General features: G+C 44.7%; 2 protein-coding genes and 1 non-coding gene across 18 annotated transcripts; all 3 read right to left on the reverse strand.

Annotated features, from left to right (window-relative positions):
- Window positions 1-1,846: 1,846 nt before the first annotated feature.
- RGS10 (regulator of G protein signaling 10) lies at window positions 1,847-43,612 on the reverse strand. 5 transcript variants are annotated; one of them, XM_070470279.1, is made up of 6 exons: window positions 43,152-43,612; window positions 42,461-42,559; window positions 29,325-29,443; window positions 28,071-28,157; window positions 16,809-16,952; window positions 1,847-2,198 (listed from the first exon to the last, which is right to left on the reverse strand). In XM_070470279.1, the coding sequence occupies exons 2-6, from the start codon at window positions 42,507-42,509 to the stop codon at window positions 2,052-2,054; spliced, it is 546 nt and encodes a 181-aa protein (XP_070326380.1). In that variant the 5' UTR covers window positions 42,510-42,559; window positions 43,152-43,612; the 3' UTR covers window positions 1,847-2,051. The 5 variants fall into 5 exon arrangements, with proteins under 5 accessions (XP_070326380.1, XP_070326377.1, XP_070326378.1 ...); XM_070470276.1 differs by lacking the exon at window positions 43,152-43,612 and adding an exon at window positions 43,080-43,150; XM_070470277.1 differs by lacking the exon at window positions 43,152-43,612 and adding an exon at window positions 42,948-43,066.
- Window positions 43,613-63,259: 19,647 nt separating this feature from the next.
- TIAL1 (TIA1 cytotoxic granule associated RNA binding protein like 1) lies at window positions 63,260-86,007 on the reverse strand. 12 transcript variants are annotated; one of them, XM_020907888.2, is made up of 13 exons: window positions 84,908-85,651; window positions 82,682-82,732; window positions 78,053-78,149; window positions 72,472-72,621; window positions 72,177-72,231; window positions 71,935-72,022; window positions 69,965-70,040; window positions 68,240-68,348; window positions 67,820-67,915; window positions 67,619-67,703; window positions 67,284-67,407; window positions 66,806-66,945; window positions 63,260-65,973 (listed from the first exon to the last, which is right to left on the reverse strand). In XM_020907888.2, the coding sequence occupies exons 1-13, from the start codon at window positions 84,937-84,939 to the stop codon at window positions 65,847-65,849; spliced, it is 1,230 nt and encodes a 409-aa protein (XP_020763547.1). In that variant the 5' UTR covers window positions 84,940-85,651; the 3' UTR covers window positions 63,260-65,846. The 12 variants fall into 12 exon arrangements, with proteins under 12 accessions (XP_020763547.1, XP_020763548.1, XP_020763553.1 ...); XM_020907889.2 differs by having other exon boundaries at window positions 72,472-72,570; window positions 84,908-85,621; XM_020907894.2 differs by lacking the exon at window positions 82,682-82,732 and adding an exon at window positions 82,139-82,200 and having other exon boundaries at window positions 84,908-84,947.
- Window positions 86,008-107,734: 21,727 nt separating this feature from the next.
- Window positions 107,735-107,806, reverse strand: TRNAR-CCU (transfer RNA arginine (anticodon CCU)). The gene has a single exon. It is a non-coding gene; the product is annotated as a tRNA-Arg (tRNA).
- Between the last annotated feature and the right edge of the window lie 18,232 nt (window positions 107,807-126,038).

The raw sequence follows: 126,038 nt of genomic DNA on the forward strand, positions 1-126,038 counted from the left end.
TGAAAGCCGGAAAGAGGGTTTCCAGCCATCTGCAGTCTCTGGGACCCGCCCAGAACAGGCTCTCAAATAGGAGGACCAGGGTTTCCCAGGTGGCTCGGTGGGTAAAGAATTCACCTGCAATGCAGGAGACACGGGTTTGATCCCTGGGTTGGGAAGATCCCCTGGAAGAGGAAATGGCAACCCACTCCAGTATTCTTGCCAGGAAAACTCCATGGATAGAGAAGCCTGGTGGGCTGCAGTCCATGGGGTCACAAAGAGTCGGACACAACTAGGAAATAGCACACAAGCCACTCGCTCAGCTCCATGGGGCCTTGAAATTATCCTGAGTCTGTGACATTGGGGGGCAGGGTGGTCTGCATCTCTGCACTTTTCTGGTTAGAAAACTGTAAGTTCAGCTAGAGAACCTATTTCTTTCTTTTTTTTTTTTAGTTCCTTACTCCTAAAAGCACATCAATCTGTTCTGCTTGAAGATGGACTGAATTTCCCAGATGACAGGGCCCTTGGGTGTCATTCTCAGGACGACCATCTCATTCCAGGCAGAGAGAGAACCTGTCTGGGATGACCTGGGGAGGCAGATCACCTGTTGGGAGTGGGGGAGATCAAGTGTTTACTGTTTCTGATGAGGTTCAGCTGTGTGCTTCGGTTGGAAGCAGCCAACGGCACCCTAAGACCCAGAAAGGAAAGACGGGGGCATTAAACCACAGTGAAGGGACAGTGAGAATCTGGGAGACCGCCCAAGTGGTCATGCCAGGAGAGGGGGATCAGCAAGGTGACTATGTGAATGGGTTTCACCCAGAACAGAACTGGCTGATGTCCTGTTATCCCAGCACAATGATTCAACCCACTGCCTTTCTCTCTCAAGTGTCCTGGTTTGATTGATAAATCATAGTCATAGTCAACAGCAGGGAGTTTTGCAAATGGAATGTCTGAGTTGGAAGGCTCTCAAGGAAGAGTCTAGTTGCTTTGTTTGTATAAACAGAAGTTTAAGGTTTGGCAAATATGCTGGAGAAGGTCTGGCAGCAGCAGATGGCAGAACAGTGAGCAGAAGGGAACCATGCCTGACCTTGGCTTTGCTGGGGGCAGGGGTGGGGGGAACTTGGGCTGGCTAGGGCCGCCTGGGACCGTTGGACTTCGCTCACAGACTCTAGCCCAAGAGGGAGCTTCCAAAGACAGCATTTCCATTCCATCCTCTGGTTGAACTCTCAAGCCCAGAGTTAAGAAGTCTAGTGAGGGGTAGGCACTAAGAAGAAAGGGTTTCACCCAATGGGCTGTGAGAGGAGCGAACATTCCCTACCCTCCATCATCAGCAGGGGCCGGGTGCCACCTTCCCATTCAGCACCACCTTGCATCGCCATGGGGACCCTGAACAGTCTCCGGTTTTCTTCCTTCCTGGTTGAGATCTTGTTTCTGTCAAAATGAACTGTTTATCTGTGTTGCATGAAATGTCACAGATTGTGGGCAAAACCAGGACAAACCCAAACCTCAGAAATAAGAGCCCTCAGATGATACTCACATGCAACTCCCCGAATCTTTAGAGGCTGCGATGAATTTTCTTTTCCCAGCACTGAACTTATTCTCTAGAAGTATTTAACCCAAGAGGCATCTGACAGACAAGCCCCCAGTGGCCTGAGCATGCCAGATCAACTCATTCTTGAGCTGATTCACCAAGTGAAGCCGTGGACCCGAGTGACCCACCCACGGAGGGAGGGTGAAGACGTCAAAGGGAAGATGTGGTTGTTAAGTTTCACCTGGAGGCCTCACATGAAGTTTAATCAAGCCGTAAAATACTCAAGATGTCCAGTGTGTAAGGACTATTTCACTTTTGTTTGTGAGACAGAACTAAAACTTCAAAGCTATTTGTCTTTTTATCTAAGATAAGCCATCATGCAAAACTTACTGGTCAAGCAGATAATAAAATACACAGATCCCATGGAAGGGTTTTTGTACATTTCAGTCCTTGCAGATAACAAAGCCATTATGCACCCTGCATGGTCCTGAGAGTGAGTTCCTTCGATTCTGAAAGCTGCCAGTCCTGCTAGCGCCTGGAGGGCTCATGTGTTATAAATTCTCGAAGCTCTTTTAGCTGCAGTCTGGGCATCTGGTGATTCTTCATCCTCTTCCTCGGTCCGCTTGTGTTTTAAGAACAAGTCAGACTTTAAGAAGCGGCTGTAACTGTCATACTTCATGAGGTTGAAGATCTAAGGGGAAAAGGAAAATTATAAATCATTGAATATTTATTAAATACCTATCATGTGCTGGGGCTTTGCAGGTGGTACAGTGGCAAAGAACCCTCCTGCCAATGCAGGAGACACGGGTTTGATCCCTGGGTCGGGAAGATCCCATGGAGGAGGAAATGGCAATCCACTCCAGTATTCTTGCCTGGAAAATTCTATGGACAGAGGAGTCTGTAGGGGCACAGTCCATGGGGCAACAAAGAGTTGGACACGAATGAGCGACTGAGCAGGAGCACGATCATGTGCCAAGGAATGCACATGCATGCCAAACACCCAAGGAAAGCTGAAGTTTTGCAGTAGACCAGGCAGATTTCCTGGATGTTTGGGGTCATTATGAAATTATTTCAATGGATTATAAGAGCTTAAAGAGTCACACGAGCAAATCTATATTTTTCATGGAAGTCTAGATTCACACAACATTGATGCATACCCTTGGATCAAGAGGTACTTTAAGAATCACCACTTAAAAAAAAAAAAATAGAATCACCACTGTATTCAGGTTAGATAATACAGGGATGTGGGTCTCCGGGAACTTGAGGTAGCAGAGGAGAAGCCATATCTGTAGAGACGATGAAGTAAAGGCCACTATCATATCAGACGGTGCTAATATTTAGGCCCCCAGAAGTCTGGCAACCAAGGTCTTACACAAACCTATTATTACGCCAAGAAATAAAAGGGGGCTTATTCAGTGCAGGGCAGAGAAGTGGAATGACAAGCTCTGCGAGGAGGGGCTTTGGGAACAGGCTCTAATTAAAGAAAATAGCAGTCAGCTGCAGGATGCAGACACCTGCCCACTCACACAGGCCCAGGAGAGCATCTCTGGGAAAGAAGTTATTCTAATACACACTTGCCAGGTGCGAGGGGAGGACCCCTGATGGATTAGAGGACTGCCACCTGCTGCACCCCAAGTTCGCAGAGTTTCCCCCCTTCTCAGCCAGAGTCCCTGTTCCCAACATCCTCCTCCCCTAGTGCCTCCTCATGCTTTGCTACAGTCCTCCCTTGCCCTGCCAAGGGGTTGGAACAGGGGGAAACAAAAGGGAAGAACCTTCGGGCTATCGAGGGATGGTCTCTTATTTTGAGAAGTTTCTCTCCATCTCAGACCTTCCCACTGGACTTTCAGGACATTGTGCAGACTGAGAATTCACACCACGCAACCTGGCACCTTCACTGACTGCACCGCCATGGACTTGACAAACAGAAAGTTCCAGGGGCATCTAGAAAGACGCTCGCTGCCAGGCGGGGTCACCAAGTGGGTGGCAAAACATCTTTTAAACCCACCCTCTCTGGGATGTTTCAAGAGAACAGCATCGAAACATGTATATTATCTAGGGTGAAACAGATCACCAGCCTAGGTTGGGTACATGAGACAAGTGCTCAGGCCTGGTGCACTGGGAAGACCCAGAGGGATGGGGTGGAGACGGAGGTAGGAGGGGGGACCAGGATGGGGAATACATGTAAATCCATGGCTAATTCATTTCAATGTATGACAAAAACCACTGCAATGTTGTAAAGTAATTAGCCTCCAACTAATAAAAATAAATGGGAAAAAAAAAAAGGCAATAAATAAATAAATAAATAAATAAACCCACCCTCTAGCCACAGGCACATATACTACATTACAAATGAAATGCCTGATGGTGTCCACGGGCTCAGAACATCTGGCTGGGGGCTGGGAGAGCTGGAACTTGGCCTTGACACCTTTGTTTTCCCAAGACGGCTCCAAACACGGGAGCACCGCCTACATCGTTTTGCTCTGAGCCGAGTTTGGACTTCGGGTTTTCCTAAAACTCTTGAGCTGCTGCTCGCCCTTCTGTGAGTGCGCTTCCAGTTTGGTCAACCTGCTCAGAGAGAGCACGCTCCAAAGGCCCCCGCCTTGCGCCTCTCCAGAGTGGGCATCTATTTTGTAGCAATCTTGTCATCTTAGACTGCTTCGATAAGGTTTGGAGAAAGTATTCATTAAAGCCAAAAACCTCCCAGAAAATACAGAAGTCATAGGCAGGGGTGAGACAGGAGATGCGAAATGCCAGTATCATGTCGTGCGGGTGTGTCATTCCTCATCACGACCTGCATTATTCAGCCCTTCCAAGCACAAGAACCTCCAAAGGGGACTTTGAGATGCTCATCCAGTTCACCGTTTGAAATGATGCTTGAAGTGTGACGGATGAAACCAGGCTCTTGTGTGCCCCCGACCCGGGGAACCAAGCCCCCACCCCCTCCTCCCAACCAGGCCCGCAGCAGATGTGACCCAGCACCATCAGCAGGATGCGGTTCGACCCAAGTGTCTCGTCTGAGTCTCCGCGTGTGGGAGTGGTGCATCCTGTTTGCCTGCTGCGGCTCTTCGAGAAAAGAAGAAGAAAGGCCGGGGCTGGAGGCGCCCGGCCCGAGGTGGTGGGGGAGTGGGGAGGGGAGGTGGTTCCAGCAGGAGGGCTCAGCCTCCCGGAGATGCTCAGCTCCCACTTCGGCACACCTGGAGCCAGCAAGCTCGGGAGGACAGGGCTATAAATTATTTAGCAAGAGCTCAGGGACCACGCCCTGCCGTAGGTGGGTGTGAGATACCCATGGAGGCCCTCGAGCTGGGTTTCCCTCTTCAGGAGTCCTCGCCTGTCTCCTGCTGCCACCGAGTCACCGGGTAGCAGCTGGAGGCATCAGACCGGGACAGATTTGAAGAAGGAAAGGGATGTGGTTACCAAGAGCCTCATTTTCTGGGGCTAGGAGCTGCCTGGCACCTCTGACGGGGTCTTCACTGCCACCAGCAAAAGGTCTCCTGGGCACTGACCTTGGAGCTCATGGCAATAGGCGGCTCCAACCCAGGGCCCCTTGTGGGTACTCAGCTGTGATGACTTTGAGAATGTCCTAAAAATCTCTTGCAAGAAAGTGGCCAAAGACCAGTTACCCCACTGCTGACCACAGCAGCCTTCATCACAGGGCAAATGGTCATGTCAGCGGTTCACCCAGTGAATAAACAGGGCCCATCCACTGAGCAATGACTGAAGGGCTGGTGAAACAGTTCAAGGTGTACCAATCCCAGTAAGAGTGCCTTCAAATCACATGCCAGTCAACACATGGAGCATCCTCTCTAATCTTCACTGAACCCCTGAGGACCCCGAATACACAAGGGAAAGAACTGGGCCAAGGAGGTTTGTTGCTTTGCCCCAGTGGCTGGTATATTGTCAGCTCAGCTGCCATGACAAGTACTAATGACTGGGTGACTTGAAAAGCAGGAATTTCCTTTCTCGGGACTCTGAAGGCTGGAAGTCCAAGATCAAGGTGACAGCAGGGCTGGTTTCTCCTGAGGACTCTGTCCTTGGCTTGTAGGTGGCTGTCTTCCCCAGGGTCTTCATCTGGTCTCTCCTCTGTGTGTGTCTATGTCCTAATCGCCTCTCCTTATAAGGACACTGGTCAGATTGAATTATGACCCACTCCAAGGACCTCATTTAATCACCTCTTTGAAGACCCCCATCTCCAACTAGTCACACTCTGAGATCCTGGGGCTTGGGAGTCTACATCTGAATTTGAGAGGAGACACAATTCAGCCTGTGACAGTGAGCAAAAGAGACCAGCAGGATGCAAACAGTGGCCGTCCAGCTCTCGAGCCCACACGCCTACCTCCAGGCCATCCCACCACTCCTACGGCAGAGTGAGAGGTGGTCACTAAAAACGGAGATTGTGAAGAGTTTAATGTGGAAAAATGAACATGATTGTCAAGTGACTAAACACCGAATGTTTCAAGTTCACTAAAACTGAAAACAATGACCCCAAATACATTCTCTGATGTGTTAGCTTGTGTATTTAAGTGGGGAATAAACATCCCCAAAGGTCAGTATAGGAGGTTGAACAGTGTGTTCCCCAAACTGACATCCACCCAGAACCTCAGAATGTGACTTTATTTAGGAATAGGGTTAGCTGAGGCTCTCAGGATGATGTCATCTTGGCTTAGGGTGGGCCCTAAATCCAAGGGGGCTTTCTTTGTGGCTCAGATAGTAAAGCATTTGCCACCAGTGCAAGAGACCTGGGTTCAGCCCCTGGATCAGGAAGATCCCCGGGAGGAGGGCAGGGCAACCCACTCCAGTATCCTTGGCCTGGAGAATCCCATGGACAGAGGAGCCTGGCGGTCTATAGCCCATGGGGTTGCAAAGAGTCAGACACAATTGAGCAACTTTTCATTTCACTAAATCCAAGCAGTGATGTCCTTAAAAGAAAGAGAGAGCACACAGAAAGACATACAACCAGAAGAAGCCCAGGTAAAGACAGAGGCTGGAGGGATGCAGCTCTAAGCCAGGGACACTGAGGATTGCCAGGAGCCACCAGGAGCTGGAAGAGAGAAGGATAGGATCTCCCCTCCAACTTTCAGAGGGAACACGGCCCTGCCTGATACCCAGGTTTCAGACTTCTGGCCTCCTGAGCTATGAGAGGAAAAAAAAACACCTATTTTCTTAAGCCACTTAGTTTGCAATCATCTGTTATGACAGCTCTTGGAAATGAACACAGGTAAATTATTGACTTCACCTCACTCCTGCTTGAGCACAGAAAATGAGATGGCCCTTAGGGGTTCCAGAAGGCTCCACAAGACCAGGACTCTCTGATGGGAGAACTGGACTTACCAGGGCTGGACTGTGGTTATCAGCCTGACCACGCACCTCAAGTTGTCTGCAGGGAAGCGAAAGAAGAAGGTGGAGACCCCGGTGGGCTGGGACTGTGGGCAGCGGACCATAGACCAAGGGAGCAGAGCTCTAACGCACACAGACAGCCCTTTGGGGACACAGGCAGCCGATGGAGCAGAAAACCCAAGTTGGCAGCAAAGTTGCATTTCTACCTTTTTTTTTTTGCCAACACAGCTGTGTCCGTGCAGGTTTCAGATTTCAGCAGCCCCACATCTGGGAGCTACATGCCAGGACTGTAAATCACTTAGTGTCTTGGCCTTGGGATCCAACCCTTAGTCTGCCAGAGGTGGGACTCGCAGTGAAAACCAAGAAGGGAGGCTTCCTGCCACGAGGTCCCCCAACTCAAGGTTGATACACAGCAAGGCACCCCACCCTCCCCAGACCCCAGACAGCGCAACTAATTAGGATTTGCCTTTCTGTGCTGGAAAATATCCACGAGGGGCTCTGATTTGAGATTGTTTTGTCTGCTGCTCTGGAAAGGATTCCCTCACAGACACATACTCAGTCATGTAGAGAATGAGATGCTTAACCAGCTTTGAGGGCCCCTCCATGGAGGCTTCATCCCTGTCTCAATCAAGTATATTGCAAGCCTAATAAATCTTCTAACCCATCTTAGAAGACAAGACGGCAGTCCAGTGGTTTGGACTCTGCATTTCCACTGCAAGGGGCATGAGTTCCACCCCTGATCTGGTGGGGAGCTGAGATCTTGCATGCCATGTGACATGGTCCCCCCCCAAAAAAAAACAACAAAAAACACAAGGACATTAAAGACCTAAACTAAACATATATACTGCAAAGCCTTCCACGAATGTAATTTCAACTGGATACTAAGAGGAAAAAACATGAAACCTTTCCTGCAACAGAAAATTTTATTAATGGGATTTCATATTTGCTTCAAGCACTTGATTTAGTTTTGATGTGAAAATGACTGAAAAGGTATACAAGTGTCCACAAACTGCAGTTCTAGAATGTAATTGCACACGCAGACTGCAGACACACTTTCACACCACGCAAGCAGATGCAAAGCATGAAGAGAGCCAGTCCCCATGCAAGGATCAGCTGGGTGCTATAGAGGCTCCTGGTGCAGGGGCACTGATGGGGACACCCCCACCGCTGGTCAAAGACCACCTTCCCCTCTGTGATGGGGGTATGGGAGAGAAGGCCCGAGGGCAGCTGGCGGAGAGCGGGAGAGATGACAAAGCTCAGGTCGGCCCTGGTCCCAAAGCTCCAGGGAAGGCCACACAGAAGGTTCTGCCACCTGGGTGTTGCTCCTGCTTCTGGAACGGGCTCCCCCAGAGGTGGACCACGTGCCAGGGTGAGGTCAGAACTCCAGAGAGAGGCCAAAAACGGATGGAGGCAGTGGCCCCTGCCCCGGGTGGAATCCCCTCGCAAGCCCATGGGTCTGGTGCTATCACACTGTCAGGGGCTGGGGGATGGAGGAGGTGGCCATCCACTTGTTTCCTGAAGTCCCTGATCCTCAAATCCAAAGCTGAATGACACACCTTCTGCGTGGGGTGGAGGTGTTTTATCCTTGCCTGTTGCCATCACGGAGAGAGTTCAGGGCTATACTGGTACCTCTCCGCCGCCTTCTTCCCTTAAACACTATTTTTAAGTTGTAAAAAAAAAAAGTATTTCAAATGCTGTCCTTCCTGCCCCACCCTCAGAAGCCAAAGGGCTGTGGCAAACGCCAGGATCCAACGCTCCTTGCATTTGAGTGGAAACCCACAAACTGCTCCTTCTGGCTGTGCCCGTTGGAACATGCCATTTTCTGGACTGGGCTTGATCTTCGGGAGCAAGGGTCAGCTGGCAGCAAGACTGAGGCGCCCAGGAACCCCTGCTCCAGCCACCATCGCAGCCTTGCAGAGATGAGGGACTGGGAGAGGGAGTGGACCCCTGGAGGCGCGGCAGCCCCTCCGCCTCCTCCGGCTCCTCACCAGCTGCTCCAGCCCTTCTTACCGAGGTCGACTAAGGAAGCGAGTCTTACTTCTTGGGGTCTGGGGAAGTTCACAGAAACGACACCACTGAAAAAAAGAACAGGTCTGGGGCTTGGTTCCTTTCTCTGTCAAGGATGTGGCTGGGAGCGTCGACGTCTCACTGAAGTCTTTCAATTTTTCTTTTTTTTTTAAACATCAGAGGTTGAGGACTTCCTTTTCAGTGGAAAAAAACCTGCCTCCGCTCTGTCCTCCCCAGACCAGACTTAGCATGCATCAACCCTGAAGCCTGGATGAGGGCCTCCTGGAAAGCCTCAAAATTTGTAGTAAGTGTAGGCATTGGGGTTCCTACAATTTGTGGAAGGGGAAAGAGCACCCCTTCCCCCTCGAACCTGCAGCTCTCTCTTTCATGGTCCCATGAGCAAGGACCTTCCCTCTTCTCCAACCTCCTTGCTGTTCCAGGGAACCCATCATTATACACTGTGGAATTCAACCCAGAAGCTTCAGAGCAAGACCGGCGTGTAAACAGGTGCCCAGAAACTTGTGGAGCAGAATTCTGTTCTAAATCTTTCATCTGCCACAACCTCAAGTCACTGAGCAGATTTCAAAGTGCTCCATTTTCAAATGTTCAGGGTCTGGAGGGATACACAGCATGAGGCAGAAAGTGAGAGTGAAGAGGCAGCAACTGGGGGATTTTAGCCTTTCACGTCATCTTCTGGATGGTGTCATTTTGTCCTCTTAATCTTAACAATGCACGTAGTAATTTTACAATTGTTCAGTCACTCAGTCGTGTCCAGCTCTTTGCAACCTCATGGACTGCAGCACGCCAGGCTTCCCTGTCCTTTACTATCTCTCTGAATTTGCCCAAACTCATATCCATTGAGTCAATGATACCATTTGACCATCTCATCCTCTGTCGCCCTCTTCTCCTCTTGCCTTCAATCTTTCCCAGCATCAGGGTCTTTTCCAATGAGTCAGCTCTTGCATTTTTTTTTTTTTTTTGCAATGAAAAATAGCTTAAAAAATTAACTTGTCCGGGGACTTCCCTGGTGCTCCAGTGGTTAAGACTTCAAGCTTCCACTACAGGGGGCATGGGTTTGATCCCTGGTTGGGGAACTCAGATTCCAGATGCTGTGTGGGGTGCAGCCAAAAACAAAATTGACTTGTCCAGAATCCTGGGCGGGCCAGTAACAGGATGTGCTCGTGGCTAGCGGTGGCTTCGCGGGTTCCTCTGCTGGCCTGCCCCGCTGGAGCTCCGGCCAAGTGGGTGAGCAGGACGCCTGGCTGTCAGGGCCAGCACAGACAGGCACCATCACTTCTTATACAAAGAAAAGCACGTTAGGCTGCTGTGACCACTTTGGTCCCTTTAGGCTGTAGGTGATTCTCAGTGCCTCAGTGACTGCTGGGAATCTTCTAGAATTAGCCAGGGCTGGAGGTACAGGAGAGAACAACTAAGCAAGGATGGCCAAGGGGGAGAAAAGAGAGAAGGTAAGCGTGCTGATTGGCTTTTGAGTGCCAAAGACCATGCCACCGTACCAGCCCCCAGGAAGGGAAGAAGGCAGCAGAGACCAGAAAGAGAACAGTGAGAACAAACACCACGGCTTCCCACGGAGCTCGGGCCTCACAGGGCAGCCGTGTGGCAGGCAGAGTCCAGCTGAACCAGAAGTGCTCGGCGCTTGCCCCTTTTCCCCTCTTCCAGCTCTGGGAGCTCAGGCTAGCCAGGTCACCTCCCCCTCTAGGGAACTTTCTCCCGTAAACTGAGGTGCCAGGTCCCACCTTCCCCAAGACCGCTTGAGAGTCAAATGAGACGCACACACAGAGACACTATGTAAACTGAAGAAGTGCAGCCTGAATGTTTTCCCAGGACTCGCTAAAGTGTGAAGAGCCATATACATTATTTGCTGCTTTTTTTAAAAAAGGTGGGGCCCTGAGGCTCAGTGAGGGTAAGCCACATGAATTCTGCTACATTTCTGAAAGCCGCAGTAAGCCAGGATTTCTGCTTCCCTGGTAGCTCAGATGGTAAAGAATCCCCCTGCAATACAGGAGATGCAGACTTGATCCCTTGGTTGGGAAGATCCTCTGGAGAAGGAAATGGCCACCCACTCCAGTATTCCTGTCTGGAGAACCCCAAAGACAGAGGAGCCTGGCAGGCTACAGTCCATGTGGTCGCACAGAGTCGGTCATGACGGAGCGACTAATACTTTCAATACTTTTCTCCACCTCAGCACCATTGACATTTTGGACCGGATACATCTGCATCGGGGGTGGGGGGTGCACCCTGGCACCGTTAGGAGCACGCCCACTCCACTTGTGACGACCAAAACTGTCTCCAGAACACTGCCCATTCCCCAGAGGGGCAAAACCGCCCCCGGTTGAGAACTGCTGCATGAAAGCAATTTAAAGGACACACGCACAGCTAACACTTACGGAGTTAACACTTATGGACTGCACGCCAGCCTCTGCACTAGGTCAGCACGTCACAGACACGCGTGCATTTCATCCTCAGAACTGCCTTATCATAACCCACATTTCACAAACGAGGAAACTGAAGCTCAGAGAAGAGTGGCATCTTGCCCAAAGTTTCACAGCTGCTAAATGCTCATGTCAAAGAAAAGAGAGACACGTTGGGTCTAAGGGCACAAGGCTGTGGCCATCAGGGAGCGACTTTTTAACACCTGGTCCCTGAAGGCTTGTGGGCTGCCTTGCGGAGGAGCCTGGAGAGGCAGCCATGTTTGCCGAGAGCTCCGTGTTACCGATGAGGCCACAGAAGTCACGCCAGGAAGCAGGACCCAGTTGGCAGGGGGACGATGGAGGCCATCCTGGATCATAAGCCCCCACTTCCCCTTCTGCCTAACCTAACATACAGTGATGATGACATGAGTGTGAACGCGGAGTCCAGGAAGTGATGGGCAGGGAGTGGGGAGCGAGGGGGCAGGGAGTCAGGCCATTGGGTACAGAGATGAGCCATGGTCAGGAGACTGTGGGTGTGCAACTGACTTTCTAGCAGCAGAGATGGCTCTGCACTGAGTCATCTGCATTCCCTTGCCACCCACCCGCCCCCCATCCCAATGAAGGAAGGAAGCAGCTGGCATCAGGGGTCAGAGCCAAGGGGCCTGGCTCTCAAGAGAACCAAACCTTATAAGCCCAGCTGGCACATAAATAGTCACCAGTTTGAAATTAAACTGGTTCCCTCAGGGCCTAAACCCAGCCAGCCCCTCCCAACTTGGCTTCTTCTGTCTCCCTCCTTCCCCTCCAGCCACACTGACCTCTCCCAACACACCCACTGGATTCCTGCCCCAGGGCCTTTGCATGTGCCACTGGCTCTTGCTGGAAGGTCCTGCCCCCGTCTTCTCACCTGGCTCCCCCTTCTGCCACTCGGATCTTCAAGGAGTACTCACTGATCACTAGACCCCTCTCGGTCACTCTTAGCCCATTGCCTGTTGTATTTCCTATCCTCATGGTTAGTCAGATGCCGATTTCCTCACTGCACTCACAGTTCCAAGCACAGTCCCTGGTACATAGTAGGCCCCCTCCGCCAATATTAATAGCATAAAGGAATGAAAGAAAAAACAACTTCACACACCAGCAAACCAACTAGAACCGAAACAGACCTCCCAGGGGAAGTTTTTTTTTTTTTAATGCGGACCATTTTTAAAGTCTTTACTGCATGTGTTACAATATTGCTTCTGGGTTTTTTTTGTTGTTGTTGTTGTTTTAATAGTTTGGTTTTTTGGTCCCTAGGCATGTGAGATCTTAGCTCCCTGACCAGGGATCAAACCTGCACCCCTTGCTTCGGAAGGTGGTGCTTAACCACTGCACCACCAGGGAAGTCCCCCTGGGGAATTTTGAAGATTAAAAAGTGGCTGCAGTGAGTTGCGATTCATTGAAGAAATCAACTCTGTGTAAGATCACCTCCTCCCACTTCCAGTTTCCTGAAACTTTACTTGGTCCAACAACAGCCTTTGACCATAGGCTGAAGTTCCAAGGATGCTCCTAGTGCTACTCTTGCCTCTCCTGGCCTTACCAGCATGTGCTCAGCAACACGTCTGGGCCCCATCAGCAGAGCAAAATTAAAGCAGAGAACAATCTCTCCAATGACGAATTCTCTAGAGAACGTTTTAAGCCTCCAAACTTCTCTTAAGATATCATTTTAATAAGTATGCAATTCTTATTAAAACATCTAACACACTCTACAGTGACTATGCTGACCACAATGTAAGTTTTGCTTGACATTTTAGGGTCATTAGGATCACTAACTGCACCACCAACCTGCAGTACTGGGATGCCCCCAGTGTGGTGTATGGGACTGTGGTCCCCCACGCTTGGTGGTTCCCAATCACTGTGCTATGGTTTTCTGTTCTTAGTATCATGTTTCTGCCTCCTACTTGGCTGTTAGCCATTGCTTCTTGCAGCTCCTCACTCCACAGCCTCTACCAGCACTTCAAATAGGCTGTGAACTGAAAAATCAAAATGTGTTAGAACTGTGTGTAAACCAAGAATCAATAGGACCTGAGCAAAGACCCAAGAAGCTCTTGTTTAAATGAGATTCATGGACATCAGGTCATCTCATCTGATGCTCAGGGAAGATTTTTCCCATCCTTCTAGGTTTCAGCTGTGCCCCGAAGTCCACACTGCCCCAGTAGCAGCCTCCAGGGCTGGGAGCATTGTCTAGCACAGGTAGGCGTTAAGGCTCCCTAAAGCTTTCCTGGTGAGCTGGTGCTGAAAGCAGCCTGCTCAGACAGCTCAGTCAAAAAGCCAAGTGGTACTGAATGAAGTCATGGCTTACCTAGTAGCTCAGTTGGTAAAGAATCTGCCTGCAATGCAGGAGACCTGGGTTCGATCCCTGGGTTGGGAAGATCCCCTGGAGGAGGAAATGGCAACCCACTCCAGTACTCTCTTGCCTGGAGAATTCCATGGACAGAGGAGCCTGGCTGAATGAAGTCAGAGCCGCTGAGAAGGGTTTTTAAGTTATTTAAGTCTTGTGGTTCCAAACATGCTCTCCTCTGCTTCACTCTCCTTAGGAAAACAGGGCTCTCGTGCGGGCCTTTGGGGGGCAAAGAACCACAAACCGTGCTGAGCATGCATTTCGATGGTTACCAGCAAGGCCCCTGAGAGACAGTTTCCTGAAGCGAAACAGAACCCAGAGGCCTTCACAGGGACTCACTATGGAATCAACTCAGATTCCAAGTACCCTGTGCTATGCTCAGTTGCTCAGCCATGTCCCACTCTTTGTGACCCTTTGGGCTGTAGCCCACCAAGCTCCTCTGTCCATGGGATTTCCCAGGCAACAATACTGGAGCGGGTGGCCATATTCTCCTCCAGGGGATCTTCTCAACCCAGGGATTGAACCTGCGTCTCCTGCAGCCCTGGATTCCTTACTGTTGAACCACTGGGCAAGCCCCTGCAAGTATGTTGTTTCCATCCAGTTATGCCCAAGGAAGACAGTTAGCACCTCTATTTCCCCCTCAAGTAAATGACTTTCAACAACAGGATATAAAAGTACTTTCTTTACAGGAAATAGTTTGAACTGCATTGTGCCACATTTGTTAGATGTGTGTACACATACATATTTATAGAAAAAAATAATGGAAAGTCTAGACATCAGATGTTACTTAGTGATTTGCTCCAAGTATAAAATTACAAAATTTTTCATTTTTATATTTTGGTTTCCCAAGTTTCTTTTGTTGAGTACATATAATTTTTCTAGTTAGGCAGATGAAAGATTTTTTTAACAAAAATTATTTTTTAAATGTTTCTGGGACTTGTCTACTGGTCCAGGGACTAAGACTCCAGGCTTCCACTGGAGGTGGGCATGGGTTCAATCCCTGTGCAGGGAACTAAGATCCCACATGCTGCATGGTGAGGCCAAAAAACAAGATTAAATTCAAATATTTTTGTCACTTAAAAACATCATCCTTGGTCCCTTGTATTTCCTCCTTTCTGCACCAGCTAAACCTCCCGAGATCTGAATCCAATGGGGGTGCCCTGGTCACAGCAGTCCAGCTTTCCTTTTTGAGAGGTGTCGCAGGCCTAACTCTCACAGGAGAGCAGGGTCTTTGGGAGACCGAGGTGACAGCAGCCCTCCTCCTTCCTCGCTGCTGCAGCCCTGGAAAAGGGCTGTATTCACATGTAATCCCTCTGCTCCAACTCCTGGGGCTTTGAGGAGCTGTGAGAGGCCGTGAGAGTCCAGAGTGCAGTCTTATTTTTTTCGCTTTGGCCACACCTCACGCCATGTGGGACTTTCCCGACCAGGGATTGAACCTGAGCCCCGCGCAGTGCAAGCGCTGAGTCTTAACCATTGCGCTGCCAGGGAAGCCCCCAGAGTACAGTCTTTGAAGGCAGGTGCATCGGCCTCCAGCGTGTCCTAGACCTGTGGCACTCGGTGCTAACAAACCACGTAGTCCTCCTGAACCTCGTTTTCCTCATCATCAAAATGGGAGTACAACTCCTCACTGGAGATTAAATACATGCCAAGGGGGCACAGAAGGGCACCCCTGAAGCCTGAAGCATGGCTATTGTTCTTATGGAGAACCTAGAACACAGGGGTGTTGGTGCAGGGTCTCACCCTGGCTTCCCTTCCCAGTACCCTAGGAAGCTTGTAAATGATTCTGAGGTCTGGGTGAAGCGGAGACCTCCGTGTGGCTATAGCCACAAGCACTGACTTTAACCCTGCCTTCCTTTCTCTCCACAAGCCCATGTCCATGACATCCCTCCCATCTGCTCAACATCACCACCTCCAGGAGGCCCTCAACAAGTTTCCCATGCTAACTATAGAGTCCCTTCGACACCCAAATTTGAGGTCGAACTCATGTGGAATTTGCATTTGCCACTGTATCAGCTGGAAAACATTCTCAAGTTAATTCTTATATTTATAATTTCTACCTGTCTATTTGTTTTTTATCTGATGTTGAGCAGATGAAGCCTTCTGGATGCTGGGACATGCTCTGAGCTCTGCGCACACTCCAGCTGAACAAACAAACAAAAAAAGGCCAACTGATGCTGTGGACCAGTGCTTTCCAAAGTGTAGTCTCAGAACCTGCAGCATCAACATCACCCGGGGGTTTGCAAGGAGAGCAAGGTCTCAACCCACCTGGAAACATCAAGTCTGCTCCTTAACTCTGGAGGTGGAGCCCAGTTTCTCTTTTATCGAGCCCTCCAGGTGGATCTGCACTTGCTCATGTTGGAGGATTGCTAAATTAAGCTAAGAGCTAGTCTCCACCTGTGTGCCAAAGAAGGCCTTTGCTTCCCCAGTAAGAACAGGGCCAGCAGAAGTTAGCAATTTGTCAGTGTTCCATGGTCCACGGGTGTGTATATAAGGTTTCTCAAGAACAGAACCTGCTATGAATAGTCACATCTGCAAACACATATCCAAAAAAAACCTCTGCAAGTACAGTTTCAGCCTGTTGCCTATTTTATTGCTGGCATTCCTTACATGACAATTCGCCAGAAAACTAAAGTTTATCCCTTAGAGGTCCATTTTTTAAACCTAACTTTTCCTGCATTAAGTGGACTACATTGACAAAGTGGACCACAGGCCAACTGAAGCAGGTGGTGAAGTTTGGATATTGTTACAAAAGCCTCAGGTTCCCTGCCACTTCGGGTCTTGTGCTTGCTTTTCTAGACTTATCTGGCTGCTCCCACCTTTAGCAGTTATCACATGTTGCTTCCTCAGTGTGGGTACCTCAAACAGCTCCAGCCTCCCTTCTAATCTGGTTGAGAAGACTGATAACCCTGCTTGGTCAAACTGTGAGTAGACCAAGAGTAAAGAGGCCTGAGGGCGGATCCGATGGTCAAATCCTGGGCCTGGCAGGCCAGCCTGTCTCTTTCACCAACCACGCCCCCTCCACGTGCCTCGGGCCAACCAGATGGATGGGGCTACTTCTAAGGTGTTCAGTATTTAGTTTTAACTGAATTCTTCCAAACTGAGGGAGGGCAGAAATGTCAGTTTTGCCGTCAAGGTGCAGCTGGGGAAATCAGGTTACCTGGTCCTGGAGCTTCTGGAACATCAGTGGATGCGGTTCCTCCAGGATCTTCTCATTGAGGCGGGACTGGCCCTCAACGTTGACTTGGGACGAGGCCTTGCTGGACAGAAAGGTCATGTAGATCTCCTTCGCCTTTTCCTGCATCTGCGGGGAGACACGGGGAGCCTGTCTGTTATCTGCGAGCACAGCCCTTGCCAGCCGGAGCCCAGAAGGAACCACTGCTGGGAGAGCCCCAGGGCATCTGGCTGTGGCTCCAGAGCTAAGCTGAATGGGGCGATCAGGGGGGTGCGGGGGCTCATGGTCACCCAGCCCCTTCCCCTTCCCTTCAATGCATCTGTGGCCACATCTGCTTCAAAATCTACACTATTCATTCCGAAATGAGGACAGAAAGAATCCCAGCCCAGAGTGCGGGACATTGAGTAGCATTCACGACCATCCTATGAATTCTCCAAATTAAGGCCTCAGGAGAAAATTTTGTTGTTGCTTAGTCACTCAGTCGTGTCCAATTGTTTGTGACCCCATGGACTATAGCCAGCCAGGCTCCTCTGTCCATGGGATTTCCCAGGCAAGAATACTGGAGTGGGTTGCCGTTTCCTTCTCCAGGGCATCTTCCCAACCCAAGGATTGAATCTGCATCTCCTACAATAGCAGGCAGATTCTTTACCACTGAGCCACCAGGGAAGCCCCATGAGAACATTATTCAGCCATAAAAAGGAATGAAGGACTGACACATTCTGCAACATCAATGAGCCCTGAAAGCATTATCCTCAGTGAAGGAAGCCAGACGTGAAAGGCTACATGTTACATGATTCTACTCATATGAAATATTTAGAATAGGCAACTCCACAGAGACAGAGAGATAAGTGGTTGGCTTGGGGAGGGGGAAACAGGGAATGACTGCTTAACGAGTAAGAGCTTGGTTTGCAGTGATAAACAAGTTCCAGAACTAGACAGTGGTGACAGCCGTATAATACCGTGAATGTATTCAATGCCACTGAACTTTAAAATGCTTAAGATGGTAAACATGAGAGCCCTAAAAATGGTTAGTGTGGTAAAAAGTGTGTCTATTTTACCATGGGTGTGTTCAGTCATCATTCGTGTCCAGCTATTTGCAACCCTATAGACTATCCCACCAGGCTCCTCTGTCCACGGGATTATCCTGGCAAGAATACTGGAGTGGGTTGCCATTTCCTTCTCCAGGGGATCTCCCCGACCCAGAGATTGAATCTGCATCTCCTGCATTAACAGGCGGATTCTTTACCACTGAGCCACCGGGGAAGCCCCATGAGAACATTATTCAGCCATAAGAAAGGAATGAAGGACTGACACATTCTGCAGCAACATTGATGAGCCCTGAAAGCATTATGCTCAGTGCAGGAAATCAGACATGAAAGGCTACATGTTACATGATTCTATTCATATGAAATATTTAGAATAGGCAACTCCACAGAGACAGAGAGATAAGTGGTCAGCTCGAGGAGGGGGAAATGGGAAGAACCACCCAAGAAGCCACAGATTCTTTACAGCCATTGGCAGGCAGATTCTTTACCACAGAGCCACCAGGGAAGCCCTTTTTATTTTACCACAATACCAAAAAAATCAAATTAAACAATGAACACATATCCCAGCCAGTGATCAAGCCCCTACTAAGTGCCAAAGACATGCTAGGCATTTTATAACTATGGTCCCATTTCCTTAACCCCTTAGGAGTCCAGCAACGCGCCATCTTCCTGGTACTGCCACGTCCCTGATGAGGACACAGCGGCCAGGAGGGGTGATGTGGCTTATCCAGGGAGCCTGCAGGGAGACATGGGACCATCTGACTCCCAAGCCTTGCATTTCTGCTCAGTTTCACACCTGTGACATACATTATCCACCCTCTCCCTGCCCCCGGTGATGCACTGTCAGCCCTGCAAGACTGGGGGTTGTTTTCACAGAACTAGAGATGAGCATTAGCAAGAGATACAACACTGCCGCCTGCCCTGAACCCCAAGTGCAGTCGGCCAGAAGGCATCAGCCCTAAAAGGCACTGTCCTGGGAGGGCTTGTCAGCGGGGTCGAGAAAGGTGTGCACGCCTGTACTTAGGCGGCACCAAAATCCAACAGTGACTGCTGCAGGAATGTGCTGTGCAGTCGCTCAGTCGTGTCTGACTCTCTGCAACCCCATGGGCTGCAGCACGCCAGACTTCCCTGTCCGTCACCAACTCCCGGAGCTTGCTCAAACTCATGTCCATCGAGTGGGTGAGGCCATCCAACCATCTCATCCTCTGTCATCCCCTTCTCCTCCCGCCTTCAATCCTTCCCAGCTTCAGGGTCTTTTCCAATGATGGCAAACACTGTCTTACAAACAGCAGGCCTCCATGCGAGGGTCCTGCAGGACATCCCCTGAGGGCTCTCTGCCATCTGACATCCTGTGCTCACCCCTCACAAAGCTGTTTCTCCAAACATTAGAGCCCACCCTACAGAGGAAACCAGACAATAAAAACCTCTAAATGGAGCTGCGGAACTATGATTTGCACAGGAAGCCAGGGGCTTCTCAGGGTCTACGTAGAAAACTCCACTCTCTCTAGATAGCCCACCTGGGGTCCTGCATGCTGCAGGGCTTAGGAAACCCCAGGCTCTGAAAACCCTTTGGGCTCATAGAGACCACCGGAAGCCTTCAATACTTAGTGCTGAAAGGAGGAGAAAAGCAATCCTTTCACTTCTTTCGGTTCCGGGGACTAGTAGACAAAAGATCCTACGAGATGGAGGTCTGACCCATCTCCCGTCACCGAGAAAGAAAACCTTGGGGAGAAGTGCGGGAAGACCACCCAGGTGGGAGCCTTAAGGAAATGTGGCTGTTGCAGGGGACAGGCCGGGAAACCATCGAGGAGACCCAGGGGGCCGGTACGTCAGGGCCGCCCACCCCTCCAAAACCCACTTATTTCAGGAAGCTCTGAGCCTCCCTCCCCCACCCCCATTCTGTCAGAAAGGAACGTTTTTGGAAAACCACTTCCTGTTTTAACGATAATTCATAAAAGCAGACTTTTAACCAGTCAGATTAGCAAACTCCATGTAGGGCCCTAGAAGAAGAAATAGCTTTAGGCCTCCCCTCCCCCTTGAACATTCACTCACACACACACACACACACACACACATTTTCCAGATGGATCCAGGCTGTCTTGGGTGGTTCTAAAAAGAAGTGTAATGAGTAGCTTGAGGCTTAGAGGTGGGGGTGAGAGGGGGTGGGGGAGGACAGGAAGCAGGTTTTGGGGGGACGCCTGTAGCTATACAGTCCTTGGGCCTCTCAGCTCCACGATGTGTCCACAACCACCCCGAGCATCGGTCGGAGAAGAGTGCAGGGTCCCCGAGGTGCCTGGACATGGACCATGCTCATCTCTGGCTGATGGCTCAGGGTGACAGCTTCGTGGGCAGAGCTTATCTGGCTGGGGTAGGAAGCATGACTGAGAAGGGAAACCCTGAGACTGCCAACCACAAGCTGGTCACAGGAAAGCCTGGTGTCCACGCTAAGGATGCATAACAAAAAAGAAGAAGCAGGTCTCTCGAGTTATTTGGGGATATTTTCCAGAGCGTGGTTAACCCCATTCTAGTTCCTGTCGGGACAGGGTGAGAATATCCCCTACTGGTGGGGGCCCCCAGGGTCTAGGACTCTGGGTGTGATGTGGAAGGAGGTCTGGCCTCTCTCCTCCAGCTGCTCCAGCCTCCACCAGAGCACCCGCACCACTGTGGAGAGCAGCCACGCCCGGCTCCCAACCCTGCCCCAGAAGGTGCTGGAGAAGGATTGCCCCTGGGTGCAGGCGATGACTCCCGGCATCAACCTGAGGACCCCCCGTTAGAAGCCGTGTGTAGCCAGGTCTGCCTCCAGACACAGACCCCAGCCCCTCTGCCCAGAGCCTTCCTCCCAGCCCAGCAGCGCATCAGCCAAGAGCAACGCCCAGCAGCAGTCAGCACTCAAACCCCGCTCCCAGCAAGTGCAGGTTTAGGAGAAGCAAACTCATTTGAGTCTCATCAGCCCCAGAAAGAGAAATCGACCCAGAACAAAGGCAAAGGCATTCGCAGGCCACAGTGCGGATGAGCACTGCTCTCTATGTTCTGGCTTCTCTCTCTCATTAGTAAGTGTGCTTTAACTTTATCCACTGGGAGAAATAAAAGCTTTTACTCCACACGCCCCTGTAGTTAATGATTTCTTACTGAAACATCTCAAAAGAAAGAAATGCATTTTCTGTCTCCACTTTCTCCCTTCCACCTGCTCCCCCGTCCCTGGCTCCTGCCCTCCCACCAACACACTTCTTCTGGACCGCTCTCCAGGCCCCCACCCTGCTCACCCCCATTGCCCTCCCGGGATTCTCCAACACCTCGCTGCTTCTGTCTCCTTTGCCAGCTCCTGTCCCTCTGTCCCCCCAACCCCTGCAAATTCTGGGGTTTCCTGAGTTTGGCCCTAGGCTGGCCACTTTCCTAACCACATGGTCTCCCAAATTCCAGCCCATTCCCCTGCCCCAAGCAATTTACCATGCAGATAACTCGTGTCTAGAATTGTGGGCTTAGATATCCCACAGACATCTCACACCTAACACCGAGAAAAGAAGTGGCCCCCTTCTGGCCTGGGGGGTCCCCCTGTATCCACTCCAGGAACCTGGGGGTGGTGATCCCCTAAAGCCCCACTCACCCCTGCACCCTGCCTGTCCCTGAGTCCTGCTCACCTGGCCTGCGTCAGCCCCTCCCCTGCTGTTCCCATCACTCTGCCAGAGACGGACAATGGGGCAGGACACATAAGGAAAGGCAAGGATCAAGCCACGCACCACCTGTGTTACTATCAGCTTCAGAAAGAGAATGAGGCAAGGAAAAGGTCAAGTGAATGATTTGAGATTACTTCTGAGAAGGGGTTCAGGATATGGAAAGCAGTTAGAGGAACAGTGAATGACACTGCAGACAGCAACAGGAAGAGACCTAGGCCCTCCCTGCAAGCTTGTGGGGGGTGGGGGCGTGCAAAGTAGCATCCCCAAATGGCAGGAACTCAAGGGCATCTGGGAACCCAGGCGGGAGGGATGAAGGGGGCAGCAGGAAAAAGCCATTAGACCCCCAGGTTCTGATCCCCATCCCCGGGCAGTCATCTCCTCCCTCCCTACCCACCTACCACCCCCACCCCCAGCCTGGAGTTTTCTTCACAGAAAGGTAGGAGGGAAAGGAAGAGATGCCAAACTGAATACAAGGGTTAACTGAAAATCCACACACAGACATGCAGCAAATTTCTCCCAACCCAGCTCATTGGAAATATGTTTAGTTTATAAGCCTATCAGGCTTGACACCACCAGGATGAGAAGGGCCCCAGTCTATAGAAAACAGAAGCAGAAAAAGTTCCATAGAAAGATTTAAAGATAAAGTTGAAATCTCCAAAAGAAAACGTAGGAACTGAAAGGCGCAAAGATGAAAAACTAGGAGGGAAAGAAGAGAAAATTAAAGACTCAGTCCAGGGAGGAATTTCTTTCCCATCATTGGGAAAGAAACCAGAGAAAATGGAAGGAAAGAAGTTTCAAAAAAAGTAATGATAATAAAAATACGAGAACATTTCCCAGAACTACAAATTTCCAGATGAAAAGGCTCCAGAAAATGTCCTACACAGTGAATGAACCTCACCCCCCTCCAAAGCCTCTGACTGTACAACTTCAGAATACTGGTGATGAAAAGAGGGTCTTATGTTATTCTGGAGAGAAAAAGCAAAGAAAATGAAACAGCTTACATGTAACGTACTGATTCGTAACAAAAATGGAAGATAATGGGACAATGGCTTCAAAGTTCTGAATGAGTTTTAACCTGGAATTCAATTTTATGCCCTGTCGGATTATCCATGAAGCAGGAGAATAGGAAAACAATTAACATTTTCACTCAATAAGATCTTCAAAGGTCTACCTGCCGTGTGCCCTTTCTCAAGAAGTTATGACTGGTCTTGCTCCATTAAGATGAGAAAGTGACTCAGGACAAGAGGGCCTGGGTCCAGATGGCAGGAGAGGGGCAAAGGGAGTGGCCACTGCCAGCAAAGAAAGACCTGGGGATGTCCGGGTGGGAGCTGTGGCCAGAGGGCCCCAGGAGCGGCCCCCAGGGGAACCCGACTGCAGAGATGAGGCGCCTAAGCCACATCATAACAAGAAGCATTTCGCAGGCTACTAGAAAGTATAAAAAGAAGAAAAGCAAAAAGTGGTCCAGGGACTTCCCTGGTGGTCCAGTGGCTAAGAATCCGCCTGCCAATGCAGGGAACGCAGGTTCGATCCCTGGTCCGGGAAGATCCCACGTACCTCGGGGAAACTAAGTCTGAACTCCACAACTGCTGGACCCACACTCCACAAGAAGAGAGTAGCCCCCACCTGCGGCAACTAGAGAAAGCCTACGAGTAGCAAGGAGACCAGCGCAGCCATAAATAATAAATAAATAATTTTTTTTGAAAAAATGATCCAAGAAGAAAAAAAATGTAATCGTAGCATCCTCTTGGGCTCAGCAGTGAACAATAAAGTTTTAATAATGAAAATGCCGTAGACAGGGATATAAAGTAAGTAGCAACTCATAATAATGGTGAAAAGACATCAGTAGAGGATATCGGAGAATGATGAAGTGAGCCAGGATGGGGTGGAGATGCAGGGCAGGCCGCACCAGGCCCCAGACCACACTGTGAGCTGCTGAGCTCCTATCCACTCCTGCCTGGACCTGGCCAAGTCCATACCGAAGGTCAGAAAGACACAGCCCAAACCAGAGAAAGAGGGAAAGCTAGAGGCTCCTGAGGGCTGACGGGAACGAGACCTTCGTACTCCATCCACTTGTGAAGTGAATGAGCTTCATATAAGGAGCATCTTTGGATCTTTAAATAATATATATATATATATTTTTTAATAAAGAAGATTGATGTGTTAGTCTTTTTAGGAAGACTTTTACGATTACTTTAAATAAGAACGCCAAACACTAAAATCCTGGATCAAGTTTTAGTGTTAAATATAATAAAATTAATAAACATGAAGATCCCCTGGAGAAGGAAATGGCAACCCACTCCAGTATTCTTGCCTAGAAAATTCCATGGACAGAGGAATCTAGTGGGCTACAGTCCATGGGGTTGCGAAGGGTCAGAGACAACTGAGCGACTTCACGTTTCTTTTACAGATCCCTCCCTCTGTACTGGTTAACTCTAAACCACTATAAAAAGGCAAGGTACTGTTTGTTACATTTAAATACCAGTGCAAGTTGCTCTCAGAGCTTTGATTATTAGAAATCTTGCACCACCCCACTTCCCCACCCCCACTGAGTTTGGTTATTACAAATCTGTAGGAGCTGCTGTATCCATTTCAATCATTGTCACATAGTAAATAGGCCCTTTATGCATGTGCTGATGAATGAATGAGTAAAAATGAATGAATGAATGAGGGAGAGCCAAAGAACAAACACCTTCTTGGAGCTTTTTCAGAGGTTTTATAAGACATGAATGTTGCTCTGTGTTAGAAGGTAGATGTATCTCCCATGCTAACTCGCGGGGAAGAGGCCGTTTATAGAAAAATGTCAAACCATAAGGAAATCGCCAAGGGAAAGAATGGCTCTGAAAGCTGTCTGCGGAATAGGAACACCTGGAAGTTACAACCCCCAGGAACCCTGAGACAGGAGCGGGGCAGGCATCACCTCCCAACTTCCTAAAGCCCCAGCATCCCCCATCATAAATACAGAGCTCTGAGACCCTCCCAAACTAAAGGGTTGCTTTCCTGCTAGCCAGGGAAGCACAGACCAGGGAAGGCAGTGAAGGCACAGTATGGGTCCACTGTCTGGAGTTTCTGAGAGTTCAAACCCCAGCAGAACAGACAGCACGCCCCTTTCTCAAGTCTACCCCTGAGACTGTGACTGCAGCTCAAGGTGAGCAGGGAGGCCACGATCCTGCCCACTGCGGGTTCTCAGGTGTCAGCTGACCTGAGTGGAGATCAGGGAGGACCCAGTGAGCCAGGCACCGTCCTAGGCTTGGCACGGAAGACAGAAAAATCTCGCCAGCCCTAGAGAGCCCTCATGAGAGAGGGAAAGGCAAACTGAACAGGAGATAAATAAATATAAGGTACCAGGCAAGTTGGTTAGAGCTTATGGAGGCATCTGGCTGGATCATGATAGTAAAAGAATGAAATCAGCACCCAGTACAGGTCCAATTTAAACCGAGGCCAAGGTGAGACCAGCCTCCATCGTGCAACTGCCTTAGCTCACAGTAGAGACAGACAGTCAACAAACTCCCTGCCGGCTCAGACGTGATGAGTCCGATTGTGAAATGTAGTTGGGCTGACTTCTCCCTGGGCCGTGTCCTCCTCCGCATCTTAAAATTAGTGAAGCAGAACTTAGTTCTGGTTTTACTTCCCTGCGGCCGGACCCGCAAGACGGTCTGGAGCAGAGAGCCGGGCTACATTCCCTGCTGTCTGCACCGAGCCCGGGGGGCCGTGGGCGAGCCACAGCCTAACCTCTCAGACCGCAGCCCCGGTATCTGGGAGGGGTGGGGAACGGTCAGGACGCTGAGTGTGATGACCGGGAAGGAGGTGTGGACTCCATGGGCCTCCCGGATGGGACGCTCCGTCTGTCCCAGAGCCGTCCACATCCTCAGGCAGCTGATGGGTGAGGCACTGCCCTGAAGCAACGTCCAGGCCTCAGGACACAAACTCTGGGTGTCAGGGCTGGGGGTGCAGAGAGGGGCTGCGGGATTCTGGAAGCTCTGGCTGTCGGAGCTGGATGGGCCCGTGCACTCCAACCCTGTGGCTTTCCAGTCTTTACCTTGGCACTAGGGGTTCTCCGGCCGTGACTCCACCTCCCTCCCAGCACAACGTGCAAACAGGCACAACGAAGCCAGCCCGCCCCCGAACACGAGCCTCCTGCCTGCCTCCCCCCGGGTCTGCCTTCAGCTCTTCTCTCCAGGGCTTCCTCCCCACAGGCTGTGCCCTCTTCTGGGAACACTCTGCCCACCCCCAACCTCACCCCCATCCCCAAACTCTACTGAGATGTCAGCTGAAGAGTCACTTCCCCAGAGGCCTGCCCCACGCCGACTGCCTGTGCTCCCACGGAACCTGCACTTCCCGTTTCTGGGTTCGTCGCACTTGCAAAGGCTTGGCAAGCAGGGAGCTTCCGCTCTCAGGGCCTGTTCCCTAAAGAGGCTCGGCTGTCCCGTCCCTGCGTGGTGCCCATGCTTCGCACAAGGCCTGGCCCTGAGCAGATGCGCCGCAAAGGTCTGTCAAACTTGACCGAAAGGAAGGGCATGTCAGCATCACGGGCAGGGACACCTGGAAGGCTCAGGAGGCAGGTTCAAGTCCCAGCTCAGCCGTGCAGGGACCTCCGCTGCCCCGTTTGCATATAGAGGAGCGGCTGGCTGACTGGCCAGCCCCTCGCACCTCCATCACGCACACTGAGGCAGGAGAGTGGCCATCTGTCCATCTGTCATGCTTGACTCTGACCTAGGGCTTTAGGGTGAGGCCAGATGAATCCATGGCCCAGGTCAGCATTCGTCAACAGTGGCCCCTGGGCTCTGGGCTGGGTGCTGGCGGCCAAGGAGAGCAATGGGTGAGACATCACCCAAGTGCTAGTCACTCAGTCGTGTCTGACTCTTTGCCACCCCAGGACTGTAGCTCACCAGGCTCCTCCATCTGTGGGGATTCTCCAGGCAAGACTACTGGAGTGGGCTGCCATTCCCTTCTCCAGGGGATCTTCCTGACCCAGGAATGCAACCCGGGTCTCCTGCATTGCAGGCAGATTCTTTACCGTCTGAGCCACCAGCAAAGCCCAAAGGGCCCAGGCAAAGTCATCCAGTGGGGAGAAGCAAGAAGGAAGCCGATGTCAAGGATCATGCCCAGGATGGCTTTCTGGGCTGGCCTGGGAAATCCAGCTCCAGGAATCTCAGAATCCGTCTATCCTTGCCCCTGCAGAAGGGAAGGCATGGAACAAAGGCCACACCACTCCATCTTGGGGAAAGAGTGTCTGAGGCAGAAAAGCCTTTGAATAAACCAATGACAGATATTTTCTGCAAACACGTAATGGCTTCTGGCTTCATGGATTCCAGCTTTTTGGAGCCAGAGGCTTAAAAACTGGCAGCCCACAAGCCACATCTGCCCATGGCTATGTTTTGTTTGGCAGGAAACGTTTCACATTTTAAAAAAATCAGTTCCATCATTTATAAGATTGGATGGTTTCACATAAGAATCCAAACGTCCAGCTTCTCTGGAAAAACAGGCAGCGGTTGGACTAAAGATGGGAGAAGATGCCCTAAGAAGCAAGGTCCCTCAGCGAAGACCTAGGTGGGTAGAACCCAAGGCAGGGAAAGCTCAGGCAGCCACAGACCCCAAGGCATTTGCTGCTGAAGTCAGCTAAACAACCAGCCACTGGAGGCAGGACAGGCCACCCCCTAATGCCCCAATCCCCACCACTCCCTACAGCCTCACACCAAAAACCTCCTTCATGCACATTATTACCGGAAGATCCCCTAGAGAAGAAAATGGCATCTCACTCCAGTATTCTTGTCTGGAAAATCCCATGGACAGAGGAGCCTGGTGGGCCATAGGTCCATAGGATTGCAAAGAGTCAGGCACAACTGAAGCACTTAGCACACACACATGTAGGCATTTAGCCATGAGCCTCTTAGAAAGACATAAGCACGAGCCTTGTAAACACACCCAATCCTCAAGCATCCCTGCCCAGAATCTCCTCCACCTCCCCTGACACCCAACCTTCGGTGGCAGAAAATCCAGCTGACATTGGAATTAAAGACTGCCTCATGCAAAGAGCACATATTTACCCAGGAGAACAGTCAGAAACTTTCTATGTGGGATCCCTGCCAACTACCAGATGTTTTGTAAAGATATATTGAATAATTGACAATCCATCTGATGCGCCTTATGCTTTTATCACCACGCATCTGCTTTACGACGTCCATACAAAACGCCAACATGTCAAGCCCTGGAGGGAGCATTCACATAAATTATTCATGAAAAAAAAATCATACTCGATGACAGACTCTCAGTGACTTAAATCGTTATTTTTACTTTAAATATTTGTTCATTTGAACAGCTCCATTTGAAAACAGATTAACACACTCTTTTAAAAATTGTTAATATTTGATCAACACAAGATAGGCTATTCTGAATCTTAAATCCTACCCCAAATCCAATATGGTTTGGATTTCTGTTGGCAATTTCAAAATTTATTGGAAAGGTAATTGTAACTTTATAAGGAAAGAAAAAAAGTTGGCAAGAACACAGTTACAGAGTGAAAGAAGTACCTGCTTTTTATCTTGTGTTTTCTTAAAATCTTCACATGCTAGCCAAAATAAAACATTTTCTTCACTGAATTCCTTTTTTAAAAATTCCTATGGATGAAGAGAAGAAAAAAATATCAAACAGTATTCTACTTAAAAAACAAAGAAACAAATAATGCATTTCCTTTCAAGAAGTGATAAGTCAAAATTCGACAAATGAGCATGTCCACTCACTCTGTAAAAGCTCCATCCCCAAAACAGTGTTATGCTTAATGTTAAAGCTAGAATTTCATATGCATTCGAACTTAATGGTTTTAACATTGTGAAGAAGTGTAAAAATGAAGCAAGAATCTACTCAACAATTCTCAACTAACAATAAATTACTAAAAAGTAAATTAAAGTGGAAGATATATTAGTTCCTTCCAGACAGTGTTTAAACAAAGTACATTCCTCTAAAATCAGGCTCATTTTTTTTTTAAACAAAAGAAAAGAAAACATATTAAGCATGTCTAAAAACACCACAATGAAAACTATTTTAAGTTGGAGGTGTGCTTTCTTTTGGCAGATGTTGGGGGTCAGTGGCACAGCCAGCTACCCCAATGTGCACGGAAAAGTCTTCTCCCCGAGATCTAGATGGTGCTTACAGAGGGCCCCGTGTCTAGGAGTGGCTGCTACCCGCTCCCTGGAGTCTGCAAAGGGAACCAACAGCAGGATGGCTTTTGATGGTCTGACCCAGGACTAAAGACAGAAGTCAGTGGGACTCAGGCAGATACAGGCATTCTTGAAATTTACAGGTTCTTCAGACACCTGGGGTTTCTGGAGGCCATTTCTAGGCAGTCCTGACATTTCCCCATCCGCCTGTCCTCCCTTGAGTTCAGCTTCACGTTACCAGCTGTTGTCCAGCCTCTTTCACTCTACGAGCAGTGTAACCTGAGAAGCCCCAGCACACGAGAGAACAAGCCTTCACATCAGGGAGACCCTGACCGCCCCATCCTAGGTGTCACAGGGCTGGAAATTCTTTGCAGATTCGGCCAATGGGCACAGTACCTCTTCCCCATCCCCTACCCCTCCCAGTTATATAAACCAGACACAGTCGGGGCAAGCCCCTCAGCGTTGGTCCATGACCACCCGGGAAAGCGTGCCCACGTTGGTCATGACAGGTGAGAAGTTTTCTCTCAAGTTGGGATGGACAGTATCAAAAACTGGCCTGTGTTCCCCCCACAGGCTTCTAAACTTCGTGTGGGGTGTCAATTCCGGTCAACAAGGAAAAAGGCACACCCTAAATCTTTTCACGCCTTCTGGGTCTTCAAGCAGATTCTCCAGGGAAGACGCCCATTTGGCTGTGCTCTTGGGGGTCTGGGGACTGCTGCTGGAGCTCCCATCGCTGTCGTGGATGTCTGCAAAGCAAAGTTCAGAGACTGTGTATGTGGTCTAAAGATACTGTCATCTTATAAGGAGCATTATTTTCATCATCATCACCACCACTATGACTAAGACACAGTATCAGGTTACACACCAGAATCTACTCTCTGGGCTAACACAGGGAATTCATTCATTCATTCATTCATTCCTGACAACAACCTTATGAAGTGGGTGCTACCATTCCATTTTACAGATGCAGAAAACTGAGGCTCAGAGTCAAGAAAGGACTTGTCATTTTCCAGCACTCCCCATATATCCTTCCTCCACCCACACAGCCACTGGCCGAGCCACAGGCAGCCTTCAGGTCTCCCTCAAGCCCTCCTTCAAGGGACCTTGACTCAGTGCCAGCTCCTCCCCATTACTTTCTGTGTGTAGTCTTATAATTACCCTGCTGTGCTGTGACTGTTTGCACAGTCGGCTCTCACTAGTTTGAAAGCTCCTCTGTGTCTTGATCTTGTATCTCAGGAGGTAGCTCATTGCCTGGCACATAAAGTAAGTACCAGAGCTGGGAAAGGGAGGCAATGGACACAGGTGCAAATTTTAAAGGGACGCCAAAAAACTCAGGCATCAGGTGAAAGAGATTTTCATGCAATATATTGCAAAACAAAAATTAATGCAAAAAATTCCATAATGAGCAAAATACTAAAGACAGAGTCATTATAACTGAGTTTTCCCGTGCCTCTCAGACTCCAGTATGGCTCGGCATCACACTGGTGCGATGGACAAAGACTGAATGAGTTAATGACTGCACATGCCCATCTCATGCACTCTCTTACTCTTGCCTCCAAAAACAGCCTCTTGATTAAAGGAAAGGGGACTGGAACCTCCAACTAACACACTCTGGCTACTTGCCTGAAGGAGGAAGCAATAGCACAAACACGTCTCATCTCACTTGGCCCCTCCCTGGAGTCAAGGGAAAAACCATGGAATGTCACTTCAGATGGGTCCAGGTTCCAAAGCCATTTTGGCCAATTTGAACTACGTGCCTGGGTGTTCTGCTCAGCCACTCACTTGCGTTCAACTCTTTGCGACCCCAAGGACCGTAGCCAGCCAGGCTCCTCTGTCCATGGGATTGACTCAGCAAGAAAACTGGAGTGGGTTGCCATTTTCTCCTCCAGGGGAATCTTCCCAACCCAGGGATCGAACCTGCATCTCCTACATTGCAGGCAGATTCTCTGCCACTGAGCCACCAGGGAAGCCCTTGAACTATTAATATGTGAACATGGGCAAAACTCTCTGCAGGATGAAGATAATCTCTGCATCTCTTGGGGTTATCAGAAGGATTAAAGAAGGAAACACATTAGGCACCTAGATGTTCACAGTGGACCCTCAAGAAATACTAGTTCTTCTCTCTGCTTCCTTAAAAGTATGATCTATCAGGTGAATATTTTTATAACTAATACTTCTTTTTTCATTGCTTTTTTTCAAAGTATAGTTATGTCTCTCTAAAGAAAAGTTTGAATCTGGGAGAAAATAAACTTTAACTCAGGGCTCCCCAACCTCCAGGATCTAATGCCTAATGATCTGAGGTAGAGCTGATGTGATAAAAATAGAGTACACCATAAATGTAATGTGCTTGAATCATCCGGAACCATCCCCTCACCACTCTGGTTCATGGAAAAATTGTCTTCCACAAAACCAGTCCTGGTGCCAAAAAGGTTGGGGACTGCTGCAAGAAATTGGCAAAACAAATCATTTTAAAAGGATAAATCTTAAAAGTCTTACGAATATTAATTGCTGCAGGTAGCTAGGGGGCCGTATGGTTTCAAATGCTTTTAGAGGAACGTTGTACCAGAATATGATGAATTTCAAAGTACCTCTGCTTCCGTGATCTCTCATGTACTACTGGGGGTCAACACAGGTTCATTTCTGTGAACAGCAGAGATTGTATTCTCTCAGCATCTTGCCACTAGGCTAAATAAACCAGAAGCAATACACTTTGGTGACGGAGTAAGAGAATTGTTTGGGACAAAGCCACTCCTTTGAGAGGCAAACTGACTCAAACATCACAAATGGACCTGATGCTTCTCTAAAGTGAATCTCCAGTTCGTGGATATTAAATTAGTTCTCTGCTCTCTTTGCAAATGCTAAAATGGCAAGCTTCTGAACACTGTGTTTCTTCCCAACGAAGTATAAATCAAATTAAAAGATCATTATCATAAGGAATTTCTGCAGCAGGGTTCATTCTGCCAAGCATTTCACAAATTTACTCTCTGTTCTCTGCCCGAAGAATACAGTTTGACGGTTTTCTCCGCTTCCCCAGCAGGTCTTCTCTTAAGTAAATAAATTAGAGACACAATTTGCTGTTCCAGGAATAAAACCTTAGGCAGCCAGAACTTTCTCTTGCCATGGCAGAACAACTCCTTTCTCTATAAGTTTTCAACCTTGGCCTGTGGTGATTCCAAAACTCTCTGACATTCTTTTCAATAATAAATGAAACCACAATTGGGTTTGCACAGTTTCACGGTCTTTCAAGTAAATATAGTTGGTGGATTCCCATTTAGCCAACAGAGTGCTCTGGTTAACTAGGTCTTCTGGCTAACTGAGAGACAAGATAGCTGTCTTATGAGACACTGGGAGCCAATCGCTGCCTCCCTCCCCTTTTCATTTCATACTCTACTTATTTTACATATTAGGTTTCTGTGCCAGCTTTCTGTGCCACTTGACAAAGTTTTACTACTCAAAACCCACTCATCTGATCTAGTCTCCTTATATAATAGACTAAGACATAAAGGTTCAGAGGTAAGGTGACCCAGCTAAGGAACTGCTGGATGGAGCCAGTATTGGGACTTAAATGTACAGGCAACTGTCCCCACCAGGACCATCTCCTTGGAACCCCAGGGTTCCTCAGAACACAGGAGGTTGCAAATGGGTGACCCTTCCTTTCAGTTCCCTCCTGGGCTACTGTTTCCCTTCCATCAATATTGTGAAATACATCTATGGCCGACACTGTTACAAGAACGCATAGAATTTTTAGGGCTAGCCCAGAAAGCATACCAAGATACAGTAGGTATCCCCATAACCATGGCTATTGCCTTCTAGCTTTGGTGCCCTGGATAAAGAGAAATTCCTTCTTGCTTTTTTGCTCACCTTCTACCCTAACAGTTCTTACCATAAGAATCTTCTACTCACACTCTACTGTCATGTGTTTTCCCTTCTCCAGAAATACTGGTTCAAATTTTGCAAAGACTTCCCGATTGTCTTTCAATTTTGATTAAGGCCTCTGCCCCTGCCTTAAAAAAAAAAAAAAAATCCTTCTTGATTGTATCAATATACATAGATAGCTCTAGTTAGAGCAACATTTGCAAACTCCATTCACTTAATGGTGTCTCTCTTTTCCAAGTCATTATCCCCAGCTTCCAATGAGCCTGGCAGAGGTCCACTCCATTTGGCACTGCCCTAGAGACTGCCTCATCACCTGAGGCATTTCCGTTCCTCGGGAGCCTCTGCACAAGGAGACTTCCACTATTTTCCAATGCATACAAGTAAGGATTTCCTAAGACAACTTGGTTCACTTTAAATGTTAAAATCAGTCCAGTGATGTCCAGGAGAAAGAAATAACCTTTCTTCATAGCAATCAGATATACTTCTGAGCTTAAGAATAAAGCAAAACCCAGCAGTAAAGAATCCACCTGGAATGCAGGAGATGTGGCCAGAGCAGAGGGTTCAGTCCCCCTTGGGCAGATTCCCTAGAGGAGGACATGGCAACCCACTCCAGGATTCTTGCCTGGAGAATCCCATGGACAGAGGAGCCTAGTGGACTATGGTCCATAGGGCTGCCCAGAGTCAGACACGACTGAGCAACTATAACGAGGGTACCCAGCTTCCCAATTCCTTCCCAGCCCCTAGCACTTGGAAACACAAAGGTCCAACACTCTCCTTTCCTTTTTCATTGACTAAAGTTTCCGCTTTAGATAAATTACATAAGAAGGTAGGTTTGGAAAGGACAGGCAGGGGGACTTCCCTGGTGGTCCAGTGCTTCCACAGCAGGAGGCATGGGTTCATCACTGGTCTGAGAGCTAAGATGCCACAGGACACAGTCAAAAAAAAAAGCACAGGAGGAAAAAACTTAAACCTATCTATCTAGCAGCTTTAAGACCACTCAAGTTAGTAAAGAGCTGTTGGTGATAACATTTGTTTGTTACAATTTTGTTCAGCTCTGCACACTTGTCATTTAAATCAGCTGCAAAGCATTTTTGCATTGAAAAAAAAAAGTTTTTTATTTACCTCCTGGGCCCTTCAATGTATTTTAGATTTTCAGATTTTTGCAGGCACAATACTTACTTTTCAAGAAATTCATCTTCAGATGAGTTTATCACGGGCTAGTAGTAACCATTGCTGTTATAAATTATTCACAGCATGCTGGGCACTAGCTATTCCGAGCTTTTTCCATAGGTCAAATCATCTTGTTCTCACAATGACCCTCTGATGTGGTTAAGATTATTCCCACTTCACAGATGAGGAAACTGAGGCACACTAATTTGCAAGAGTCACCCAGCTTTGAAAATGGGGACTCATGGTCCAAGCCTAGGTAGCCTTGGCTCCAAAGCACAACACATCATTTGCCACTGGCTTGACTGCCGTCTTTATTTTTTATATCTGCTGATCTTCACCCTCACAGAGGCCAGAACATGCCAGCCTTGAAAGGAATGGTAACAATTATGTGGGAGAAGACGGTGAAACTAAGAGTCTAACTCCTCACAGACAAAATCCCACACACGACTGGGCCAGAATCATCGAGCACATAAATACAATGGGCATATGCTTTCATTTACGTTGGCGCTGTTCTGTGCAGTCTCTGACTTCAGTAAAAGCTGTTACTGCAAAACCAGTGCCACATCCAGGTGCAGAGGCCTGAGGAAGGTTGCCTGTAGCACATTCTGTGATGCGTTATTTATAGATGCTATGATGTCGTATCTGCCAGAGACCTTCTCCAGACATTAATTCCTTGGAAATCCACATTCAAAAGGCATCTCTAACGTTCATCACAACTGAATGCTTACAGTACAGATTCTTGCTATTAGTCTACAGGAAGGTCTGAGTAATGATCCTGAGACAATTTCCCCAAGCCAAAGATTTTAGTAAAATCTCAATATCCAGCTTCCTCAACAGCAGAGTCAACTGACATCCTCAAAGGGTTTGTCAAAGGCACCCCCTCAAATGCACAGCTTATTTTTTAAAAATAAACATTCAAGCCCAGGAAAAGGCAAAAAAGTTAGCTGTAAATTCTAAAGTGGTTGATAATACACACAAACACACACACACACACACACCCCAGACTCCTTTAAAATACGCAGGGAAAGTACACACCCCACAAAACTTATTCAAAACCTTGTATCACCTACATCACGCCAAACATTACATTTTTTAAAAAGTCATCCCAACTTAGAAGCAGAGAATCTGTTTTTAAAATTGGTGATCCATGGAGGGCTCCAGAAAAACTGGGTCATGGAAACCCTCTATCTAAATATTCCTTAAGTGTTTATCAGCTCCAGTATCTAGCTTCTGAGAATAATGACCCTTCAGGCATGCAATTCCCTTGGTGGGAAGGTTTGCGTGAACTGCCATTAGCAGAAAATAAAAATAAAAACGTTTTGAAATAATCATACTAACAGAAAGCAGAGCAGGCCCACAGGCTGGAGAGGTCAGCTCAGAAAAGGCCTCATTGGCGTTTTCCCACGAGGTCTGAAGCCTCAAAAAAAAAAGTCAAGTGCTCGGCGACCCCCAAAAAGGCCCCCTGTGTACCTGTGACTGCACCACACACCCCTGACCCTACTTTGCCTGCCAGCACCCAGCGATGGCTGAATGGAGGGCATATCAGCTCCAGGGATGGGGACCCTGCTTACGTGCCATGCCCTGGGGTCCGCCTGGGGACGTCCACGCAGCCCCACACTCCGCCGTCTTCTCAGAGACGCGTTGTACAAGACAGGCAGGGGCTACGGGGCTCCTGAGCACCCTTGGGTCCGGAGGAAAAACAAGCCTCAACATCCTCTTTTGAGTGGACTAAACAACAGATGGCCACTGGTTTCCAGTTTCTACCAGAGGGAAGGAAATAAGAACGCCAGACTGTTATTTGTAGCCTCCTAGAGTCCTCACTTTCTAGGCAAAAGCCCAGAAAAAATAAAAACTCCCCAAGAGCCCAGTTCTGGAGGTGAAAGTAAAGACCCTGACAGCATTTCTTCTCACTTTCCAGAAGCCCCTGTGCTTCCTCCAGAACCAGTTATTGTTCAGTCACTCAGTCGCGTCCAACTCTTGGCGACCCCATGGATCGCCAGGCTTCCCTGTCCATCACTGTCTCCCGAAGTTGGCTCAAACTCATGTCCATTGAGTCGGTGGTGCGGTCCAACCATCTCATTCTGTCGCCCCCTTCTCTTTCTGCCTTCAGTCTTTCCCAGCATCAGGGACCAGACATGCATGCAGAAATGTTCCTCACTCTCCCCTGGAGTCCGACTCGAGACCACATACCATAGCCCTCCAGGCTCCTCTGTCCCTGGGACTCTCCAGGCAAGAATACTGGAGTGGGCTGCCATTTCCTTCTCCAGAGGATCTTCCTGACTCGCGGATCGAACTCTGGTCTCCTGCATTACAGGCAGATTCTTTACCAACTGAGCCACCAGCAAAGGCCCACCCCCGACCCCGGCCCCTACACTGGGGCAAATATCAACTTTTCCCCTCCAGTGTCTGTAGGACAGACTGTATATTTATTGAGAGTAAGAATTGTGTCTCCCTCAGGGTCCACAGTGCTTGGCATTCATGTATAGATTTATAGTGATAACAGTTTTCTGATAGATTGTTGGGGCGGAGGGCAAGGCAGAAAGGAGGGTGATGGTTGTACAAAGATCTGGCATGTACTGAACACCGATTACCTCCCATCTCAACCCGACCACAACCCTTGGAGGCTGGACACCTCCAAGGCTTGGACACCAAGGCAAGCAAAGGAGCAAGCCAGGAGCTAGATGAGCTAGGACTCAACCCTAGGCTCTCTGGCTGCAGAGGCTTCAAAGAGAAGGGCAGAGTAAGAGGCAAGAAATAAAAGGCAGGCCCTTTAGAGGCCCACCAGCAGACGAGTGGATGAGGAAACTGTGGTACATATACACCATGGAATATTACTTGGCCGTTAAAAAGAATGCATTTGCATCAGTTCTAATGAGATGGATGAAACTGGAGCCCATTATACAGAGTGAAGTAAGCCAGAAAGATAAAGACCATTACAGTATACTAACACATATATATGGAATTTAGAAAGATGATAACGATAACCCTATATGCAAAACAGAAAAAGAGACACAGATTTACAGAACAGACTTTTGGACTCTGTGGGAGAAGGCAAAGGTGGGATGTTTTGAGAGAACAGCATCGAAACATGTATATTATCTAGGGTGAAACAGATCACCAGCCCAGGTTGGATGCATAAGACAAGTGCTCAGGCCTGGTGCACTGGGAAGACCCAGAGGGATTGGGTGGAGAGGGAGGCGGGAGGGGGGATCAGGATGGGGAACACATGTAAATCCATGGCTGATTCATGTCAATGTATGACAAAAACCACTACAATTTTGTAAAGTAATTAGCCTCCAACTAATAAAAATAAATGAAAAAAATAAATAAAATGAATGTAATGCAAAAAAAAAAAAAAAAGGCAGGCCCTTCTTCTCAGGGAACTTAAAATTGACAGAGAAGATAAGGCCAGGCATTCCCTGATATCCACTGCCTGCCTTGCCACACACTGCATGAAGTTTTCTTCACTGATCCATGCAGGAATGAGAATGAGCAGGAGGAAATATTTACCAAGTGAGCTGTATTGACCAAGTAAAGGCAGCCTGGGGTTGTCTTCTTTAAGTAAATAAATACATTTATTTACATGGTACAAAAGACAAGAGCTACAGTGGGACAGGTCTTCCTATCTTCCCTGTCCCTCAACGACCCAGAGCCTCTCACTAGAAGCAACAGCCTCTAGAAGATTCTTGATATCAGGACAGTTCTTTACATGAGATTGTATCTTTCCTACTACTGGGGGTGTTGAAACATCCTTCATTTGTGGGATGATAAAACCAGTCCATCCTAAAGGAAATCAGTCCTGGGTGTTCATTGGAGGGACTGATGTTGAAGCTGAAACTCCAATATTTTGGCCACCTGATGCAAAGAGCGGACTCATTTGAAAAGACCCTGATGCTGGGAAAGATTGAAGGCGGGAGGAGAAGGGGATGACAGAGGATGAGATGGTTAGATGGCATCACTGACACCCTGGACATGAGTTTGGGTAGACTCCGGGAATTGGTGATGGACAGGGAGGCCTGGTGTGCTGCGGTTCATGGGGTCGCAGAGAGTTGGACATGACTGACCAACTGAATTGAACTGAAAGACGGTTGATGATGGTATTGTTGGCTTTTAATGTCCTGATTGGAGAGGGAGAGAAAGAAAGGAGGAAAAAAGGAAGGAAGGAGGTGAAGCAAGGCAACAGGGAGGCAGGGAAGGGAAAAGAAAAGCCAGCACGTCACACTCACTCTCAATGTTAGTACAGGTGAGCTAAGAGGACAAAATGGATACTGCGTGAGGTCACACCAGCAGCTCCGGGCTCGGGTCAGGGCTCTGAGTCCTTCTCAAATGGGAGGCTCCAGACTGTCTCTGTCCCTTGGCGGTCTCTGCATGATCCAAGCAGAGACAAGAGGGTGTGTCTCTGGTGCCGAGAGGGAGGGAGGCAGGAGGTCTGGGAAAGCGAGTCTCCTGGCCTTCTGGGAGGACACAGGACAGAGGAGAGGGGACCAGGAGAGAAGGTAGGCCAGATGCGGGGGTCCCTGAGCGCACCCCAGATGAGGGGCAGCAGCACCGAAGCACAGGCCCTGGGCGGGGCCCTCGAGAGCAGGGTACTTGCTTGGGAGGGAAACTGGTCCCCGGAAGCCTGCAAGGCACTGTTTCGCCCCAGTGGATGCCTCCTGACAGCTCTTATCGGGGAGCCGCTGCTGTCGCCCACGCGGGCCCCTCTGCCCCCTACTGCCACCCCCGAGGTTGCTGCCCTGGAGAGCTATCTGCGGGAAGCAGAAGAAACGGGTAGGAGTAAATTTAGTGCAATTTAAACAGCAAGTTCCCAAAGCCCAGCAGCAGGAGCCCAAGGGGATTACTCAACCCCAGGGAGGGAAGTGACTCAGTTCACCCAGGAAACCGGAGGACATGGCCCAGCCCAGCACCTGCCTAGTTTCCACAATTTCTAACAGTGAGGGGGAAAAAACCACATCGGTTCCAATACAAAGTCTGTGAAGACAAGTAAAGCACCCCGAGCACCTGGCATCCACCAGTCCACAAGCTGACCGTGCCCATGTTCAGAGTTGGCACTGAGGACTCAGCCATCATGGAACATGCATGTTTAAATGATGCCCCTCTCCCAGCCCATCCTCTCTGTCTCCTTCCTTCTCTCTGAATCCACAGGCCAGCCCAGTGATGTTCTGCAGGGAAAATTTCCCCCAGCAGCCAAGCCAGTCCTGCTGTCGGGTTGTTATAACAAAGACATTAAATTGTTATGTCAACTGTCATCTTTAAATAAAAACTTAAGCCCAGCAATAAATCTGCAGCTAGTCCCAGAGGTTTAATGGGATAATGTATAACAGGCTCCGGGCTGGGTGGGGAAATTTCCCCGGTCGTTCAGTCCTGGTCTGGTCACATGGGGTGGTGGAAAGCTATGGCTTTGGCTTTTTTTTTCAAGTGAGGAGCATCCCAGGTACCATCAACATCACAAGTCACTGTGGGGGGCAGGGTGGGTGCGGGGAATCATCCAGGGTTCCTCACACTTCAGTAGCCTAAGAATCAACTGAGCGCTTGTCAAAAATGCAGCCAACACTCCCTCCCACCTTGGGTGCCCAAGACAGAATCAGAGAGAGGAGGGGTCTGGGTCATGGCCTGGAAAGCTGCATTTTATCAGACCACCCCCAACCCCTTGTGGTTCATGAACACACTTTGAGAAACCTCAGAAAGGAGAACATTCACACTTTGAATCACACTTCGAAACTTGGAATTAAGGGTTGGGAGTGCCAAACCTCAGTTTAAAGACATGGTCTCCAATGAGATTTTGTGGAAAAATGGAAAAGGTTTGAAGTAAAAGGAGCTGGGAGGCAGGACTGCAGCCAGGTCCGAGTCACGGTTCAGCAGGGATGGATCGAGTTTTTGAGGGGCCAGATGCTTATACAATTTGGACAGCCACTTAAGGAAAATAATTTAGAATCACCAAAAAAGAAAAAAAAAAAAAAAAAAGTTCAGTCCAGGGTCCCCTGGATCACTTGGCTGGCTTCCCCGTGCCTTTGCCTCGGGGCCCACATTCCCCTTTTCTCACTGCTGGGTGGTGATGACCGAACTGGCAGAGGCTTGTTTGTCCTTTCCTACCCAGAGACAGATGTTAACCCTAAAAATCATAAAGAAATCAGGCTCCTGGAAGCCAGACATTTAACACCAATCCGTGATTTTTAGCTACTGATCTTTCTATCAGCGACCTAACCACATTTCATCAGCCTTAAAATGTATTACTCTGAAAGAGGTACACTCCACTGGTACCCCTAAAACTGGTATCCCAGTCTTTTTGGGGTGCAATCTGCACATATGCAACAGCACCCTAAAACCATGTGTGATCCATAATCTGTTCTATTTGGAAGACCTCACCCCAAAAGTGACCTGTGTAGGATGTTCAAAGCAGCTCTATTTATAATAGGAAAAAGGTGGAAAAGATAACAGATAACCATTATACTCAGTTATGCCAGGCACTGTACTAGGGACTTTACATATATTTATACATATATATATAATATAATATTTTATTATATATATGCTTTTTTATATTTAGTTCCACAACTCTATGAAATCCACTGTACAGATGGGAAAATGGACACATAAGTATGCTGGTAAACCAGCTCTCCTAGAAAAAAAACAACAACAACTTGATTTTTAACATCTGCTGATTTCCATGATGGAAATGGCCACTAATAGCCAATTTCAAGCTACCTATGGTTTAGCAACCAGGTCCCAAATTTCCCATTTAGCAATGGACTCTGAGGTCAAGTAACTTGCTCAAGGCAGCTGAACGCTAGAGTCAGGGTAGGAACCAGGGGTGTAAGTAACTTCAGAGTCCAGGCTCTGACCACCACTCCTTTGGCCTGTGAACATCCAACAGAAGGGAATGGCTAAATCGAATGGCTCAGACAGTAAAAAATCTGCTTGCAATGCAGGAGACCTGGGTTTGATCCCTGGGTCGGGAAGATCCCTTGGAGAAATGACTACCCAGTCCAACATTCTTGCCTGGAGAATCCCATGGACAGAGGAGCCTGGAGAGCTACTGTCCATGGGGCCGCAAAGAGTCAGACACAACTGAGTGACTATCACTTTCAAAGCGAACAACAACAGAGAAATCCTTTGACTCACAGGCAACACAGAAAGGTTTACAAGACCCCTAATACTAACACTAATATAAGCAATTTACAGTAACTCTATGGAGTCCTACTTTGAGTTGTTCTCAATATTTGAGGGAACAATTTGCAAAATATGATGGATGGGAAAGCAGTTTCAATTCAGCGTTTAAGGAGGGGTATTTTATTGCCATCCTGCAGATCCTTGTCTGCACAGAGATAGTGCACCTAGTTAGAGAAGGAAATGGCAAACCACTCCAGTATTCTTGCCTAGAGCATCCCGTGGACAGAGGAGCCTGGTGGGCTGCTGTCCATGGGGTCTCACAGAGTCGGACATGACTGAAGCAACTTAGCATGCATGCATGCATGCATTGGAGAAGGAAATGGCAACCCAGTCCAGTATTCTTGCCTGGGGAATCCCAGGGAAGGGGGTGCCTGGTAGGCTGCGGTCGATGGGGTCTCACAGAGTCGGCCACGATTGAAGCGATTTAGCAGCAGCAGTGCAGCTAGTAGTGGAGGTGGGACTTAGACTCAGTCAATCTACTTTCAACTCATCCTCTTAACCCCAGTGTCCCACATAAAATAAGACACAGGTGAAAAAAAGATAGGGGCCAACATGTACAGACTCTCCTGGTACCAGCAGAAGCGACTCTTGGAGTGGGAAGTGGCAGAAAAGCCTCTGAACCCCAGAGTCAGACTGAGCTGGGTTTGAAAGATTCTCCATCACCTAAGTGTGACTCGGAGCAAGTTACCTAACAGCTCCCTGGTGGCAAGGGCCGAGGACAATGCCTATTTCAATGGGTTGCCCTAAGGGTGAAGAGAGAATTCACAGAACACGTACTGGGTCCCACTTGGAGCGCTCACAGGGGCTAAGATGAAAGGAACAAAAAGGGTGAGATGGTTGGAATCAGGGGCATGGTTTCATCTTCACCAGGAGCTCTTCGTCCTATCGAATCGCTCCGACGAACTGTGGTTGGTCCAGAATGACAGGCTGGTCCAGAGTGACAGCCAAGCTGAATCCTTTGTAAGGTCTGTTGTTTCCTGGCGCGAACTGCAGATGCGCCCTTCACCTGGTATTCACCCTCCTTCTCCGCCCTACATTTCGGCTCCTCGGCGCAGAACCGAAGACGCCCAGCAGCCCAGGCCTGGCCACCCAGTCGGATGCCCCGGGTCCGGGAGTGCCTTCCGCGGGCTCCGCGCTGGCATCTTTCGCACCAACGCCCGCAGCGGAGGCGGAGACCTCCAGAACTCCGTTCTGCTTTCGGAATCTAGAGCCCATACTACCTCCAAAGTTTGGATGTTTTGGATCTCCTTTTTCTCCCAGACCATCACTAAAAAGAAAACGGCTGTTGTTCCTCCTTTCAGACAAACTTCCTCCCCAGCGCACGTCTCGGGACTCAGCGCTCCCGCTGCGGCTGGGACTGCGGGGACGCTGGACAGAGCAGGGAGAAGTGGCGCCTCCTGCCCGGGGCATCACGGAGCCGCGCCCGACCCCGGGCAGGAGGGAAGGATGCCCGGGGTGGGGGGGCAGGCAGCACCGGCCCGGGCGGCTCATCGGGGCCCCTGGGGGCGCCCCAATCCCCAGCCCGCGGAGCCCTGGGAGCCGCTTACCTGACGGCGGCCGCTTCCTGCTCAGTCGACTCACTGCGCGGTTAAACATCGCCGCGAGCACCCCGGGGAGGAAGGAGGAGCAGCCGGGCTGCGCGGCGGCTGAGCCGGAGGAAGGCGAGGAGGAGGAGGCCGGAGGAGGAGGAGGAGCTGGCTCAGCACCGCCCCGGAGCGCGCGGCCCCCACCCTGCCTCCCTCTTCCCCGCCAAGCGCCGCGTGGCGCGATCCGTGCGCCCTACCGGCCCGCCCCCGTGGGGGCCCGGCGGTCCCGCCCCGGGGTGCCTGGGCGGGCAGGGCGCACCCGGGTGACTCCCAAACGCCGGGAGTCCAAGAGCCCGGCTAAGAGCCCAAGAAGGCGCGCACTCGTTCGCAAGTGGCCCGCGCCGCCCGAGACTTAGGAGCCTTGCCCTGGCTGTTCGCGTGTCCCGGGGATCCCTCGCCGCCTGGCGGGGTTCTCCAGAGATGCCGCCCGAGCCCCGCCCAGCCCTACCCGGCTCCCAGCTCCAGCGCCCATCCCGGCCTCCCGGCCTCTCCCTGCAGCCCCGAGAAACGGGCGCAGATCCTCCGGCGCACTGCGCTTCGTGATTCCGCGCGCTTTTGCTGGGCGGCAGGTGAGGGTCACCTCCTGGTTCCGAGACCGGAAAGCCGAGATCTCGTGGTTCTGCAAAGCCCAGGTGCAGCCCACGGCCTTTACCCTCTTGCCCTCGGGTTCCAGGATCGCTGCGCTCCCCGGCCGGCCCGACACCGTTGGCGCTGGGCCTTCCCACGGCCGCGAAAGCCAGCGGGGGCGTCGCCTGGCCCCGGGCCGCGATGTCCGCGGGCGGAGCGAGCCGAGCCCGCGCCGGTGGGCGCCCTCTCCCGGGCCGCGCTGCGCGGGCACCGAAACGTGGGCGCCTCCTGCCCTTGGTCTTGAGGCTCCAAGGGCCGACCTCGGGGGAATTCCGTAGGACCCCCTCCAGTTTCGGCGCGGAACGATGCCTCTGTCCGGCACGCCGGCTGGCAGGAGACCCTGACTTTGGGCGCCACTCACGTGGTGCACCTGTCGGCAGGGCCTTGGCGATCAACCCTGGAGATCCCTCAGGCCTCACTGAGCTCCGCTTCTGATTCCTCCTTTCCCGTCGCCGGTCACCAGCCCGCACCGCCAGCTCCACTCGAATCTATTATCTACTTTCTTCTGCAAACCAGCCCAAGAGGGGGTGTCATTAGCCCCACTTTCTTGAGGATTTGGTTTACAAGGAATTGTCTTTCTGGCGAGTCCTATTTTCCTCCTGTTTATCTGGCTTTGTCTCTAAATTGGTCTTTATTTTTAGCTGTACTAATTGCTATTTTTCTCAACTGCTCTCCAGTCGTCGGTTCCCCCTCCACCCATCCTTTCTCAAGATTTTCACTAGTTGGCACTTTCTTTTATATCTTCTGTTCTGAGCTTCCCATTTCGCTAATTTTTCCTCCCTCCCCCCACCCACCGTTTTGGTCCCAATCCCACCCAGTCTCTGGCCTTCTATGACTGCTTCTCATTTCTGTCCTTCCCATCCCTTCCCCTCTCAAAGTATTTTCCTCAGAGTATTTCTAATCACCCTGCCTCTCTACTGTTGGAAAGAAGCTTTTCTAGCTCGTGAAAGTTACAGGAGTTTTCAGCTGCTATTCTAGGAGACCACCATGACCAGAAACAGAGTGAGAACCATCTGAGAAGCTCGGGGTTTTTTGAAGCCTCTCCTGCTGTCAGCCTGCTCTGGGCCTCCTCTTTCCTCTGGGTTGTAACAGGATTGAACCATGGTGCTTAAATATCCTGCTTAAATAGGCAGCAGGTTCAGCCATTGTAAGAGCAGGACTTTTATAGTCTGCAGAGTCCAGCATTTAAATAATGCTGCATTATCACAGCAAGAACCAGGGAATTGTGCAGAACCTCCCCCAAAAGCTCCTCAGGAGAGATTACAAGTCATCCTAACACAGGAAATAGGGAGAATGGCAATGGGTGAAAGTTAGGCACAGCTCAATGTTATGCCAGTTTCCAAGTCCACCCTCACTGTGTCCTGGAAAAAAAAAAAAACTGGCGTGTCCTAGGACATCCATATTAAGCTGTTCTGAGCTAAAGACTGCGGCCAGGCCTTTTTGAAATGAAGGGAAAATAGAACAGCTTCAACTCACTTTTACTGTCCTGTTAGCACATCAGATAGTGAGAACAGAAATAAAGACCCATGGGTCAGCGTTCACAGTTTAAAATTTGTTTTGGGGCATGAAAAGACTTGTCCTCATGAAATTGCTATAAATACTTGTCTCAAGTGTCTGAAGATCCAACAGCCAGTTTTCAATGTGTGCTGTGCAGAAGACCAAGTATAGAAGTATATAGCCTCATGGTTCCTAAGGCTTGCCAAAAGAATACATGTACTCATACCCCTCCCACATGATTCAAGTTCTGCCTGTGGTTTGCAGTACCTGAAGATACTCTCCATCCAAATAGCATCACTCACTTTCTATAGCTCATCTCAAGCCTCTACAAACACTGGTAACCAATCTAGGAAAGAAGAGGACAAGTGGCTTGGCCCCTTCCTAGCCTGTTGGTCTCACCTTTTGTTGAACCACTTTCACTCTGACCAGGCAAGAAGCAGGGGACTAGGATGTCTCCTAGTAAAGCAGAATTTCAGAATTATCATTGACTCTAGAATTTGATATATATTTTTTATTCCCCAAACCTTAAAAAAAAACTGGTAAGCTGTGAATACCTTATAGTCTTTTATAATAAAATTGATTCCAAGTGGTGCAGTGGTAAAGACTCTGTCTGCCAACAGGAGACACAGGAGACGTGGGTTCGATCCCTGGGTTGGGAAGATCCCCTGGAGGAGGAAATGACAACCCACTCCAGTATTCTTGCCTGGAAAATTCCGTGGACAGAGGAGCCTGGCTGGGCTACAGTCCATGGGGTCACAGAGAGTCGGACTGAGGGCCTGAGCATGCACAATAAAATGGAATATAGCTTAGAGTCATAAAGGTTATTCTCAGCCATTTGAAGCAGGTGAGGTATAATAAAATAAGTAAATACCAAAGTGCCCAGCTTGGAGTCAAGAGCCCTGGGTACTGATCTTGACCATACAGCAGACCAACTGTGTGTCTTTTGGCTTTTTTTGGTGGCATCTCGCAGTTTTCAGGAACTTAGTTCCCTTAGCAAGGATCAAACCTGTGTCCTTGGCAGTAGGCGTGCAGAATCCTACTGACTGGACTGCCAGGGAATTCCCCAGCTGTGTGTCTTTCAACACAGACTCCTAGGATTGGACAAGGAAAGGATGCCACCTACATTCTAAGGGTGTGGTGTTCACAGTAAACAAGAATAAACAAGAAAACATCTGGCACAGTGCCCAGAGCATGTAGGCACACAAAAATATACTGGAATCTGAATCACTCCCCCTACAATGCTGTTTTAATAAGTAATAAACTTTGGCTTATATGCAGTGAAAGGGGACTTTTAAAAAGAAATCATAGGAAGTAGGCAAGGTTTGTAACAGCATGATGCAATCAACACACAGGGTGAAGGCAGGGAAGTAAATTGTTACAACCTCTCTGGAAGGTAAGAGAGGCAGATGTGTTAAGGTGGTTTTTGGCAATATGCCTAAGAGCCTTGGGGATGTTTTGACCCATCGGATCAGTGAATAATCCTACAACTGGTTGCTTATGCCAAAGAAAGAATAAGATATGCAAAGATTTATTTATCTATTCATTTTTAAACCTTTCTGGCTGTGCTGGGTCTTCGTTGCTGTGCGCTGCCTTTCTCTAGTTGCAGCCAGTGGGGGCTACCCTCCAGTTGCGATGCGTGGGCTTCCCATCACCACAGCTTCTCTCGTGGAGCATGGGAGTCTGGAGCAGGGGCTCAGCAGTTGTGGCTCGTGGGCTTAGTTGCCCCCAGGCATGTGAGGTCTTGCTGGACCATCGACTTGAACCGGTGTCCCCCTGTGTGGCAAGGTGGAGTCTTAATCACTGGACCACCAAGGAAGCCTGAAGTACAAAGATTTACATGCAAAGTCGAACATCCTAACACTTCTTTAATCAGTGCTATTTATGGTAGCTATAAATGCCCATTCGTAGAACAGCTAAGTTACAGTGTATTCCTAGGATGGAGTATTGAACAGCTGTAAGAACTAGTGAAGAATATTTGGTGATGCAGGGAACATGCTTGTGAAGCTGTCATTGAAAAAAACAGGATACAATTATAGAGGCATTTTTCATTGGGGGAAGAGAGGAAATACGGTATTATGTTTATGGATAGAAAGCTTGAAGGAAATGATTCCACAATGTTACTATCATTTATCTCTAGATGTTGGGATAATGGGTGATTGTAATGTTCATTATTATATTTTCATATTGTATAAAATTTCTGCGGTGGATATGCTTTTCAATGAGGGGATGGGTTCGGTAGTTGGAAACTGATCAAAATCTCTAGTAGCATTAATCTACAAACACTTAAGCCCACAACTTTACATTAGTTGTGCTTTCTTTGAACTCCTAATTTCCCATGGAAGAAGCAAGCAGACATTGACTGCCTTTCCCAGCTTTGATCTCCCTTGCTTTTCAAGTTACCCATTCATGCCATATCATAGTTGGATCCTTGGAGATCAGCGTCTTACGCTGCAGATCAGGAAACTGAGAACCAGATGACTTTACCAAGGAGTGATGCTTGCTTTCCTGAGTCACTGGAAGGTGGTCTTCCTGGTTCAGCACTCTCTGTCTGGTACCATGCTGCATCCATGAAGATGTACCTAAAAAAAGGAGGGGCTTTCTATATGTCTAAAATTCAAGTTGGGATTCCTGCTAAATAAAGGCAGATTAATTATAGCACCATGCGGTCATACTTGTATTTCTCCAAACTCAAAGCAAAAAAAAAATTTTTTTCACTGCAGCACTTCTCAGGAAAGTGCCTCAATGAATTGCCTGTACTCACTGTCTCCTCTCACCCTTCTGCAAGCCTCTCCAGGCTGCTTGCATCTCCACAATCCCACACAACTGCTCTTGCAAAGTCACACTGGCATCCCCCTTGGGAATTCTAACAGGCAGCTCCATCTCTGTCTTACTTGACCCACTGTCAGCATCTGACCCTGTGGATCCTCCCCACCACCACCCCCGCCGCCACCCCGAACCACTTTCTTCCTTTGACTTCCAAGACACTATGCTTTCCTACTCTTCTTTCTTTCTGCCACATTTGCTGTCCCTACCGCCACCTCTCCTTCCTCCTGGAGGGCACTGCAAGTGTTTTGGATCTCTTGTCTTGCACGCTTAATCCCTCGTCCATCCCATCAAGTCTAATAAACAAATAGACTTCGTTTTTCAGAAGAATTTTAGTCCCACGGCACAACTAAACAGAAAGTTCAGAGTTCCCAGCTACCCTTCACCCACCCCTACAACCTCCCCCACCATCAGCCTTCTCCCTCAGGGTGGTTCATTTGTTAAAAGCAATCGAACCTGCATCGACACATCAGTTTCACCTAAGCCCACGTGCAATGCCGTTCTTAGACCACGAGACTCCCACGTTTCCATCTCCAGCCTGGTCTTGCCTGTTTGACGTCTCCTCTTAAGCCAAGACATCACAAACCAAGTGTGTCTGGAACGGAAACTCCTCTTCACATCCACATCCACTCCACCCACCTGCAGCCTTCTCATTGGGACTAAAGACAGCTCCACCCTTGCTGAGGCCAATTATCTTGGAATCATTTCTGATCATCCTTTTTCTCACACCTCACATCAGAGTCCAAGGAACTCTGCAGGTTCTACTTTCAAAATAAATCCAGAAGCCCATTCTCCATCTCAATCTCCACATCACCCCCATCCAAGCCACCATCCACCGCTCTGGTTCACTGCAGCAGCCTCCTGACAGGTCACCCTGCTTCCAATTGCCCTGGTCTGTTCTGAACCCAGCAACCAGTGAGCCTTTCAAAATAAGGGACGTCTCACCATATCAACGTTCTGCTCAAAACGACAGTGGCTCCCCATGTGGCCCCAAGAGAAAGCCCAAGACCTTATAAAGACTGACAAGACCCCATGTGACTGGGACCTCTCCCCCTCTCTGAGCTCCTTTCCTGTTCTTTCCCCTCACTTGTCTGCTCCAGCAAATCCTCCTTACCCCTCACCCTGCTACCCCCAACAATCCCACCTCATGACCTTTGCTGGGGCACTTCCCTCTGTCTTGAGCAGTCTGCCTGCGGTATACATGGTGAATGCCCACAATTTCTTTGGGTCTTTATCCAAATGTTACCTCCTCAGTGTTTCAAATGGCAACCTCACCCCTGAACTTCCATACTCTGTTTTCCTCCATCCCTGCCCTGTCTGTAGCACGTACACCTTCTAACACACTGGAACCTACCTACTGACTGTGTATGTCTGCTCTCCATGGAGAGTACACACCCTAGTCTCCATTCTCCCTAGAATGTCAGCTGCCGTCCCAACACCCGGCGGAGTGCCTGTCACACAGGGACCACCAATGCGCTGATGAGTCCAGAGAAGTACTGATCCCCTCTCTCCCCAAACTCCACTAAGATGACAGAAAAGACATTAAAATAAGGTGTATTCGATAATAAGGTACACACCTGGGCTTCCCTGGTAGTCTAGTGGTTAAGAATCCACCTGCCAATGCAAGGAACACGGGTTCCATCCCTGGGCCAGTAAGGTCCCACACGCCATGGAGCGACTAAGCCCAGGCCCCACCACTGAGCCTGTGCTCTGGGGCCCGGGAGCCGTAACTACTGAGCCCGCATGTCCTGGAGCCCAAGCTCCGCAGCAAGAGAAGCCACCGCGGCGAGAGGCCATCAGAACATGACTAGAGAGAAGCCTCTACTCTCCACAGCTAGAGAAAGCCTGCACACAGCGACAAAGGTCCAGTACAGCCAAATAATCCAAAAAAAGCCTTTTAAGTACAAACCTGCCTGGACGAGGTGTACAAGAAAGGAGGCAATGACGGAAGAGAGATTTCTGCTTCTTTTTTTTTTTTTAATTAAAGTGTAGTTGATTTACAATATTATAAAATGCTGGCCAATCTGAAAGCCGATGGAGCAGCAGAAACTGCTTCAACAAGAGAAAAGGAGTTTCCACCCAATGTGGGCAGCTGGGCGCTGGCAGGAGGCCAGTGACCCTGCAGAGCCACCAGTGAGCTGTGAACCAAAAGGCACAGGGCTGCCGACTACAGGACACGCAAGGGCTGGAAATGGGTTTTGGATCAATCTCCAAGGAGGCCTCAGGCTCCCTCCTACCCCAGCCCAGGAAACCAGAAATGACTGTGGGAAACATGGAGGCTGTGGACTTAGGGCCCAGGGGCCGAGCTGATGTGCAAGTGGAATTCTGGGCTCTTTGAGGGTGAAGTGAAGTTCTGCATCCTAAATTGGGAGGCCCCTTCCCCTCCCTGCACCCAGAAAGCCAGCAGTTGGGAGCCCTGGATACATTTAATATCTCCCTCGAAATAAATATCAAAGTGCAATAGATATTAATATTTAGGGATTTCCCAAAGATATCACATCTAACCAATCATAGAGAAATAACACCATCCACATGCAGCTTCTGAGAGCTTTTGACATCTCCCTCTCAAATATGAGGGGTATGTGAGGATCACAGACATTCAAGGAATGCCTCCAGCCTGAGAGAGAAACCAGAACAACAGAAGAATTCAGAGGAAAGACAATAGAGACAGTAGAATAAATCTTTTTTAAAAACTGTAATTACCTGAGAGAGAGAGAGAGGCTATTGTATCCATAAAAGAAACAGAGCTTAGAATATAAATATAAAAACAATTATTTTTTAAAGGAGGGTGGAAGAAAAAAGGTCAAAGAAATCTCCTAAAAATCAGAACAAATGAAACAATGTATAATAGGAAAGAAAGAAAACTAGTAAAGAATCAGCCCAAGCAATAGGAGTTCTAGAAAGACATTGCAGAGAAAATAGCAGAGAGGAAATGAAAGATACAATTCCACAAAATTGTCTAGACGGAAGAAAACTCATCGCCAAACTGAAAGAGCCCACAAAGTGGGCATAATAATATACCTACAACAAAGTACACCAGCATGAAATTTCAAAACAGCTCTTTCCAAAAAGCTTATGAAAAGTGTACTGCTGGTGGAAATATGCAAATTTTTTAAAAAGTCAAACATATATAGGCCGTATAATTCAAATATTCCACTTCTCAGCATTAAATCAAGAAAAATAAAAGCATATGTCTCTAGCAGACTTATACATGAATAGTCACAGCAGCTTTGTTTGTAATATACTGAAACTGGAAACCACCCAAATGTCTATCAGCTGTTGAGTGGATACACAGATAACCATGCAATAGACTGTTATTCAACAATAAAAAGGAGTGAAGGCTTGACATACACTACATGCAGGAACCTAAAAAAATATTTCACTAGGTGAAAGAACCATCACAGAAAACCACATGTTGTATGATCACATTTAGATAAATTTCAAAATAGACAAACCTGTAGAGATGGAAAGTAGATTATTGTTATTGCTGAGTCACTAAGTTGTGCCGATTCCTCGAAACCCCAGGACTGTAGCCCACCAGGTTCCTCTGTCCATGGGATGTCCCAGGCATGAATAATGGAGTGGGTTGCCATTTCCTTCTCCAGGGGATCTTCCCAACCCTGAGATCAAACCCACATCTCCTGTATTGGTAAGTGGGTTTTTTACTCCTGAGTCACCAAGGAAGCCCCAGAGAGTAGTTGGGGTTAATTAACTGTTGTTGATAGGTACAAACTTTATTTGGTGGATGATGAAAAAGTCCTAAAATATGTTATGGTGATGGCCGCACAGCTCTGTAAATATACTAAAAGTCATGTAAGTTTATGCTCTAAATAGGTGAACTCTATGGTATACATTTTATCTCAACAAAATTGTTGGTTTTCTTAATTGCAAAGATCAGGGGACTTCCCTGGCGGTTCAGTGATTAAGAATCCACCTTCCAATGCAGAGGAGACGGGTTCAATCCCTGGCTGAAGAACTCAGATCCCACAAGCTGCACTGTAACTAACCCCTTAAGCTGCAACTACTGAGCCCGCGGATTCCGGAGCCCCCACATTGCAAGAAAGAGCCATCGTGCCACAATGAAAGATCCTGTGTTTCGCAACTAAGACCAGATGCAGCCAAAAATAAACAAATACATAATTTTTTTTAAAAGATTAAAACCAGCTCACATACAAATTTTCAGAAATGAAATTGTTGGGAATTCTCTGGTGGTCCAGTGGCTAAGACTCCACGCTGCCAATGCAGGGGGCCTGGGTTTTACCCCTGTTCAGGGAACTGGATCCTCCATGCAGCAACTAAGAGTTTGCAGGTCACAACTAAAGATTACACAAGGCACAATGAAGACCCAGCAAAGCCAAATAAATATTAAAAAAAAAAAAAAAGAAGAAGAAATCAAATTGTCATTGAACTTCTTGGAAAACTACTGGAGGATATTCTACAACAATATGAAGTGAAGTGAAAGTCATTCAGTCATGTCTGACTCTTTGTGAGCCCATGGACTGTAGCTGGCCAGGGTCCTCTGTCCATGGAATTCTCCAGGCAATAATCCTGGAGTGGGCTGCCATTCCCTTCTCCAGGGGATCTTCCCGACCCAGGGATAGAACTCAGGTCTCCTGCATTGCAGGCAGATTCTTTACCATCTGAGCCACCCGGGAAGGCCCTATAATATGAGGAAATGCAAAAAGAAAGGAAAACACAGGCTTCTGGGAACAGGGAACCCAACCCCAAAGACACGCAAAGTGCCTGTAGAGATGCTGGACAGAGTGGTAAGCCTTTCTAATATGGTTGCCTTAAGAGACAACAGGATTGCATATCGTTCTTGTTATATGGAAGTAAATAAAAGATGGAAAAAATAGGGCTGGAATGAAGGTCCTCAGGCTCCTGGTGCTCTTCAGCCTGTGCCTCATACAAGTGCATCATGAGAAACACTGGGCTGGATGGAGCACAAGCTGGAATCAAGACTGCCAGGAGAAATATCAGTAACCTCAGATATGCGGATGACACCACCCTTATGGCAGAAAGTGAAGAAGAACTAAAGAGCCTCTTGATGAAAGTGAAAGAGGAGAGTGAAAAAGCTGGTTTAAAATTCAACATTCAGAAAATTAAGATCATGGCATCTGGTCCCATCACTTCATGGCAAATAGATAGGGAAAAAATGGAAACCGTGAGAGACTTTATTTTCTTGGGCTCCAAAATCACTGCAGATGGTGACTGCAGCCATGAAATTAAAAGGTGCTTGCTCCTTGGAAGAAAAGCTATAACCAACTTAGCATATTAAAAAGCAGAGACATTACTTTACCAACAAAGGTTCATCTAGTCAAAGATATGGTTTTTCCAGTAGTCATGTATGGATGTGAGAGTTTAACCATTGGACAGCAAGGAGATCCAACCAGTCTATCCTAAAGGAAATCAGTCCTGAATATTCCTTGGAAGGACTGCTGCTGAAGCTGAAACTCCAATACTTTGGCCACCTGATGCGAAGAAGTGACTCATTGGAAAAGACCCTGATGCTGGGAAAGATTGAAGGCAGGAGGAGAAGGGGATGACAGAGGATGAGATGGTTGGATGGCATCACCGATGTGATGGACATGAGTTTGAGTAGGCTCTGGTAGTTGGTGATGGACAGGGAGGTCTGGTGTGCAGCAGTCCACGGGGTTGCAGAGTCGGACATGACTGAGCGACTGAACTGAACTGAACATATGAAAAAATGATTTTTAAAATTGCTATCCCTAATGTCTACTTTGTAACACTGTTTCCTCATCTTATTTTTAAATACTAAAAAAGGGTTTGGCATTTCCAAACCCTTAAAATTAAGGGGTAAACCTTTAAACCCTTAAAATTCAGACGAAAAATGCTCTCTGAAAGGCCAAAAAGGAAAAGAAAATGTGGATGCAAGTGCATTAGTACACACAAACTCACACACGCTCACATGAGGCATGACTACAGTAAAGAATCTGCCTGAAATGCAGGAGATAAGGGTTCTATCCCTGGGTGAGGAAGATCCCCTGGAGAAGGGAATGGCTACCCACTCCAGTATTCTTGCCTGGGAAATCCCACGGACAGATGAGCCTGGCGGACTACTGTCCATGGGATTGCAAAACGTCAGACACGACTGAGCTACTAACAGAATAATACTGGGTTTTTTGAACAATTGTACCGCAACCCATGCCCCACTAAGTGTGGTCCCTTCAGTGTGGTCCTGCAGACGTTCTCCTGAGACCACCAGGTGCCACCACTGCTCAGACCTTTTGAGAAACCTCTTCTTGGGTATATCTAACAGCAAACAGTGTGGACGTAACTAGTTTTAGAAAATCGCTAAAAGCTATCTGATGAAAAGCGGAAGAATGAGGAGGGTGATACAGTGGTGAAATGCAAGTGGTGAGACACAGCTCTAAAATAGCTGGGCCAATTTACTCTTGAAAATGACTTCATAAGAATCCACATTTGGGAAGAGGATTATAGGTGACTAGTTTTTAAGACGAGCATATTCTTCCCATTTTGGATATATAAAATCTGGCATGATTAAAAGAAATTCACTTTATGAAAGCAAAAAGTTACATTACTGAAGTTTATGGCCATCATATAACATACAAATATTCCTTGGTACTTAGTAAAAACAATGGACATTTTGTAAACTACTCAGTCGACTTAGACAGAATTCAATGAAAAACATTTACAAAATCATTTTTTAACCCAAGCCTAATTGATATTGAAAAATACAGAAGTTTTAATGATCTCAATTAAAAGCCTTCTGATTATTCCTCTACACATATAAACTAACCTCCAGAATGCTTTTAAAAATTATAAAACCCAACCAAGAAAGTTAGCAAGCAATCTTCAAAAGATAGATTATCTATCAAGACGTTCCCATTTACCATTTCCAAGTACCATTTGATCAGCCATCAAGTTTCACCTAAAAGTTATTTTATAGCTGTTCTGTATGTTGTTGAGATGTTTAAAAATGATGGTAAAAAACGCAAGAAATTCATCTGACAAAATACAGGGACTGTAGATCATGTTGTTCTTGCTTAAATTTTAGTCAGAAATTTTCTGAATCACTGCTTCTTAGATATTCATTGACCAAGTTCTCAGAAAGTGTACTTTGGCTCACCAGTTTCATATTTTTATCAGATATTAAAGGAACATTAAATGTAGAAAAACTTATGGTTACCAAGGTGGGGGGGAGGGATAAATTGGGAGATTGGGAGGGACATACACACACTACTATACAGAAGGACTAATAAGAACCTACCATATAGCACAGGGAGGTCTGCTCAGTACTCTGTAATGATCTATATGGGAATATAATCTAAAAAAGAGTGGATGTATGTATAACTGATTCACTTGGATGTACATCTGAAACTAACACAACACTGTAAATCACCTGTAATCCAATAAAAAATAAAAACTAAGCATTACATGTTTGTTTTTGTACCCTAACCAAAAAAAAAAATAAAAGCTGAAATAATATACAAACTCATAACTCATATCTTGAAGATACTTGGGGTAAAAAAATACATGTGTGTATACACAAATGAGAGTGATTCCTGGTGGCTCAATCAGTAAAGAATCTGCCTGCAATGCAGGAGACCCAGGTTCGATCCCTGGGTCAGAAGATTCCGTGGAGAAGTGAATGGCAACTCACTCCAGTATTCTTGCCTGGGAAAACCCACGGACAGAGGAACCTGGCGGGCTACAGTCCATGGGGTCACAAGAGCCAGACACAACTGAAAGACTAAACCACTGCCACCATACACAAATTAACTTGTATCTACATATGCACGATTAAATGAGTTTGTAAGCAAGCTAAGAGCAGTGGGGACTGTTGGCCCAGCAGCTGGATAAATGCACCTTAGTCTGCACTACACTTCTCAAGAGTAGGCATTAGTTCCACACAGAGATCTGGCAATCATCAGATAGACCCAAAGTTTTAAGCCCATAAAAAGGAGTTACTTTTATAGGGAGGCAAATACCACAAATTTCTGGTTATCAGGCTTGCTAGGTGATCTCTACTGATAAAGACAGGAGAATCTACTAACAGTACTTATTTTTACATGCTTCCAGTCATAAATACCAAAGTACTTTCTTTAATAAACTGTTAATCCCACACATTTATAAAATGGGCTATCAAGTGCCACTTTGGATTGGGGTCCATGTTTTGAAGGGATTTATAGATACAGGTAAAATTTGTTGCCAGGCACTATTTGCAACCTCAAACAATCTTGCCAGCTGAGACCATATCTGTTCTCAGCCACCACTATCCTCAACCTTTATAAGTCAAGGTCACCAGGTTTTTTTCACCCTTAACATAAACAGCAGTAAATTCTCCAAGGGCAAACATACCATTCATGACTTTATAGGCTAAATGGATATGCAGCAATTGAGGATCCGACTGCTATCTGCTACATTTTGCACGCATCGTCCTCCGAGTATTGTTGAGGTTGGCGGCCTAACTTATTTCTTCCCATCTAATATTTTTATGCCACTGGCTAAGAAATGCCAGTGGACTAAAATCAGCTTAAGGTAGTTTAAGTCAAGAGGAAATTCACTAATAAGCCGACAACTAGCTGAGATCTTAACTCACCTAACATCTTAAATAACTAAGTTCGGTTACATCAAATGTAGACCTGAGCAAGCAAAAACAGTGGAAGAGTACTATTTCTCAGGAGGAGAAGTATCTAAGGACAGTCACTTAAGAGGAAGAAAAGAGTAAATTTACACAGAGGATCTAATTCTGTCAGCGAGAAAATGAGAATATGTCAGAGAGCACTGACAAATCTGAAAGGAAAATAGTGGCTAGGCCCAAACTGTAATCTTTCTCTTGTTTATTATTATTTTTTAATGTGATCCATAAAATTCAAAAGTTATATACTTTATTGTGTTGAAAATACACAATGAAAGATTTTCCATCTTAGCCAGTTTTAACTGTATAGTTCAGAAGGGTCACATTGTTGAGAAACAAATCTCCAGAACATTCTCATCCTGCAAATATGAAACTATCCCCATGAAACATTTCCCCTTTCCCTTTTCCCTTCAGCTCCTGGTAACTTTCATTTTCCTTTCTGTCTCCATCAATTTGACTACATTAGATGTCTAATATAAGAGGAATTACAAAATTACACAGTATTTTTCTTTTTGTGACTGGCTTATTTTGCTTAGCACAACACCTTCAAGCTTTATCCAGGTTGTAGCGTGCATCAGAATTTCCCTCCTTTTAAAAGGCTGAATAATATTCCATGGTATGTATATACATTTTGCATAATCCATTCATCCATCAATGGACACCTGAGTTGCTTCCATCTCTTAGCTTTGTGGATAATGCTGCTACAAACATGGGTGCACAAATATCTATTTGAGAATCTGCTTCCAATTTTTTTGGCTATAGATCTGGAAATGGGATTACTAGGTCATATGGTAAATTAATTTTTTAATTTTTTGAGGACTCTCCAGACTGCTTTCCATAGCAGTCACACCGTTTCATGTTCCCACCAACAGTGCACAAGTGTTTCAATTGCCCCACATCCTTATCAACATTTGTTATTTTCTGGTTTGCTTTTTCTCATTTGGATTAAAAAACAGAACTATTTATGCTTTTGGGTTTCCCTGGTGGCTCAGACAGTAAAGAATCCGCCTGTGATGCAGGAGCCCTGGGCTCGATTCCTGGGTCGGGAAGATCCCCTAGAGGGCACGGCAACCCACTCCAGTATTCTTGCCTGGAGAATTCCCATGGACAGAGGAGCCTGGCAGGCTAGCTACAGTCCATGGGGTCGAAAAGAGTTGGACATGACTAAGCACATATACCGGAGAAGGCAATGGCAACCCACTCCAGTACTCGTGCCCGGAAAATGCCATGGATGGAGGAGCCTGGTAGGCTGCAGTCCATGGGGTCCCAAAGAGTCGGACACGACTGAGCGACTTCACTTTCACTTTTCACTTTCATGCATTGAAGGAAATGGCAACCCACTCCAGTGTTCTTGCCTGGAGAATCCCAGGGAAGGTGGAGCCTGGTTGGCTGCCATCTTTGGGGTCGCAGAGAGTTGGACACCACTGAAGCGACTTAGCAGCAGCAGCAGCAAGCAGATATACATTTTACATCTACAGTAAAGTTTTCAGCTTAAGGTAAGAATAAAAGTTGGGTAAAAAAAAAAAAAAAAAGGAAATAATTGTCTAAAACTTTTCAAAATTTTTAAATGTATATAGTCAACTAGATCATTGCTCCCAGAACTTAAAAAATTAACTCCAAATTATTTAGATATTTACTTTTTCTTTTGAACACCCTGTCCTTATTCTGATTGATCAAGGAAAAGATGACTAAGGGTTCATTCAACTGTGAACATAGGAACAGCTGCCAGTGTGAGACGGGGACGAGGGGGACATGACAGGAGTGGAGAAGGGAAGATTTAGATTTGCACGTAGATTGTCTTCCCTCTTGAAGATTTCCTTTCCAATCACTGCCACAAGCACGTTCATCAACACCAACAGGAGCTCTTGAAAAGAAGCTGACTTGCCTGTTCCCCAAACAGCTGAAAACTGAGGCTCCCACCACCAGCAGTAGCTACCTAGACAGCCCAGAGGAAGTTCTCAATGGCCCACCTGACTTTGGCAGTGACAAGGTGAGAGGTCAGCAACTGTGCCTTGAATAAAAGAATGACCCGTATTGCTTTCCAAAGCAATGTATTTCCCTTATTAATAGATCTAACCAGACCGCTGCTCCAGTTTTGTACACCATGCCCCTATTTCTCTTCTGTCCCTACTTTACCATCATTATCTGCCATTGTTGTTATTCAGCTGCTAAGTTGTGTCCCACTCTTTGCGACCCCATGGACTGCAGCAGGCCAGGCTCCTCTGTTCTCCACTATCTCCTGGAGTTTGCTCAAATTCATGTCCATTGAATCAGTGATGCTATCCAACCATCTCATCCTGTCACCCCCTTCTCCTCCTGCCCTCAATCTTTCCCAGCATCAGGGTCTTATCCATTGAGTTGGCTCTTCAAATCAGGTGACCAAAGTATTGGTCAGCTTCAGCAGCAGTCCTTTCAATGAATATTCAAGACTGATTTCTTTCCAGATTGACTGGTTCGATTTCCTTGCAGTCCAAGACTATCAAGAGTCTTCTCCAACACCACAGTTCAAAAGCATGAATACTTTGGTGCTCAGCTTTCTTTATGGTCCAACTCTCACATCCATACATGACCACTGAAAAAAACCATAGCTTTGACTAGACAGACCTTTGTTGGCAAAGTAATGTCTCTGCTTTTTAATATGTTGTCTAGGTTGAAAGACAGCAGGTAGATAGGTTTTCTTCCAAGGAGCAGGCATCATAGAGGGTAAAAACAAACAATTTAAGATCATACAAATTAGGCTAGTGGTTATCTTACGGGGGAAAGTGGAGGTTAGAGACCAGATAAAAAAGCGTGAAGTCTTCTGGGGTGCTGTCAATGCCTCTTTCCCAATCTTAGTGGCACTACATGAATGTGTATGCTCAAAACTCAGAGTTGTGCACATATGTGTACCTTTCTATGTCCTAACTTTTTAAAGGATATATTTCAGGTAGGAAGCTGTAGTATTCCAGAATGAAAAAAGATGGTAGGTCAAACTTGAGTTAAGAATAGACAGCAAGTGAAGACAAAATTTATAAATTGAGATGTATTTTTTTTTTCTGCTTTCGCATTTTGTCTCGTCTCTGTAGGTCTAATAAAAGCACCAGCAAATTGAATGTCAAGACAACGTATTTGCTTGAAAAGTGTAGTTGCTCAGTCGTATCTGACTCTTTGCAACCCCGTGGACTGCAGCCCACCAGGCTCCTCTGTCCATGGAATTCTCTAGGCATGAATATTGGTGTGGATTGCCATTTCCTTCTCCAGGGGATCTTCCCAACCCAGACACACTGCATGCAGATTTGCTTGAAAAAGGTAGCAAATTTCAGTACAGTTGTAAATTCCTGGGAGTAAACATAAGTAATTTCCAGACATATTAGAATTTAAAAGCGTTGTGTTTGACAGCACTAGATTCAGGGCACTTTTTTTTTTTTTTTAACCTTCTATCCATTATGATCTTATGCTTTATAGGTTTTCTAGATAGTCCCATACCTTGTCAGGGCACATTTAAGACCCAATCAAGTGAAGGGCTTGCTTGAGGCTTCCCTGGTGGCTCAGATGATAAAGAATCCACCTGCAATGCAGGAGACCTGGGTTTGATCCCTCGGTCGGGAAGATCCCCTGGAGGAGGGAATGCCTTGCCTGGAGAACTCCATGGACAGAGGAACCTGGCGGACTATAGACTGAGTGACTAGCAGTTTCAGTTTCAATACCTAATCTAACTATAAATACAGACTATAAGGCATTACCCTTTGTGATAGAGGGCAGACCAAATTTTAAAGTAACACAGTATTTTAAATGTACACGCACAGGTGATACCATGAAAAATCAACACTTTTAAAATTACCTCCTGTTTTCCTACAAGTCTTTTACAAACTAATTTTCACTTAAGCAATTTAAGAAATGTCCTTGTTTATCAGTATTGCTGAAGCACACAGACTTTAGATGTCTATGATATATATATATAGCAATTATATACATATAAATAATTGCTACTTCAAGAATCTCAGCTGTGTCACTTCCTATGGTTATTTCCAAGTAGTCTACTATACTCATATGCTGCCTGCCTAGGAACCCAATTCTGCCTTGCTCGTAGCCCCTCTTCTGAGAAAATGCTCCCCAAACTACCTGATACCATGGCCTGGTATCACTCACATTCTTGAAGAGTAGTTATGGTCCCTACTGGTAACATTACCATAAGGTGTACATTCTAGCCACCTTTGAAAGATGCTTAACACTATATTGGGTAACAATCATAGTAATCACACACTCTAAAATAGTCTGCATTTTATCAAGCACTTGGTTGATTCTGATCAAGGTCTACTCATATAGTGTTCAAAGAGGGAGACTAAAATACTCATTTGCTTTTACTTCCTCAATCACATTCATGCAATAAACATCTACTGACCATCCGCCATGTGCCAAATATTGTTATTTAAGTCCTAGGATTTGTGTAGCTATCAGAAGGTCCTTGCCTCCATGCAGCTTACATTCTAATGGAGGGAAACTGAAGTATCCAAAGATAGAAAATTAGTGAGGCAGCCTGGGAACAAGGTTATCCATTAAAAGATTTCTGGTTATGACAAACTAAATATGGATTTTGAAGGACATCTTAATCCCATTTTACTGAAAATGCTCAAAGGCAATATTTCAAAACAGCAGCAGGACTTCCTTGTGGTGCAGTGGATAAGACATCGAGCTCCCAATGCAGGGGACCTGGATTCAATCCCACATGCTGCAAAGAAGACCTGGTGCAGCCAAATAAATAAAAATAAATAATTATTTTAAAAATACATTAATAAAACAGCACCAAGTGCCCAACATTCTAATACACACATAGGTACAAAAATAAAAATACACATTAAGGGAAGCTGAAATAATCAAGGCCAGTAAATAAGGCAAATATGTTGGTAATATTTTATTTTCAATAACCTGGTTCAGTCTCCTTGACAAAATGTGCAGAGTGTATGCTGCCATATGAAGTATCAGCACCCAAGTGCTGACATCATGCATGGCTTACTGCACCTGCCCAGGACTGTCTTATTCCCGGGTTAACACTCCAGAATCAAGGGCCTCTCCCATCTTTATTACTCTAGCCATATTCCTTTCCCAATCTCATTAAACAGATAACCAAGGATGAATGGGGCCCTATACAAAAATATTAATATAACCTATCCAATTTAGTTAAAAATGTTCCTCATAGTCCTCTTCAAAAAAGACTAAAGTTATTAAATGTTTTGTTTAGCTATGTTAAGACCTGTGAATTGGCTTTCTTTTCATGAGCAAAAGCAATCATATACTCCACATATGGAACAACTCAACTCACAACTCCTAGCCAGTAAACTGTGAAAATCTGAAATTTATACAGTATTAGTATCAATTCTCAGAACAGGCACAGTTGCATAAGGCTATACCTTTCATGCCCATTTCGTCCAGATGGTTTTGTGGACTTCTCTGCATTGATGTATTGAAACCCAAGGAAGAAAGGTACAGGAACAGAAGGGAAAAAAACATCACGGTCGGTAAAGTTAGGATACTAGTTATACATAGGAAAACCTGGTTTACCTCAAAAAAATAGTTCTGCAGAACCACCTGATAACAAGCTGTTTGCAAACTCTTGTCAGTTCACAAGCATGACTCAGAGTCAAAACAGGAGGTCCACAGGCAAACTAAGCCCAGTTGCAAAATCACCAACTGGACGGCTTGACCCCAAGAGATTCCTTTTCAGTGTTAAAACCATCCTGGCTTTCTTTTGACAACTATCCAACTGCAGTTCAGTTTTAGTCATGTCTGGTTAACTTTTCACGCTGACTTCAAAATATTAGATGTGAATCACTTTCTCAGAGGAATATCTCAAAGAAACAATGGTTATTGGATTTTGAAAAATGCAACCATCTGGAAAAGTGAAAATTCAGCATTATGTATTAGAACTGAGTTGGAACACTAAGGGATTCATTTATTGCCTATGTAACTTTCATTACCTGTTACTGTAATTGACATTGTTCAAAAGCCAAATTTATGTTTGTTACGTGGATTAATCTCTTCCTTCAAACAAAAGTCTAATTTAACAAAAGGGTAAGTGATTATTAACACCCCCTTTTTCTAAGACAAATACATATAATTCCCCTTCCTCTATTTTCTAGATATAAACTGAATCTTCTTCACATTAGGGCAATTCTAAAATTATTTGTGCCCCTCAAAGAGATATTTATACAAAGTACCTTGTGAATTATAGTTTCTAGTTTATCTGCAGTTATTTAAAAATAGCCCCCCTCCCAAAATAGACCCAATATAGGTAGGCACAAGCTTAGGTTTCATTTGGCATTTAAATACCACACTAATTAACCACAACCTGGAATGACACATTTTTTAAATGTCATAATTATTCACATAATTTCCTTATTTGAAAGTGGAAGAGATGGTAATACAATCTGTAGTGGTCTATCTGAACATAGTAAGTAGGACAATTTATTACTATACACAGAATGCTTATTTAACAAAACCCACTCATTTGAACCTCTGAAGGCTTTACATAAAAGTAAATGTCTAAATCATTTCCATATCTTTTCAATACATACTAAAAACGCAAATTCAATGTTTATAATGTATTCAGTAGAAGCCCAAATGCTGATTTTTCAATGAATAGGTAAGATATAATTTGGGCACACCTGTTAGAAAGGTGTTTAGACAATTTATTAAATTTTTTTTCTGCTTTTTCTGTTTATTGAGCATAATCTTTACTCATAACACTACCAAAGATCAATCCAGAAATGGTAAACTTATGGTCCCCATTACTTGTGGACTCTATAATGAGATTTTACTATATTAATAATCAACAGAGATGGTTGGATGGCATAACCAACTCGATGGACCTGAGTTTGAGTAAGCTCCAGGAGTTGGTGATGGACAGGGAAGCCTGGCGTGCTGCAGTCCATGGGGTCACAAAGAGCTGGACACGACTGAGCAACTGAACTGAACATTCAACAGAACATACGTTTTTAGAAGGATGCAAATTTCTACTCCTCCATATCCAGAAATAAAATTTTAATCCAGCAAAGCAAATGGATGTTTATGACTTATACAGAACCCAGAAATAGGTCCTAAATATATGTAAACTTCATATACCTTAACTAATAATGTAAAACAAAATGGAATTGCCTATTTTATGGCAGCCTGGAAGGATAATTATGTAATAAACGACAATAAGAAAAAGTCACTCATCATATAGTCTAGTCTTTATTGAAAGACTTACTTCAACTGTGGTTTACAGCTTTGGCTTAAGTTGGCCAGTCATTTCAGCCTCTCACTGCCAGCAGACATGAAAATCAAGTGGGAATGGCATGAGGGGAAATACTAGTAGAGAGATCAGAGCAAAGAAGGTGGTAGGCAGAAACACATCACCAAAAATAAATCTCAAAGTGATTATGAAATAAACATTTTCTAGCTTGCCAAAGAATCTCTGCTGCTGTTTTTAATGAACATGGAAAAGGCAACGATTCTTAGGCTTAAACTGGATCAAGATAGCACTGACTTCACTCTGTGTTATAAAATAGTTCTTGAGTCTGTGTTAGCTTGATAGTTGTATTTTAAAATGGTACATTTCATTTGGATAAGTAGCTTTATATTTTAAAAACCATTTAATAAGAAATATTAATAATTTCCATTAACTGAACTGAGCACGTAATCTTGTTCTTTCAGGTTAAGATGAAAAGATTTCAGTCATATGTTTCCTATGCAGTATTAACTAGTCTGGTGTTGCAACTAGCTACTTAATTTACTGGCAGACCAAAAAAGGCAAACTGAGAGTTTAGTTCAAGTTTCACATATATTTAAGAAAATTTTAACTAGGAGGCATAATTGATATAATTTGAGTGTTCTCCTTATAAAATATAAATTTTCCAAAACATCCCCCAAAGATACCAACCATGAACAAAAGAAATAAGGGTAAATTTTATAATAGATGAATGTAATAAATGAGTACTGTGGTTAAAACTAAAGTGCCATAAAAAATTTGGCCTGAAGACGAACAACTTAAGACTCTGCAAATTTTCATATTTAATAAATTTCTAAATGGGGGAAGAAGGAAAATACCAAAATTACTGTGGAGACCAATTTACAAAACCATTATTTTAAAGCTAATTGTAAGACTTCAAAAGTTTAAAAACCAGTAATTTGTGGGTGCTAACTGTATCTTATTAGTATAACTATGAAGAGTTTTTTTCATTTTGGTGCCCAGACTTCAACAAAACATTTCAAATACACTGCCTAAACATTTGCACCCCCTAGCTGTCAAAATTCAAATAGATAGAATTTTTCTCTCTTTTACATTCCTGTTATGATAGAAATTTGAGGCAGATTGTATGCACATGGCCTGAAAAATACCTCAGAATCAAGTGTTAATCTTACCCAATCAAATCATTTACAAACTCTGCACTCATACAGCTCAGCCTCTGTTCAGACTTGTCATCCCATGCACACTACCCACAAGGAAAAAATTAATTAAAAATAAAAGTCACAACTCTGTGTACTATTTAAGCTGAATATCCAATTATAAATTGGTACATCAAACTGTCTAAATAAGATGTTTTAACAATCTTGTTAAAAAAATTCTTGGGCAAAATATATCTAATTTTAAAAAACACCCCAAGATTTTTTAAAAACGCTTGTACTATACAACTTATAGGAACCTTGAAATAGGCTTACAAGGTTTTAATCAAGGTATTTACATACCAGATGATGTAAAGCAAAAACAGAAAAAAGAAAAAAAAAATCTAATTTCCAATGACATTTTATAATGTACTAATGCATCAGATTTGTATGAAATTAAAATTAAGGCTTTTTCTGTCATTTGTATAATTTTAATCTTACATAGTAGCCAACCTTGGAAATGTCAGTCTTAAACATTCTTATTCATCCATTGCATTCAATGCAGTGGAGTGTGTTAAGTGTTACTTCAAATAATTACATTGTTGCTACTTCTATGTTGAAGCATGCTTTTAAAACACTGTATTCAATATTTACAATGTATATCATTTAAACTTCATGTAAAAGCATAGGTATGACTGTCTGACTTTAATACAAACACCATACTTGGGATTTTCCCCCCAAAATGAAATGTAGTTTACTACAGTTTTAATTATGAACACTTTTTAAAGTTTTAAAAATATGTCTTAATGTGGACCACCAACATTTGCTCAAGTAAGTCAGACAATGCTGTTCCTTATTTAGGTTACAAAATTTCTTTTATCAGTCTGGTTTCAGTTTCTTTAGGCACAGAGAAAGTATTTCCTCCAAAGCGACTCCAAAATCATGCATTTCTTCTCAACATCACTTTTTTTTCCTGCTGACTTCGAATGTGGTCCACCTCGGGGGAGGGGAGTATCAAAATTCAGGATGAACTTACATGTGATTCCCAGTTTTCACGATCCTCCCTTTTTTGCTCTTTTAAAAACACAGTGAGTTAAAATACTGAACAGCAAGATAAAAATGGAATAGTATCTAAGAATCAAAATGTATTACCCATTTCTCCTATTATATCAAAATTTGTAGTCAGAATTTTTTATTCACTTTATTTTAGTTTTTATACACAAAGAAAAATCATGTTCATATCCATCATGAACAAAAACTTAAAAAGGCAGAACTAGAAGACATGTGTCCTTCACCAAAGCAAAGCTGTGCTAAAGGTTCCAAACATTTCAATTTTTAAAATAAATATTTTCATTTTCCGATGTCTACTTTCATGTCTTCAGAGTGTCACAAGGAAATTGAAGCTATCATGAATTACATTTTGTTTAGAGTCCCCGCTCACTGTGTTTGGTAACTGGCCATGCCATATCCAGCTTGGTTGGGAGGAGGTATTACAGGGGGAGGGGCTTGTCCCTGGGGAGGCTGAGCACCAAATCCACCCATCCAAGCAGCTGAAGGCGATTGACTTGGAAGAAAGAAAAAAAAAAAAAAATTCAGCAAACACAAATAAAAAAATCATCTACACATTTATACACAAATCAAGCAGAGCCTAATCACAGAACAGACAAGAAATCAAGATATCTACAACAAAGATCAAAGAAATAAATGTTACATATCTAGCCACATATGCAAAATATATATTCTAATATTAGTCTTAAATTTTTGTTTAGACAACATAATGTTGTCTGATAAATATCTCAAAGCTGATTTTTTTTAAAAAATGACAAATGATTCAACACATCTACCCTCCAAATATTGCACACATGGTAGATACGTATATCAATTTATAAGCAATTTAAAAAACACATGTTTACACTGGAAGGGGGAGGAGCAACTGCTGAGAATAATAATCTAGGCTGGCCCAGGGGGAAAAAGTACAAGGAACAATGCAATCGATCCATAAAACAAAAAGGGTAAGCTGCTTTGTATTAGATAAATCTTGGGAGACTTCTCACACAAGCTAATAGGCATAAAGCATTAAATTTCTGAACATAAATAAGACAAAAGATCTTTTCCATGCAAAAGTAAATAAGTAGATAAAATGGAGTATTAGAAATACAAGTCAAACTCTACCAACTGCTCACAGAGATAGTAGGACACTTCAAATGCTATCCCAACCTCCCTTTCCACCTAGATTATAAAAAGCAAAGTTTCAGCATTTTTCATAGTTTCTACAATGCTTATAACGCCACACTGTTCAGTGTATTTAAATAGATTCTCCCCAGGAAAACATACTTTTAGCTTCCTTTTGTTGGAACGTTATCTGCTTCTACACTGGAAAAGCTCAAACAACTTACTCTACTCCAAATCCTTGTTGATTCCATGGCTGCCCGTACACTCCGTAAGGCGGTACTTGCCACCCATTTGCCATATACTGTCCATACTGTTGTGGGTTTCCATAAACTTGGCTCCACTGGCCCCACTGACTATAGTCAACCTAGGAAAAAGCAAATTACTCTTTTAGGAAACGAGTAAGAAACACAGTATTTGAAGAAAGTGGGAGACAAGGAAGAGAAAAACTAAGTAAGCACCCTTATGTGAATAGGACTCTGTTATTTATCATTGTCTAAGTTTATTGGGGTGGTGACACCTGTGAAAAGAAAGTATTAAGATTCAGTTAATACCGTAAAATAATCACTTTTGAAATAGCATTAATAAAATCAACTGAAAGCAGCTATATGCTTTATTTTTTGCTTTCTTTTACAGACTTTCTAAAGCTCTTATGTAGATATGTAAGATGGAAACCTTAAAAAGTGCTATGAAAAATCGAATTACCTGTTGAAAGTTTTTAGTCATATCAGGAGATTCTTTACCCCAATAGCATTTAACAACATGTCCTTCAATTGTAGTACCATTCACCGAAACAATAGCATGAGCCGCACTTTCATGGGTAGAAAATCTGAGAGAGGAAGAGAAGGAGGTTTGTTTTTTTTAAACTTAGTAACACAGAAACCCCTTAGTTTAAACCTATCAAAACTTGGTATTTTCCTAAAGCACATCATGTAGGCAGTTTAAAGTTCTATATTGCAAAGAAGTACTAAAATAACAAACACATACTTGAGGGGATCAAATAATATAACTGAAAGGAATGGATTAAGGTAGAATTATACCTGACAAATGAATAGCCCTTTTCTGGAAAAACTCTGATTTCCATAATTTGCCCAAATGGTGAGAAGGTCTGCCTCATAAGCTGATCTGAAAAATAAACGTACAAAAAATGTAAAATACTTAAGGTTCATGTTATCAAGAAATTACTACTAATGATGATGACGCTCCACAGAGAAGGGGACTAGAAAAAAGAGACACTATACCTGTTAAGCCAGAAGCAATTCCTCCGCAGTACACAGTACAGTTTTTTGGACTTGACTGGTTTACTACATCTTCAAATCTCAGCTGCTTAGTGTTATCTTTGTGCAGAAAGAAAACAGTGTTGACAGTTATGCAGCATTATAAAATGGATTACTGTAATACTATAAAAATATGAGATATGCCTCACTGTGGGGAGAAACAGAACTTTTTTCTCCTCGACACTACTGATTTGATCTATAAAATCAGCTGGTTCACAGCTTCAAATATACTTACATCAAAGCCCAGTTATTTTCAGATAAATATATTGAAAATTAAATGAGTCTTACAATGCTAACAAAATTAAATTTTAAGAAATTAAGACTATACTAACAGATTATTCTGTGAAGTATCCTTAAAAACATATAAAAGCAGATGTATCTTACTTTCTTGTGTACTTTTAGGTGCAGGGGGTTTACGTGTGGCCCAATTGGTTCTGATCTGACGACCACCCAACCACTGACCTCCCATATGCACAATTGCATTTTCTGCATCCTGTGAAGAAAAAATAGAAAAGAGCGATTACCAACACAGAAAATAACGGTATACAAGACTAAGATGAAATAAAATGTTGGCATTTCTAGAGACAAAAATCTTAGCAGCAAGTGACTCATTACAGCAATGTTTACTTATAGATTTTAAGATACTAGGAATAGCATTTAAGCATCAAGGGAAATTTATAATTCAAACATGCAAGAAGAAAAATCACAATCCCATTGATAACCAAGAAAAAGGACACAGTTGTTTTTAAATATCTTGTTGATCTGTAACATAACTTTTACTGTAGAGTATCTAAAAACTCTTGACATTATGGTCTAAATCACCTTACCCCTTACCAAATCTACATTCTAATAGCAATGGATTATGATTATGACAGGGCTTCCCAGGTGATATTAGTGGTAAAGAACCCGCCTGCCAATGCAGGAGACTAAGAGAGAAGGGTTTGATCTCTGGATCAGGAAGATCCCTCAGAGGAGGACACAGTAACCCACTCCAGTGTTCTTGCCCAGAGAATCCCATGGACAGAGGAGCCTGGTGGGCTATAGTCCCTGGGATCACAAAGAGTTGGACACGACTGAAGTGACTTAGCACATACGTATGCACACATGACTAGACACGAGATTTAAAGCTTAAGAAGAGTTGGAATGCTGTAAAAAAAAAACTTTTTTTTTTGGCCATGCCACACGGCATGCAAGATCTTAGTTCCCCAACCAGAGATCGAATCCATACGCTCTGCAGTGGAACTGCAGAGTCCTAATCACTGGAACACCAGGGAATTCTCCCAAAATGAGTTTAGATTATAGAGGTTAATGTGCACTTGCAATGAATCTAAGCAAAAAAAGAATATGACTCCAAGGACTTCCCTGGTGGTCCAGTGGCTGGGATTCCGGGCTCCTAATGCAGGGGGCCTGGAACCAATCCCCGGTCAGGGAACTAGATCCTGCATGCCTCAAACTAAAGAGCCTGCATGTGCAGGGAAAACTAGAAATCATACGTGCCACAACTAAGACCTAGAACAGTCGAAAAAAAAAAGAATACAACTCTCGTCCCTTTATCTTCCTGCTTCAGTAAAACATGCAATTTGTTGTTGAAACTGAAAATGTTAATATCAAAGCCCACTGTATTATCTGATGTTGCAGTTAATGCAAATGCTTAGATATTTGATGCCTTTTTCTTAAATACATGCAAATATCAATGTGAATTGCCTAAAATTTCAGTTATGTAACTTGTTGTAGTCATTACCATCCCAGCTACAAAGATACAGATAATATAATTTAAAAGTTAAAATTGAGATTTTCATGGTTAAGACAAACATAATTTAACTTCCCTCCAAATTCTGAGATTAGCTCATGTGTCCTAATTTTGAGTTTTACTTCTAACACAGCTTACCCATACCAAGTCACAATTGCAAACTTCAATATTCTTCATTATAACCACCTTATAACCAGTCTATCTTTTCCCATTTATTTCCAAGCTTACGGAAAAAAAATAAAACTATGCACTATTACTCAAACAAAATCACACAATCATCGTGTTTGTTGTTAACATCCAAAAACATTTACTGATGACTCAATTTTGTATTAAATTCAAATTGAGCTGAAAGAACATACCAGTTTATTATAAAAAGACACAAAGCCATAGCCTTTGGATTTTCCAGTTGCCATGTCTTTAACTACTCGGGCATCCCTGTGAAAAGAAGCACAGCTAAATGAGGGAAGTGAGAGTCATCCTCAAAATAAAAACTAAAAGGAACCACACACACTGTATTGTGAGCATTTTTTTAAATAAAATTTCAGTTAGCCCTAATTAACTATAGCCATTCCTGAACTCTCCCTAACGCTTCTTTACCTGTTAGAAAAAAGCAGTAGGACAAAAACATGTAATAAACATGCAACCTAATCAAATAGCCTGTGCTTTCTAAACTAAATGCTCAAATCTGAAGATTAATAGGAACAATAGTTTCCTTTGCTAATATTCTATTGGCTAGTGTCCTCTAAGGTTTACTGGTTCTATAAATTACTGTAACAATGCTAACTACTTTACCATGCAAACTCTAAATAGTTAAATGTTTTCTGCCTAGTGATACAAAATATATGAAATATTAAAAAATTGAAAAAGAGGAAAAAATAGGAATTAAAAAGGCATACATGGCCTGTTAACAGATTTCTTTATTTTTCTTGGTCAATTCTCTACCATCATTTTGGAGTTTGGGCAGCTGTAAATTTTGAAAAATTGACATTTTCAGAAATTTAAGAAAGGAGAATAAAAAACTAACAACAATGCTAAGCACACCAGTACGAAAACAACAAATTTACACAGAAATTTTAGTGAGTAAGTTAAAATGATTGGAAATATAGAACTCCACTGAATATAGAATGTTAAAATGTAAATACTAAAATATGTATATATAAATAATGTATAATAATAATAAATAGAAATGAGAAAAAAATCTACAACTGAGTTCCAGTGTGCACAGTTCCTTGCAGTTAGCCTTCAAGATCCTGTCCATTCTTATGAGCAATTCTGCAAAATAACCAGAATGCTATTACTTTTAATTGTGACTTGGACTTTAGAAAAACTGCAGGTCTCAGGTATAAATAAAGATTGAAAAGCAACCTGTATTATTTTTTACACTGATTTTTAAAACAGTACTACTTACCACATTTATTAGAGATTAAAAAGCAAAGCAAATATCAAAATAGAAAATTAAGAATTATATCTATCAAATAAAATCTATAGAACAACAAATTGTAGAGAGAAATATTGTTGTTCTTAGGTGAAACATATTTTTGTAAAGTACTAAAACATTTAACTTAAATCTACAGGAAATAAATACATAAAACAATGTGATTTTAATTAGATAAATTGTGATAAACATTTTATAGAACTTGTAAGCACTTTTAATTTTCCAATATATTAGATCAAGTAACAATACAGTAAAATCTGAGCATAAACTTTATTTGAAAAAATAAATCAAACCACAATTCAGCCCTAACTAGCAGAATCAAACACCACTAACAAAAAATAATTTACTAATAAATCCCACATTTATGGCTCAGACATTGAAACATTTTAATACTGTAATAGTGCTACTTTTCAGCTAAAATATCAAAACACATTTATCATTATAATAACATGTACATTTCTAATTTCACAATAAACCCAAGGATTTCCCTGCTTTTCCACACTTATAAATTCCTTCTATAAAAGTTTAATACATAACCGAAATCACATTTAATCTTGGTTAACCTGTATCTTTAACCACCAAATTTTGAAAACATTTCACAAAAGCTAGACTTTATTAATAGGCATTACCACCCAAACATCTGCTTTAAAGATAACAAATAGAATCACTTAAAATTTTTTCACATGTTATACACAGGATTAGATGAAAACAAGACCCCAAAACATTGAAATGACATTAACATTTTCAACAACATCTACTAATCAAAAAAACCAAACAAACAACAAACAAAAAAAATCACACTAACTAGGGAAAGAAACTCTTAACTCTGATACAAGTTCATCATATACAATTTTGCCTATTGCTATTGAATATAGTATTGATTATGATACTTACGATATTTTACCAAAGGGGGCAAATGCTGATTTGATATCTTCTGTTGTAATTTCTGGACTCAAATCTCCAACAAACACGTGGAAATGATCTGAAATCAAAGCATTTAGTAATCAAATATTTAAGAAGTCAGGGACTAAACCTTTTTTAGGCAACACTAAAAGGAAGAAAAAGCCCTATGTGAGCTGGTAATGCTGCCAGGATAATTTCAGAACTCTTCCGTAAAATGCAGCAGGAGTACTTACTGGAAGTATCTTTTTTCTGGCTACTTGGTGTTGTTGCCCAGTTTACTTTGACCTCCTAAAAATAAAGATTATATTTCATAAAATTATTAGGCATGTCATTATGACTCATAACACTTACCACTTATTAAATCATTTATCAAGCAGAATGAATTTTGGTAAAAGCACTAAGCTGAAGAAAACAAAACCATCACTTGGCAGAGCTGAGTATTTGTTTAGAAACTTGCTAGGAAAGAACACAAGCTCATCTGACGTGCAGACAGACACACTCACAAGGCGCCATCACTCACTGTCTTACCTTTCCCAAAATTTTTCTCCCATTCATAGCAGCTAATGCAGCAGCTGCATCTCTGTGTTCATAAAATTCCACAAAGCAATATGGGTCATTGCTTGTATGCTGCAAAACAGAAAATCCAACAGAAGAGTTGACCCTTCTGCTATCGGGTTGCTGAGAAGAAAATCCAGGAAAAATCATTACTGATAGCTAGGAATGTATGAGGTGAGACTGTATAAGCTTATGAAAGCCTAACACTTTACAAAGCCTAACACTTTATAAGATTTACACCTATACCTGGCTTTGCACCTCAGAATATTGTTGTACTCAAACAGAACTACAAAGCAGTAGAGAATCATGACTATCAGTATTAAATAAAAATATAGGGTTCTGGTGAAATATGTTAAATATAAAACAGAAGTTTATACTAAACAAAACCTCAAGCTCAGATCTGAGAGATGAGGACCACTCCTTACCACTGCTCTCCTCTCCCAACATTATTTTCAAAGGGATGAACTCTATTTACGCATCATAATCCTTCATAAACTGTATCCCATGAATATAAAAAAATACAGAAATGAACCAACTTTACAAGCTTTACTCCTGATCGAAACTAGGATTAGTACTATACATGATGAGACAAGATTATGTATTTCTCTGGATAAGGAAGGAATAAGAATGGAAACCGAAAAATCTCAGATTTATAATCAACTGTTGAAATGAAATCCCTTTCAAAAGCTTTGAAAGCACTGGAGATTCTATTCACTTTGAATTTGGTCTTCCAAAGACCAGAAAAATGTACTAGTGATTAAGAAAAGGTTTTCTGAAAATGTGTCTGAATATTCCAAGGCAAAGCTACAATTTTACATCAGAAAATGCCAATACAAGACTGAGTGTCTAATACAACACCAATAAATACTAAATAGCAATATTAAATTATCAACAATAAACAAAAAAAAATACAACAATATAAAACAAAGTACCTAAATTTTAGCAATTATATCACCTATGAACCAAAATGGAAATGAATTTTTATAAGACAGTCACCTATAATGAACAGCTATACAATTGTACAAATATATTTTTATTTTGGCTAAAAATATTCATCACTGTTCCATGTAAAAAACACTAAAAATAACATTTAAAATGTGGCAATTCCAGTTGCACTTACAAGGGATTAAAAGTACCAGATAAAATTAAGCTCTTTTCAACAACCACTGTTTTTCATTCCAGGAAAGTTTCAGAAGAAAAATCCAAAATAAGACATCTAAAACAATAGTGGTGAAGCAACCAGAAGGCATTTCCTTAAGGGAAAAAAAGTGTAATCGTTAATACTGACAAGAAAACTATGGGTTCTCATACAAAAACCTATTGTTGTAGCCACGTGAACGTGAATGTTATATTTGCGAGACAGAGAAAGGAAATAGGGGGAAAGACTCCAAAGAGAAAAACGCATTCAAATTCCTTTTGTGAAAAAGAGTTGACATTTACCAGTAACATTCATTGAAGAAAGGATTTCAAAGTAAGTAAGAGGCTAAATCTGTGCTAGTCAGCTTTCCTCCTCATCCCACCTCTTTTGACCTGATGGTCTCTAAGGAAAACATGGGTAACTAGTAAAATGTACAGGAATCCAATGGTAGAAGTATTCTTAACGATGACAGGCTTCAGGTAACTAGTCTACTTGTGCATACTGATTGCAAATTTATCTAACCAGTAGTAGCCCAGATCCCATTCAATGTACGTACATACATGTGTACACACACTCTTAGATATTCATATCACACTGCATTTCATCTCACTTAAGACACCATTGATATTTTTTGTCACTGTCAGAGATGTTAAAATTTTTTGACATCTGCCTTAGAACTGGTAATACACACTTATCATAGTACACGGAGGCGGAGCTTCCCAGGTAGCCCTGGTGGTAAAATCTGCCTGCCAGTGGAGGAGCCCTTAAGAAAGTCAGGTTCGATCGCTGGGTTGGGAAGATCCCCTGGAGGAGGGCGTGGCAACCCACCCCAGTATCCTTGCCTGGAGACTCCCGTGGACAGAGGAGCCTGGCGGGCTACAGTCCATGGGGTGGCAAAGAGCCAGACACAGCATCTGAGCACACACATACACACATGTATATAGGGAAAGCAGCTAGAGTCTAAGAGACAGTATCTAAAGTAGAACATCATAAGGGCAAGAAAGAGCTTTCTCACACACTGAAATGAAATTTATGAAAGGAAACCATAGTCGGCAGTAGAGTTCAAGGCCTCTGAACGCTTTCCATTTACACCACTACCAAGGGACACTATGGGGGCTTCCCTGGTGGTCCAGCGGTTAAGACCCCTGCTTCCAATGCAAGGGGCATGGGTTAGAGCCCTAAGATACCACATGCTGTGCAGCCAAAGGGAAAAAAAGTCTAAAATCGACTGTGTCCTTACCTTCATGTTGTCACCAATTTTTGTTGGATGACATAAATATCAAAACAGAGAAATATGAGACTTTAAAACTATTTACAAGTTCAAGTGTAGGAGTTGTAGAATATGGAAAAATTATGAAAGTTCACTTCAAACCCTTCCACCCTCAAGTGGCTGATTGTGCATACAAGTTAATATAAACAAACAAACATCAAATGTTTCTCAAAACATTTTCTAGTGACTTTCCACTTTCTCACATTCCATTCTTTCCTAAACACTCCAGCCAGTTTCTAACCCAACCACGGCAAAAGGAAATTTTGTGCTGAGCTCACCACTGACCTCTCTGCCATCTTTGTGATCCCTTTTCTTCCTCATCTTGACTTTCAAGCAGAATTCAACACAGTTGACAACGCTCTTCCTCTTCTAAATATTCTCCTCTAGATTCCACCATATTCTCTTGGTTTTCCTATTTCCTCACTGGAAGTCTTTCTGAAGGCATTTTCCCCTCTTAACTCAGGCTACCACGGTCACTTAAGTGTTGAGGAGAGCCTGGCACGCTGCAGTTCACAGGGTCACAGAGTCGGACGTGACTTAGCAACTGGACAGCAGGTGCTGAGCCGCGCCAGGGCTCGCACCCAGGCCCCTCTACTCTCTTCTCTCTCAGCGCTCTCTAGATCTACCAACTACATCTTACCCAGTCCCATGGCTTCAAACATTACTGCAAGCTGGTATTATCAGCACTGGTCTCCCTGAAGTTCCAAAACGTTTATCCAACTGCCTACATATAACGTCCATTCATTGATACATGTCTACAACACATCTTAAATTTAACACTGCCAACACAGTGAGTGATTCCCACCACTCCCCCCATCCATCCCATGCCCCCTTCACTCATGCCCATTTTAGCAAATAAACAGCATTACCATCCACACAACCACAAATAAGAATCTTAGGGGTTTTTCTTGATGTCTTCATTTCCCTGTGTCCCATGGCCAATCCAGTGTTATCGACGCTGCCTCCAAAATACATCTCAAGTTTATCTACCTCTGCTCTGTGGCTATCACTCTAAAGAACAAGCCCCCCACGGCATCTCTTACCTTGACCAGTGAAATAAACACAGCTACTTTCCTTCTCCTTCTGCCCTTGCCCCTAAAATCCACCCTCCATACAACAGTCATTTTCCAGTCACCTTTAAAATGCATGTCAGACTAGAGAAAGTCCAAGCCCCTCAGTGAAGACCCAGCACAGCCCCTCCCCCGAAATCAAACAGGAATACTTTACCACCCTACCTAAGGCCCCAGGTGCAACCACAATAAAACCCAAGCGCCCTGTCATGGCTGGCACCACCCTATTGATCCCAAACCCTGCCTGCCTACTCATTTCCCACCATTCACCAGGCTCCAACCCCCCTGGTCTTTGGTTCCTCAAACACCCAAGCTAACTACCAACTCAAGGCTTTTGTATGGGTTGTTCCCTCTGCCTCCAGCTCGTAATGCAGACAGCACCATCTTGCTATTCCCATCTCAGCTCAAAGAGGTGATGATTTCTGACAGCAATCATTACCAGGTTGGTCCCATACCCAATATCCAGTCTGAAAAAGACTCATTTGATCCTTTAAAATCTGGCTGAGTCAACTGCCCACTGACAAGAGAGATTTCTGGATCACAAACCATAACCAAAAAGCCTCAACATTCAATTAGGCAACTTTCGTTCCCGTCTCCTTACGAACCTTTATTATTACATTCACAAAACAGATGCCGACAACAGCAGGACGCCTCCCCTCACCACCCAGGCTACAGGGCACCAACACTCCACTCGTCATCACGGAACTGTTTTATTCTCTTCAAAGCTCTTATCCCTATCCAGAATTACAGTTCACGGCTTTCCACAACAGTTTACTGTTGTTGACAATACTCTCATTAATACGTGAACTCTTGGGCACCTTGCTGGTCTAGCTCTGCAGTATGTCCCCAACGCTCTGAACGATGCCAAGTACAAAGTAAATGTTTAATGCATGAAAAGAAAGAATGAGTAATAATCAAAGACAGGAAGGAAAGAAGAGAGATCATTATTGTCAGTTAGGAAGGAGGATCCAAAGGCCACTTGGCTTACAGGTGTTTAAGTTTCTGCAGCCTCAGAACATCACACCAACTCCTCAACCAGCTCTGGTCCCTGCTGAATGCTCCTGCCTCATCTCCTGGGATCTCAGAAGACAAGTCCCATTCCAAACTCAACCGTGTTATGGTTTTTATTTTTCCCTCAATCTCACAACAACTCCCGCTCTCTGTCTACCAGGCTGGATCAACATTCTTCTCTCTACCTGGATTCCCATCTTCCTCAGATTGCTATCTAGACAGTTTCCACTATCCTTTCTGATTTCGCCTGAGACACTGAATCCCCCAAGAAGCCTCCCCTGCCTAAAGACTGTGTGGACCTATGTGCTCCTAGAGCACTTGAAACACTCGGTGTCTGCAGCATTTCCCATCCTGTATCATTAGTGCCTGTTAACGCCTCTGCCTCCCTCATTAGACGAAAATTCTCTGGGGCCAGGAGCTGTTTTATTCACCACTGTATCCCTAGCACTTACCATGGTACCTGGCACAAACTGAAGAGTCCCCCCCGCCCCCCAAAAAAGTGTTAACAAATAAAAAAGAAGAGAATAAACTGAAACACAAGTCACTGACCAGGAAAGTAGAAAAAGTAAGATTTTGGGGGGGGGGGGGGGGCTGGGAAGGAAAACAAATTAACAACTCAATTCAAACTCCTACCTTCATCAAGTTGTTCAGTCAGCATTTACTTGAACATTTTTATGTTCAAGATGCTTATGTGGCACTATGCTCATAATGACCCAATGTTCTACACACACCCATCCCTGAGCTCCAAACGTAACGTTCCTACTGTAAATAGATGAAAGATCACCTAGTTTTTCAGTATTTTGAGATAAGCTCTAACAATGTTTTATAAGCAGCATCACCTGAAGACAGCATCATCATGAAGGACTATTTGAAAATAAGGGCGCAGAAACTTTGTCCTCTCAACTTCCAAACCTAGTTTGTCAGTCAAATCAAATAAGTCAACACAACAAACACTAATTTCTCCATCTAGTAACCTGAGGCTTAAAATGATACAAATGAAGTCATGTATCTCAAAATTTTAAACATTATGCTAACTGTCAGCATGTGGAACTGGGAAGCTCTTACCTCTGTGATCATTTTACAGCTTTTACAGGGTCCAATCTGACTGAATAACTGAAGAATAAGAACTTCTGTCACATCTCTGGAGAGGTTACCTACGTATCTGTATAGGAAGAGAAAAAAAATAAAACTATCAGCAATTTCCCTTCAGCTCTGGCTCTAAAGCATTATCATTTACACATCATCTTTTATTTCAACTTCCTCTCTCTTCAATAAAATTTTTCCAATTAAGCCTCATTCTTTGCGTGTAAGATTAACTCTCACCTAGGAAAGCATAACTGTTCTTAGGGCACTACAGTATCACTTCAAAAGAGCAAATCAATGTGATTTTGCATACCCCCAAAAGCATATTATTCTGTAGACTATATATCATTTTCTCATCTGTTAGAATAAAAATAGTAATTTAAACCAGTCTCAAGAAAACTACAATGTTTAGATGTGAAACACAATTCAAAATAATGTATAACACACACAGTACCACAAATATTGACTCATTAAAACATCCAATCATAGAGGGGTATCAGATATAAGGTTAGTTTATCTTAGACCCTCAACCAAAGCAATTACATGAACAAAGAACAGAATCAAAGTTATAGCAAAACACACAAGAGATTGAAGGATTTTGTTCTGTCTTGGTAATAAAACTGTCATTGATGGTATGTCTTCATTATTTTGTTTCAGGAGAGCAGGGTAAAATAACAAAATTTCCTCATCTAAAATGCATCAGAATCAGCAAAATACATCTTTATGTAGATAACAAAGCAAATATAAAGATTTCTCTAGAAATTCAGAAAAAATTACAGACAAATTCAGGCATACTTTTGACTGTAACATATCTAATATTTTGTGTGTTTTTTTAATTACAGGTTGAATATATATATATATTGTATAAGAAATTTAATATACAGGTTAAGTTTAAAAGAAAAGAACACTGCCGCTCAAAGATGACCACCTTGTATCACAGGCCTGTCTCAATTTAGCTGAATAAACTTTTTAAGTCTTTCCCCTACTCAGTGTATAATTCCTAAAACTCACATCTGCTATGATCCTCATAAACCAAACAGTATTTGTAAAATTTAAACACTGTTTCTTCTGGAAAGGAAAATAAGCTTTATTTTCCTAACTATAATATATAACATCTGGAAACAATGTATTGAGACCAATACAAGCCTTGCATCTACAGTTGCCATAGTTTAAGTAGGGACACTCTGAAAGGGAAAACAGGACTGAGAAAGGTAAGGTTAAGTGTTAAAAAAAAGAAAATCTGATTAAGAATGAACAGCAATTTTCTTGTTTATCTAAGAATTTCATCATAATGGGTCCTAATAACTTTAACACACTCTAAAAATGAAACATAAGTTCAATGTTACTTGAATGGAAGACTAAACAGGTGACAAACTGGCTTAGGTCCACTATGCTGCCTTTTTTGTTACATTTACAGTAGAGCAGACCCGTGAGTAGAATGTGCACACACTCCCAGCAGCAGTCAAAGGTTACCGACTTTTGAGCTAGCCAATCACCTGTCTCCTTTCTTTTTTTTTTTTTTTAACCCATAGGGGTTTATCAGTCTATATCCTTGGAATTTTTTATACAAGGTAGACCTAGCTATAAAGAACAGCAACCTTAGTCTCTGAAGTGTTAAAACTCGTCTAACTTAAAATAGTAATAGTTAGCTCATTTCTAAGTGGAGAAGGAAATGGCAACCCACTCCAATATTCTTGCCTAGAGAATCCTATGGACAGAGGAGCCTGGTGGGCTGCTGTCCATAGGGTCGCAGACAGTCAGATATGACTGAAGCGACCTAGCGTGCATGCATGCATTGGAGAAGGAAATGGCAACCCACTCCAGTGTTCTTGCCTGGAGAATCCCAGAAACAGGGAGGGGAGCCTGGTGGGCTGCCGTCTTTGGGGTCGCACAGAGTCGAACACGACTGAAGCGACTTAGCAGCAGCAGCAGCTCATTTCTAAGAGAACAGGAGTTTCAGGTATCAAAGCTAACTAGTAACAAAGTAAAAATTTTCGCTTTTATGTAACAAATTGTAAATGATTTAAATAATTTTAAGTTTGTATGAGTGTTTAAACAGCTTTCCAGGAAAAACTGCATGGGCATCCTGTTTCATAGGATCTTTATTCCAAGTCAATCTATTTCTAATCAATACAGATTCTGAAGAATTTCTAGAGGCACATTTAGATATATTAATTTACACTTCAAGCAACAAAGAGCAAAAGGTTAATTTTAGAATGTCATGAAATACTTATAGAAAGAGTCCAGTTTTAAGGTTTCCTATTTTTCAAATATTTTCACTAAAAGTTCAATGGTAAAGGAGCAAACTTCAGAAGCTAATATAAAAATGGCCTTCCATAACCACATGTAGGACATCTGAATCTGACAGGATAAAAAGGGTATAATTCAACACATAATTTCACCTAAATTATACCCAAATCTCAAGACTGCCTTTTCCTTCACTCAGAGTTCTGTAATTCATTTATCTACCTTTGCCTGCATCCTCCATACAACTTAATATAGAAATACTTCGCAACTTTTAAAACACTATACTATACAGTTTAAGTACCTTGACATTACCATAAAGTTATCTGTCCCAAAATAAACACTAACAAAAATATTCAAGGCTTGACCTGGCAAAAATATCACATCTTGGTAATATACTGAAATATTACCCTTTTTCCTTCTAAATTATATGTCATTTCTACACTTTCTTTCTGCTTTGGTTATGAGGTAGTCAACATATTCTAACGTTCCAAGGATTTAAATATAAAATTTCTAGTTGAAGAACATAGAATAACAGAAAAAGACAAATGGCTCAAATGTTTGTATCTGGGCAATTCAAAGAGAAAATACTTAGGAAATTCTAAAACACTTTTTAACTCAAGGTGGGGAAAAAGCATACGTTTGGTCTATTTTGTCTTCTAAGAACAGGAACTATAGGAATTAACACGTTAAAAATGGAAAATAGTGTCTTTATCCCTAACCTCAGGGTTAAAATCAAATTTAAGACTAGAACTTGGCAGTTTCATAGTAGGCAAAAGTCCACATTGCCAAACTACTTCCTATGTTGAACTGGGCAGAATTTTAAGAACACCATGCCTTTCAGAAGGCTAATCACACTTTCCATCACTGACTCTGCTCTCACTCTGAAAAGGTTAGCCCTACAGAGGCCAAAATTATCAGCACTTTTACACAAGATGCTATGGCTAAGTAACATTTTTGGTTTTGTTCTTGCAAATTCTTATGTAAGAGAAGATTTTGCAACAATATCCTTCAATGGGCCTCTAATGAACTGATCAATTTATCAATATTTCATTTTAGGAAGGAGGTAGGGCAGAAGAAAGGTACAGGAAGTATAAGTGAACTGACCAACTATATAAGGAATATTAACGCACATACACATACATTTTAGAGAAACAGAACATGATTAAATTGAATGAGAGGCTTAATTTAATTACAGGCCCAATACAGCCAAACCCTTGGTACAGCTAATCAATTTTATAATAGGATTTAATAGTATTTACTTCTGTTATTGCCCTTGGATGGTCAGATTATACCCTAAATCAATGGTTTATTTCCTTCTTTTGACTGAGTCTCTATTAGGAAGAAAACAGTCTAAAAGATGGCTCTGTACAACATGGTATAATCCCAGATCCACAATTCCTATTCATTGTGGTACATCGAATAGATGAAGAAAATAAAACTACAGTAGAACACCATTACAATTTAATGCTGTATAACAGATTCAGAAATACCATGGATCAAATCACTGCACTCAAAGTTATCCACAACACAAATCTGAAATGTGAATCCTACAAGGTAGGTGTTGGGCAGTCCCCTTCCAACACCAGTTTTACACAGAATTTTTCTCATTTGTTTTTTTAGATCTCAAATTACCCAATATATATTAGCTCCCCCCACCCCCCACCCCGCAAATGTCAAATAAGAACAAAGAACATCAGAAAACAGACCTTCAAAGCAACTATATGACAAACTTTAGGCTCAACATCAAAGCAATTCTATATCACTTTAAATACCATCAAATAAATTAGTAATACTGTAGGTAATGAATATTTAAAGACCTACCTAGGCTATAAACACCATATTGTTTTCTGATGATAGAACCATATGTCTTAGCTTGTGTGTGTCTGCAGGAAAAAAACCTCACTAGTAACACACAGGCATTTTAAGGAAACAGTTTAAGATAAACTTTGTTAAGAGTACATTGTTTTAAAACATACCAACCACTTTAAAGCCCAAACCAAAGATCACAATGTAAAATAAAAGAAGGATCTCCATAAATAAACAAAACCCCTACTAGATATCAATCTCTAAAGTCACCTTCAAATTTTTCATCATGTTACTTGTATCTAAAAGAACCTTTTGAGAATATATAAAATATGCATTACTTTTATTAAAATCTGACAAAAATGTAATTGTGAAACATTCGCTTTTATCTCAAAATTGTACGTTTGAGGTTTAAAATATATATATATAAATCAACAGACCACACCATATATGACCATGTCTGCCTACATATAATTTTAAATCGATCAGGATTTCTTAAAAAACGGACTTAATATTAAATTTAGTGAAAAGAAGTAAAATCATTGTAAAATATTTGAGTACCTCTTACGTTCCAGGCAGGGGTAAGACCTAGGAAGATGTAGCAGTCCTTGTCTAAAAAAAAAAAACAACAAACCTTCCCATAGAGAAGAGTGGGAGAAGGAAAAGGAAGACTAGCAAACATGTGCTGACATCTGACATATGGGTACAACCAAGCTCAAGGTGTTTCAGTACTTAATGTATATATGTCACAGTTTTAGACAACTGTAAACATACTGAGAAAGAACAGGACTTTGGAGAAGGTTGAGGTAAGAATTCTTAAGTGACAAAGAAATTAGTCTGTAGAGTAAGGTCAGACAAGGATGGAAGAGAAGGCAGAGGCAAAGTAGTTATATGAATTAAAGGTACTGCAATAGCATTTTATTTAGCATGACAAAAACCAGGAATTCTTCATAAGGGACACAGAAGTGAAACGTGTCTCGAGAATTTACCAATTATTCAGTAGCTATCATGATGCAATGATGACACTTCAGAGTTTTAAATACAATGTAACTTCTCTTTGTTAAATACATGCTTGCTTGCTAGGCCTAAATTCAGCCTTCCCAGATGCTTCCTTCCAAGAACACATTGCTAACTAAATCCCAAGTCTTGGCTTCAACAGATGTCAAGAGGACAAATTTCAAGCTTGTCCCAATTCTCTCTTCTGGGAAAAGACAGCAGAAATGGAAGACAGCACAAAACATACACTGAAAACTTCTATTAAGCAGGCTTTTCAATTAAGCATTTGATGTGCTTAAGCTGGCCTCAAATTCTCAAAAAGAATAGAGGATACTTTAGGGAGACGTTAAAGAAACAGGAACAAAAAAGTGTAATCTCCCCCCTCCCAACAAGACAAAAAGCCAAACTTGTACCAATACTGAACACAGATTACCAATACTGAACACAGATTATCTGCCTTCTTGACTGAACACACCTTCCTTGCTAGGAGTAGAGAAGAGAAACTGGTCAAACTTCCTGAGTACCCATCCACCTTCGTCTATTCCCCCCAAAGTAATTTCGCCATCAGATAGTACAGCCAAGTGGACTATGATCCTATCAATACCAGGCAGAGGCAAGAGAAAACAAAGCAGCGACCTGACTGACTGCCTGCAGTGGAGGCAGGCGTGCTGAGCTTCGAAACGTTAGGAAAACCCAAGGTACCCAACTTAAACATTTAACTAGGAATTACTCACACTTCCAAGGAAAAAAAAATTTTTTTCAGGAAAAAAAGAAAGGAATGCCACACTATTTGCAAAGGAATGCAAATGCTGAGTCATCACTCTTCAGTAAAAAGGCAAGGAAACTGGAAAAGGCGATTGGAAGATGAAATTCATTCATTACACTGGGCTTCAGATAAAGAGCGACAGCAAGATCGAAGAAAGAGCACTCAAAAGACACACGTCGAAGAGCTGATTAAAAAAAACAAAAACAAAACCTCTACTTATCCAACTCTGAAGGTCTCGACCCAAGAAACAGATTAGAAGCAGGTAACACCAATGAGAGCAAAAGCAGTTTAACAACTGGTTGTCAGTTTAGCGTAGGTAGCGCTCAAAGTAAACTTCATCATCCAAGAAGGGAAAAGATGCTCCGGCGGCAAGAGGCATCCCTTTCTCACTCTCAAAGTAGCGGGCGCTGGGCGAGTGTTTCTGACAGCGTGGGCGCGGGCACGTGGGGCAGAAAGAGAGCAGGGGCTAGAGTTGCGGGCGAGCGTCCGGCTCCCTTCGGGAGTTCAACTTGGGGAGAAAAGCCGGCAGCAACTGGAGCCGGGGACGTGGAGGGCGCGAGTGCCGATTCCTCGCGACCCACAAGGAGAGGCGGCTGCGATCCCACCCCCAGGCCCACCCCCACCAGGCCCGGCCCCCATGGTCGGGCGGGGGTGGGGGGGACCAGCAGCTCCCGGCCCAGCCCAGGGCTCCCAAAGCAGTCTGAGAGTAGGAGCTCTCCCAGGCCTGACAGGTTCTGCCGTGCAGAAACTCAGCTTAGGAAGGGGGTGCAAAGAAGGGCGCGAGAGGGAAAGGTCAAAGCGAGCCCCGGACCCCAGGAAGTGACTGTGTTTGGGGGGGAAGGGAGGGCTTCCCTTCCAAGGAAAAAAGGGACAGATGAGGAATGCACTTCGCGTCCGCGCCACCGCGGCCAGGGATCCACCGAGAAGTCCCAGCTTCGGCCCCGCGCTCCGGCTCCCTCCCACAGCGTCCCGCGGTGCCAGGGGGCCTCCCAGCGCCTGGCACCCCCTCCGTCTCGGGTACTCACAGAGTCCGGGGCTGCCCGTCGTCTTCCATCATGGTGGGTGCGACGGAGCGATCCCGGGACAAGGGGGAGGGCAGGGCCGGGGAGGGGAGGGGGTGGGGAGGAAGGGGAGGGGGGCTCCGGGCACCGGCTGGGGACAGAGGAAAAGGCACCGAACCCTGCTCTCGGGCTTTCTCCCCCCAGCCCGCTCCGGACACTGCGCTCCAACCAGGAGGAGCAGGAGGAGGAGGAGGATGGACAAAATGGCCGCCGCCACCAGCCAGGCAGGAAACGGGGCAGAGCGCAGGCGCGGCCCGCCAGGTCACTGCTGAGGCCGGCGGCGACGGCCTGCAAAGGGGATCGCTAAGAGGGGAGGAAGACGGGCCGCTAAGGGAACCCTGTGCGGTGTCACGGCGAACCACGTCGTCGCTGTGCGCCGGCCGGTCGGCGAAACCCAACCAGCTCGAGTCAAGAAAAAAAAGAGAGAGAGAGAGAACCGCCGGGAAGCTGATGTGTCTGGGAATTGTGGTCCTAGAAATGAGAGAGGGAGTCACTTCTCCAGGAGACTTCTGGGAACTGTAGTCCAAAGGAGACGGCCGGCACCAGCGGGGTGCTGGGACGCGGAGAAGAGACTTCTGGGTAGTGTAGTCGTCTGTGAGGCGTGCGGCGACCAGGAAGTCGGCGTGCTGGGAGGGGAGCGGGGGCAGAATAAAAGCTACACTAAGAGGCGGGGAAACGAGGTGGGGGAAAGCCCCGTCTCGGAGGTAGACTACAAGTCCCAGAGTGCCTCGCGCTGGGGGCTGTCCTAGCACTGCTCCTGGCATATTAAGGCTCTTCTGTTGGCTCTGCGGGAGCTGCCGCTCCGCCTCCATCCAGCTTGAGAGCGGTTTCTTCAATTGCGGCTGAAGGCAGTGCTCTGGACTCCGCGTGGTGTCCGAGCCCTCAGGGGCTTTCTGGCCCCACAGTATTAACCAAAACGGCCGGCCTCTTGTAATCAACCGCCACCCCGCGCGACGGGTGAAGGGGATAGAGTGGACCTTGGACCCGCGCTGAGCTGCAAGCTACGCTCGCCGGAGCCTCCCTCCGACTTTCCCGACTGCCGGCCGCGTCCTTTGGGCGCGTTTTCCCTGAACTAGGTATTCGAGCCTGGGTTGGTGGCATGTAAATTGCTTTGGGGGTCGTGCCCTGTCGTGTTCGACTCTTTGTGACCTCTGTAGCCCGCCAGGATCCCCTGTGCATGGGATAGATTCCAGGCAAGAATACTGGAATGGGGTTGCCATTTCCTTCTCCAGGGATCGAACCTGCGTTCTGTATTGGCCGGCGGATTCTTTACCACTGAGCCACCAGAGAAAATTGCTTTACAAGTTTCGAAGTTCTCTCCATCCGTTCACTCATCGGATAAGGCGATAAGAAGAGCAGGGCGTTTCTAGAACCATGTTGTTAAGGATTGACACCATGCTGAGGAGTTTGGGCTTTGTCTACTAGTCCATAAAGAGCTTTTCAAGGGATTTATTCTCTTAACTGGACCTGGGTACAGTACTGTATTTATCATAATGCAGTTCATTATGGATCCATGCCTGGCCCACTTTATTTATCTCCTATTGTTGCTCTAACAGCCTTAATGGCTTAAAACGACAGGAATGTATTATCTTAGATGTTTTTTTCATTGATTTTAAGGAATTCTTGATGCTGATCCTTTCTCAGTTATGTATATTGCAAATATTTCCTCCCAGTTTATAAGCTGTCTCTTTAAATGCCTTTAATGAACAAAGTGCTTAATTTTTAAAATTATTTATTTATTTTTGGCAGTACCTCGTGGCTTCTGAGATCTTAATTCCTGGACCAAGGATTAAACCCACACCCTCAGCAGTGAAAGCACAGATTCCTAACCTTTAGACCACCAGGGAATTCCCAAAAGTGATTAATTTTATGGAGTGTGTGTGTGTGTGTATTGTTTAAGAAGTATTTTCCTACCTCAACTTCTGAATCACAGATTCTAAAAGATACTCATCCATGGAGTGTACTAAAAGTTTTTAAACTTAATATTTGAAATTTAAGTCATTAATCTACCTGAAGTTAAATTTTATACAAATATAGGGTAGGGATCCAATTTCATATTTTTCCACATTTATAATCATTATTTTGAAGTTCCATTCATTGAACAGTTCCACACAGTGTTTCCCATTTAATCTGACATGCTCCTTGTGTCATCGTGTAATTTGGGTCCTTAGAAGATCAAGAGAAGCATTGAAGGAAAATTTGTGAAGGGTAAAAGAGGACAGGAATAGGCAAAAACCCCACAATACATGTTGGACACTTGTGAAAAGGGAAGTGGGCAAGGAGGGTTGGCTAGGAATTGCCTCCAACTTGGTGCAACTCGGAGATAACGTTGACAAAGTCACTGGGGACCCTCAGAGAAAAAGTTTGCCTCTTAGTGAAGACCCATGTCAGACGGAAATGGCTCTGCTCCTCTACCCCAGCTGTCTCAGTCACTGGCTCAAAGCAGCCTTGGGAAGTGTGGTCTCTGCACGAATGCTGCAGTGGCTATAAAGCTGCTGTCTTCTAATCTGGGCGAGACCTAGAGGTTGTCCACTAACTGTGCTCCTAGCCCCAAGTGCTCTTGGAGGGAATTTTGAGTAAGGTACCTTCATGGTTATCAGAGTCGTATGCCAGAGTTTCCGACATGCACAGGTTTGTTGCCGGGCTCTCTAATCTATGCCTGTTGTCAGTATAAAACTATTATCTTCATGAGAAGTTCGAATCAGCTATTCTTGATCCCTTTGTGCTCAGTCACTCGATCGTGTCCGGCTCTTGGCAGTCCCATGAACTGTAACCTGCCAGGTCCTCTGTCCATGGGATTTTCCAGGCAAGAATGCTGGATCAGGTAGAGTAGGTTGCTATTTCTTACTCCAGGAGATCTTCCTGACCCAGGGATTGGGTCTCTTGTGTCTTTACCACTGCACCACCAGGGTTCTCTTCCACATATGTTCCAAGGTTTTAAGTAGAGGAGTAATATAGGCCTATACTGGAGCAGGAAAACTCAGGCAGGTGTCTAGATTATCACAGGGATGAAAGATTGCAGGCTGAGAGAGCTTCTGGGCTAAACTTCAACAAGTAAGAGCAAAGGAGTACAAATTGAGTAGATTTAGGCAGTAGCAACGAAAAAGACAACGTTATGGATACAAGAAAGCAGGGCAGCAGTAAGGTGGGAGAAGGGAAAAAAAACCAAGCTAACTCCCTATGTTAACAGCTTGCCTATCTTCCCAGATGGTGAATTCTTTCACTGAGTCAAGAAACACAGCAAGAGCAGGTTTTAGGGAAAGTGTGTTTGGTTTTGCTCTCAATGATTGCACATATATTTATGTGCAATATAATATATTTAAGCTGCCCAGCATTCAAATGGATATGGAAGCCTAGAGCTCAGGGACCCAGACTAGCTACGGGAGTAGAAAATCTGTAGGTGTAACTGAGGTCTGAGGTGAGAGAAAGTGTCACCTAGGGAGGGTGTGGAAGGTAGGAGGGCTGAGAATATGAGAGGACACTAACATAACGAAAATCAAAGAAACGACCTTAAAAAGTTGATAAGGATCAGTCAAAAGGAAAGGCTCCTACCTGAAACCCATTTGGATGGATACTATGGAAAATGCCAGAAAAAGTAAATAAAATAACAAGTGTTGGTGAGAATGAGCAGAAATTGGGACCCTGGGGCCCTGTCAATGGGAATGTAAAATGGGGCAGCCACTGTGGAAAATAGTATGGCAGTTCCTCAAAATTAAAAACAGAATTACCATATGAGTCAACAATTCCACTTTTGAATATATACCCCCAAGAAATTAAAAGTAGGGTCTCAAAGAGAAACCATACACCCATGTTCATAGCAGCATTACAACAACCAAAAGGTGGAGGCAACACATGTGCCCATTGATGGATGGATGCATAAGCAAAACGTGGCCTATACGTGTAATGAAATTATTGTTCAGCTTTAAAAAGGAAGGAGATTCTGACACATGCTACAACATGGATGAACCTTGAAGGCATCCTGCTAAGTGGAATAAGCCAGTCACAAAGGGCAAATATTGTATGGTTCCACTTATAGGAGGGGCCTAGAATAGTCAAATTCAGAGAGTAGATAGAAGGGTGAGTGCTGGGGGTTTGGGGAGGAGGAGACAGTGTTTCATGGGCACAGAGTCTCAGTTTGAGATGATGAAAAAGTTGCAGCGATGGATGGTCCTGATGGTAGTATAAAATGAATGTGCTTAATGCCACTGAATTGTACACATAAAAATAGTATCGATGGTAAATTTTGTTGTATATATTTTACTGCAATCTTTTAAAAAGAGTCTGAGAGAGATTTGGTCAAGAAGACGAAATGTAATGAATACCTAGGTTGTTCGCTCTCACAGAAAGGAGAGCAAACAACTGAGGGAGAATTGGGAGATAATGTAAATAAGTACACGAAAAACCAAGTGAACAGAAAATAAGACATTTACCAACTCCATGAAAAGGAAGTTATATTGGATAGGAGAAGTAATTGTATTGTTTGGCTCAGCTGTGCATAACATTTACATGGTCATAGTAATAAAGACACTGAAAATTGATTTAACCAAAATTATATTACAGCAGAATATGTGTGTGGTAGATGAGGGGTGAAAGATAAATTCTTATCTTTTATACCCAAAGTCAATAGCTAATACCTAAAATTGAGGAACCGGGAAATGGCAATATAGTCAAGCTATTTAAAGATAGGGAGTAAATAGTGAAAATGGATGATTCTGGGAAGAGGAAATGGAAGAGGTTCCAGATTTTCTGGTTTCCTAACAAGCCTTATACATTTTGATTTTTTAAAAACTATGTATACAGATCTGATAAAAATTAGAATTCATCTACAAAGAAAATAAAGCATCAACATGGTTGCACCAGTGGAAAAACTAATCCTCCCCTCCCCAATGCTAAGCCTTAGACCTAAGAGGGCTAAGAGGGTGGTGTAAATGATGAAAGGCCTTTACTTTTTGTAAAATCAAGCAACTAAAACATGTAGCAAAAAGCTGGTCTAAATTAAAATCAGACAAATGAGGAACATAGAGTGTTGAAAAACCAGCCCACAGCAATCTCAGCCTCTGCTGCGTGAAAAGTCATTTAGAAACAATTTCAAAAAGTCACCAACCTCTGATCTGATGAAAAGGGTCCTCAAGTCTGTGGTTTGTGACAGTGGGGACCAGGGTCTGTTAGGTTCTCCAGAGTCCTTAACGTGATGTTCTTTCCTATAGTCCTTCAACTCCCCCATCTCAAGTCTGTTAGATCAGTACCCTAAGTTGAACACAATCATCAGTTAAGAGACTCTACCTTAATTTCTCACCTCTCACCACTTTGGAAAACAATCTGGTAGTTACCTATAAAATTAAACATAAAAATTACTATATGTTCCAGCCTATCCCACTCTGAGTTATTTACCCAAGTGAAATGAAAGTTTGCTGCTGCTGCTAAGTTGCCTCAGTCATGTCCAACTCTGTGCAACCCCATAGACAGCAGCCCACCAGGCTCCTCTGTCCCTGGGATTCTCCAGGCAAGAACACTGGAGTGGGTTGCCATTTCCTTCTCCAATGCAGGAAAGTGAAAGTGAAGGCGCTCAGTCGTGTCCGACTCTTTGCAACCCCATGGACTGTAGCCTACCAGGTTCCTCCATCCATGGGATTTTTCAGGCAAGAGTACTGGAGTGGGTTGCCATTGCCTTCTCCAGAAATGAAAGTTTATACCCACACAAAACCCATATCAGGAATGTTTCCAGAGCTGTATTCATAGTCACCAAAACAGGACATATCTTGTGACAATTTTATGTGCCAACTCAGACAGCAGTGCCCAGTTGTTTGGTCACACATTAGTCCAGATATTGCTGTGGGGGTATTTTTGTACATGTGACTAACATTTAGTTTACTTAGTAAAGGAGATTATCTTCAATAATGTGGGTAGGCTTCATTAAATCAATTGAAGGTCTAAAGAGCAATCAATCAAGAGCAATCTGACATTTCCCAGAGAAGAAGAAATTCTGCCTTGAAAAATGTGACATAGAAGTCCTGCCTGTATCTCCAGACTGCTGGCCTACCCTTCAGATTTTGGACTTGTCTCACACTCATATGAACTAATTCCTCAGAATGAATTCTTTTTCTTGATAGATACAGATGCAGATATTAATACAGATGATATAGATAGGTCTAGAGGTATATATGCATGTGGTGTATATGCATATATAGATGTATATATGCATGTATTATATGTATAAATATATACACATATATATGTGCATATACAGGCTTCCCTGGTGGCCCATATAGTAACCAATCTGCCTTCGATGTGTGAGACCTGGGTTCAGTTCCTGGGTCAGGAAGATCCCCTAGAGAAGAGAATGCTTGCCTGGAGAATTCCATGGACAGAGGACCCGAGTGGGAGTCCATGGAGTCACAGAGTCAGATACAACTGAGCAATAGAGAGAGAGAGAGAGATGTGTACACACACACACACACACACACACACACACACACACACACACCCTACTGGATCTATTTTTCTGGAGACTGACACATATCAGTCCTGATTGATATATATCCTAAATGTCCATAAACTTCTGAATAAACTGATATACTATTCATACAATGGAATCCCACTTAACAATGAAAAGGAATGAAATTTGCATGCAACAACAGGAATGAATCTCCAATGCATTATGCTTTATTCTTTCATTCAAAAGAAGCCAGGTTCCAGAGTCTACATACTGTGTGACTCCATTTATATGAAATTCTGAAAAAAACAAACCTTTAGGAATGGAAGATAGGTAAGAGGTTGCCAGAGGTTGAGGGCTGGAGGAGGAGTTGGCTATAGAAGGGTTTGTGGAGATTTTGGGGTGTAATAGAACTGCTTTATAGCTTGATTTTGTAATAGTTCAGTTCAGTTCAGTTCAGTCACTCAGTCGTGTCCGACTCTTTGCGACCCTATGGACCACAGCACGCTAGACCCTGTCCATCACCAGCTCCCAGAGTTTACCCAAACTGTGTCCATTGAGTTGGTGATGCCATCCAACCATCTCATCCTCTGTCATCCCCTTCTTCTCCTGCCTTCAATCTTTCCCAGCATCAGGGTCTTTTCAAATGACGCAGCTCTTCGTGTCAGGTGGCCAAAGTATTGGAGTTTCAGGCTCAACATTAGTCCTTCCAATGAACACCCAGGACTGATCTCCTTTAGGATGGACTGGTTGGATCTCCTTGCAGTCCAAGTGACTCTCAAGAGTCTTCTCCAACACCACAGTTCAAAAGCATCAATTCTTTGGTGCTCAGCTTTCTTTATAGTCCAACTCTCACATTCATACACGACCACTGGAAAAACCATAGCCTTGACTAGAAGGACCTTTGTTGGCAAAGTAATGTCTCTGCTTTTTAATATGCTGTCTAGATTGGTCATAACTTTTCTTCCAAGGAGTAAACGTCTTTTAACTTCATGGCTGCAATCACCATCTGCAGTGATTTTGGAGCCCCCCAAAATAAAGTCTGTCACTATTTCTACTGTTTTCCCATCTATTGTCATAGTTACTTGACTACATATTAATTATACCTTCATAAAAACATGCTAGCAATGCTGAAGAGGCAACCATGTAAAGAAAATTATTCTGCTGAAAAGAAACCGTATGGTAACACAGAACTTCCCGCTTAATGACACACAGAGGCTGAGAATGAATCTGGAATCTAATAATTATGTTAAAAACAACTGTTGGGCTTCCTTGTGGCTCAGTGCTTAGGAATCCATCTGCCAATTCAGGAGACACGGGTTCGATCCCTGATCCGGGAAGATCCCACATGCCTCGGAGCAGCTAAGCCTGTGCGCCACAACTACCGAGCCTGTGCTCTAGAGTCCAAGAGCTGCAGCTATTGAGCCCACGAGCCACAGTTTCTGAAGCCCAAGAGCCCTAGGACCCATGCGCCCCATCAATAGAAGCCACTGTGGTGAGAAGCCCACGCACCCCAATGAGAGAGTAGCCCCCGCTCTCTGCAACTAGAAAAGCCCACGCAAGAGACCCAGCACAGACAAGATGAATAAATAAATGCAATTTTTAAAAAAACTTTTTGTTGTTCAGTTTTTTAGTTTTGTCCGACTATTTGTGACCCCATGAACTATAGCATGCCAGGCTTCTCTGTCCTCCACTGTCTTCCAGGGTTTGCTCAAATTCATGTCCACTGCATCAGTGATGCTATCTAACTATCTCATCCTCTGGTGCCCGCTTCTCCTTTTGCCTTCAATTATTTCCCAGCCTCAGGATCTTTTCCAATGAGTCAACTCTTCTCATCTGGTGGCCAAAGTATTAGAGCTTCAGCTTCAGCAACAGTCCTTCCAATGATTACTCAGGGTTGATTTAGGATAACAACATAAGACAATATGTATATAAAATAAATAATATGTACATTCAATTTAAGATTGAATTTAAAATTGAATTTAAATTTAATTTAAAATACAATTCAATGTATTTTTATTTAAGATGTTTTTATAAAAAATCCAAATACCAATAAACTGAGATGGTTAAAAACAACAAAAACAATCCATGTTGTTGTTTGTGGCTTTAGTTTATTTTTACTGCTGTGTTATATTCCATTTTGTGACCATTGCAGTTTATTCATTCTTTCCTTAATGTGCATTTTATGCTATCACTGGGCTTTCCTGGTGGCTCAGATGGTTAGGAATCTGCTGGCAATGCTGGAGACCCTTGTTCAATCCCTGGGTTGGGAAGATCTCCTAGAGAAGGGAATGGCCACCCACTTCAGTATTCTTGCCTGGAGAAGTCCATGGACAGCAGAACCTAGGAGGCTACAGTCTACAGGGTTGCAAAGAGTGGACACAACTGAGTGACTAACACGTTCACTATACTCTCACAAGTAGTGTTGCTGTGAATATTAAAGTATTACTTAATATTTGTCCTTTTTCTGAAAATCTACCACTATCCTTATTGATGACAAAATAAAACCCAAAGGGACCCATGACTGCATCAGTAGCATGTCCTGGGCTCTGGCTTCTGTCTTGGTTCAGCCAATGGGGAGTACTAGTTAGGCTTGCCAGCTAAAATACAAGACACCCAGTTAAATCTGAATTTCAGCAATATTTTAGTGTAGGTATTTCCCACGTAATCTAGCAACCCTTGTATTAGGAGGTTGGAAGAAAGAAAAGACAGTATTTATTCCTGCAACTTCCTACCCACTGGGTTGCTACCCTCAGCTGGTCATTTCCCCTAAAACATAACCAGCAGTTCTCAACATACAGCTCACCAGGTTCTAGTAATTGGTCCTCCTTCTCGCTCCGTCAGGCCTCAAAGTGGTAGTTGATAGCTCCCAGTTATTATTAGTACTGGGGTACTGTAGCAACTCCTTGTGGCTGTTACTAAACCCTGCCCACACTTTCGTAAATAGATCCCTGATTCATTTCAGTTTCCCAGTTTGAGTGTTGTCTGTGTCCTGCAGATATGAGGCTCTTCCTGGCTTTTTGAGACAGAATAAGTAAATCTATCCTTGGCATCCCCATGGCAGTTGGTGTAAACCCTTATGACTCCTGGTAAGGCCAGAGTACAGGGCCTCTCCTGCAGCCCCACATATCAGATCCATTTAAGCGCCTCTGATTCTTTCTCTCCTGTAGCTTGTCAATACCATCTCCTTTGGAGTAGGAAAAAAACCAAACAAAAAAATTATTCCAGAGACCTCATGGCTTCCTTTCCTCTCTGTGCCTTTGGTATGAGCTCTGTATTCTGAGTCCTCCAGGCTCTTGGTCTCTGAGACCTCAGGAAATCTTTCCCTTCTCAATAAACCCAGCTCTTGCAACTGAAAAGTGTAGCTCTCGAGATCAGTGTCCTACATGTTTGAAAAATCCACTCAGATGCTCTGTGAACTGCTATGACAGTCCTAGTTCCTGACACACTCTGGCCTGAGATGATAAATAGCCGGTGTTTTGCTCAGTCATGTCCCTCTCTCGGCGGCCCCGTGGGCTATAGCCCGCCAGGCTCCTCTGTCCACGGAATTTTCCAGGCAAGAATACTGGAGTGGGTTGCCATGCCCTCCTCTAGGGGATCTTCCTGACCCAGGGACTGAACCCATATCTCTTGTATCTCCTGCATTGGCAGGCAGATTCTTTACTACTAGAACCACCTGGGAAACTTGAGATGATAAATGTCATGGCATTTGTGGATAAGGGCCACAGGGCAGTAACACAATACTGTGATAAATAAAAACCTCAGCTATCTCTAAATTTTATCTCACTGTGTGGTACTTAATACAGTGAGAGTTTAGTACACTGTAGTTTAATACAGTGAGAATTTAGCAATTGTGCTTAAGAAAGATGAAAAAAGAATTAAAAACATAAAAATAGTCATCCCCAGGACTTCCCTGGCAGTCCCGTGGTTGAGACTTCACCTTCCAATGCAGGGGGTATGGGTTTTATCCCTGGTATGGATGTGAGAGCTGGACCATAAAGAAGGCTGAGCATCAGAATTGATGCTTTCAAATTGTGCTGCTGGAGAAGACTCTTGAGAGTCCCTTGGACAGCAAAGAGATCAAACCAGTCAATCCTAAAGTAAATCAACCCTGACTATTCATCGGAAGGAATGATGCTAAAGCATCAATACTTCGGCCACCTGATATGAAGAACTGACTTATTGGAAAAGACCCTGATGCTGGGAAAGATTGAAGGCAGGAGGAGAAGGGGGCCACAGAAGATGAGATGGTTGGATGGCATCACCAACTCAATGGACATGAGTTTGAGCAAGCTCCGGGAGATGGTGAAGGACAGGGAAGCCTGGCGTGCTGCAGTCCATGGGGTCACAAAGAGTCAAACACGACTTAGTGACTGAACAACAACAATGGGGAACTAAGATCCCATGTGCCTCGTGGCCCAAAAGCCAAAGCAAAACAGAGGTAATATAAGAAATTCAGTTAAGACTTTCAAAATGGTCCACATCGAGAAAACACCTTAAAAATAGTTACCCATAACTGAACATTTCATCTGGACTGTGCAGACAGTACCCGTCTTCACCACGCCTGCAAGGGGAGGGAGGTACTGTTTCAGTGCCCACCCTTCTACCCCGGCTCTGTGATTCATGCCAGGGCTGGGAGTCTGCAAGTTACAGTTCTTCTCTCACAGCTGGCCAAAAAGGGGCCACTAGGGGGAGTGTGGAAGGCAGAAGGGACTTCCTATTTGCTTGCCAGGAACAACAGACGGTTCCAATTTCCAACTTCTTTCCACATTCCCAGCATGGCTGGGTGGTACCCACTTTCTAGCTGTCTACACCCCAGCTCCATGAGGGCCCTCCTCCAAGGTCCTGAGCAGTAGCTGGAGATCCCATAGGGCCTTGTGATCCATTGTTACACCAGTGACCCTTGATGGATGATAACCTCTTGAGGTCAGTGCCCTCATGGAGTCCCCTCCACCGTAACTCGGGCTAGGCCAAGTGATCTGCTGTGGTCGGTGGGATGTCAGCTAACAGGAGGATGGATCAGAACTTGTGCTTTGGGGCTCATCTTCTTGGACTGTTGCTGCCACCATCACCAGTTTGTTGTTCAGTTGCTCAGTCGTGTCTGACTCTTTGCGACCCTGTGGACTATGGCAAGCCAGGCTTCCCTGAGGGAGCGCCACTTAGCTTCCTTGAGGATGAACAGAGAGAGAGAGACAGGCCAACCCCTCAGCATGTCCCAGCCTGCTTTCCAGCAGAAGTTTGCGGCATGAGTGAGCCCAGGTGAGACCCACAGAAGAACTATCCAGCCAACACATGCAATGTGAAGTCTCTAAGCTTTGAGGCGATTTGTTGAGTAGCAATAGATGACTGAGGCAGTTCTGATAATGCCAACCTCTTCTCTCCACCAAAGGAATGGTAGCTGCTGCTTGTGGTTATTATCTGTAGCTTCAAAATACCTATTTTTGTCTTTTTCAGTCCTCCAACACGTGTAACAAGTTCCCCCAACTTCTCTCCATTAAACCAACTAATGTAATTTCTGTTTTGCTGACTGGACCCTAAGCCAGTATTATTATACCCATTGTACAGATGAGAAAACTGAGGCTCAGAAATTAAGAAACAGGTCACTGTTGAGGGTTCTGAGCTGATTTCAGAGTCCTTGATATATTTTATATTATTCTTCTACAGCAATAGATACCTGTACTGGATAATCAACAAGTTGTTACAGATGGTTATGAAGACAGTTATTTGCAGTTGGTGTCACATAGGAAGGATTCTCGCCAACATCTGGAAGTCTCCAGCGTGTGAGCCAGCAGAGGGAGCTCTGTCCCCGCAGGCTGACCCAGTGGGGAGCAAGGGTGACAGGACTTCTCAGCACCTGAAAGGTTTGGACAGAGAGGACTGTGAGCTCCTGGAGGAGAGGGGAAAGGAAGCCACGTAACATTTATGAAGCCTCCAGAACTCTGTCAATTTTGCTTATAAAATACTATAAACGGGAGCTGTTCTCTTTGGAGTGGACTGTCCTCCAAGAGAAGGTATTCAGCGTCCTTCCTGTCCTCCTCTGGCCCTACGCCTGATTCCACCCAGAGGTCAAGAGGAGTTTCTCTGGAACTCAAGATGGGCCACACCTGCCAGTGGACAGTTGCCCAGTTAAAGGGACCTTGGGTGGAGTGTGGCTCTTGCCTCTGTCCCTTCCTGTGAAACAATAGCAGGAGTAGGAAAGAGCAGGCCTGTGCCCTCCCCAAGAGCATGTGACCCAACCACCTCTCCTCCCTTCCCCTTTCTCCTCCAGGCCTGCACCAGCTCTGCACTTGGCTCCTTTGCTCTTGCCACTGGCTGTATTTCTCCCTGACCATGGAGCTGCGTGAAAGCTGACCTCTTATCACGATTGCAAAGTCTGACACTCAAATCTAAGTTCCGGGGTAAGAAATACTAGACTTCAGAACCTGTAAGCAGGCCTTGGGGTCCAACCAACACAGGCAAGAAGGGCAGTACCCATGCAGCCCACCTTACCTCCTTTCTCGGCCGTGGGGTTTAGAGCAAACAGTCAATGATTCCTCGGCCTCTCACTTACCTGCCATTGCCTTCTGTTTTGAAACTAGGTCTAGCTAGAGAAGGGCTTCCCTGCTGGCTCAGATGGTAAAGCCTCTGCTTGCAATGTGGGAGACCCGTGTTCGATCCCTGGGTCAGGAAGATCCCCTGGAGAAGGAAATGGCAACCCACTCTAGTACTCTTGCCTGGAAAAATTCCATGGACAGAGGAGCCTGGTAGGCTACAGTCCATGGGGTTGCAAAGAGTTGGACATGACTGAGCGACTTCACTTTCACTTTCACTAGTTAGAGAAGATAGGCCAAAGGTAGAATTTGAGACTTCTGGACTTGCCCTAACTAAAATGCCTTTTTTTTTTTTTTTAAGTTGAAAATTTTTTACTGCTTCTCCACTTTTTAAAAATTATTTTTTTTAATTGGAGTGTAATTACTTTACAGTGTTGTGTTATTTTCTGCTGTATAACAGCGTGAATCACCTGTATGTATACATACATCCCACCTTTCTAAGAGCTTCCTTCCTATCCTACCCCTCTAGGTCATCACCAAAATGCCATTTTAAAACATGATGTCATATGTAACACATACTAAAGAATGTAATATATATGACAGTGTCAAGGATAATAAAGTGAATACTTACCACCCCACCTAAGAATTAGTATATTACCCATCCCTAGGTTTCTCTATCCATATGTTCCCCCCTCCTCTCATCCAATCTCTACTCCTTTAAGTTAAGGGGTAGTTTAAATTAGGCTAAGTCTTTTTCCATTCACTTCTGCTTTCAAGTACGAATTTATAACAATTCTATTTCTTCTTTAATTACATTGACACTTTTTAAATGTTCAGGCCCTCAATTTGGATTTATTTCAGTATTTTCACATAATTATATTCAGGTTAAATATTTTTGGTAGGAATTCCTTGTAGGTGATGCTGTGTCCTCGATATATCCAATTAGAAGCTACCTGGTGTTGATTTGTCCCATTACTGGCCATCTTAAAGAAGATGTGAAGAAGATAATTGGTGAAGATGTCCACCAGATTTCTCCTTTGGAAAGACACTTCTTACTGTTTGTAATTATTAAGTAATTCATGATGTGATCATTTGAGTGGATGTAAATACCCTTTCCCCCAACATTATTTTACCAGTGGTTTTAGCACTCATCGATGTTTCTTCCTTGAATCAATTAGTACAATAGTGGTTCCAGGGCTTCCCAGGCAGCACAGTGGCAAAGAATCTGCCTGTCAATGCAAGAACACAAGAGACACGGGTTCAAACCCTGGGTCAGGAAGACTGCCTGGAGTAGGAAACGGCAACCCGCTCCGTTATTCTTGCCTGGAAAATCCCATGGACAGAGGAGCCTGGCGGTCTGTGGTCCATAGGGTCGCACAGAGTTGGACATGACTGAAGTGACTTAGCACACACGCCAATTGGAACCTCACAGGACAGGAAGCCGGTCTCATCTTCGGCCCTCTGCGTCTCTAGCTCTCACTGCGGTGCCCAGCGCACCCAGCAGGCTTCACGTGCCAGGCTGAGGTCCGCCCTGGGCCCTGTAGCGGACTCTTCTCGTCCTCCAAGGTAATCCGAAGCTCAGCAGAATCACCAGAGCTGCTGCTCGGCTCAGTCCAGCTCCCGACCATCCAGTCTACTCTCAGAATTTAAATGGACCCCAGGAGCCACGGAGGAGTGGAAATGCAGAGCTAGCAACAGTTTACCTCCATAAATTCGACTCCCTGTTGCTCACAGTATTAACTCTGGTTTCAGGCACTTCCACTTCAATTAAGACTTGGCACAGTTCAAAATACCTCTGAACAGCAGGACACTGATTGAATTTCGAGGTGCCAGGAAGCCAAATGGAAAAATAACACTAAAACCACTGGTCCTTTTACATTGTCGTTAGAAGTGTAAACAAACAGCTATTACACTTCTTTTCATCTTGATTCTGTTCCAAATTAACCTGGAATAAATATAGCAACTTCACAGTTTTTAACTGGCCCCATTAGGCATGTCCAGTCCAGTCTACAGCACTTTTGACCTGAGGTTCCAGTCCGTCTGTCTGTACCACTCTGGGTACACAATGTGGGTCAAAACAGTAAGATTTGTAAATGTTGTAGAGGATGTTTGAATTATTCAAATGGTAGTTTTCACGTATGTTCAAATATAGAAACTCTGGACAAGTGTGTAATTATATATTTTATTTAAAATTTTTTTCAATTAAAAAAAATTTTTAAAGGGAGCTTGGAAATAGCTTATTTTATTTATTAATTTAGTATTTGGCTGTCGCAAGTGGGATCTTAATTCTCTGACTAGGGATCAAACTATCATGCCTTACATTGGGAACACTAAGTCTTAACCTCTGGACCTGCAAGGAAGTCCCCAAGTTCGTAACTATATAGTTTAAATGCTCTCCTTTAGTCATACAAATTATGGCACTTATTCAATGAAATAGTGCCCAGTTATTTAAAAAGAATGTGGGAAATCAATATGCTTGAATGTGGAAACATGCCCAAGCTTATTAAGTGAACACAAGCAAGTTGCAGAGCATTACATGTAACATCTCTCTGTGTGGATGTGTATGTAGATACATTTTCTTGTAAGCACAGAGTATTTCTGGAAAGAAACCCTACATCATGTCTGGGAGTAGAATGGCTATGATGACTATCATTAACATATGTGAGGTGCTTGCTCTCTGCCAGGCATTGCACCAAGCATTTTTTTTTCCCTGTCTCCCTTATGTGGACCATTTTAAATAATATTTATTGAATTTTTTAATAGTATTGCTTCTGTTTTATGCTGGTTTTTTGGCCACAGGCATATGGGATGTTAGTTCCCCAACTAGGGATTGAACCTGCAGGCCCTGCACTGGAAGATGAAATCTTAACCCCTGGACCACCACGGAAGTCCCCGCACCAAGCTTTTTTCAATACTTCCATTTACTCTCCACAGTAACCCTAAGAGGAAGCTATTACTATGATCTCTCAATTACAGACTAGGAAACTGAGGCCAGGAGAAGAAAAGTAACTCAGTTTCACTGTCCTAGATTCTTTTTTTTTAACTTTGAATCTACATTATGTCTCTCACAAAGTCTTTGCCTCTTGGATTTTTAAACTGAGAGGGGCAGTGAAAAGGTTCAATCCCAACAAGTTCTGTTATGACGGTGAGTGAAATTTCAAGTTGCATCACTTTCTCGCTGCATGCACTCTTTTCCAGCAGCCTTGCGTGGAGAAGGTGGTCAGAGGGGCTCAGTGGAAGCAGGAAAGAGGAGAGGCCAGTGGTAGGCCCTCTAGGAGCCACCAAATCTTGCTTCCTTAGCGTGTGATTATAGATGAGCCATGATGAACCGTAATTATAGATGAGCTGACCCCACTGCCATGAAGGTAACAGTAAGGAGGCCTCAAAGCTGAAGGGTGACACTGCCTCTCAGTACCCTAAGTAATTCAAAATTAGCTACTGGCTGCAAACGTTTATCCAGTGGCACCTGGATAAAACCCATTACCGTCCAATACTCACCATGATGCCAGATCTTCCACTAACACTTCATTTGACACTCACAATAACCTATGGACTCCCTGATGCCCATTTTAACACCTAGGAATCCAGCACTTGGTGAAACTCAGTAATTTAAGGCCCACAGCAAACTGCAAGGTTAGGACTTGAACTCAGGTCTATCTGCTTCCCTCTGGACTCCCACTGTGGGCTACCCATGATGAGCTGATGGTAGCCAGCTGTCACAAATTTCACAGGTTCAGCACCACTTACTTAGCACATGGGCTCAGCCGCCCAGTCGTGTCTGACTTTTGCAACCCCATGGACTATAGCCTGCCAGAACACTCTGTCTATGGACTTACCCAGGAAAGCATACTGGCACAGGGGATCTTCCCAACCCGGGAATCCAACCCAAGTCTCCTGAGTCTCCTACATTGGCAGGTGGATTCTTTACACTGAGCCACGTGGGAATCCCCTTACGAAGCATCCCTCACCCAAATTGTGTAGGACACAAAAAGTGAACAAGTGCAAGGCTCCCACCTCGTGAGCCGGCCTCTGTCTGCTCTCAAGCCTTCTTCATTGAAGGATCACTGGGCAAAGTGGCCTCTGCTCCCAGATTGCCCAAGGGTCACCTGCCTAATGACCTCTGAAACTGCCCTGAATCGTATTCCTGCCATCTGTAGCTGAGACCTTCCCAGACTGATGGCTGTATCCTAGAACTTCCACCTGGGCTCTGGTGCCTCAGCCTCCATGGACTGGCCACTGTCGCACCCACAGACTCTGATACTAATGCTCAGGCCCCATGGTCCTCTAGAGATCCAGCACTCCAGAGATCAGGCCCTCTAGAGATTCTGCTTGGAAAGTCAATAGTGTGACCTCTGCAGATGAGGGCTCATGGAGCTCTGAATCTCATGGCCTTTGAAGTCTGGTGTCTTGGAGATAAGCTCCTAGCACAGTTCCTAAAGGACTTTCTGAGGCTAAAAATGATGATGATGGGCAAAACTAGTCTCCTGCCACTTCCACTTGAACATGTGGCAGCCTGGAGACACAGGCACACACATACGGTTCATACCTCTGGGTCCTGGCTTGCTCTTCCCTCGGCCTGAAATGCCCACCCTTCACTTGGGAATTCAGTTCAGGTGTCACACCCTCAACTCCAAGCTGAGCTACTGCTTTCACAGCACCAGTTAACCGCCATGCCAACATCCTGCAGTGAATCTCATCTTCTCCTTTGCACTGCCAGCATTTAAGGATGGGGCCCAGATTCGGGTCACCTGCGGTTGCTCAGAGAGTCTCAACTGACACCTGGCTCGCCGCAGCTGCTCAGAGCAGGCAGGTGGCCCTGGCCGGCACCTGTGCTCTGAGCCTTCAGGTGGCCTCTTTCTTGTGCAGCACAAGGTTCCCATTGTGCAGACACTTACATAAGTGAGCAGGGCTTGTGTTTGCGGCTTATCTGAGTTTCATCTGCAGTAGCCGTAATTGAAATAGCTTCCACGATGGGAAAATCACTTCTAGAATTCAATTTCCAAGCTTGTGGCCTGGATTGTTCAAGCTGATTACAGGAAACGGTTGGAGCGCTAATGCTCCCCACGCTGCATCCAGATGGGTGTGTTTACTAGGCTAAGAAATGTTAATCCTGTCTTTGGCCCCAGAAATATCTGGCCTCCTCTTTGGAGGAAAATAGAAAAATAGGGTCGTATAGCTAGCTAGGCTTAATTATATTCCTCTAAAAGAATGCTTTTTTCAAAACAAAGCTGGGGGAGGAGGTTGCCAATTCTAATAGTGTGCTACTGACACTGATTTTTTTAAAAAAATTCAGAAAAAGAGGTGTGAGTAGTCAGTCTTTAGCTCCATCACAAGGCTGGCCAAACATCGAGAGACTGAATGCTGACTGAATGCTGGAGGAGTATGCCTGGGGGAAGGAGCCAAGGTCTGAATCTGCTCACCTGCAAAGGATGTGAGTAACTGTGTGCATGTGATCAAATGACAAAAAGGAGAACTGACTTGAGTTCTGGCTTCTTGCCAAGCACTATGCTAAAATCTCTACATCTTATACACGATTTGATCCGATGACTCTTTGAAGGAGATTATTAATACTAACTCCCTTGCAGCTCAGAAAACCAAGATTCAAAGAGTGGCCTGCTCAGGGACTTCCCTTGTGGTCTAGTGGTTAACACTCCGCACTCCCAGCGCAGGGGTCCTGGGTTTGATCCCTGGTTAGGGACCTAGAATTCACATGCTGCGACTAAAGATCTTGCATGCATGCACCTCAGTTGCTTCAGATGTGTCTGACTCTTTGCGACCCCATGGACTGTAGCCCACCAGACTCCTCTATCCATGAAATTTTCCAGACAAGAATACTGGCATAGGTTGCCATTTCCTTCCCCAGGAGTATCTTCCTGACAGGGATTGAACCCACATCTCCCGCGTCTCCTGCATTGCAGGTGAATTCGTTAGTGTTGAGCAACTGGGGAAGCCCTAAAGATCCTACATGGGGCAACAAAGATCCAGCACAAAGAGGGGGAAAAAAAAACGAGTGACCTGTCTGAAGTTGCAGGCATTCCTATGTGCTTTGCAAACACTTTTCAACTTCAAACAATTTTTTTAACCTCCCCACAGTGGCAATGCAACCTGCCCTGCCTCTGCGTGGCCACCTCTGTCCTGTGCAGGGAGAATTTAAGTTTTTCCAGCTGAAAGATTGAGGTAGGACAGCAGGTGCCCTTTTCTCCCTAGGATACATTCTTCCACCCAGTGCTTGAGACAGAGGAGACAACAGATTCATTAGCCGAAAGAGTGACCCAACACTGGCCTGCCCTGTCTAAGCTCTCTGAGAGCCTGACTTGGGTTGTGACTGCAGGGAGTTAGCATGGGGAGGAACAGAGCTTTTGAAGCCCTGTAGCCCTAGCATGGAAGTATTTCCGGGCCTCCCCTACCATCTTCCTGCTGATGCTAGCGAGATAGCTAGCAAGAAAAGGAGAGTCCCTCTTTGTCAATTAAGAATGCTACCTCCTGGGAATTCCCTTATGGTCCAGTGGCTGGGACTCTGTGCTTCCACTGCGGGCGCCGAGAGTCAATGCCCGGGCAGGGAACTAGATCCCGAATGCCACAGCTAAAGATCCCATGTGCAACTAAGACCCAGCACAGCCAAATTAAAAAAAAAAAAAAGGCCACCTCCTGATGCTAGCGCCAGAAGAGAGAGTGCTGAACGTCCCTGTGGTCCCTAACTCAGCCCTGTGACTCAGCTCACAGCCCCCTGCCCCCAGACACTGTTTGTGGGGCGCTGTAATTAGTTAATGAACCATCTGAATGATATTTCTCTAGTCATTCAACCAGCCCCCCCTCCTCAGGGTGCTAATTGTGTTTGAGGTTATTTAAAAACATTATCGGATCCAAATAGAGTTTACATCAGCAGACAGCGTGATTAGCAATCCTGCTCTCCCTGGTGTTTCTCAGTTGTGCTGCGAACCGCCTGGTGAGTTGTGCAAAAATGACTTCTGCAGCCTCGGTTCCCACTCCCCAACCCCAGGGGTCTTCTCTGAAGCAACCAGCTGCCTGAGAAGGGAGGTCATAATAGCAAAAGTAACTTGTGGCCAGAATCCAGTTGACCTTCGTTTAGAACAGATTGTTTTCAGAAGAGTTGCTCCATTAACTTGATCATCTCCTCTTTAGATGGGAATTCACTCTCCTCCCCACCCCCTACCCCCAGTCTGAACTGCATGGGATGTGGGATCTTAGTTTCTGGACTAGGGATCAAACCTGTGCCCCCTGCAGTGGAAGCTCAGAGTCTTAACCCCTCACTTTCTTTTACCTTTTTACTTTACAAGAAATATTGTGACACTAATCTTGGTCTACCATCCCTTAACACCTTTAATGGAAATATTAGAGTGATATAGTTAAAAGCATGTACCTATGCTTACTTAAAATCTCTAAGCCTCCATTTATTTGTCTGTAAAATGGGCATCATCATAGTGATTCTAACAGGGGCTAACATTTTAGTGCTTATTATGTATCAGGCACTGTTCCAAGTATTTTACATGAATTATCTCTTGTGAGCCTCAGGATAACTCTGTGAGACAGCATGATTAGATAATATAACTAGATGCCTGTGATGATCCTCGGCCTTCCCAGGTGGTGCTAGTGCTAAAGAACCTGCCTTCCAATGCAGGAGACTTAAAGAGACGTGGGTTCCATCCCTGAGTTGGGAAGATTCCCTGAAGGAGGGCACGGCAACCCACTCCAGTATTCTTGCCTGGAGAATCCCATGGAGAGAGGAGCCTGGTAGGTTACAGCCCATAGTATCGCAAAGAGTCAGCCATGACTAAAGTGACTTAGCACAACCTGATGACCCTCACTCTTTGTGCCAAGAAATTGAGTCATGGAGAGGGCCAGTAACTTCTCCAAGATCACTCCTCTGCAAGTAACGGAGCCCAGATCCAAATTCAGGAGACTGATTCTACGCAAAAACTACTCCTAGTTCAGTTTAGTCAGTCATGTCCTACTCCTTGTGACCCCATGAACCGCAGCACGCCAGGCATCCCTGTCCATCACCAACTCCTGGAGCTTGCTCAAACTCATGTCCATTGAGTCGATGATACCATCCAACCATCTCATCCTCTATCATCCCCTTCTCCTCATGCCTTCAATCTTTCCCAGCACCAGGGTCTTCTCCAATGAGTCAATTCTTCGAATCAGGTAGCCAAAGTATCAGAGTTTCAGCTTCAGCATCAATCCTTCCAAGGAATATTCAAGACCATAGACTGGTTGGATCTCCTTACAGTCCAAGGGACTCTCAAGAATCTTTTCTGACACCACAGTTCAAAAGCATCAATTCTTTAGTGCTCAGTTTTATTTATGGTCCAACTCTCACATCCACACATGACTACTGGAAAAACCATAGCTTTGACTAGACGGACCTTTGTTGGTAAAGTAATGTCTCTGCTTTTTAATATGCTGTCTAGGTTGGTCATAAGCTTTTCTTCCAAGGAGCAAGTGTCTTTTAAATTTCATGGCTGCAGTCACCATCTGCAGTGATTTTGGAGCCCCCCAAAATAAAGTCTCTCATTGTTTCCATTGTTTTCCCATCTATTTGCCATGAGGTGATGGGACCAGATGCCATGATCTTAGTTTTCTGAATGTTGAGTTTTAAGCCAGCTTTTTCACTCTTCTCTTTCACTTTCATCAAGAGGCTCTTTAGTTCCTCTTTGCTTTCTGCCATAAGTGTGGTGTCATTTGCATATCTGAGGTTACTGATATTTCTCCTGGCAATCTTGATTCCAGCTTGTGCTTCATCCAGCCCAGCATTTCACATGTTGTACTCTGCATATAAGTTAAATAAGCAGAGTGATAATATACAGGCCTTGATATACTCTTTTTCCAATTTGGAACCAGTCTGTTTTTCCATGTCTGGTTCTCTTCCTTCTTGACCTGCATACAGATTACTCAGGAGTCAGGAAAGATGGCCTGGTATTCCCATCTCTTCAAGAATTTTCCACAGCTTGTTGTGATCCACACAGTCAAAGGCCTTGGTATAGTCAGTAAAGCAGAAGTAGATTTTTTCTGAAATTCTCTTGCTTTTTTTAATGATCCAACGAATGTTGGCAAATTGATCTCTGGTTTCTCTACCTTTTCTAAATCCAGCTTGAACATCTGGAAGTTCTTGGTCCAGGTGCTGTTGAAGCCTCGCTTGGAGAATTTTGAGCATTACTTTGCTATCGTGTGAGATGAGTCCAATTGTGCAGTAGTTTGAGCATTCTTTGGCACTGCCTTTCTTTTGGATTGGATTGAAAACTGACTTTTCCAGTCCTGTGGCCACTGCTGAGTTACCCAAATTTGCTGGCATACTGAGTGCAGCACTTTCACAGCATCATCTTTTAGGATTTGAAGTAGCTCAGCTGAATTTCCATCACCTCCACTACCTTTGTTTGTAGTGATGCTTCCTAAGGCCCACTTGACTTCTTGTTCCAGGATGTCTGGCTCTAATAACTACTCTACTACTCTGCTTTTTTCATATGGCTGCAAGGACTCAGTGAGATTCACTAAAGACGTATTTACTGTGTGCCAAGTACCATCACAGGAGTTAGAGTTAAGGACAACACCCCCCACCCCCACCATCTTATAGATATCAAATCCAAGAAGAGAAGATTATCCACTTAAAGCTTTCAGTGCAACACTCAGGAGAAGGCCAGTGCTCAATTCCAAGTGTTAGGGTTTTAGAAGTTTCTACATAGTATTTTAGTTATTTATATACACATTTTAAAAATTATCTATTTATTTGGCCAGGATGGGCTTTAGTTGTGGCATGCAGGATCTTTAGTTGCAGCATGCAAACTCTTAGTTGCAGCATGTGGGATCTAGTTCCCTGCCAGGGATTGAACCTGGGCCCCCTGCATTAGGAGTGCAAAATCTTAGCCACTGGACCATCAGGGACGTCCCTATATACACGTTATAGTGCTCCCACTAGATTAAAATTCCTTGATGGCAAGAATAATTTCTGATTCCTTTCTATATGTTTTCTAACTCCTTATACATAGTAGGAAGTCAATAAATATTTATTCAGTAAACAAACCCTATTGATCCTGAATGTATGTGAAAGAATTGCAAAAACTGCTTTATCCATGTATTAATGCAAATGTTTTCAATGTAAAGTTAATCTATTGGGATTGCATGCTCAGTTGCTCAGTCATGTCGACTTTTTGCGACCTTATGGACTGTAGCCCACCAGGGATTTTACAGGCAAGAACACTGGAGTGGGGTGCTATTCCCTTCTCCAGGGGAACTTCCCAGCCCCATGATCAAACCTGGGTCTCTGGCATTGTAGGCAGATTCTTTACCATCAGAGCCACCAGGAAGCCCTATGGTTCTAATGAAGCAATTGCTAATCCCAGGGCATAGACTGACCCTAGAATGTGGATGAGAATCTACCAACTACACAAGGTAGCAGTGAGTAAATAGTGAGTATTTACACACAAGCCAATACAGGGAATTTTTACTCTAAAGAATTTTTTATTGTAGATCAACAAAAAGCTGTATTAGTTAGCCATATTGCTGTATACCACATTACTCTCAAATTTTGTGGCTTAAAACAACAGGAACCATATCTCACATAATGCCTGTGGGTCAGGAGTTTGGGAGCAGCTTGGCTGGAGGTTTGGGCTCATGCAGTCAAGATGTTAGCCAGGGGAGGTTCAAGAGGTAGGAAACGTATATATATGCCTATGGCTGATTCATGTTGATGTATGACAGAAACCAACACAATATTGTAAAGCAATTATCCTCCAATTAGAAAAAAAAGTGTCAGCCTGGATTGCAGTCACCTGCAGGTTTGACTGGGGCAGGAGGATCCACTTCCCTGGCGACTCACGCACAAGTTGGTGCTGGTCAGCTCCTCTCCATACGGGCCTCTCTACATGGAAGCTTGAGTGTATTCACGGTGTGGTGACTGGCTTCTGCCAAAGGGACTGATTTGAGAGACCAAGGAAGAATCTGCAACGTCTTTTATGTTCTATGTTGGAAGTTACACAGCCTGTCTTTTGCGATATCTTATTGGCCCCACGAGTCAGCTTTATTCAAAGTAAGAAGGGATTATACAGAGGCGAGTACCAGAAGGGAATGAGTGGTCATGGGGCCATCCTGGAGGCTGGCTACCACGATGGGAAACTGGAGCTCAGAAATCAGACAAGAGCTGGAGGGTAGCCTGGAGCCAAGGCAGCTCCGGACACTTAGATAGCCAGTGTCCCTAAGTCTTCACTCCTGTTCTCTCCCCTGTCTTCTGCCAATGCTGTTTCTTACTTCACATTCCTAAAAGCAGAGCCTGAGGGCTTGGTTCATCATTTTCCCCCAGGTCATTGCAGGTCACACGCCAGCCACTGAATTGTGTTCTGGGGATCTACTCCTAGCTCAGACATGTAGGGAAGTCAAGTTTCACATGGGTCCGAAACATAGACACTTCAGCTTAGACATTAGTCTGTGGTCCGGACAGTCTTGCTAAAATGAAGCTGGAGGGAGATGGAGTCAGAGCTCGGGAAGGGTAATCTGCCCAGTATCGCTCAACGGGCGCTGTGCTGGACAGAAGGGCCACAGATGAGGAGAAGGAAGAAAAATGAAGACAAGTTGATCCCTGGCCTCTCTGTTTAAAGAGAAAGACACTCATAACCAAATAATTATAATTTGTGTATAATAAAACTCCAGGAGATGGTGAAGGACAGGGAAGCCGGGCGTGCCGCCGTCCATGGGGTGGAAGAGTTCAACATGATTGAGTGACCAAACAACAACAAATAATGTTAGTAGTTACAGTAGCTATGTTAGTAATACCTGGGTCAAGTGGGGAAAGTTTCCTGAGACCCATCTGCCAGGATCTTGAAGGATGAGATGGAAAGGATCCAGATGAAGAGAAGGGAAAAGGGCATTTCTGGCAAGAAGGGACCCATATAAGATATTTGAAGGGGGTGGACGTGAGACTCTGTAGGAGGACTGGAAGGTGGAGAGAAGCTGGCAAGTTCTGCTTTGCTGACACTGCAACAGGTTTGGGGCCTCAGTGAAGTGTTTGGGTTCTTTCCTGAGAGTGGTGGGAAGTTCTGGAAGTTTCTGAAATAGGAATGACTCCTGTGGGTGGCTCCAGGGGCTGACGCTTCCTTCAAAGGATTGTTTAAACACATGACCTTTCCTGGTGGCTCAGATGGTAAAGAATCTGCTTGCCAACACAGGAGACCCAGGTTCTATCCCTGGGTTGGGAAAGATCCCCTGGAGGAGGGCACGGCAACCCACTCCAGGTATTCTTGCCTGGGAGAATTCCATGGACAGAGGAGGCTGGCGGGCTATAGTCCGTGGGTTTGCAAAGAGTTGGCCATGACTGAGGGACTAACACTTAAACATAGGAGTATCCACCTCCTTCAGGTTCTAAATCACAAGGGGTTGTGTATGCTTTGAGGAAAGTTGTGGTCTCCGTTATACAGAGATAGCCATGCTTACGAGGAACTGCCCTTCCGCTGGTTTCCTTTGATAGCAATCGCTCCAAATATGATTCCACAGGCATCCAAATTAAGCAAAGCTTTTTTTCAACACCAAGAAGGCCACTTCTACATAATGAAATTATGTCATCAGAAGTCTCAGAAAAGTCTCCCTGTGGACTCCTCATCAGATAACTTGTCCTCCTCCTACAAAAAGCCTCCCAACCAATTCAGAAAATAATGTCTGGAAAGTAACGCTTTCAGAAGCTCAGGCCATGCTAATAAACAGCTTATAGCAGATTCACGATTCCTACATAAGTGAACTTAGGTCCAAAGATGCCAGTCACAAGTTTTATACTTTAAATGTCTGAGGGCCAATTTTGTTTTTGGGCTTTCACTTGGAGTTAGCATTGCTTTGTTGAAGCCTGGCCCTGGGTAGGAGGACCAATATGTTGTAGAAGCTCCTGGAAGCTGCACGGTCCACGGTTAAGAGCCTGCCCTCTGCTAACATAGTTAACAGCCAGCTTGTTTTTGTTGCTCAGTCACCGAGTGGTGTCTGACTCTTTGCAACCCCATGGACTGCAGCACACCAGGCTCCCCTGTCCTTCATTATCTCTTGGAGTTTGTTCAAATTTGTGTCCACTGAGTCAGTGACGCTACCTGGCCATCTCATTCTCTGCTCCTCCCTTCTCCTGTTGCCTTCAATCTTTCCCAGCATCAGCATCTTTTCCAATGAGTTAGCTCTTCGCATCAGGTGGTCAAAGTATTGGAGCTTCAATGTTAGCATCAGTCCTTCCAACGAATATTCAAGACTGATTTCCTTTAGAACTGACTGGCTTGATCTCCTTGCAGTCCAAAGGACTCTCAAGAGTCTTCTCTAGTACCACAATTCAAAAGCATCAGTTCTCTGGTGCTCAGCCTTCTTTACGGTCCAACTCTCACATCTGTACATGACCACTGGAAAAACCATAGCTTTGACGAGATGGACCTGCCGGGGCTTATATCCTGAATCTGACACTTTCTGCTCGGTGACCTTGGGTAAGGTTCAAATGTTGACTCAAAGTGCCCAGGTTCAAATCTTGACTCTCCATTCACTGACTGTGTGACCTTGGGCGACTTTCTTAACCTCTCTGAGCCTTGGTGTTCTCTACAAAACAACAATAATAATGACTTTCCTGGCAGTCCAGTGGTTAAGACTTCACCTTCCAATGCAGGGAGTGCAAGTTTGATCCCTGGTTGGGGAGCTAAGACACCACATGCCTTGGGGCCAAAAACCAAAACATAAAAAAGAAGCAATTTTGTAACAAATTCAAGACTTTTAAAATGGTCCATATTAAAAAAAAAAAAGTCTTAAAAAAATGCAACAGCAATAATAATGACACCTAACTTCACAGGCATTTGTGAGGCTTGAATGAAAACACACAGGTGCCTGGTACTTAGTTATACATTCAATCAAACTTAATTTTCATTACTATTATCCCTCTTCTAGGGCAACACGATCTCTCACTTAAATGCTCATGTTGGCCTCCTAACTAGTCCCCTGACCTCCAACCTTGCTTTCCTACAAGATATTCTCCATTTGGCAGCCGAAAGATTTCTTAAAAACACAAATCTGGGACTTCCCTGGTGGTCCAGTGGTTAAGAATCCGCTGCCAAAGCATGGGACTCGGGCTCGATCCCTGGTCTGGGAAGATTCTACATGCCTCAGAAAAACTAAGCCCAGGTGTCACAGCTACTGAGCCTGTGCTCTAGAGTCCACAGGCTGCAACTACGGAGCCTGTGTGCTGACAGCCGGTGCCCCACCAGAGAAACCACCGCAAGGAGAAGCCGTGCACTGCAGGGAAGAGGTGCAACTAGAGCAACTAGTCGCAACTAGAGAAAGTCACAACTCACTGCAACTGGAGAAAGTCCCTGCACAGCAATGAAGACCCAGCACAACCAAAACTAAATAAAGAGATAAACACAAGTCTGATCGCATTACTCCTCACTTAAAATTCTGCAAATGGCTCCCACTGCCCTTACCATAAGGTCCCACAACCAAAACTAAATAAATAAATAAACACAAGTCTGATCATGCTACTCCTCACTTAAAATTCTGCAAATGGCTCCCAATGCCCTTACTATAAGATCCCACACCCTGGAGAGTCATCGATGGCCCTGCAAGATCGAGCCCAGCTCACTTCACACCAGAGCCCCGTGCCATCATGTGCCCACCACACTGGCCTTGTTTCCTTTCCTGAAGGTTCCTTAACACAGACCTTCACACATACTATAGACTGGTTCCTCCACAGTTCTCCGCCCCGCCAACTCCTACTAACCCAGCAAGGGCCAGCTGATGTGTGACTTCCTCAAAGATGCCTTCCTAACTTCTGGGCTAGGAAGGCTGTTCCTTCTTGGTGTTAACAACTGTGACTTAATTCTTCTCTGTACAACCTTCCTGCCCATGTGGGAACTTGGTCTAGAGTTTGTACTGTTCATGGAACATCCCCAGAGCGTGGCGTGGTACACGGTCCATAATGACTATTCAATACATGTTTCAAGAATTGTGAATGAATGAACAGATGTGGCACTTCCTGGGAACTAACCCTCTTCTGCCTGTGCCGTTCTTAGAGCCTTGATTCACTTTGGCCTCTCTTGCTCTGTGTGGGTAGTGGTGAGGAAGAGGAGACACATTGTTTAGAACCCAGCAGGCTGAGGACAGGCTGCCCCATCACAAAATCAGAGCAGGCAAGCCATTTAGAGTCTGGTCATTCAGTCCTCTTCCTCGTTCACACTGTCAGTGAACCAGGAGCTCACGCCTAACTGTGAGCAAATTCTTCCCCATCTCAAACTTAATCCTGCCTCCTTAAAAGTTCCCACCCATGCCTGAGATGTTCATTTTCTTCTGAGACTTCTGTATTTCCCAGCTTTTACAGAGTTCTATAAATTGCTTGGGTAATAACAGAGAAAACAATACAAATTTTAAAATTCTAATCACAAAACCTAGTTCTGCTTTTTTTTTTTCCTTCTGCGTTTTATATGGACAAGAAAGAAAGAGAGAAAGAAACCTAACTGCTGGCCTCCTCTCCCACATGAGGTTGGGGATGGAGTCCAGCTTGAGCATAGCTTGGCCTCCCTTGTCTCTGGGACCTGCCTGCTGTTGGCAGGGACCATGAGCTGCTAATAACTAGCAAATGCTTTCCCCAACTTTCTTTTTTTTAATATGTGTTCTATTTTTTTATTTTACAATTTGTTATTTTTTTAAATTATAAAGTGGTTTGGGTTTTTGTTTTGTTTTAAAGGGATATTTTTTTGGCCACGCCACATGGCATGAGGGGTCCTAGTTCCCTGACCAGGGATGGAACTTGTGCCCCCTGCACTGGAAGCTCAGAGTCTTAACCACTGGACTGCCAAGGAAATCCTTTCCCAGCTTTCAAACGCACCTTTACCAGCCTACCGCTGTGGGTAAGGAACACAGTATGGACTCCTAGGGGCCCACCAGGCCTATTCCAAAGAGTGCAGGTTGTAGATACTGTGAAGGTAAAAACTGCCTGCTCCAGTTCCCAAGTAGGTCTTGGTGTCTTATGGCCAACAAACTGGATGGGATAGCTTGATGGGTAAAATGAATAAAATTAATCTGGGAAACAAAAAAAATTTGGAAAACTAAAACAGACTTTTCCTAGGTGAAAGTGAAAGTCACTCAGTTGTGTCCAACTTTTTGTGACCCCATGGGCTGTATAGACTGGAATTCTCCAGGCCAGAATATTGGAGTGGGTAGCCTTTCCCTTCTCCAGGGGATCTTCCCACCCCAGGGATTGAACCCAGGTCTCCCGCATTGTGGGCAGATTCTTTACCAGCTAAGCCACAAGCGAAGCCCTTTCCTAGGTACAGGTGGGCCAAGCTCTAGCCTACACCTAAAGAACAACCCTAAAGTATGCCAGAAATAACAGATTAAGACATTGGATGAAATGCTCCATTTATACGTGAGCTTAAAATTTAAAGCACATTTTCAAACAATGGTGCATCTTATTTATTATTTATGTACCCAAAATGAACACCACTAAAATAAATCCAAACAAAAACAAAGGAAATGCTGCTAATTATTCCTCTCTACTTACTACGGATAATGCACCTTTTGGTGAGTGAAGAGTGATAAAAAAGCTAAGCCAGTTTGGCCCGTCAGGGTGAATAGTTGCTGCCCAGTAGAAGAATTCGACCTTTAAATACAAAAACAATACCCCCCCCCAAAAAAAACATTAAACTAAAAAGGCTGAGTTTCCAGGGAGATCTAAGGACAGAAATGAAAAGGGTCCTTCGAATTGAACACCCCATCTTGTATAAAATGGAAAAGGCTCCAGAGAAATGCCCTGAGAGGTCTGTTCCCCACAGCCTTGGGAGGGGAAAGGAAAATGTGTATTCAAGCGCAGCAACAAAAGACTGTGTGCAGCAGCCAAAAGGCGGCCCAGGAACCCCCAAGCTGGGAAAAGCTTTGATTCTGTGAGACTTTCTCTAATCTGCCCAACCCTCCTGGAAGGCGGGGAAACCCTGTGTCTGTCTTTTACGTTTGTTTTCAGTCCTGAACACACGGCAGTAGGTGCTCAATAAATATGACAGTCCTGGTTCAAGAGCAAAGAAAATTCTGACAATGTGGCAATAATAACAAGAATGGTGATTTTTTTTAAAAAATTTTGTTAGAGAGGAGACTTCCCTGGCAGTCCAGTGGTTAAGACTCAGCTCTTCCACTGCAGGGGACTTGGGTTTGATCCCTGGTCAGGGAACTAAGATTCCACATGCTGTGCGGCCAAAAAAAAATCTTTGTTTTTAACTGAAGTATAGTTGATTTACAATGTTGTGCCAGTTTCTGCTGTCCAGCAAAGTGAATCACTTATACATAATATTCACTTTTTTCTAGATTCTTTTCCCATATAGGTCATTACAGAATAATGAGCAGACTCCCCTGTGCTATATAGTAGATCCTTATTAGTTATCTATTTCATATATATTAGTATGTATATGCCAATCCCAATCTCCCAATTTATACCCCCCCTCCACTTTTACCCGTTTTGGTAACTGTAAATTTGTTTTCTCCATCTGTGACCCTATTTCTGTTTTGTAAATAAGTCCATTTGTAGCATTTTTTAGATTCCACATGTAAGTGATATCACATGATATTTCTCTTTCTCTGTCTGGCTTACTTCACTCAGTATGACAACCTCTAGGCCCATCCATGTTGCTGCAAATGGCATTATTTTGGCAGTTAAGGGTGATTTAATGTTATTTAATTTCCATCTCATTTCTGGGCAGCGGGACTACAGAAGTTCTATTTTCTATTTGTCTGCATTGTCTGAGTTGTTCATGAGTACATTTTTTTGAAAAGAAAGGAATAAAATTATCTCCCCATTGGGACAAAGTAATTCTCTTAACCATCACTGCCAATTTCTTGACCCCTTTTGGAACAAGGTTGAGAACTCATTCTTCCATAGATTATAATTCAATATGAGGACGAAGTGAATGCCTTCACTCCATAAATATTTATTTAACACTGACTCGTGAAGGATCTAGGCAGGCATGGGGAATATGCATGCTCAGAAAATACTAGTTTCCAGCCTAAGATGGAGTGAGGCATTAAGCACATACTTCCACTAACAAGGGCCAGTTCAACTCTGACAGCGCAGAGGGGAAGGGGCCTGGAGCCAGGAGCACCTGCGTCTCCTGCTTGGGTCTCCCGCCACAGCGTTGCTCCTGCTGTTTCCCCTCCCAGAAGGCCCTTTCCCTTTCTTGCACCTATTCAGACTTGACCTTGCTTCAGAATTCTCCTCAGCTCTCTAGGTCCTGCTCAAGGCCCCCGTGACTGCTGAGGCCCCCACTTCCTCCCTTCCCTCAGCATCTCTTTCCACCTGGGCTAAGTCAGATACTGCCTGGAGGGTCACACAACCCACTAGCCATTACATTAGTCAGAGTTCTCCAGAGAAACAGAACCAACAGATCTATCTATCTACAGAGTGAGACAGAGCAGAGAGAGAAAGACATTTATTCTAAGGAATTGGTTCACACGAATGTGGAAAGGCAAGTCCAAAAGCTTCAGCGGTAGGCCAGCAGGCTGGAGGCGCAGTAAAGAGTTTTAGTCCAAGTGCAGTCTGCTGCAGGACTCCCTCTTGCTCAAGGGGACATCACTTTTCATTCTGATCAAGACCTTCAATGGATTAGATCGGGTTGACTCACATTATGGAGGGCAATCTGTCCACTATTTTTAAACCTTCACCTCATCCAAGACACATCTTTACAGAAATATCCAGAATGTTTGACCAAGTATCTGGGCTCTGAGGCCCAGCCAAGTTGACACAGACAATTAACCATCACAGTCTTATTCCTCTAATTAGGGTCTAACATCTTGGAAGGCACAGGTCAGCTTCTACATGTCTGAGTCTGTGGGAACAGAGCCAAGCCCAGGGACTACTGTCAATAAATCCACCAAGAATGGAAGAATGGAACGGTGTTACCTGACAGACCCTCTGGAAGCCACCTCATGCACCTTCTAGAAACAATAGAGGGTGTGTGACTGACATCTGCCTGAGTCCCAGAGTACAAACCTCGTGACTGCAGAGACACCAAAGCGTAGCTTGATCCTGGCTCTTTTCTGAAAACACCTCTTCAGACATCCTCAGTCATACCTTCCAGGAAAATAAAGACAGAAGAACAACAAAAGCAGGTTGTGGCCTAGGGAGGAATTTCTGAACTTGGCCTCTGACTGTCTTGTTAGGACATACGGTCCTGTCTCAGGCTTCCCCTCTCTCCTAAATCAGTTACTAATTCAAGCCAGAAGCTCCAACCACTTATGCCCCCCCCCCCCCCCCCAACTTTAATCAGCGCCCTGGAGATAAACCAGGCTCAGAGGAGGGGCCTAGTGATTTCCCAGACAATTCACAGTCCAAGCTCAAATCTGCAATTCTAGACCTAGAATGTAATTTCCAGACTTCCCCTCGGTATCTGAGCAGGCTGTTGCTCAGGCTGGAGGAGAAGGAAAGGCCTGGCCCAGATATCTCAAGCAACTGGAGAGGTGGTAGGTCCTCAAGCTATTTTTCAATGCCAGTCCTCATCTTCCTGTGCCCTACAATTATTTGGTCCCTTTTAAAATTCCCTCTTTCTGCATCTGTAAAAATCCTTTTCATTCCTCCTCAGCTCCAGCAGAGAAATGGGCAAATGATATGTACAGGCTGTTCAAAGAAAAAGAATACCAAATATCTTTTAGACAGATGAAAAGATGCTCGATTCGGCTCGTAATAATATAAATGCAAATTAAAAGTACAAAGGGAATATATCAGATTGGCAAAGACCGGAAAGTAAGGTACACAGTCTGGAAAGATTTCAGGGAAGTAGGCACTGTGAACACAGCTGGGGCAAGGCTGACCTTTTCTCCTCCTTGGAGAACAATTTGGTAAAACATCTCAAAATGCACTGGTTCGATGACCAAGCACTTCTACCTCCAGGTATTAATAGATGTACTTGTATATTCATGCAAAATGACATGTGCCCAAGAATATACATTGTGCTGTTGTTTGTAATAGCTCTCTAAAAGTCTATTAACAGGGTTCCAGTGAAATAAATTATAGCCTATTGTATAGCCACTTAAAGAAATAAGGAAGGTCTGTGTGGACTGATGTGGAAAATTTCGCAAGGTATTAAGTGAAAAGAATAAGGAGGTTGCCAGTTCACGTGATGTGCTAGAATTTGTGTATGGGAAGAATGCACATACATGCTGGGAAATGCATGGAGCATCCCTGGGGATATTGGTTGCAGGGATTTGAGAGCCAGGACCCAGCAGACTTGGGAACATCTGAGAAAAAAAATGAGATTTACCTTTTTTCTTAATACTGTTATGGGTTGAATTGTGATTCCCAAAAGTTATTTCCAGAAGCCCTTATCCTCAATATCTCAAAACAAGACCTTATTTGGTAATAAGGTCATTGCAGATGTAATCAGCTCAGATGAAGTCCCACAGGAGTAGTGCGGGCCCGTAAACCAACAGACCATGTATCCTTGTACAAAGGGAACATTTGGACCCAGACAGGCACACAGAAAACAACGATGATGAAGACAGAGATTGAAGTCATTCTCAGCAAATTGTTAGAAGCCAGGAGAGAGGCATGGGAACAGATTTTTTTTCCCCTTGCAGTTCTTAGGAGCTATCAACCCAGCAGACACCTTGATCTTGGACTTCTAGCTAGCAGATCTATAAGACAGTACATTTCCATTGTTCTAAACCATCCAGTTTGTAGTACTTTGTTACAGCAATCCTAGCAAATGAAAATAGTTTCCTTGGGTGCCCTTGGAGGTGTGTAAGCAGGCAAATGTATTACCCCCTAAAAAATACTTTTTTTTTCCAGTATAAATGTCCAGTGCTCCCTGAAGCCATCTCAGGTTCACCAGTCTGGGTTGATTTCTCTTTCTAGCTCTTAGAACATTTTATTCTCTGCCACAGAATTTACTGTTTTGTGATGTGATTTAACTGTTCATGAGGTTCTCACCTCCACAAAGGGGACTGAACCCACATTTCATCCATCATTATGATCCTAGAGACTGGCCCTCAAATGTTTGGTGGAGTGAATGGTTAGGTAACTAGGCATTTTTCACCCCCTTCCTCCATTTCTATTCTGTTTTTGGCTTAATAAACTATTAGTTCATTGATGGTTAGAATAACATCACTGCAACCTGACCCTAAGATTTGGAGAATTTGATGGGTGAAAGGAAAAGAAAAAAACCTTATTTAAAAACACACTTAGGAGACTTCCCTGGTTGCCCAGTGGCAAAAACTCACACTCCCACTGCAGGGAACCCAGGCTCTGATGACACAGCTAAGGTTCAGTTCAGTCGCTCAGTCATGTCCGATTCTTTGCAACCCCATGGACTGCAGCACGCCAGGCATCCCTGTCCATTACCAGCTCCCAGAGTTTACTCAAACTCATGTCCATTGAGTTGGTGATGCCATCCAACCATCTCATCCTCTGTCGTCCCTTTATCCTCCTGCCTTCAATCTTTCCCAGCAACAGGGTCTTTTCCAATAAGTCAGTTTTTTGCATCAGGTGGCCAAAGTACTGGAGTTTCTGCTTCAGCATCAGTCCTTCCAATGAATATTCAGGACTGATTTCCTTTAGGATGGACAGGTTGGATCTCCTTGCAGTCCAAGGGACTCTTAAGAGTCTTCTCCAATACAACAGTTCAAAAGCATCAATTCTTTGGTGCTCAGCTTTCCTCATAGTCCAACTCTCACATCCATACATGACTACTGGAAAAACCATAGACTTGACTAGACCGGCCTTTGTTGGCAAAGTAATGTCTCTGCTTTTTAATATACTCTATAGGTTGGTCATAACTTTTCTTCCAAGGAGCAAGTGTCTTTTCATTTCATGGCTGCAGTCACCATCTGCAGTGATTTTGGAGCCCCTCAAAAATGAAGTCCGTTACTGCTTCCACTGTTTCCCATCTATTTGCTATGAAGTGATGGGACAAGATGTCAGGATCTTAGTTTTCTGAATGTTGAGTTTTAAGCCAACTTTTTCAGCTAAGGTTGGGTACAGCCAAATAAATAATAATAATAAAAACAACATACAGAAACTCAAAACACATTCAAGTGTTTCACTTCAAATGAATTGAGAGCTTAATATTTTGCAAGGGAGATCAAACCAGTCAATCCTAAAGGAAATCAACTCCGAATACCCACTGGAAGGACTGACGCTGAAGCTAAAGCTCCAATACTTTGGCCACCTGATGCAAAGAGCCAACTCACTGGAAAAGACCCTGATGCTGGGAAAGATTGAGAGTAGGAGGAAAAGGGATGACAGAGGATGAGATGGTTGGATAGCATCACCAACTCAGTAGACGGTTTGCTCAATGAATTTGAGCAAACTCTGGGAGATAGTGAAGAACAGGGAGGGAGGCCTGGGGTGCTACAGTCCATGTGGTCGCAAAGAGTTGGACACAATTTAGCGACTGAACAACAACAAAGGAATTAATCCCTCAGACAAGAGGAGAGCTGATTTGGGATGACAAGGAATTAAGAAAGTCTTCCTGCCTGCATGGCTGTTCTTAATGTGGGACAAGTGAAACAATCTGTCGATTACATTCCAAAGGGTGGTTCTTGTTATGGATTACAGAAGCAACGTTTGGGACAGGCAATAGAGATTGAGAGTATGGCTGCTATATCAGGTTCCTAGGGCATGCTGCGGTCCATGGGGTCACAAAGAGTCAGACACGACTGAGGGACTGAACTGAACCGAACTGAGGGTTGCCTTAACAAGGTACTACAAACTGGATCACTTAAAACAATAGAAATTTACTGCCTCAGGCTGGCAGTCCTTGGCTTGTAGGGGTATCACTCCCATCGCTGCATCACATGGTGATTTCCCTGTGTGTGTTCGTGTCTGTGCATCCACATTTTTCTCCTCTTATAAGGACACGTCATCAGATTAAGGGCTGCCTTAATCCCCTGACCTCATCTTAATTTGAATACATCTGCAAAGTAAGGTCACATTCCAAGGTTCTGGCTAGATATGAATTTGGGAGGAACACTATCCAAGCTGGCCTTCCCTGGTGGCTCAGTAAAGAAGCTGCCCACAGTACAGGAGACATGGGTTTGATCGCTGGGTCTGGAAGATCCCCTGGAGAAGGAAATGGCAACCCACTCCAGCATTCTTGCAGAAGAAATCCCATGGACAGAGGAGCCTGACGGGCTGTAGTCCATGGTGTCACAAGAGTCGGACACAAGTTAGCGACTAAACCACCAACTACCACCTATCCAACCCAGTACAGCTGCTCAACTGGGTCTCACTGAGGGTGGAGAAGCACAGCTGCGGAATCAGACAGATTTCATGTCAAATCCTCATTCTACCTGCCAATCAATCATGTGAATATGGGCAAGTCACTCACCATCTCTAAAGCTGTGTTCTCTGTGCAATGGGCTTAATGCCTCCTAGAATCACTGAGTGAAATAAATAAGAGCAGGTCCTGGGGTGCTTAGCGCCAGTGCCTGATATTTTAAAAAATTAGATTTTTAACACTAGAGTCCCCATTTCCAAGGCTCCTGATATCCTTTCAGGGACGAACATAGACAGTTAAATAGCAAAACAGAATAGTTTATGATTAAAGGCCCAGCTGCCTGGAACAGGATGTACCTGCCTCAGGAGGTCAGAGAGCATAGGGCGGCTGGGCTGGACCAGGCACAGACTTTAACTTTTAATAACAAACAGATGCAAAGTTAGTGCTGAAATCTGAAACTTTGAGCTAAACCATATTGATTTCCCCTCCCCCTCTGCAGGGCATATAGCTAGAGCTTATTCTCCAGGTCTCTACAGCAGAGCCAGACCAGGTATCTATTCCTCTCTCTCCTCCACCACCTCCTGCCTGTGGCCCCCCTCCCAATGAACTTGACCATCAGGAAATTCCAAGAGGCCGGAGCTTCCATCCTAATGGCCCTGGCCTCCCCTAGTCTAGGCTGCCCATAGTGGAAGGGTCCCCTTGGGAGGCCCTGGCTGGTGAAGCTGTGCACGGCTGTGTGTGTTGGTTTCTGAACACATCCCAAAGCAAACAAAAACAACTTGGGATAATCAGCATTTTGCACAGGTCGGGGAGAACTGGCTGTTCTACGCCAGCTCATGTGTTCCAATAGAAACGGATTAAATCATCCAGACATGGAGATCTTTCAGGTGACATTTTCATTTAGAACTCACCATTAGAGCTGGGCTTGAGTCCCTTCTTGGAGACCTGCACTATGAGTCAGCCAAGCCCGTACACACAGTTGACAGGACAGGCTGTGATCATCCACGGCCGTCTGCTGCGGCCCTGGTTTCCTTGGCATTGAGAAGATCATATGCACAAAGCTCTGTTTCTGGATGTTAGTCACTTGGGTGTGTCCGACTCTTTGGGACCCCATGGACTGTAGCCCGCCAGGCTCCTCTGTCCATAGGGATTCTCCAGACAAGGATACCAGAGAGGGTTGCTATTCCCTTCTCCAGGGAATCTTCCCAGCCAAGGGACGGAACCCACGTCTCCAGCATTGCAGGCAAATTTTTTACCATCTGAGCTACTAGGGAAGGATAGGAGCTAAATTTTTTTACCTTGGTGACTAGTGGAAAATAAGCCATCGATCCACTGACTGTATTTATCGAGTGCCTGGTTAGAAGCATAGGCTCTAGAGTCAATTGACTGAGTTCAAATCCCACCTCTCCAAGTCATGAGCTTTGGGACACTAAGCAAGTTACCTAGTGTCTTTGAACCTTAATTGAGGAGAATCTTAGTAATATGTATCCATTAGGCTACTAGGAAGATTGTTCCAGGGTTAGTTCCTTGAGAAGTAGAAGGTGAGACAGAAATTAGCCAGGAGGATTTTATGAAGGGATCCTCCTAAGAGTAACACCAGTAAAAGTGAGCAGGAAGCAGGACTGGGCAGAGGGAGAAGCTGAGCTGGGATGCAGTCCCAAGCAAGTAGCAGCCCACCCCAGGGGTGCTCTGGAGCTGGGAGAGCACGTTAGCAATGCCTCCAGTTGAACCCAAAGGACAGGGTCCTGACGCCCCTCTGGCAAACAGTCACTGGATCCAGTCTGTCCCTAGAAGGAGATGTGACCTTGGGCAAGGCAGTTTTCATCAGCTGAGTCAGTGTGCAAAGGATGCTAGTGACTGGTTTCCTACAGTGTTCACAACATCTAGATCCTTCATTCCTGCAAGGGCATTACAGTAACTATCACAAAGATTAAATGAGATTATCCACATAAAGCTCATACCACAGTACCTAGCATTCAATAAATGCTTGCCACTTGGCCACCCTTACAATCATTGTTTTTACAACTGTTAATTGCCAGGCACTGTGCTAGAAGCTGGGGACTCAGTGTCCATCAGATTCTGCTCCTAGGCTCAAGAAACTCAGTGCGTAGCAAATCAGACCATTAGGCAAGCAACTGCAATGCAGCGCACTTGATAGGGTGCCCCAGGATTTGTATGGGAGCATCTAGAAAGGACACATGACCCAGACTAGGAAGGCAAAGGAAAGTCATACCAAAGGTGATACCTGGAGATGGAGAGGAGTCAGCCAGGCAAAGGGTGAGGGAGCTGTCAGCAGTGGTGAAGAAAGTTGAGGAGGCAGTGTGCTCATGATGTAGTCCAGCAGAGCCAGCAAGGAGTGGGAATCAGAGAGAGGGGAAGAAGGGTCTTTTACACACCAGGCCAACGAGTGTTGGATTTGGAGATAAAGAGGGCAACGGGGAGCCATTCAAGCCTTCTAACCAGAGAAAGGACGTGGCCCATTTGTGCTTGAAAATGGTCGCTCTGGCCACCATTTGGGCAATGGATTGGACATGAACAACCTAAGAGGCTGTTCCCAGGGTCCACACGAGAGACAAGGATGACCTGGACTAGGCTTGTGGCACTCAAGAAAGAGAGGATACCCAGAAACAAGGTGATACCATCTACAGACTTGATGATGATTGGATGGAAAGAGAAAAACGGATATTCAGGGTCATGTTTGAGCTTCTGATCTAGGCAAATGAACTGCAGAAAGCCTGGTGTCTTAGTCCATTCGAGCTACTGTACCGGACTAACTCAGACCAGGGTGCTTATAAACAATAGAAATGTATTTCTCACAATTCTGGAGGCTGGGAATTCCAAGATCAAGGCACCAGCTGACGCAGTGTCTGGTAGGTGCCAGAGGACAGCCATCTCCTCACTGTGCCTTCACATGGTGGAAGCAAACAGGCAGAGAGCTCTCTGGGTTTGTTTTTTTTTTATATATATAAGGGCATTAAACCCATTCATAAGAGCTCCATCCTCATGATCTAAGCATCTCCGAAAGGACCCAGCTCCAAATGGCAGCACATTGGGGAACACGTTTCAATACATGAACTTTGGGGGACACAAACATTCGGTCTATAGCCCCTGGGGAATGAATGTCATAAGATCTAGAAAAAGAAAAAGCCATCAAGATTAGACATGTGCCTCATTATTCAGCATGGCTTAAAGGAGCTTCTTCTAGACAGTTCTCCAAGATTTATGACTCCATTGGAGACAAACCCACTTGAAACCCCTGATGGGCTATAACTCTCAGAAGCCGGTATGGTAATCCCAGAGGAACCTGTTTCCTCCCTGCTTCTCTAGCAAAGCTAACAAAAAAGCAAAAAACGTTAACACTAGCAAAGAATGTTCTGTCTTTAAATGTAGTTGTAGTGAAATCAAGCAACGGAAGAAAATACAAATAAACATCCACTTTGGAATCAACCTTCAATAAACATCAATATTTACTGAATATGGACTCTAGGCCCAGTCTTCTGCTCAAGGCTTCAAAAGTAAGGAAAAATATGAGAGCCACTGGGATTTCCCTAGCAATCCAGTGGTTACAACTCTGTACTTTCAATACAGGACACAAGTTCAAGCTCTGGTCAGTGAATTAAGATCCCACATGCCACCCAGTACGACCAAAAAATAAAAAAGAAGACCGCTGACTAGTGCACTTGAGGGCTCAGCTCTTTCAACAGTAACACTTCTTATGGTAAATTGGTGCACTGGCATTTGGGTTTATACCTTAGTCTCTCATCTCTGTGTTTTCACAAAGCTGAGTTTTTGTACTTTAAAGCTGATGAGTAGACCTATGCAAGTGAGACCCCTGTTCAACTGGAAATGACTGGCAGGTCTCTTCAGCATTTGCTCCAAAACAAGTAATTTGAGGGTGGGAAGAGACAAAACGTGTTGCTTCTGAGAGTTCCAGAATGTCCTCTGCATTTGAGTTGGAAAATTTGGCCCAATAATACTCTAGCCCAGGGCACCTTCTCAAAAATGTTTCTGGGGAAGGGAATGAGCCTGCAGGCCTAAAAATTTAAAATGGGACCTCCCAACATCCCACCTCTGGGGGCATACTCTCTTTTCCAGAGGAATGGAGGTGCTTGGCAGAGGTTACAAGCGCAACCACCATTTCATCAACCACACAAAATTTTTTCATAATTTGAATTCTTCCCTACCTTCCAAAGGGCTTCCCAGGTAGCTCAGTGGGTAAAGAATCTGTCTGCAATGCAGAAGACGTGGGTTTGATCCCTAGGTCGGGAAGATCCCCTGGAGAAGGAAATGGCAACCCACTCCTGTATTCTTCCCTGAGAAATCCCATGGACAGAGGAGCCTGGCAGGCTCCACAGGGCCGCTAAGAGTTGGAGGTGACTGAGCAGGCATGACTTACCCTACTTTCCAAATGAAGGTCAGATTAAGATAGCAAGAACCAACTTGCACCATCAAGACCCAAACCCCAAAGAACGTTTTTTCTTTAAAGTTCTTCACTTCAACGACAGAGTCTACACATAAGACATGTGCTTCAGGAACATGCATGCGCTGATGCAATCCTTCTTTCTTTAGGATTCAAAAGAAAGGCAGGTGAATTTCCATTTGTACTTCCATTATTCTCCCTGGCTTGCTTCTGGTGTTGGATCAACATTCCAGAGCCCCTTCCGGACGGCCCTTAAACCCATGGAAAAAAAGTGATTTAACTGAGGGTCACCAATATCCCGGAGTCTCAGTAATCTGGGGGTGCAAAGGCAGGGTGGGAGAGATTCTAGTTTAATCCCCAACGACTCTCCCCCACCCCCCAACAACTATAAAGGCTAACGTTGAGTTTGTTTTTATAGGAAGGAGCCAGTCCCAGGAACACCCACGCTGCTCGAAGAAGACGGAGCGAGTCTGAAAACAGAAACCAGTCCAGGACACACGGA

The sequence above is a fragment of the Odocoileus virginianus genome, chromosome 7 (genome assembly GCF_023699985.2).
Source record: "Odocoileus virginianus isolate 20LAN1187 ecotype Illinois chromosome 7, Ovbor_1.2, whole genome shotgun sequence".
Classification (NCBI taxonomy): domain Eukaryota; kingdom Metazoa; phylum Chordata; class Mammalia; order Artiodactyla; family Cervidae; genus Odocoileus; species Odocoileus virginianus.

Excerpts from the sequence above, each read along its gene's own strand:
- RGS10 (XM_020907896.2), bottom strand. The coding sequence starts at position 35,456 with ATGTTGAGGCTTGTTTTTCCTCCGGACCCAAGGGTGCTCAGGAGCCCC. Across the intron at positions 29,444-35,314 it reads CGGACCCCAGGGCATGGCAC|ACATCCACGACAGCGATGGG; the intron begins GTAAGCAGGGTC and ends TTTGCTTTGCAG. Across the intron at positions 2,199-16,808 it reads TCCAGAAGCTCCAGGACCAG|ATCTTCAACCTCATGAAGTA; the intron begins GTAACCTGATTT and ends TTTTCCCCTTAG.
- TIAL1 (XM_070470280.1), bottom strand. The coding sequence starts at position 85,755 with ATGGAGGCGGAGCGGCAGCTCCCGCAGAGCCAACAGAAGAGCCTTAAT. Across the intron at positions 67,704-67,819 it reads AATTGCTTCTGGCTTAACAG|ATCAGCTTATGAGGCAGACC; the intron begins GTATAGTGTCTC and ends TTTATTTTTCAG. Across the intron at positions 67,408-67,618 it reads AAGGGCTATTCATTTGTCAG|ATTTTCTACCCATGAAAGTG; the intron begins GTATAATTCTAC and ends TTCCTCTCTCAG.